This window comes from Clinocottus analis, unplaced genomic scaffold, assembly GCF_023055335.1.
Source record: "Clinocottus analis isolate CAN_PGR_092001 unplaced genomic scaffold, fCliAna1.0.p SCAF_20, whole genome shotgun sequence".
NCBI lineage: Eukaryota > Metazoa > Chordata > Actinopteri > Perciformes > Cottidae > Clinocottus > Clinocottus analis.
In genome coordinates, this window is record NW_027175932.1 from 10,943,428 (window position 1) to 11,085,439 (window position 142,012).

Consider the following 142,012-nt stretch of genomic DNA (forward strand, 5'->3'; position numbering starts at 1 on the left):
GGGATATTTATAGACCGGACTATCGGGGTCGGCTCGCTCTTCGCTCCTCTCCTTTTGGAGAGGGCCTCTGGAGCTGATTGTGTTTGTCTAATAAACCAGAAAGCTATAGTTTTGGAGTCAGACTCGCATCGCTGATCGCTCTAAGAATAGACTCCTCCTCCCCGGTGCAACCGAGCCCACGTCAGCGGCTCAAGGGTCCCAACAAGGGCTCAGATGAGGTATAAGGAGAGGGATTGTACTGCGATCGGACACACGAAAATCAAACAAAGGCATATTGTGACATCATGAAAAATGGTCTCTTTTGACCTCTCAAAAACCAAGAGGTAAAATCAACAGCTAAATTATGACAAAATGTGGATCCTGCACAACCCAGTACGCTGGGTGTGGAATACTGCTGCGGACAAAATTAAGTGTTTCTACATTAAAAGTCTTCCAGCTAAAATGCAGCTATCACCTTATTTGACTGTGAGCTAGCACAACAAACAGAAACAGCCCTCTAAAAGCAGATTAAAGTGCTATAAAAACAAACAAATAAATTATCTTGGTTAATTTGGATTCTTTTTTTTATCCGTTTTGCCGCCTCGATCCTGAAAATGACGCGCGCTAGAAACCAAACTTCTAAAAACCTACAGCTGAGTGTGCGCCCGCTTGTGTGCAAGAAGAGGGGGATAATACTTGTGAATCCACTTCCACTCTCCTCCCGCCGACTCTCGGGTTGGAGTAGGGCAGAGGAGGGATTAAAAAAAGGAAGAGGGAGAGGAGGGAAGGAGAGCTGGAAAGACTGGCATTAAGAGCCTCTCTTGCTTTAAGAGAAGAGGCTCAGAGCGAGAGGGAAAATATAAACAAGCAAAGATAGATAAAACCAACAAACCCCCGACAGATTTCTTATTATTTCATTGCTTCTTTGTCCCGTACGCTCTCTTCTCTCCCACCCCGCCTTCTTCCCTCCCCCTATTGACTCTTCCCCCCCCCCCCCTCCCTCGGGGCCTCTTCCCTCCCACCTCCCCTCCCCTTCCTCTCACTCCTCGGCTGTTTTGAGGACAGAGTCGTCTCCGAGGATCTTGCAGAGCTCGTTGAGGCGATGCTGCATCTCGGGAATGCCGGCGAGCTGCGTCTCCAGCCGCTGCTTCTCCTCGGTGAGGGAGAGACGCGTCGCAGAGTCCAGCTGCTCGAAGCGCCAGCCTCCCTCCCCGTCGAACTGCAGCAGGTGGGTGTGGTACTTCCTGCAAGGTGAAGAAGAGCGGGAAGGACGTCAAGTGGGAGACGGACCAACGTGTGCCTCCCTGCAGTTCCCCCCCTATTTCTTAATTCGGTGTGCGCATTTCAAGAAAATGTAAAAACAATCTGGACTAGAAAATCAACGGCGGGCAGCGTCTTACCACAGGGAGGGTCTGTGTGTGATGGAGAGCAGCGAGATGCCGGCGTCCTTCGCGGCCTGGAAGATCTTCCCCTCCACGTCAATGCTCACGGCGCTGGTGCACTCATCCAGCAGCGCATATTTAGGCCTGGTAAACACAGTGGACATTGTTTTAATGTTTGCAGTCCGGCCGGTGAGCGACTCAGGAGATTGTTTAATCAGCGAGATGCTCAGTTAGAATGCTAACCACTGTTGGTTTTAAGGTCTTTCAGATAAAGGCTTTGATGAATATGACGTGTAACCGTGAAAAGAAACAGTAGTATTGAACGTCTGGCTCATTCTGCTGTTCAATCAATCATTTTGCACTCTTAAAAACAGTCGATTACACTGTGACACAAGACGGCCACGAGCCACGCTAGCTGCTCCGCTCCAACTAGAAGTAAACACAGCGTGCAGCTGGCGGCGGCGGATGATGATGAATTAGTGCAATGACAGCAAAACGCTGCGCCTTACTTGTGGTAGAACATGCGCGCCATGCCCATCCTCTGCTTCTCGCCTCCTGACAACACGTCCTTCCAGTCCAGCTCAGCATCCCAGCCTGAGTGCAAAAGAGGACATGACACGACCATGTATTTAAAAAACGTTGAGAGCAACCATTACTTTGTCTTTATGAGGGCGAAGATGTAGATTCAGAGCACGACAGGGGAAATCTGGATCACATTAGGTCGTTTACACAAAGAGGTAATTAAAAATACCTTTGGAACAATGTCATGTAGAGCCAAAATGTAAACAGACAGGTTATGCAGACTGTTTCTATGTGGCCGTCATGCCAGCAGTCATTACAAAAGGAGAGGAACAGAGGCGAGATGTTTTCTTAAGAAGGTTTAACCAGTCTAGGTGCAGACTGCGGACAACTTTTTTGTGTAACTTTTCTCAAAGACTTATACTGCATGTGTTCCAACATCCGCGACAGATGATCCGTGACTGCCAGAAATGTGCGAGTTCGATCGCGATCAGGACTTTTGTCAACACTTTCACAGTGCAGCCATTCATAAGTTAAACCCCGTTTTGCAGCTCCGCAGAGTGCTCGGCTCGCAACAATAGGCCTGTTTGTTTGGTAATGAGAGGAGAGCAGCTGCCAATTAATCGCACACTTCAAGTTGAGGCAATACAAGTAATACCCAGGTGTGTAACACATACAAAACCGAGCTTGTTTGATCTCAAAAAAGCACCAGCAAAGCGGCACGGCAGATCAGCTGTGCAGGGCGAAATGTTTTTGCGAGCATTTCAATGAATAATCAATACATTTTTTAAAACTTTTATGCTGCGGGATGAAGATAAAAATCTCACCTATTGTCCAGTACTCAATAGTCTTAATTTGCCTTGTGATTATTTGTACTAGATGATGGTTCATTGGTCTGGTTTTGTCCAGTTATTTGGTCTAGTCCGCTCGATGGTTAGCTTGTCTAGTTTAAGGAGGGTTTTAGTTGTCAGAAAGTGTTACCCGAGCTATTTAGTTTTTTCTTAAATCTTCAATCTCCTATTTTCCGATGAAAACACTCGGTACGTTGCCTTCATTACTGCCCCACCTCCTTCTCTGGTGACAATGTGGTAGAGGTTGACAATGTCCAAGATGGTGTCCAGGTCCTTGTCACTGAAGCCTCTGGAAGCCATGTCCTCCGCCGAGTCCGGGTAGATCACCTGGTCCCGCAGTGAACCAATGGACATGTAGGGCCTGGAGAAACACACACACACACACACACACAATTTATCCACTGACTGTTTCCTCGCTAACCCCTCATTTCATTAAGTGCTCCACAAAGCTGACAAAGTGTGTGTGTGTGTACAAAAGGGAACACGTTTAAGAACACAAACTAAGAGAGAAAGACGCCCGTTACACTTCTGTTGTATCCGTTACAGCTGCCAGGTGGCCGTCTCATGGCGTGTATAAAATATTCACCGCTCTACGGGGGGAGTCAGCAGGGAGTCAGCAGCTCCAAGCGACCGCGGGTAAGATTACGTTTGATGGTTTGTGTTTTGGGTTCGCTTCAGTCCTCCTGCTACTTCAATGGATTAATCGCTCATCTTGACACCGCGATCCTCCTCCTGTGTCGTCGACACGTTTCAACGCTTTGGGTAGTTTGTGGCTGCAGTTAACAAATGTTTTCATCCATGAAACAGCGGATTATCGTCTCTTTTTTATTCAAGTATAAAAAAATATTCAAATAGCTTATTTTGGGAGTAGAAATGAGTCAAAAGATTAAAATATTTTTAAATGGGAGCCAATTAATATTCGACTGGCTGAAACATCAGGTACATTTATATTCCTAAAAAAGGTCAGCAGTGGCGTAATCCCAGCAGCCTTTCAGTTCAAATCACTGGAGCAGGAGATGTGGGCACACATGGCTGACTCTGGGACACTGATGACACTCAAATTACTGTCAAATGAATGCAATGTTGGGGAAAGTACAACAAAGAAATGATTGTAATTGCAGGTATGTCGAGCCTTTTCTGGGTGGTAAATATTTCACTGTGGCCAAAGCTCTGGTTTCTCTTTGTCGGCCACACACACACACACACACACACACACACACACACACGCAGGTTTTGTTACAATGGATTAGATTACGAGCAGGGTTCACCAGTACAATAATGAAGCCCTTTTATCACAACTCACCTCTGTGGTATATTTATAGAACAATGTGTCTGTTTATGTGTGTGTACCTCTGAGGAATGTAGAACAAATGTTGAGGAGAGGGTTTGTAGAGGCGGCCGCCGTAGACGGGCCACAAGCCGCTGAGGATCCGGAACAGAGAGCTTTTCCCACAGCCGTTAGGCCCCGTGATCAACAGATGCATGCCCTCTTCCACCTGAAATAAAGAATCTATTAATCCCCTTTTAAGATGAGTCAGCCCACAGTGTAATTCAGACGACATCAAGACATAAAGCGCCGAAAAGGATAGGAAGCATCAGTGGGCGGGAAGCGTATTGACAGACAGCATATGACGACTTCACAAGTCACGCAGGAGATCAGAGATGACAACACAGTGGCAAAACATCTCCTCAGAGTGAACACACATCTGTCCTCTCTCTGAATCTATTCTGAATGCCTCCAGGTTGCCTGCAGCTAACAGGGTAGCATACAGTCTGCTTCTTTGTGTTTCGCAAGCCGTCACACACTGTAATCAAATGCATTTACACCATGAGGAGTAGCTTAGCGTCGGGCAGATGACCTTTTACATAATAGTCTGATACTTGTGGGTATTAGCACAAACTCAACAGATTCCCCTGCTATCTACCAGCTCAATGTCAGCAGGTGTATAAACCTCGAATCAGCACTCACTACCAGATGGGTGCAGCCTTCGCTGAGGGATGATAGCATGAGCTGCTAGCGCTAGTTGAGGCCACAAAGGGCTCTTCAGGAATGTCAATAAAACAGCCGAAGCTGGGCACATGCAAACACTTCAGGAAACATGAATGGGCGAAATGTCAGATTACAGAAGACGGGAGCGGAGCGGTCTTACCTTAACGTTCAGGCAAGACACTACGACGTCCCCATTCGGCGTAATAATTGGGACATTCTCGCACACGATGCCCTTTTCCACGTCGAATACTTCACCTGAACACAGAAAAGAAAAGAGAAAGATGGCGGGAGAAAATTAGAATGACGCTGAATGAGAGCAGAGGTTGAGGATTAGACTTGTTGATCCATAAGCATGGATATGAATGGGATAATACTACTACTGCAAAACAATCCCTCTTTACCACTTCACTTATCTCTAAGCTCAACTGCGCTCTCTAACAGGAGTTTCGTGGGGTCAATCGGGTATTTACTCAAGGATATATGTGCAATAGTCTAACCTTTGACCTTGAGGATTGTGTGTAATATTATCCCTCTGGTGATCGAGGAATTTATGACACTGATGCAAGTTGCCCCAGATAAGAGGTTGGCTCATTGCCTAAACTTTGGACACAAAGTGAGTCTGAAAACTGTTGTTTGCTCATGTTGACTGTGATATAATGACTCATTTCACAATCAAGTATTGAAGAAAAAGGAATTGTGGACAGTGGGCTTGAAAATAAACGGTGGATGTCACACTGACATGAGTTGGTGCTGTTCATGCAAGTCATCAAAATATGTAATGTAACTAACCGACCAAAGCCTTTAGCTCACTTCCTGCTACAGACAGCAGAAGTGGTAAACGTTTGCCCAACATAGTAACAGTTCTCTCTTTCGGGTGTATTTTAATACAGAAGTAGGCCAGAGCGTGCGTACACCAGGTCAGGCCTACCCTTTATCTCCAGGGGTCCATCTATGTGCATCCCAGGCTTGTTCTTCTTCTCAGCTCCGGTCGTGGCCGACAAAGAGGAGCGCTTGTAAATGCCCTTCTGGACGTCCTCAAAGACCAAAAACATGTTGTGGACCCGTGCGGTGTAGCCTGCCAGCTCTGTCACCTGTTCCCAGCAAACAAAAAAAGGGTCAAGAGTTACCACCGCGTAATGTCAGAGGAAGATGACACAGGTCACAGACTCTGTGTGTGTGTGTGTGTGTGTGTGTGTGTGTGTGTGTGTGTGTGTTAAAGCAGGGGGGGTGTATGAACTTATTTGACACGTTGGCAGCTAGCTAAAGGCAATGGATAACCGTTTCCAATCGATAGCATGAAGTAAACTCTACAAAGAGTTTGCTAAACTTAACGGATAAACTGTCGAAGCATCTAAAAATAAGGAAAAATGTTAGCTGAAGTGTCATATTATTGAAACAGTTCGCTTAGCATCAAATCATGGATCGCTAAATGGTTGAAATAGTTAGCTTGAGTCATATTATTGAAACAAGTTAGCTTAGCGTCAATTCATGCATAGCTAAAATGGTGGAAATAGTTAGCTTAAAGTGAGGATAAAAATTTTAAAAAACTGTTAGCTAATAATAATGATAGCTCGATGGTTTAGAAAATTAGCTTAAAGCTATGAATTTTTTATTGTTTAACTAAAAATAACGAATAGCTAAAAATAACGAATAGCTAAAAATAACGAATAGCTAAAAGGTTGAAACAGCTAGCGAAACGTGACGGATATATTGCTGAAACAGTTAGTTTAAAGTAATGAATAGGGATTGCTAAAGGATAGAATTAACAGTTTAAATAGCTTATAAATAATGGAATAATAGTTAAAATAACTCAACATAATGGATTAATTAAATCACAAAGGCGGGGAACCACCGCTTCAGTGTTTTAGTGTGCACACCACAGTGTTTAATAGTGCGAACTCAGACGTCACCAAGAGGCTGCTGCTGCTGTGGATATGCTGTTTGGAGTGGATGCTGCTCTTGGGTCAGTTATAGTCGCTCAGATTTGTGAGTTCTTCTGTGTTTGTTTACAGTTTGTAGGGTGAGCACGCACACAATGTGTGACGACCATTAAGTGATGGGTGAATGAAGAAGTATATTCACAATCAGGATAAACATAAAATGCATTAAGGTATAAAAGGAAAAAGGAGGTCAATAGATATCTAACCGATGAAACAATCAAATAAACATGGAAGAAAAAAAGAAAAATCTCTCTCTTGCTTTAGTGCTGCACCCTGCAGTGAGACAATGCAGGCTGTTGACACAGCTTGATTATATTAAACAACAAACATCACTTCTGGGAATTCCTGGACACCAGGTGGGGCTTTAGAGATGTGACTAGCTCAAAAGAAGAGAGACAGCAAACCACAAATTAAATAAAACCTTTCCAAAAAGGGAGGGACGGATGAGAAGAGAGTGTAGAACTGATTGTGTGTTCTTGTGAAAAGAAATGATGACGGAAACATGGTTAAAAGAGCATCAACAGCTTGATATTTTTTGGTATTTTACGGTATTCTAGCAGGATCAGCCATTACGAAACATGTATTGAAAAACAGTGTCGTCACTTTTGTCATGAGGAGACGGGACAGATGTTGTCGGATTTTGTTTTCAATTGAACATCTCCACTGTTGAATGTGACGTAAACACGCAGCGCTTTTCTGCTTCCTGTTAGTCAGCTTTGTTCGTCTGTTATCTCCCAACATATTTCCACAGCTGCTGGAAATAGATCCACAAGTGTGATGCTGAAAGTAACTGATCATCACTTTGATAATCGATCATTTTATCATTGATAACGACTTCACAGATGCATGGAAATGATCTAGGTTTACTGAGATGGCTGCCTGCTTTACAACTCCCACAAGCCAATCACCATCAGTACAGAATAAAGTAATATAATTACTGGACTGCCCTACTCTGAAATGATAGGGATCCATCATCCATAACATCTGACCAGTCCTGACCTAAAAAGCGTTGGAGCACATGTCGAAAAGGAAAGTGAGAAAGAGATGCAGAAGTGCAGACTGTAAGAGCAACAGATGGAAGATTATTCACAGCTAGGCTAAGCCCCATGGGAGGGACACACAAACACACACTCATACATACGCTCACACACACACACGCACAGAGATTAAATCTCGAAGAATTGATGCCTATAAAAAGGTTTCCGTGTTCATTTTTCCCCCGTGATTAGATCTAAGTTACCTTGTTGATCTCTCAAGACAAACACAAGTTGCTCTTAAAACAGTGTCTTGCAAAGCTTTTTGTTGAACAGTATTTTGGATTTTGAGACCCCCTTTTCCAATTGTTGATTGCCAACTGTTAACACTGATAAAAAACTAAAAAGGAAACAACATTAACCACTGAAAGCGATTAGGGAGAGCTCAATTCCAGACGGGCAAAAAACAGGCTCTTGAAGAACAAAAGGAAAAACAGTCTTCAAGATGAGTCGACAAACTGTGACGTTGCAGGCCCGTCTCACCGCTGGCTCACACAACAAACAAATACACGCACACTGTCCTGTGAGTGTTTGGAGGCGTGAGCAGCGCATGCAGCTTCAGGAATGTGTTGCCTGTTAAATTGCATGCTCACAGATCTCTGGGCGTTGCGTGCGGAGGCTTGATGACTGCTGCACACGTGACAACAACACTGTACTTAACACACACACACACACACACACACTAAAGACCAGAGCCGAAAGGCAGGCTAAAACATGTATCCTCCAGGGACGCTGCGCCGAGCTAGAGACTTCCAAAGAGACGTCAGTCGCTCTGCCACCTACTCTGCACATTACCAGTGATTGTCTGTGGGATTTGTAAGATTGGTCGTGCGCGTGTCTGTGTGTGTTTTGAGGAAACACACTCACACTCAAGGAAGCTGACAGCAGCCCGCCAGCACTTTTCAAAAAAAAAATTGAATTTCTTCCTCTTTACCACAAGTTTTCCTGATTCATGCTCAAACAACACACGTGTTGTTACTGAGGAAATGACTGACGAGCTAGGATGAAGAACATCCCAAAACACAGAAACCGGCTGTACTGCAACACAGTGTGCTGCAGCCAAATCCTCTTATGAAGCACAACATGCAGCCAGAGAGAGAGAGAGAGAGAGAGAGAGAGAGAGAGAGAGAGAGAGAGAGAGAGAGAGAGAGAGAGAGAGAGAGAGAGAGAGAGAGAGAGAGAGAGAGAGAGAGAGAGAGAGAGAGAGAGAGAGAGAGAGAGAGAAGAGAGAGAGAGAGAGAGAGAGAGAGAGAGAGAGAGAGAGAGAGAGAATGCATGAATGAGTCTTGCTAAGTTCTGGGGGGGATTAAAATGCAGCGAGAGATCAGGGATTTGGCCCTCAATGAACGAGGCCTTTCATTTGGCGATTCTTTGCTCATTCAGCCAGGACCCGAACAGATCCCGGTGCATGCACGGTGAGCGTCACACGGACGGGAGATGCTGCACGGTACGTCGATATCGTTCGGCCAAGTTGTGTATTCATCTCCCCACATTCCCCCCCCATCTGTTGGACCGCTTCTCCATTTAACCCTGAGCCAACGAAGGGACCCGACCACGCTCACGCAACTGTCCGTGGCGTGATGGTGCTCCATCAACCATTTATATTAGAAATGATAAAATACAACAAATGTTTTTGATTAATCAGTGAATCGTCAGTTCTATTAAAAGCCCCCCCCCGAAAAAAATCAAAAATGTAATCTCATCGCAATACCCCAGAGGCCTTCAAATGCTCTGTTATGTCAGAGAAAAATCCACAACTCAAAGATATTTAAAAAAAAAAGATTAAAGAAGCTGGAACCAGGCAATGTTTGACATCTGTTTAAAAAATGACTTGATGATCAACTGACCATCGATTAATCAGCCAATTGCGTTCAGCTTCAAACAAGAGACGTGGGAGCGCGAAGCCCTTTATAGTTTTACAACATCATTCAAAAGATACCAAACGGCACAATAAAAGCCAGATTTACATGACCATAGCAAATCCTCGTGAGCACAGCCGGAGAGAGCTCCCGCCATACCAACTGAGGACACAAAAGACACGCAAAAGTTACATCAACCTCCGGCCGTGTCCTCACCTCCTTGTAGGAGGACATGATCCTCTCGATGGCGTCAGCACCAGAGGCCAACAGGTTGCGGGCGGTGGTGAAAGCCTCCGTCCTCTCGCTCACCATCACATGCGTTTGCCCGTCTGCGGTTTCTAGAGGGAGACAAAGGCGGGGTAAGAGAATGAGACAAGCAGGTTTTAACTCTGCATCCTGTGAGCCCGTTGATGACGTACGCTCACGCGTGTACCCACGAGCAGGAGAAGGCCATGGAAATAAGCTATTTAAATATCAGCAGTAGTGCTCATCAGAGGACAAAGGGACTCGGTAGTAGCTTTGTTTTTGGTGCAATTGCAATGTCACCAGAGAGGTGTGGGAGGCGGCTACTGTTCCCACACATCAGCTCCTGCTGCTTGAGGAGGAGGCAGACACTGTTTGGTTTGAAGAAATGCTGATGACATGTTGTGTGCCCTGTGAAATGTGCTTCCACCACAGAGTGACGGAATGAAAAACCATCATAGTGGCATTTACAGGTTTTTTTTATTTAATTTTGGGGCACCTTGAGGCCTCCTTACTGTTGTCGGCGAAGCCGGTCGCTGTGATGATCGGCACGGCCACCATGACGAGGCCGCAGGCGCTCCACACGTACTTCATGAGGAACTGCTCCACCATGATGTACCAGAGACGCTTGGATAGGATCAGGTGCATCTGGTCCGCCAGGGCCCGGTAGCACTTCTGCAGCTGACGCATCTCCACCTGCGAAGGATCGACGCATCACACACGCACACACACACGCAATGTTGTCACTTTCTGCCTGTGTTAGACTGAAGTCCTCAACGACTGGCCTAATTGTGTGATTGTCCATTTGATTACACTCACGAATGAGTGTTATGACATATATGGACCCTGTGGGCCATCAAGATAATCTTCATATCTGACGTTTATCACTGAATTTCACTTCAAAGTGCAAAGGTTGGAATGGAGGTTATATAAATTAAAAAATGAAGTGTTGACCTTTTCAAGACGGTAACATAACATACATGTAATGTAATACTGAGAAACATCCATTAACATAGAACAAGGATCTACTTTTATGGTTGTATTTCTCCTCATCATCCATCATCGTTGTCAGTAACATTGCTGCAATAGCTGCCACCTCCATATCCCCACCTCCACCTCCACCTCCATACCTTGTGTCCCCTGTAGAAAGCGATCTCCTCCGCATTGGCAATGATCCTGGAGTGAACGTAGCGCAGGTAGCCCTTCCTGTGAGCCTCCTCGGCCACCAGTTTGCCAAACTTGGGCGAGCAGGCCCGCAGCACCTTGGCCGTGATGAAGACCACCAGCCCGGCCAGCAGGGTGGGCCCGCTGGCGTTGGCGCCCCGGGACCTGGCGGTCTGGATCAGCGTGTAGGAGGTGAGCACCACGTCCAGGATCGGCTTGGTGAGGTTCGAGTACAGGTGGGCCACCGACTGGGAGAACATCATCACGTCCTCCGTGAGCGACTGGTCCGGGTTGGCGAGCCTCCCGTCCATGTTGCTGACTTTGTAGTAGGTCTGGTCGGTGAAGTAGGTCCGGTAGGCATGGTCCACCAGCCGCGTGCGGAAGGCCAGAGCCAGCTTGCACTCCAGGTACCGGATGACGCTGTTGACGAACGTGGCCGGGATGGCGATGAGGAGCCATTTCATCAGCTGGAAGATGAAGCTCTTGGGTTCCTTCTCCACTATGGTTTTGACGATCTTCCCGTCCAAGCTGGCCACGTAAATAGACAGAAACGTCCTCGATATGAGCGCCACCGAGTGCAAGCAGAGCAAACCGAGCTCCTTGGACACGAGCCTGGGGAAGAGGATTTTAACAAGTTCGAGGATCTGCTTGAAAAATTCCGCATTTACCCCGGGGGATGCCTTCTTGTGCACCGCGGCGCTTGTCTGCGTCTTTGCCAAACAGGTGGAGCCGTTCTCCGCCTTTGACACCCGGGGGTTACTCCCGGGGTCTTTGTTTTTGCCGAGCTGCCTGCGGATGATGGGGTACAGTGTTTTGACGCCGTAAGCAGCCGCCGCGAGAAACACGGCTCGCTTCGCTGCAGCCGTGCGGTCCCATTTTACTCTGGACGCCGCATCGAGGATGTTGGACATTTTTCAAACGTTACTCGTCTCTGCCGGCGATCCTCGCGCTACCCATCCCCCAAACCCCGACTCACCGCGTCGACATAAAAAGAGAGACGGACTTCAGTTGGTTGGGTTGATATGAAGCGAGTCCGATACATGTACCGCTACATCCTGCTCTTTTTCTGTACCAGTGTCAACTGCGACAGACGACACTCCGTGTACTTCCGGTTTGTAGATGTCAAAATAAAACTCAAGGTCAACTTTCCCCACAGTAGGAGGATACATGGGCCGCGTCATCAGACCTGGGCTTTTATTTTGACAAGTTAAGTCCTCTAACTTCCGGACTTAGTGTACTTTTTGTTCCCGACGGTTCTTACTTCCGCCTTTGAGCGCTCACTCATTTTTCATTGGTCGCGCCCCCGGCACGAGACGGCGATTGGTCGCGTGACGTACGTGACTAAGTATTCTGTAACTACTGTAAAACATGAAATATATATATATATATATATATATATATATATATATATATATATATATATATATATATATATATATATATATATATATATCTTTTTCTTTTTTTTTTTCAAATCATAAAGAGACTTTGTATCCGGGGAAAATGTATTGTTGGAAGCCACAGTGACTACATATAGTTAGTTGTATATAGTTTATTCGCATTCAGAGCTTGGTGAATACACATGAATTGACGCCTCCAAGTGGCGCGTGGAAGGATACTAGACGTGGTTGTTCCTCGCGCATCTCTCTGTATTTGAAGCAACAGCCTCGGTAGTAACGTGAACCATTAAGCTAACTGACGTTACTAACGTGAGGGCAGTTTTCACCACACTGAAGCGTCGGTTGGTTCGCCGTTACAGGCGCTGGGGATGAACTGGGTCGGGGGTAAGAGGTAAGAGAGGAGCGTTTACGTCCTCTTTCAATGAACAGACGAGTTAAACCATGTCACGTTAACGTTGTGACGTTTTTAATTGCAGGAACCGGTTTGTGGCGAAGAATGATGCAAAAAAACAAAGGGTGTGACAGCTCAATTCCCGTCCACAACTTTAAAAGTCCAAGCATTTAAACTCTAAATACGTCGAGCTTAACTGTTCTGGTGTTGCTGCTTTTTCTCCCCCAGGAGTTTTTTGAAAGGAGTAAAATGCAACACAAGATGAAGAACTTGGGGATGGCTGTGCAAGCATCCCCTCAAGGCACAGCCTCTGGGAGTATGGACCTGGTGACTTTGTTCATCGTCAACCAGATCGCTGCTCGGAAAGAAATTAAAGGTGAGAAACACAAACTAGTTGTTTAAATTATAAGTCAAAGTAAAAAAAAAAAATCAAACTAAAGTAGCTAAACGGGAGGAAAAATCAGTTCAGGAGAATAATGAATGGCAATGAATGTCTGAAAGCTAGTTAACATTATGTATCCGAATCAGAAGGTACATGCAATTAAAGTATATTCCAAATAGGACAACATCAAATACCATTGTTAAAATAGGAATTATCTGTGTCTCATCTATATGTGATGACAAATTCACCAATGTAAGTGCTCATCATACTCCCAATATGCAAAATGATATCAGTCAACAATGTGTTTTTCAGATCCTCCAAAAGTGCCAGTTCTTGGCAGCTATAAAAGAGGGTCAAAGCACAAGAGAAACGAGCCCCTGGTACTCCCAATGAGCCCCTGCTCTCCATCACAGCTGAGTCTGGTTGAGGGCGAGCATCAGTACAGGTACAACTGGAATATGGGTTGTATTGTCACATGGGATTTTGTCAGCATCCCCCTTAAATTAAATGTAATTCCCAAACTGCATGCTTATCTCCGAGTGATAGATACTGACTTTAAAACATTGTATTCAAGTGCTAAGTCCTGCAGGGCCTGTGAATTAAAGGAACAATAAGTAGTTTTTTTAGCCAGATAAAGCCAGTATCTTGCAGCCCATCACCGAATGCATTAACACCAAATGCCTTACCAACATTCATTGTGTATATCCTGTGTCAATGTCTAGTGCTCAAGAACAGAGAAAAAGAAAGCATGTTATTCCTCCAGGCTTCAAGTGCGGGCAGGTTAGTCGCTTTTTATATTGCACTTTTTTGGGGGGCCGTCTCACAAGCCAGCAGGGTTCTTGGATCAACTCGCATGGGCCGGATTGGGCCCTTTGATGTGGAGTTTGCATGTTCTCCCCTTGTGTGTTTGTGTCTTAGGTCCACAAGCCTCCTCCCACAATTTAAAGACATGCAGGTTATATATATATATATATGTGTATATATATATATATATATATATATATATATATATATATATATATATATATATATATATATATATATATATATATATATATATATATGTGACTATTTAAATGTTATCTTAATGGTGGTTCATCTTAGGAGAATTAGGTGTAAGGGGTTTAAAAGACAGCTGCATGGTGGTTTGGTGGCTGCACTGTCACCTCACAGCAAGAGGCGACCCGGTTCAATCCCCAATCCTGGGCGGGCCTTCTGTGTAGAGTTTGCAAGTTCTCCCTGTGGCAGCATGGGTTCCCTCCCACAGTCCAAAGACATGCAGCTTAGCTTAATGGTAGACTCTAACACATGCCTGTAGGTGTGAACGTGAGACTGGTTGTCTGTCTCTATAGGTGTGCAATAAACCAGCAACCTGTCTCGGGTGAACCCTGCCTTCGTCCAATGTTAGCTGGGATTGGCTTCAGCTCTCTCAAGATCCTAAATAGGTTTAGCGGTTTGGATAATGGAATAAAATGGTTAAAAAAGACACTTACTCTTCTGGCCCCCAGCTGTCACCAGTGATGGAGTCAGCTTTCTCAGACAACAGCGCGTCTGACTACCTGCCGCCCATGACCGACCCCCTCAGCCCCTTCTCCTCAACCTCATCAGCTTCAGGCCAAGGTGGTGTTTTTTTTATTTAGATCATACACTGAGAAATTACATTACACAATGGTGATTATGCATTTTAAATATGCAAGTCAAACTGGTTTCCTCAGGAATATTTCCCCTGCAGCTGAACCTCCAGCAGAGAAGCCAGACACAGCTCCCTCCCGTCTGGGACACCACAGGACTGGGCCACACCGAGGTAATGAAGAGACGATATCGTTTTTAGTTTTTATTCCACATTAATAAAATCAGATTATGCACACAGACATGGGGACTTTCAACTCCACATGTTGCTTCATATGCCTTACTTACTGTGTACAATGTGCAAATTACAATAAGAAGCTTCCAATGAGCTTTATGTTGTGTTGTCAAAGACAAAATGATCAGTGTTCAACACTTTGCAATTCACCGTAAAGTAACATTTTGCTTATGTAACAAATGCACACCTCAATTAAAGGTAAGAGTGCAAACTGCCGCATCAAATGTCACCGGAGGAAAGCTTTTGTTTTCAATAATGTCTGTTAATTCAAAGGCACAGAGTGGACAGCGTCACTACCTGAATCTAGTTTTGAAGTCTACAGAACACATCCGTAAATCACTGCTTAATTCAACAAAACAATCAACATGTATTTGTAGCATTTGTATGATATAAGCAACAATGAAAAGATGAGGGCTAGACCTACTTCTCTATGTCGGCAGACATGACAGCAGTAGTACTTTAGACTCGTCTTTGGTCCCTGACCAATAGCAGCTGTTGCTGGGCGCTAACTATGAGTGATTGATTATAAATATGTGACTGCGTCTTCCCAAATATGATGCTACTTTAATATCCAAACTGATTTTATTTTGCTAGTTCCAGCCTTACTCCCAGCCCAGAGACATGACGGACAGCATCCCTTGGTCCTGTAAACCAAACCCACCCCTCTACCAACTGGAGACCCCCACAGCAGCCCGAGGGCTGTTTAGAAGTCCAGAGCCAGAGTGAGAATGACACGAGAATTTCAATAAACTATTTCCTCTCTCTCTGCCATTTTGTAAGCACCAACATGCATATGTGTGTGTCATCACAGCAACACAGGGGCCTGGGACCAAGCAGGACATGAGGCCTCCTTCTCCCTCGGCCAATTAGAGGACAAGGAGCCCATGTTGGAGCTCACTTTCAACCAGTCAGAAACTGAGCAGCAGTTTCAGGGTGATGTCTTTTGGGGCTTCAGCACAGAAGACTGTGAAGGAGAAGGTGAATACTGATTGAAACTTTTCACACAACCACAGTGACCTTCCTTTTGAGGTTAGCATGACTTTAACTGTATTCAATATAAACACATTTTTATTCGGTCGGTACGTAATATTGCTGTTGTGGATTCTTTTTTCTTCTTTACAGTTTTTATTGCTGTTTCTACTGTTTATTTGTATTACTTTTTTATTTTACTGTGTGTCTCTGGTGTGCACTGCTGCTGTAATCCTGCAATTTCCCTACTGCGGGACTAATAAAGGATTACCCTTATTTTATCTTATGATACTTCGATTCCAGACTCACATTTTGGGAGAGGGACGTCAGCAGCGGCATCTTCAACAGCACAGTAGGTGTTAACACACAGTCAAAACTAAATCACTGACATGTAATAGTTTTGTTTTTATGTCGTCTTATTTTTCCTCCTCCCTGTCAGAACTGTCCCAGACTCACATTACATGGAAGTGGAGGGAAACCACAAAATACACGTGAGTGTGCCGAGTCAGCCTTTTATTGCCACCAGGTGGTGGAGTTTGTAACTGCCGTGAAAACCCAAACTGAATTTATAAAAAGAATGAAAAAGATAAAAATCATCTGGTCAATTCAGAAAATGAATTGTCTCCCGTTATCAGTAGGAGTTGTCGTGTGGAGCTTCTCACTGCTTCCTGCATCCTGATGGAGGAACACACGAGTCTGCTCTGCACCTCTGAAGTGGGCAGTTGCAGTTTTACATGTTAATTCTGTTTCATTCACAGCTCTCCAACTGCACTGACGGGAACTTTTGTAAGTTCCCCTTCGCCTCTCCAATTAAGCCACCCATTTATTGTGTCTGTGCCCGAGAAAAGACAATGAATTGAATAGATGTGTTGGGCGGGGGGGGTTTCTTCACTGCCGCAGCAGCATGTCTCGAGCACAACGGCGGCCACATGAATGGCTGTGAATACTCGTCAAGTTACTCTTGTAGCGGAGGTCACCCCAGTTCAGACTCAGATGACGTAAGTTAAGTTACACCTCCACGTTTTGTCCATCTTGCTGTCACACAGACTGCTGAGTCCCCTCAGGATTAAGTCAAAGCCACAGTAGAGTTTAGTTTAAATATTGCACCACATACTGAGTGGTTTTTGATTAAACTCAGAGTGTATACCATCACTGTGACAGAACATATCATCATGCAGGCAGACAAACACTCCTCCAATCAACACCTGTCAGCAATAGTCATATCCTACATTTCTTTTCTAACTGTGTTTTAGGATGAAGAATGCTGTCAGCCACGTCTTCATTCTGCCTCCTCGCATGTGGACCGAGCCTTTTGTGCCGACAGCCTCGACTCCTTCATGGTCTCACAGGGGAGTGGGAAACAAAGGCACGCCAAACCCAGGCCTATCACCCCGCTCCTGAAGCCCAGAATGCTCTTCAGAGAAAATCAGGAAGCTGTGGGGAACGCAGTGTTCCAAGTCAAAGCCTGGGGAAGTCCCGTCCAGCAGACGGGAAGCAACACTCCTCAGTTTGCATCCCCTGCAGCTCAAAGTCAGAGCTCAGAGCTGTGCGCGTGGAGGAAAACATCCGCTGGAACGCGGGACGCGGGAACTCAAACTGTCGGCAACGTCACCGCTGAGACGTGCGACGTCTCGACTCAGTGCAGCGCGGCTGCAGGAGCCGGTGGTGGGCTCAACTCCTGCCGGCCACCTGTCGATGTGTCGTTGCAGCATCCAGCCACAAGGAGGCAAACTGACACCGCTGCAGAGCCAAGAGCTCACACACCTTCATCAGGCAAGTGGTGGAGTGGAGAGAAGCACACGCCCTGGACCAAGAAGCAATCCAAGGAGCCATTCGTTGCTGGTTCAGGCAGCAGCTTCATAAACAAGTGCAGTGATGGCCGAGTGATCCTGCAGAGACCCATAAACCCCTTTCTAGACGCTCTGAGCGCGACTGATGGCGGAGAGATAACAGGTTGGTGAAAGACGCTGTCACTAAAGGAAGATAAAGGTTCATATTCACACCCTTTAATCTTTAAATGCTGCAAATTCCTCTGACAAATACAGAAAGGGAACACGGGTAGTTTGTTGATGTTCTATGCTGTTTCTGATTCAGGAGAGAAGAAGAGAGAGGGCAGGGATGAGAGAGGGCAACAAGAAAATGGCCGTCTGGTGAATGTTTCAAATGACGCGACGGAGGAGGTCACATCTGGGGCTCATGGACTCTCCAAAGAGGCCGAGACTCTTCAGGAAATAGCTGACATTTTGCTCCTGCTCAAACAGAAGAAGGAAGTGACGAAGTAAAGCGGAGGAATGGAGGAAACAAGCAGGAACCTGTTCATGCCTGTTCAGTGCATGCGTCTGCTTTTTTATCCAAAGCATTATTTAATATTTAAAAGTTAGCTTTAAGCATAGAAACCACACACATATATTCTCAGTGTTTGTTCAAAGAGACACAGTGAAATAAAGCCACAAAGCGTTGCTCCGATTCATAAGTTTATTTCTTTCTCCATATACATATTCAAGTGTTAAGATTTCATGAAGATATCCACTTTTTTTTATATAGAATATAAACTCTAGCAAAACATATACAGCTCGAACAATAATCAAATATACTATACAGCACTCTTTTTTTTTTTTAATTGGTATTTTTGTAGTTCCTCGTAAACTGTAGGAACACACATAATTGGTTCACATAGGGGAAAAAATTGCAACCATTACACCAGAAGGACACATTGAACGTCCCTCGCACCGCGGCAGAGGACCGGTGTTAACACAACTGGATGAACAGCTGAAACAATCAGGCTAAATATTTCGGTCAACACAAGTATCATTACACAATCTGTGTGATGGAGCTGCATCTGTGTGCGTTTTTCTTGACCTGTAATAATACTTCCAGTACAAAACTAGCTCGCGTGGTTTGAAGACAGCTCACCGCAGGTCAAATGAAAATGGAACATAAAACGAGACCTTCACATTTTGAAATCGTAGTCAGCTGCTTTTCTCCCCAACAACTTTGACGGGTCACTGAAAGTGTCATTGCATGGCGCCGCGGCGTTTGACGAGCGGCTTCTTGTTTGAAAAGGTTATTAAAAAGAGGTATTCTATTCGTAATTCATGATGGGTTCGGACCCACGAGTCAAAAATGACAGCAGTAACAGAGCAGCCTGTCAATGCGTTATTTACTGGTTTTGTTTCAATACACAAAGTTACTCCGTGGTCTATTTTCCAAACAGTTTTTGTTGTTGCTGCAATAGAAACCTATGTGTGTTTGACTTAACAAGGTGCCACCTCACACGATCATTACAAAACAACTTCGGCAAACTACGCTAAAGCCAACTGGAGAACCATGTGAATGATATGCTCTGCTATTTGTACATAAGGCTATGGAGGAAGACAAACATACATGAAATCATGGTAAAAAAAAAAAAAAGAATTACATTCATCACATGTGAAATACAAATACATGTCAAATAATACATTAATTTAAATAAAAAGCTATGTAGATCTAATAACATTTGTAATACATCCACTTCAGGGATTTGGACTGAAAATCGGTCATTATGGACCTTCACAATACACAGGCACTAATAATATCATGTGTGGGATGGAAAGGAATACTTTGAATACAAGTCAAGTCTCAGTGTAAAACCAGCTGACCTCAGTCTGTGTCTATCACACGGGGTCCTCGTGAAGGTGTGCAGGCCGTCCTCTCCGTAGTTACAGAGCAAACGGAGACAATGCAGAAGCAATACTTTGTTGCAAAAATAACATTTCAATAAATAAACACAAACAATAGAGAGATAACTTGTATTCCTTTCAGTGCTACTAGATTGAAGAGTTTTATTTAGGCACCAACTGACAATACCAGTTTTCTAAACTTGGACAATATACTCTGTACATCTCTGGTGTTTGCTTCTCATAAAAATATACCACAAACGAAGACTGCCATCAGGTGAGGGACTGACACTAGTGCGCTACGCTACAAGCTTCAACGACATGGAACTGAGACGTGTGTCATAGAGAAAGGCATAATGGTACGATGGAGGAGGGGGAGGAGGGGGGGGGATGTGTCACAGCTGCTGCTGTGGCAACACAAGTTTTGTGGATGCAAAAAGCCCGGCGCTCAAGACCACGTTCACTAGAACTTTCCTCAGTGGAAATGTATCCTGGCGTGCTGCTGTGTGATGGCGGAGTTTGACTTTTCACACTGCACAACGTCGTATGTAAATCATGAATTCTATTTAGTCAACGAATGTACAAAATATTAGGAACACATCTCACTGACACCGAGCTGCAGCCTCTTATTTTGTAAAAGCACGTCGTCGTTGCCGGTACTTCACGAGAGAGGAATGCCGCTTGCTTGTTTGTACATGCGTGTTCAACAGTCGTGTGTTTCACTCGGTCCGTGATGCGTGGAAAAGGTTTCTAAGCCCGTCGTAGTTTAGATATTTGTAGTGCATGGTTGAAAATTCGGCAGGTTTGACTCCGGTTCGCCCCGAATTCAGAGAACAGGCCGACGTGTCGTTGGCTCGTCGTCGCTTTGACTGAATTGGAAGTGAACGCGCTCTCGTCCCGATCCTAGCGAAAAGGCCTTTGAAACTGTGATTCCTAACTCCTAACCACCGCTGGCTCCTCAGCTCACACATAAAAAAAAACAAACATTACATTTCACTCTGCATGTTTAGGTAATCACCGAAGCTAACCAAGCCCTCAGTCCCCGCCCCCCCACACTCCCTAGTCCACGTCGGACGCGTCGTTGTCCGATAGATGGTAGTTTGAGCCTTTGACTCGGATGTACTCGACCTGCCGCCCCTCGTCCGAATCGGAGGCGCCGCAGGAGCAGAGCTGGTTTTCGAACAGCGCTTCGATCTCCTCAAGGCGGCGGCCTTTGGTCTCCGGCAGGCAGCCGTAGATGAAGAAGAAACCCAGCAAAGCCATGCTGGAGTAGAGGAAGAAAGCTCCTGGGGAGGCGAGATCAAAGAACACAGCGTTACGCCGGGAACACACGGACGTTTTTCACTCATCGACACGAGGAAAAGAAAAGAAACACTGGTGCCGACAGCTGATCCCGACGCCAGGTGATGTCGCATGCTGGCTGCACACACACCTCCAAGGAAAGTGTGTGTTTGTGTGCTGACAAATGAACGGGTTTGAATTATTACTTTCAGGTTCCCCGTCACCATAGGATAACTTTACGGCAACAATCTCCTGCCACAAAGAGACACAAGCATGGATATACGAGTACATACAGAGACACAGAGTGAGAGGTTTAATGAGATTTCCTGACCGCTGTGACCTCTATTCTCTCTCTGTCAAAGTAGAACGATATTTCAAAGTGCATTTGTTCTACAGCAGCATCATTGTGATTTATATTTCCCAGGCTTTTACGCCTTTTCTTCGTTCTCGGCAAACGATTCTTATAAACCGGAACGCGGGTCGATCATTAACCCGCTGCATCTCAGGATGCCCCCTCCCACCCCCCCCTCCACCTTCTGATGGATCGTTGCCATACGCCGCGAAAGGTCAGTTCCTTCCTGTCTGAGGAGAAACCTGCTGTTGAGCCACCCCGATGAGGAGGTATGGATGGAGCAAAGGTTGGAAACACTTCAGGGTATCAATCAGCCGCTGCTTTCGACGTATGGGCAGGATGTAAGTTGCACAAGATCGACTGAGAGAGAGTTTGCAGAAGGCGCAGTGGGTCGAGGGCTGACGGCATCGGTGGCTGGCGGTAACTGTTGCCGACAGGAGTGTTGAGTCTGATTGAAATTGGATATTCTCCACACAACAACAAAAAAAAAATCAAAGATTCAAAGCTCTAATTGGTTCCATAGCTCTGCAGCTCCAGACACTAACCATAGTAGGTGAAGTACTGAGCCAGGTGCAGGAAGGTGAGCGACACCAGGATGTTGAAGGTCCAGTTGACTCCGGCTGCGCAGGCGTTGCCCGTGCTCCTCGCCCACAGCGGGTAGATCTCAGAGTTGATGGTCCACGGCATTGGGCCCATCCCTGAGAGAGGTTATGAGAGAACGGACACACGGGTTGACAGCCTTCATGGACCTCGTGGTGAGAGAGGTATTTACAGGGATGTAGAAGGAGGACCGCTCTCATTAGCATAGCAACGTGAACAAAAACAACACGTTTTAGTGCCACTGGAATGACAGGTGTACCTGGAGCGAACGCAGCCAGGTAGAGGATCAGACCCAGTAACACCAGCCAGGAGTAGGAGGTGGGACAGTAGTTGTAGGCCCAGAAGGTCTGATCTCTCATCAGGCTGCTGTTGGAGCATCTGGAAACAGGCACACAATGTCATCATCAACCAAAACGTAAATCCATATTCAGACCATGTGTTGCCAACGTGTTCTCTCCCACCACAGCGCGGCAGCCCCCCCCCCCCCCCCCCTTACATCCCCAACACTCACTTACTCACGCGGCCGGCCCGTGACTCACCTGCCCCATGCCGCTTGCTCGGTGGAGGCCTTATCGACCGGCACGCAGGAGGAGGCGAGCAGCGCCGAGGCGTTCTCGCGGTAGCAGAAGCCACACCCGGGGTCCAGCATGCACGGCTCACACAGCCTGCGAGACAAACGGCAGAGACTCAACACCATCAAATGGCACTTGGAGAACGGTACGGAGTAGCACTCCAACTCTAAACATATGCATGTCCGCCTCTACTGCTTCACAAGACGGGGCTGTAACAGAAAGCGGCGTTCCACCCCCTCTAATTGAGACGTGCCTCATTACCCGAATTAAATTAATGTAAGGACTGTTCCCCGCATGCAGGAAGTGATAAATCAAAAGCACAATACAAATGGTGCGGGATTAACTGTATTACATGTCTATCCCTCTGTTTTATCTGTGCCTTTGTGCTCCAGTCTGTTATGTGATGAGCCGTTTTATTCACAAGGGCACATCGCAGCGCCGTCAGATTTGTTGTTGTTGTTGTTGTTGTTGTTGTTGTTGTTGTTGTGATCCTGATGGAGGTGCATGAAATGTGCGTCTTGTTTCAGATAGTCTATTTTCTGCCGGCTGCAGCCTCTTTGTGTGCAGGGCACCTTGCTTGGATTTCACACTGAGGTCAAGTAGAGGAAAATAAAGCCTTGTATTAGTACCGGAGGGGAGGCAGAGGGAAACAGTGAGGGACGAGCAACGTTGCCGTTTGAAAATGTCTATTATGTTGGTCTTTTTATATAAATACCCTATATATAGGGTTGTTTTGTTGTTCGCAAAGTTCCGCAGTGCAAAGCTTCGGAGATCTGACTCCTATACCAGAGTGTAGGCTAACACTAGCAGCTTCTCTTTGTACCATTTTCATACGTTTGAACGTCGTGACACTTGACTTATTAGCGCCACGATACACAACAAAAGAAAATGCGGCTCATCCACTTGCGTGTCTTCTCGCGTGGCATCATGTGTGCATCCCCCACCTGCGGACCCCTAAAAGGACGTCCCGCCCACAAAGAGCGCGAGAGGCCTGTGGTGGCTCTGGTGCCGTGGTCAGTGAGGGGATATGTGGGCTCGCGTCGGAGTAAAGTGAACTCAATGAAGCCACTACAGCGCGGTAAAAGCACTCATCCCTTCAAATTACCTGTGTGTTTGCGTGCGGCGGCGTGCGTGGGCGCTGGACAGTAAGTCCATTAGGCGTTGTTTGTTGTTTCTGATGAAAGAGCGCCGGCGCACACGAGCCTCGTCTCGTGGAAGTGAGAGTAAATTGGGACACAAAGGCATCTGATCTCTGGCTCGCGCGGAAAGCAGCGCGGCCTCGGCCCCCGGGAGCGTGCGTTTGCCCTTTTGTGGGCGACGATGAAGTGAATAGCAGCTGATTGAGTCCCAAAGGAGCGGAGCATTGTTAAGGCGCAAAAGACGGGGACAGAGTTTAACTCGCCGTGTTTGCAGTGCCGCTGCTGTGGCGACCCATTGTTTTACCCTGTTGCTCATAAATCAATCGGAGGAAACACAGAATTAATGTTGTCTTCAATAATATATGAGCTTTCCAGTGAGGAAAGGGCACGAATCCGACCTGCGTGTACGTACGTACGTACATCCTGGCGTTCGTCCTCACCTCGGCATCAATGTACGCGGGAACGCTTGCATAATATCTTCGGGGCGAAATTTTCTTTTAGACGCGTTTTATCCACCACCGAAGGTGCTCTTCTGGATTTGATATTCCGACACGGCAAAGCGTTGAGTGCTTTTGCAAAGAGCAGACGTGCTCTGCGGTGAATGGGGGTCTTGGCGTCGCTCTCTGCTTCCTTCTAGACCTGTGCACAATGTGTCATAATGACGAACCCCAGCCAAGAGCTGGGGGGACGAGAATAAATCAGCTAATCGCTAATTGAGATGGCGATTAGCCGTGGGAGTAATTTCAAGTCATGAGTAGAGAACATATAGTTTTTTTAATTAGTATATTTGCTCATGGGTTGTAATGAAGGGAGATGTTCATTGTTTCATGGCGGAGGAGCCAGTGGCAGCCGCGGTAGATCGATGGGAGCTAAATGACGAGTATGTACTTACTGGTATTTGGAGCAGGTGGAGTTGGCCATTGATGGGTCTAATGGGTGGAAGGTGACAGGAGGACTGTGCTGGGAGGTCATCAGGAAACCGATGGCCAGCAGACTCAAGCTCAAACATGTCCCTGTCCAGAGAATCACAACCACGTGAACATTGCAGGGAAATGACCGCCGGTGGACATCGTGGACATTTTTTTAAAGGACTGACCTATGATGCTGCCCAAGGTGAGCTTCCTGCGGCCCACTCTCTCCACCAGCCACACGCCCAGCAGGGTGAACAGGAAGTTGGTGAGCGTGGCGAGTCCGGCCAGCCAGATCGCCAGCCTGTCGTCCCGCACCCCGGACATCTGCAGGATGGTGGCGCTGTAGTACCTGTGGGACACGGAGACAGAAGGATTTGTCCAGTCAAAGACTAGCAAGACAGAAAGGACCCTTCTGGTTTATTACAACTTGGCAATTAAACCTCAACGTTTACTAAAGGTGATGAATCAGTATCACCTCTTCCACATTTATTAAAATACATAAATATGTTTGCAGTAATAATACACAGGTTTCAAAGCGATATTCTGAAAAATGAACATACAACCAAACAGAATCTCTCATCTTGAGAGCAAAACCCTCATCCACCAATCACAGCCTCTCTGCTGGAGCACCAGCCACTCATGTGAGGATCTGCTATAAATAGACTCTCACCAGTCACTTTCAATGGCTCTTACCCCCCTGGTCTCATACAGAATAATTATACTCTGGCACCATGTTGCTCCACGTAGGCAGATTACCTCCAATCATCATCAACAAGGCTCAAACCAGACTGCGGTCAACAGCTGCACGGCGTCCGTTTCCAACTTCAATTATGATATTGTGTGACAAAGATAAAGGCACGAAAACATGACGGCTGAACAGACGCACACACCTGCGAGGGCTCTGTTCAGGGTGATAAAAAGTTACGGACGGCTTTATTATCCACGTGCGAAACCCATAGATGGATCAGCCAATGAGTGTGCTGAAGGGACACACACACATAGATACAAATATATGCGTGCGAACACACTCAAAAACACACTCACACAAAAGAAATGAGTTGATTTTGGAGCAGCAGCAGGAGTAAAAACACTATTTCTGTTCTCAGCAGTGCAGCCTGCTGTGTTCCATCTCCAGCCCTGCATCCTACTGATTACAGCACGCGCACACACACACACACACACACACACACACACACACACACACACACACACACACACACACACACACACACACAGTGACTAAAAGCCTACAAAAACAACTAATTCTTTCTGACCACTGCGCCAAAACTTCTTGTGTTAAAAGCATCTTAAATATCACTTAAAAAGCCCCCAAAAGGACACTCAATGGGGGGGGGGGGGGGCTGTCTAATTCCTGAGTATATCCATCCTCTGGCCCCCCGCTATACTCAGAGTCCTCTTGAGAAAAAGGGTTAAGTTGTTTTTCTAGTAACAGGAAAGTGAATTTGCTGTTTGCCGGGCAAAAGGCGGCCTTGGGAACAGATTTCTGCCGAGTCATTTCTGCATGTGCCGATTCCTCGTGGCTCCTCGCAGATCTGCGGAGAGCATCGGGTTTGCGTACGAGCTCGGCTAATTTCTTTGTTTTGTTTGTGTTGCTCGTCACCTTACATTGCCGAGGGAGAAAACGTTGGAGGCAAGCGGATATTTTTGGTACAGGAGATCAATGCATAAAGAAGAGCTGCTGCTCAGTAGTCTCATGGAGATTCTCCCCCAGACGAGAATGCATCATTTTAATGGGAACACACAGAACATCGTGCACAGAAAAGGGCTCAGTGTTTATTTTGGCATGTCGTTAAAAATCTTCAGGATGACATATTGTTCATTTCTGGGAGTTTTGTTTGTGTTTTCGCTAGAAAAGATGCACTTTTATGACTTAAAGGACTGAGGATGACGTGTGCTTTAAAACAATTTTAATTGAAGTGACAAAGTCAGTTCATGTCACTTTTGCGTAATTTGTTTTTGGGGTATGAAATTGAGACTATTCTTGATCTGTTTGTTTGCAGAGCTGCAAGCCTAAATGGGACAAGTTTAAACTGTCACCCTTGATAGAAAGTGACACCTCTCAGCACCCTCTACTCGCAAAGTGACAAGAAACCCTCGTAAGCAGGACCTGAATGAGGTGGTCCGATGTCAAAAAAGATATATATTCTTGATCTTCATTTTTCATTTTCGAAGACAAGGAGCAGACTTTCTCAATAAAAGAATAATACAAACTAAATGAACTCATAACTAGAGGGAGGGAGAAAGTGTAAGGTTATTAAACAGTAACAATTGAGTTCACTATGGAAACTGGCTTTAATAAGAGGGTGTCTGAGGGGGGGTCAGAGGTGAGTCAGGACTGGATTTGGTCCAATTACCTGGACCTCTGGGAGCCTGCAGTGATTTCATAAACTGCACCGAGTGGAAGAAAATGAAAGAAAATGCTACAATTATGCATCAACTCTGAGGTCAAACTGAAGACCCCGAATATTGAGGAAATTATCCAACACTAAATCCATTAAGATCCAGGTCTGTTTCATAAAAACTAGTAATTTCCTTCCTGTTGAAGCATATTAAATAGTTAGTTAGTGAAATCAGACGACGCCGTATTTACTTGGAATGAATATCTGAGAGTTCGGGAACATTGAGTCCAAAAGAGAGAGAGCTGTAAAAAAAAAAGTAAAAACAGTTCCTGTTCCTGTAACTAAACTCGATAGCTCGGAAAAGCCCCCCCGCCCCTAAACTTAAAGGTAATAATGTGAAAAGGTGAACAAAATGCCAAACAGAATAGTAGAAAGAAAATACTAGCCAGCTCGCGAGTCAGCAGTTAGCTCGCTGGCCACCAACGAGCCCTGCTAGCGGCCTAGCGGCTACGCCACCAAGCCTGCGGCCTCCACCAACTCAATACGAACACCTATGACTGAAGGCCATTTGCAGCGACAAGAATAAGCTTTCGATCCTCGTTCGGCATCATTACACACATCCGATGACAACACGCTCGAGGACCAAACCACAGTGCGCTGCAATGATTATCAGGTTGTATTGAAGGCGTGTTAGTTTGACCTCTATTGAGTCGTTCTCTTCCTCTGTATAGCTACAAAGCATACATCACACCCCCCCCCCTCTCCCACAAGCCACCGTCATTTACATAAGACACCCCGTGTCGAGCGTTGGCGCGAAGCAAACACGAGAAGGTGTGATCTCCCCCTGACCCCGTTCTGAAAATGGCAACACGGATCCACACTCGCATCACGCTTCCATTTCAAAACCACTCAGTCGGCACATTGATGGAGATTGATGACGTCAGCCGGGGAGAAAGACAGACGCAGCGGGAAAGAGAGAATACACATTTCATGGGTACGTTTATGTGTTTAGTTCTTGTAATTGCTTGTCACCAACTTGTCAGGCAATCATTTACACCCATCACCAGCCAAAAGTGGAATAAATCCAATCCCTGAAACCAGACTCCGGCAAATAAATTGCAGTTTCGACTCCATCTCCCTCTTGCAGTTGATCGCTCCCCGCTGTTCTTAGCCCATTTCAAATAGGTGATGATGAGAGTACGCCGATGACTCACGGTTGACATTTACTGACACAATGCAGGATCCTCTTGGAGGCTGCTGACTCTTGGGAGTTCACAACATGTGGTCCTAAAGAGCCCACACTGGCGGCGTAGCGTTTTCCTTTGCTACAAATCACACATTTCTGCAAACCATTTGCAAATTGTTTCCAAGTTTCGTGTCTGCTTTGCCACCTTTCCAGAGCAATGTGAACACGTTTGGCTTCTGCTGCCGTTTTAAACTCCTGCCGTTATTGCAAGCGACTTTATAATTGCGTGTGAGAAAGAAACAGTGAACCTGAGAGTTGGCATACTGCATACCTGCAGGTTGAGCAGTGGCTACCATTGGTTGTGGCTGGTTTCATTAATACTGGGGACATTTGAAGCAAAGAGAAAGGCTTCATTGTCATTCTGCAATGTTGTTATACAAAATGGTATAATGCAACAAACCAACTTTTACTTCTGCCCATGAGACACTATGCATGTTCTACAAGTGCCTTGACTTTGATACCAGATGTTCATCTGCAAAAAGTCGAACCTCAGGCGATATACCTTTAGGAATAGCAGACCAGACACAGCTCATATCAGTTATATTTGGAATGGCACAAAAGCCCTTTAGGAGGCGCTTTGTAGCAGTATCATTGCTATGTTTTCAGGTAATCAAACCTGGAAGGTAAACAATGAGTCTGTATTAAAAGGCCACGCTGCATTATTTGTGATTCATGTGCCAAAACCTGCAAAACGACTGATACGGTACTTAAAACGCTTTCTTTTCATTCCAGAGAAAAACAAAAGGGAGCTACCCGATTGATAGAGGAGGTCAGACGCTGCTGAAGACGTTGATTATGACAAACCTATGCGTGTGTGTGTGGGAGAGTGTGGAGAAGAACTAAAGGGAAGGTTTCCCTCGTCGGCAAGACGCTCTTTAACAGAGTGCCACCTATTGACGGAGCGCTGATCTCATTATGAAACTTAATAGTAAAGATTGAGAGGGAAAACTCCACAGTACGGCAACATAGAGAGAGAGATTGAGCGAGTAAAGTGTAAGTGTAAGTGTGTGTTAGTGGGCAAGCAGTAAGTGAGTGGGTGCGAATGAACGAGCGAGTGAGCGACTCACTGAGTAAGAGACTAAGTGATGAGGTGTGAGAGAGGAGAAACAGAAGGAGGAGAGGGAGGAGGGAAAGAGAGCAGGAAGTGAGTGAGAAAAGGATGGAAAGGTGAGAGGAAGAAGGAATGTTTGGAGAATATAGAAAAGGAGGGATGTGGGTGTGAAAACAAGAACAAATGGACAGACAGGAAAAGATGTGTCTGGAGAGACAGAAAGACAGACAGAATCTCATGGGAACTGGCCTATTTTTCAAATGAATGCATACGAACATGGAGCTGCCTCACATTGATGCCTTAGAACAAAACACATTATCCCAAATAGGAACAGTGCAGATTGGATGTTCTGATTCAGAACTGCACACACATCTGTCTGCAGATGTATATCACCATTAGAGACTAAAAACACACCTTACTCTTCCAATTAACACATGCACAAGGCAACGCCTCTGCAGCAGTTACAGAAATCAGTACATGCAAATACAATGAAATGTGAGGGTTAAAAACAGTACATAGATGTGCAAGTACATCCTGCACATCTATGGTCCATCCACGAAAGTGTTTTTTTTAAAAAATGTATTCTTCTCGGCACATATACATATATATATATATATATATATATATATATATATATATATATATATATATATATACACATACATACATACATACATACATACATATATATATATATATATATATATATATATATATATATATATATATATACATACATACATACATACATACATACATATATATATACATATATATATATATATATATATATACATATATATATATATATATATATATATATATATATACATATATACATACATACATACATACATACATATATACATATATACATACATACATATATATACATATATATATACATATATATATACATACATATATACATACATATATACATATATATATATATATATATATATATATATATATATATATATATACCAGTCATACATTGTCTTCTCACATCTCCACGGTTTAAACTATTTAAAGGCCCGGCACACAGACACAGCTGTTTCCAATATCACCACTGATTGCACCTCTGCTCAGGCAGAAGTGAGGCAGCGGCAAGGAGCCTTTTTTTTTCTTTTCACGTCACACATTTTGACCCGTAGGAGAGGCACAGGTGTGACTGATCACACTAACGAGGGCTCTGTTCTGTTCAAGCGCCCGCCCCCCCACTGAGAGTGACAGTTCGCCAGCGGGCAAAATACCAGGACCCTGAAAGCAACGCGGCTAAACGACATCCAGCCACCACTGATTGGATTATTTACACCTGCGCTTTTCCTACCGCGACAGGTCAAAATGTCGCCAGGAAAACGCTGACAGAAGGTGTGAGTTGATAAACTAAACTAACAGAACTAACTGTGGGAGCGCGTGTACACGCACAAGTCCTGAGAAGCGGTCTAATCAGGACGCACAAGTGAAAACCCCCGTGTGAATGAGTATATACACAAAACCACTCAGAATGAGCGTCGGCCTATCAGACTGCTGTGATTTCTCCTTGTTATCCTCGGCTCCCTGTGATGCACGAGCCTTCTGCTAAAATATGTACTGTATACACGGCGTGAATACCGCTCCGTCGACAGAATAAGCATGTTTCACAAATGACATCTTGCTATTTAAGCAAATGAGATGTTTGTGCTGAAGGGAGGGGGTGATGCGTTTCTGTGTGCATTTGATTAGAGGAGGAAATTAGAATATTTCTCGTTATAGAGGATCTCGCTGCGACGCCATTGGAGACAGTGGAGGAGGTTGGCATGATTAAGCTGCTTATGAAGCATACTAACACACAGGAACACATAAAATAATGATCTCAACATGCACATACACACCCATATACACACACACACACACACACAACTGAGTGGGCTCTGCCAGCTACTTGCGGTCTTGCCAGCAGCGTGACCATGTAAAAACTGGCGTTTCGTGACATTTCCGACATGACATTTGTCTGTGGGACCATCTGTGAGGGCCAACTGGCCTGTGTCACTGACAAAACACCTAACTGCCCACTGACAACAACTCACGCTCGTATCATATTCTATCAGCAGTGTTTTCAATAATAAACAAATCAAAAATGAATGCAAATTAGACAAGTCTCCTTTGTATGGATTGGTCAGAAGTTGGCGCCATAAACATGGATGTAATCAGCCAGTAAACGGCGAAGGAGGAACAAAACAAGTCGCTTTGGCCATCTGACAAATCTACAAGAGGTAAACGGGTCGATGTTTCAACGGCAAGTTTGAAGTGTCCTTTTATGTAAGCTAGTATTCTTTTTACCTTTTTTAAAAATGTGATACATCAAAAATGTGCATCAAAATACGCAAACGGGAACAGGGCGTGGTTCCAGGCACTACTTGTTTTACAATGTTAGGCGTAAAGAAGTATGAAAAGTTAAATAAGTATCATCGTGACCACAGATGATCAAGATCTATACGCCGACTACCCTGCAGAGCTGGACCTTTGGCCAACCGCTCCACAAGTTGACTGCAGCTACATGCAGCCTCATAAATTATTACTCTAACATGACAGGAATACATTTCTCTCAAATGATGCCTTGTTACAGAATGTACCAAAGGAACAGCAAAAAAAAAACAGAGAGAACACTGGGTTTTTTCTCACTCTTCCTTGTCCCTTTTTCTGTCTTCCTACATAAATCTATCTCACCCTCCCTCTGCCTGTCATCCGCCTTGATCCCCCTCCACACTTCCCTCCGCCTCATCACCATCAATGTCATCTCTCCTACCGCCCTCTTCTTCTTTCCTCTGTCCTACCATATCAGTCTCATTTTATTCCCCCTCTCCTGCTCAATTCGTCTCTCTCCGTCCTCTCTCCCTCCTTACTCCGCCGCTTTGTCAACAGTCCGCTGACCCGGCCTGACAGGATCCAAACAAACACACAGCGGCCCCCACCAGCCCACGGTGACCTTTACATGCTGGATTATGTGGCTAATTCAATCAAAAATGATGCAGTGGCTAATGGGAAGGGGTGCTATCTAATTGACCCACTGCTATACCACACGATTCCACATTTACAAGTGGACGGCAAAGTGGAGAAGGTGGAGGATTCGGAAGAGAAATGGCTCCATCACTGGATGCATCCATCTCTTTTATCTATCTACGTAATCTATAAACCCATCCATCCTTTCATCCATTGGCAGGCAGTCAGGCGGAGAGGCATTCAGGGACACCGACTCATGCTGGCAGAAAGACAAGCAGACCAGACACACACCGCCTGACACTCCTCTGGTTCCTGAGAGATGTATTATTGACAAATACATCTCTCATCACACAGGCTTCCACTGACCGGAGAGAGAGAGGGAGAGCGTGTGTGTGTGTGTGTGTGTGTGTGTGTGTGTGTGTGTGTGAGAGAGAGAGTTAGGGCAGGGAGACACCTAATAGTGTTAGGTGTGTGACCATGTGCGTGTGCTCACATACCTGTCATGATATTCTGTTCAGGTCTTGTCTGTGGTTACAAAACAAGCCCCTTAGCCGACCCGACTGTTCCTGCAGGTTTTTCCATCAATAAGCACATACACATACCGACATACACATACCGTAGACTAGGTACAGCCAATACTGCTTTATGGATTTTTATGGAAAAATGCTATTGGATGGATTGCCATCGCTGTGGAAGTTTTCTGACTTTGTCTCAGCACTGATCTCTCATGCACACAAATCCCTCCTCCTCTTTTTAAATGTCACTATCTTTGTGGACTTAATTTAGACGATTCTGTGTGTTGTCTTCGGTCCAGATGTCAAGCAAACATCTTTCCTTTCACGTTAAACTGTAGTTAACTGGTTTCCATCTCATCAAAAGCCTGTGCACCCACATGGTTTTGATTCAATTGGACTAAATGTTGGCTTATGAAATAGAAAAAGTTTAGTGAAGGCAGGGATTTTCATTACTTGGTTGTGACCTCACAACCCTGCAAAAATCCATCTGGAATCATGTTTTACTGTGATTTTATGGTCACAACTTTGATCTTTTCATCTTGGAGGTTATGTAAACTGCTCCATCTTACATTGGTTTAATAAACTGCTGTTTCCCGCTGCTTTACACCAAGTCTGTTCTCTAAAGATTATACAGAGAGTCCATCAAAAAAGGGACTTGATCAACTTGGACTGTTTCATTTGGATGAGCATGTTGTTAGTCATTTTGAGTTTGAGAAGAGGAAAGAATGATAGGAGCTCACTAGGCACAGCATGTGATGGGCGACCACAGTGGATTCACACATCTTCCATCAAAGTGGAGTGGCTCCATCGCACCCCCGCTCCACTTTCAGCCTGTCTGTCACAATTTGCTCTTTCTGACAGGCCGACCGGCCTCTCCGTCACCTCTCCGTCACCTCTCTGACTCTCTGTGCACCTCAGAAATCCAATTAAAACTAACAACACAGATCAAGAAAAACAAATAAAGAGTAAATGTTGGACCCCAACCAAATTCGTATGACTTTGTTGAGGAAAAAATAAATAAATGTAAGATTATTACATTTTACATTATGCTTCAATTACAATATAGTGACCATGACACGTATATAGAGAGCCAAAGTCACGGCCCTACCAGTAGACCACCAAGAAACTGTTTAGGTTTAAGACTCTGAACATGTATAAATAATAAGACGACACGGCCAAAGGTTGTGGAAGTGACTCCATAACTCTCTCTGATGCCTGTGTTTCGTACCAGGAAGTCCTCGCAGGAGCGACGGGTCTTGCACGTTTTTCCTGCCTCTCGGCCGAGGAAGCGAGTCGGCATGTTGGCGACGCCGACGTACGCTGTGCAAAACGAAAGTCGCCGTTCATCGCGCAGGTTTCACACAAAACTAAATGTGACAAATTTAAATCTAGGCCGAACTGAGACGTTCTTGACTTGCAAAATTATCTTTTTAAATTGACAAAGGTCATATGGGTAATCCATGTCATCTCACGCCGTTGACTATTGTACATATTGTTGAAAAATAAGGTCCAATTTGGGACTTTGCCGCCCTATCACATCGAATTAGTTTCGACGTTCACTGGAACAAACAGAGCCTCATCTTGGAACATTGTATCCAGGTCACCTCCAACGTCCGTGGCTTAGTACGGTACAGTGCGATATGTGAATAATGTTGCGTTGAACAAATTCATGTGAGTTCACGGTGACATATCGAGAAGTCCTCTCAGTTACCTGCAAGTGCATTTAACAGACTGGGATTCAGACATGTACACGTTTCGTGAGGCTAACTTCAGTTTCCTTTATTCCCTCGCTGACGGCCAGGGGAGAGCTCACTTACTTCCAGCGCAGGACATCGAAAGGAACAATGCGTGAATATGAACTCGAAGGCACCCTTTGTGTGAGCAAGAAAATCTGTGAACTCCATCAGTCCGCTCCTGTCAAGTTTCCATCTGCTGAGTGACAGACAATATGCGCTCGCTAGTTCGAGTTACACATTTGTGTTGTTTCTTTTCTCGTTGCCGGTCTGCCAGTTTACGCTCACTGACCTTTTTCCTGAGCCGAGCCGGCCCAGTGGTTTAATCAGGCAGAGCAGCTGGGGACAGGGAGAGCGGGGCTTGTCTCTAAGCCCGGCTCTCCAGACCTCCTTGTATAGCTCAGCGGCTAATAGGGCTAGCCTGGCAGCTTCACACGGGGACAAAAAGGCAGGTGGTAAACAGACGGGCTGGCAAAGTATACAAAGGGAAGAGGCACACGAGGTGAGCGACAATGCTGGAAAACAGAGCGCTGTCCATAATAACAAAAGCAGACATGGATCAAAGACATGAAATGATTACAATGCTGTATGATTTTTAAGACTTTTAATGGCCTGGCGTGTCATTTCCCCCTCGCCTGGTTGACCAGACACTCTCAGAGATCGTGTCTGGAATCATTTCCCCCCCCCAGAAAACACTCTGAACTTGCTTAAAAGTACTACAAAGCGTGAAAGTCCCCCGTCCTGCACACCTGTCGTCCCTTTTATCAGCTCTGCCCTGCTGCCCACCTCCACAGCTGCACCATGTTGACTATTAGAGTCCCGGGTCAACTCTTGCATTGTCTGCCGAGTCAGCTGGTTGAGTACGAAGCTCCCTCAGGAGAACCGGGCCGGTCTCAGCTGTTTGCATTGTGATCCTAAAAGGTTTTTGATATTGTTTCTTGTGAATCGCAGCACATTCGCAGTCTGGACCAGTGTTTTCACTCTTTTGAGGACTAGAAAAGGTGTCTCTGCCACGACTGCAGCTTTAATGGACGATTGCATGAACTCAACCCACCACTGGCTAACCACGATCTCGACACCAATGGGCTGTAAAACATCATAAAACACACTTTAAACTAAAAAACAAGCGCAGATGAATGCCGGCAATCGTTGGCTGTACATAAAGTGCTCTGAGAAAGTGCGAGTCACTGCACTCTAACTAGAAAATGCTGCAAAACAAAAGACATTTATCCTTAACAATTGATTTTCAGCGGGACGAGATGTTTAATGTCAATTTTTAAGGACGTAATTATCCCCAAAGGAAGCCGTAGAGAGTGTTTTTGCAAATGAAAAGGGCAGTCAGATTTCAATTTGTAGAACAGACACATTTTAATGCCAGGTGACAAACATCACACAATCTTGATCAAAGATGCATCAGTGCGTTGTGTAAAATGGGTCACCGCTGCACAGATAAACAGCAGGCGGACCTTTTCAGAAAGACGGGCAGACACACAGAGACAGAGAGGACGGATGGGGAAAGTTGTGACAGATTAAGTTTGTCCCTTGTGGTGTTCATACTGTTGGCAACAGGAGATGGAGATGAATATGCAGGAAGAGGGACCGACATCCAGTGAAACATATTTATAGAGAGACTGATTTGTGTGTCACATCTGCTAACCACAGCTGAATATCACACTTACGCAAACGCCCATTACACACACACACACACACACACACACACACACGCACACACACACACGCACATGCGCAGACCCCAAAGTCCACAGTCTCACGTTTCATGCGTGCGGACTCGCACGCGAACACAAGGCCGCACTCGCCCTGTCGCTCTCGCCTCCGACGGTTGCTAAGCAACAGCAAATATCCACAGATTGTTTACAGAGCGAGTAATATAGTTGATCTCAAAGGGGAGAGGAGACGGAGACGGATGACACAATCTGCTCGGATGGAAAGATAAAAAGAATAAAAGGGGAAAGGTGGTCCGTCCCCCATCGCTGGCGGGGGAGCGGCGATGCAACGAGGCGACCGCTCCCCGGTGTATCGTGTGTTATGAAGGATGAAAAAACGGCTTCATGATTTAATACTGTGCCGCTAATCCAAATACATCTGTCAAGATCCCCCCTTTGTGTTGAAAGGGACGGCTGGTGACAGATGCACTGCCGTGTATCATCCTTGTTTTGGGTAACCCGGAGGGCGGAGAGAGGAAAATACATCTGCACTTCCCTTTTTAAAGGCAACAGGATCAAAGATGAGGACAAAGTCACACAGCCGGAGTGGAACATGTACCTTTTCTTTTTTTTTTGTGTGTGAAGTATGTTTCAATAGATTATGATTGCTAAAGTGTTTATGTACTTAATGGTTATGCTTCTGTTACTAAGTGTTCAAGCAGAAAACAATGTTGTTTAAGCATTACACACATCTAGAGTGAAACATGGCCTCATGTACTTCTGTCTGTCATATCAAGGCATCAGCATTCAATTCAAAACCAGTTAAAAGCTCCTCACAGTAACTTTAAGCTACAAATTAAAAGGACCATATTCTAGTTTGGTGCATCTAAATAGGACACTATATCACATTTAACAAGATTTAACAACCCTGGAAAGTTATCATGGCAACAATTATTTGATCTAATTACAGGTAAAACATGAGCGGCCTGTGTGTTTACAGACAAATCATGTTTTCTGTCTAAACATGGCTTTGAGTGTCAGTGAATTTAATTTGGTCTGAATTGTAGCGGAAACAATTCCTTGCATATGCTCCTGCTTTCCATTTCCCTGTGTAGTCGGGCTATGTGCATGTCATTTTGGAAGTTGGCCCGGGTTTATAAGCAAAATGATTCCCTGGTAGCTCAACCCGTCCCTCCAGGTAACTAATTTGAGCAACAATTTCCATTTCAATGGTTTTCCAAAATGAGGATGTTTGAGTTTTCCCCTCATGTAGCAAAGTGAACTGAACTAAATCCATGAATGTAAGACAATGCTTCATGTGTCCTCAATCAACAGCCCTCTCCAACTGCACTGAACTGTGGCACTGAGCGCTTATCTCTCTGGACACATAGTACGGTTAATTGGTCAACTGAGCCGTGAGCCGCTGTTTGGCTGCTCTGACATCGAGGCAGCACTTCAAAAGCTTTACTTCAAAAGGGAGGATGTGTAGTGTGCTTTAGACTTCACTTACTAGATGAGCAGGGTTCGCATACAGTGTTCCCATACTTCATAACCAGCTCATAGTGCCTCTCATTATGCGCTGACCATCGCGGTTTTGAAAGGTCTCTTGTCACGACCCAGCCGGGAGAAAAACTCGGCCTCGTACCGAGCGACCGTGGTAAAATTGCGTTGGATGTTTTCACTCACATGACCGTGTTGATTCCCGAAAGCTGCTGGAACATCTGAAGACCGCAGCCCACCAGGAGGGCTCGCCGAGTGGGGGGGTAGGTCAGCATCCTCCAAATCACAGGGCCTTCTGCGGACACAAGCAAAGACACGACAGGAAGTCATTTTGAAACCCAGCATGTCTGCAAAAATGACACGGAGGGCCGAACAGACAGAGGTTCACTCCAACACCAGCTAACCGCTGATGCTAACAAGAACCAAACTGCTGAAGGTAACAAGAACCGAACTGCTGACGCTAACAAGAACCAAACCGCTGAAGCTAACAAGAACCAAACCGCTGAAGCTGACAAGAACCAGACTGCTGAAGCTGACAAGAACCAAACCGCTGAAGCTAACAAGAACCGAACTGCTGACGCTGACAAGAACCAAACCGCTGAAGCTAACGAGAACCAAACCGCTGAAGCTAACGAGAACCAAACTGCTGAAGCTAACAAGAACCAAACCGCTGAAGCTAACGAGAACCAAACTGCTGATGCTAACAAGAACCAAACCGCTGAAGCTAACAAGAACCAAACCGCTGAAGCTAACGAGAACCAAACTTCTGATGCTAACAAGAACCAAACTGCTGATGCTAACAAGAACCAAACTGCTGATGCTAACAATGACCAAACCGCTGAAGCTAACAAGAACCAAACTGCTGAACCTAACGAGAACCAAACTGCTGATGCTAACAAGAACCAAACTGCTGACGCTAACAAGAACAGCATAGTGACAGCATTGTGATTTCTGAGTCTAAAACATCTACTCTTTTTCCTACTTTCATTTCTTTAAATACTACGTTACCACCAGAGGTTGCTTAGTTTAGCTTAGCGCAATAGTCCAGGAAAATACTACTCCTTGCCAAAAAAATATTCCAGCGCATGGGCTCTCATAAACTCTTAACTTGTTGCTTTGACACTTTTTGGTTTGTACGGATTTAACAAATGCGTATGCTGTGTTGATTGGTGAGCCTCAGAGGAGCTCGGAGGCGGATTTAGTTCCTTTCAGACGGAGCAGGGCAAACAGTTTCTCCTTTTTTTCCACTCTTTGTGCGAAGCTAAGCTATGTGGCTGCTGGCGATACCTTGATATTTAGCGTACAGACATCAAACTCTTGGATAGAAAGGAATTGAGCATCTTCCCCACAACGTTGAACCATTTATTTCACACAAGCAAAAGCACATTTACTTTCATGGGATCATCAAGAAAAATATCCAATCTGTTCATATTTTCAAAGCCCACACCTCTGCGACTGCAACCATCTGCCCTCCTGACATTTCTTTGCACAAGTCACAGAGGCTTTGTTCGCTCCAGGGATGCTGCGCTGTTACTTTGACCTCCTAAGTGTAAAACAAAGTCTCTCTTGGGAATCAGCATAGCACAGCTGCCTTTTTTCCTTATCCTTCTTCTTTCTTTCCTATTTATCATATGGTGGATATCTCAGTTTGGGGTAAAAATTAATATTTGAGTCCCAATTGGCTCAGCAACTGGAGCGCAAACTGGGATCTCCAACACACACAGACACACCCGTCCTCGGGAAGGAGAAGTCTTAATGGGATGAGAGAGCGGCTGGACAGGCACAAAGCTGTCAGATAAAGAGGGAGACGCACACTGTGCCGAGAGATCAGACAAACAAGCCTGAACACACACGGGGAAGAAACACACAGGTAGGCTGTCGTGCCACTGTGTGACTGTGCAAACACACAGCACATACAAACCTATCATAAAATAAGGCTGATGAGCCTGCACATATGAAATGACACACACATACGCACACACACACACACACACACACACACACACAGGCTGATTATTTGGGAGCAGCTGCGTGTGGGAGGACTCTGGACCAGCGAACATCTCCTTTAGCAGTTTGACAAGCGCAGTCTGTAAAGGAGGCTCCCGCTGACACACAAACACACTCCAGCTTTGCTTTTCCACGGCCGACTTCTCAAAAGAAACGTTACCGTCTTTGATTCGACTCGATCCTAAAATGCTGAAAGAGGCCTTTTAACTTTCCGCAAACCCTCCACACTTTCCCCCTGCAGGAGCTGCTCCTTGTCGATTTTAAAGAGAAGCAGCCTTAAAGAACACTCTGAAGCTGCTTAAAACTTAACTTGAGTCTCAGTTTAACACGTGAATTAAATTAAATGTGTATCACATAAACAGGTTCTGCATATTTTCTTCTATGTTTATGTTGTTAAACTAGCAACCATGAGGTTTGTATGACAGAGATTTAGCTTTATCTGCCACATGGACTCGGCTTCCTCTTTTTTTATTTAGGCTAATTCAAAGCAATTTATGTCTAATTATACCATCTGTTCCAAGAAAAATAGTGTGTTTACTGACAGTTCCCCAACTTTGTTACCACACAGGAAAGTATTACAAAATTAGCATGGATTGGAAAACAGGGAGAAAATCCCACTAGACAATGAAAAAGCTTTGAAGGCTTACTATATAATCCAGTCACTATAGTAAGTAAACAACCGATGAGTAAGGTCGTATATAACATAAGATTATTGGTTTTTCATTTGAAGCTACCCAATGACTGAGTGGCTGTGACCGGCAAATTCATACTACATATGTGGATCATATCACAGTTTACAGCTCAATGTTATGCAGCGCTTCCAATCAGGGACCATAATGTAATTAGTGTTGCATCACAGAGCGACACAAATAGAATAGAGTACTCAACTGGCAGCCAAGGCCTCGGTAAAGGTCTTGTGATGATAACATATTTACTATTAACAGCCACCGTGACTGTGTGTTGCCGTCCACTAACTCCATCCGTTTGTGCCGTGGCAGCTACAGGGAACAAATGGTGACTGTGGGTTGATCTGAAGTTAGATGTAGCCATATAAGGCTGAATAAATATACAAAAGATTCACTATTGTCATCAGTACTTAATAGTGGTATATGAGCCCTGATCTTTATACATAGATAATTAAGTTATTGTGGATGACGATGTCAAAACAGAAGATTTAAAGGGCGCTCCACTAATTCACATTTGAAGTTTAAAGTGTTGTATATGTCTATAAAAAGTGTATAGTCTTCTGTTTCTAAAGATTGGAAAATCAATGGTGTCAAAGAGAAGTTATTAGAGATTTTTACAAAAGCCCTGTTTTTAATGGAACAGGAGTTATAAAGCTATGAGCATTTATTATGCATGGCCCATCTAATGAAATACACTATCCAAGTGCATTATGGGAAATGTCGTAACACGCTTGCCATACATAGATTTCAAGTGAGGATCTCTGACCATGCTTTTTTAACTGTCCGATGTTTTTCTTCAGCCTGTCGGGCTTAAAAATATTTGAGAAAAATAGTGTTAAAATTAATAGAAGCTTGTTTTTGAAAATGATAGGTACTTTGTTTTTTGTTTTTGTCAATAAGCGACCGTCTGTCTCCGTTTCAGCTTCCAAAGTCAAGGTTTAATGTGAAGCATCGATCTAACCGCAGACAGTGAAGAGGAAGTGATGCGTTTATGGGCTGAGCCATTTCCATGGCGCTAACGTGGTGGAGTTTGATTGGTTGATCCCTGGAGACCAGAGCAGAGGGCCGTTATCTGATTAGCTGGCAGGGGAATCAGGATTCATGGGCCGAAGTCAACTACGGAGAGAGTAGAGACCTGATGGCTGCCTGAAGGAGAGCTAAATTTACTCGGCCAAACACACACAACCATGGAAACGCACACATGAAGCCATTCAGATACAATCAATCACACAGACACGCCGTCTTACTCCCTGTCGCTGCCTCGGGGGTCGACGATGCGGTACATACGTACATCTTTCTACAAAGATTTCAAACGCAAATAGACACATTCATGCATAATCGTATACATGCACAGAGACACAGTTTTAAATACATGCACAAAGGTTCCCAAAACACACATCTCCATTTCCTCAGCTGAACACCAGCCAGCTGTAATTCAATCAGATGAGACATTGAAGAAGAAAGATGGAAATGGAAAACAAGCCAGCCAGCTAGCAGCGAGACACAAGCGCGCTGATTAATTCTCGCAGCGCCGGCCGTGATTGCGCGTCATTGAACCTCTCCACCCATATCTGCCTCCTTTCAATCCGCCTACACCGCAATACCACTACTACCTTTTAAACTTCCAAGCGTGAGACATCCAGGGTGTTTGGATCAGTGGTTCTCAACAGGTGGGTCGCGACCCACTAGTGGGTTGCGGACCCGTTTTTAATGGGTCGCAGGCCTTTGCTTGGGGGAAGAAAAAATAATAATAATTCTATTTTTCTTTGTGCTTCACAGAAAATGTTAAATTGACTCTAAAACCTAAAGTTAAGGAACCACTAACTGACTTTCATACTATTGCTCGCGGTCTGTATTCACACTTGTGGTTTGGATGTTGCTTGCAGGTTTTCAGAGCTTTTCAGGCATTTGAGGACATTCTGGCTGGATTTTAATCCAGAACACCGGCACTATGGCAGACTTGAAATGTACATTTAAGCTTCATTTTTGGGGCAACGTTCTCACGTAGCATCTTCACATGTGTCAAGAGTAAGAGGCTCAGACGCACAGACGGATGTATCCGGTCATTTTTCAAAATAAAACCGGCCTTGTTTTTTGTTTTTTTTTCATTTTTTCTGTGCGGTACCAAGGGGATGTTGCGTCTCTCGCTCACAGAAGACATTTTTGAGAGTGATTCAACAGCATGGCACCAAAATGTAAATCCTTTAAAGTTTAAAGGAGTACACTGACATTGTTTTTTATTCCCATGTGACAATTATGCACCTGGGCCGCAGAGTTAGTTTAGGTTCTGTTACTTATCTTATTGTTTTGTTATGCACCTTTAACACCCATACACACACACACAATCACACACCCAGCATGTAACACTACTGTCTCCATTCTATCTCAGATTCAAACTGCACCATCTTTTCATTAAATACATTGGAGATGTTTATAATGTTCCTCGATTTGGGTCGCGGCTTGTCATTAAGGGTGATGGTGGGTCCCGGAGCCAGACCAGTTGAGAACCACTGGTTTAGATCACAGCGAGATGCACGGACACCAGTCACAACAAACCGTCCTTCATGAGCGATGAGCACCAGTGTTGATGTGGAAACCTAGATGGAGGCAGCACACACACACACACACAAAGAGAAACACACACAACTCACTACAAAGGCATGACTCTTTTCTGAAATCAATCTACCCGTACGAGCTGTGTGATCATCGCTCCGCCATCGCTACCTGCACAGATGCCCTTTTGCTTTCCCATCTTATCAGCGTTCGGTCCAGCAAACGCTGATCGCCTTACTTCAAGACCACGATGTGTTTGTAAAGTGTTCGAGGGAAGCCCGGGATGTGTTTTTAATGAGAACCAGGCCCGTCTCCCTCTCGCTCGTCATCGTTGTCTTCCTCTTCTTCTTCTCCTTCTCCTTCTTCTCTTTTGATATTCACCGAAGGATCCGCCAATTAGCTCTCTTCCTCGGCTACCTGCTTTCGGGAGACACCCCGGCTTCTCCCCGCACAACAACCCCCATGGCCAATTAGAGCGCCCGTTTGGCACCGTCGGCCCTGTCAGATGTTTCTTTTCATTCCCGCTTATAAATATATAAATACGCCGTTGAAATACACACTTTCCAGGAAAAAAAAAAAGAAAATCTGCAAGCATCCATCCGCGAGACTTGCGGGTACTGATTGGTATAATCCTTTTGTAAATCAGTGCTATAGATATGGGTCAATGCGGCGGGGAGCTGCTGTTGAACAATGTGCAATCAAGGAAACAAAGAGGGCCCGGTGACCCCGGTGGATGGACGCACCAGACGAATTAGGAAGATAGAAGTCAGGGTATAAGAGAATAGCTCTTTCCATCCATCCAATCACTGTGTCGCCAGTGAGGAAGTGGCTTGAAGGGTCCCTTACATGACCGGGGCGGCCTGCAGATTGCCTGCTCGGGCTTCAGGCCTTGATTGCAGCCCTCCAACCAAAACCCCCATGTCCCCTCTAATTATGTCTCCCTCCTTTGTACCAGTCTTCTCTCCTTTCTCACCTCTCCTCAGCTCCCCCATCAGTCGGATCATGACACGTCACATCACAGTTACACGGTCAGCACAGGTCAGGACTAATGGGGAAGGGAGGTGAGGTCTGTGACTGCAGCGGGGGTTTTGTGGAAGCACGGCGCAGCCCGATGGTTGTCAGGAAACGACCGAGAGGCGTCTGTTTCTAAAATAATGATGCTACCACTGAATAGCAACCATGGCATCAAGCTCAAGGCAAAGCTTTCATGCAAAAATGCTGTCGTGTTAATAAGAGCCCGAGGGTCCAACTAATTAGAGGAGCATTTAAAATCAGGTCACAAGGTACAGATCAAGAAAGAAACATGGTATAAATCCCCCAAAAACATGTCGGGTATCAAATTAAACATGAAAATCAGCGCTGGAATAATATATAACCCCCATGTACAACCTCTAAACACAACTCACACATTAAATAGGGTGAGGGCTTAAAGGTGAGCAGATGTCACAATGTTGAAATGTGTGAATGCTAGAAAGAAGAAAAATAAACTGATGCCTGCATCTTAACAAACCTTCAGTTCAATCATTATGGCTGAGTTAATATGGTTGTCATCAATTCCCCTTTGCAGAAACCGGTATTATCTACTCCGTCACAGCCGTATTCCCTATGAAGTGTTTATGTAAAAACATAAAGCGCATGTTCTGCTTCACAGCTCTGTTTGAACGATTGAGAAGGATTATGATCGCACGCACTCCGGGGTTGATGAAACCATTATGTTCAAAGTGGCCACTTATGTACTTAATCCAGACCGTGGACTGTGCCAGTAAAGATTCATGTTAAATATGTATTTTACTGACGTAAAGAGAGGTTATAGCTCCGTGAACTGCAGTCCTCCCGCTGCTCATAACGACCTTCCTGGATGTTCTCTGCTGTGTTTGTTTATTAGAGGCTGCACATCTGTATTGTGAGTCGTTGGCGGCCCGTAGCGTCCACTGGCCCGCTCTCACATCAAGTGGAAGCATGTCGAGCGGCCCGTTGTTCTGATGATGTCCCGTAGAAGCTGTGTGGGGTTGTTGTTTTTTTGAGGGGTGTGGGGGGCAGCAAGGATCTTGATTAGTGCATCTTAAGTGGAGCTGATCAAATCTTGTCAGTGTCTGCAGATGCAGGGGAGCAGCTGTGTTTGTCTGAGGCCACCGAGGGGCCAGCGGTTGCCAGGAGCCGAGCACCATGACGGATGAAGAGATGGATGAAGTGAGTGGACGGACAAACACACACACACACACACACACACGCACACATTCTTCTTCACACTTGTTGTCTTCAGCCCCGACTGACACTAACCCCGAAGGACGCACACGTGCTTCTTTAATGCCCAAAAGAGACGGCGCCTGATGTTGTGGAACGCAAAGGAAGGGACTTGAGGTGCAAAGAGAGAATATTTTGAATCGAGGAGAGTCGCTGCCTCGAAGCTTCGGAGTTTCAGAGTGTGTGTGCGAAGAAAACCAGCTAATCGTATCAAAAGGGATCGATCAGTCCAGCGTTTGGGGGGGGGGGGGGCTGTCAGTCTGTCACGCTGCTTCTGTAGCCGGGTGGATAAGCAGAGGCCGAGGATAGGAAAAGACATGGGAGCAGTAAAAAAAAACAAAAAAAAAAAGAAGCCAGAGAAGTTCATCCATTTTGGTTTGGAAAGTGCTGAGAATTTACCGCCTCGTTACGCAACCCCCGAGTCAGATCATAGCGGCAGAGCTACCTGGAGTTGAGAGGCGGACATGACAGAGGGAAGGCGCATTCATTTTTAAACATCGTCTGATTTTTTTCCCTGACTGAGATTTCTATTATTCAGCGGTTGCGCGTTGTCGTTCCGTCCGTCATCCAGTGAGCAGCAACGCAGCAAAAGACTGTTGGAGGAGAAGTTGATTTTTTTTTCTTCATCTCGCGAACAGAAGTTGTTTCCTGGCCCGAGATGACGGCTCGCTGGGTAAACTCTCCATCTCCCCGTCTGCGCGGCGCTCGCCGCGCGTTGAAACGAGCGTTACGCAACAATCCGCTACTCTTGCCAGCTTGACCCAAAACTGGTGGGTAGTTAGTCCTGAGGGACGTGAGTAAAGAAGAAGAAAGAAGTGTGTGTGTGTGTGTGTGTGTGTGTGTGTGTGTGTGTATGACAGAGAGAGAAACGACAGAGCTTGACGGCCTAAGGGGAACAGGCAGAAACACACACAAACACACAATAGGCACACACATTTTCCATTTCATATCTCATTATTCTGCAGTAGAAAGCAATCTTTCTGGACACACACACACACACACACACACACACACACACACTGTGATATGCATTTCATAATAGCGCCATGAGGGAAGGGGGGAGAACTGCCTTTGAACTAAATATACACACAAATTACACATTCAAATACTGTATTCCTTTTCTTTTCACACGTCTTATCTGGCATGTGGGGATTTTTGTCTCCTGCAGTCTGAGGCAACTCCTGCGCCGCCCGAAATTCATGATCACATTTTTAAGTGGTGAAATAATGCCGGTGGCCTGCCCGAGCCCTCTGCGGAAGAAAAAAAAAAAAAAAACCCATACTGCACAAAAAAAAGAGGCTGATTCAATATCCATCTAGCCATGCTAGACAAGCGCAGAGGAGGAAATCATGAAAGATCTGCCATCGCACACAACTCTCCTCGCTCAATTATTAATAAGCTGCTTAAAACCTACAGGGGCGCAGAGGAGCGGAGGCTCTTTTGTTCTGTGTTTGTCACTGCTGATGTTCCTCGCTGATTGTTCCACAACACGCTGACCCCCCACAAACTCATTGGAGTTAGTCTTCGGACCGCTGACGGGTGTTGTTCGCAATCTTTTAAAAAGGAAAAGGATTTCGTTCTAACAGAGGAATCTGGTGATCGGATACACCGGCGCTCTTTTTTTTGTCCGTGGGGAAAAAAAGAAAAGTTCCTCCTCGTGGTTTTAATCAGACAAACGCGTGTGTGTGTGTGTCTTTTTGTGTCTCTGCGTGCAGTGTGAGTCCACTGGGTTGGAGGAGGCTAATCAGGACATTTCTGGCAAAGAAGGAAAAAAATCTCTTAAAATATAAAATGATCCCTTTTTAAATGGAAAGGAGAGAGGTTTTTTTTTAACACACCCACCATGACTCAATATATCATCTAAATCTACTGGGTATCTATCTGACAAAGCACCTTATGGACTTGGACTTTATATCTATATGAAGTCTTCAAGTCTCCCGGACCACTTCGACCACTTTACGTGCCGATCACACGCAGGCTCAAGCAGACGCCGCCATGCAATGCGCCAAACCTGCCCGTCGGGATCCCAACAACTTTGGGTTCAGGACCTCGCTCGAGCACGCTCCGAGGAGCCGGGATTCGAGGTGGACCATGCCTCCATCTCCTGAGCCTCCGCCGCCTAATATGTTGGCCCACCTGCGGCTAAAACACACACCCCGCTCAGTATTTACCATCCCGGCAGCTGAGTCAACCGGCTCACTGCCAGGACTCTGCCGGGCTCGGTTCATCTCATCACCAGATATTAACGAAAAGAACACCAGGCGATAATGTCCACCGTTTCATTTCCCGTTATAGTTTTGTTTTGAGAAGTATTGGAAGATATCACTAGTTTGTGTCCTTGACGGAGTGCCTGCTCTTAACTCCTGAGTCGGGAGTCGATCACCAGACAGATGGCTCATGTTCTGAATGCAGCCGGTGGGTCCAATCTGAGCGGAGGACGAGCGATACCAAACCCGACTCACAAGCGGACTGATGGGAGACATCAGCCTTTTCTCATTGGTAAAAGAGTCCGTTAGGCAGCCGGCGAGAGGGATGTGAGCTCCATCTCAAAAGGTGCAGAGATGACCTTCATGTCTGTCAGGTGCCGTGACTTGTGGTCTCAATCTGAGCCGCCTCTGCCACGGAGTCAGAGTCACTTCGATTGGTCAAATACGTTCTGATGTGAGAGAGGAGGAGAGGAGAGGAGAGGAGAGGAGAGGAGAGGAGAGGAAGGAGAAAAGAGAGGGAAGGAGACAGCAGGTTTGGAGGAAACAACTAAAATGAAAGCACTAAATTAAATTAGAGGAGCGGACAGATGAAGATCAGATGGAGAGGAGAAAAAAAAGGAAAGGAAAGGGAGCGAGGAAGGGAGATGAGAGGATGACAACGAAGGGGCAAGGAGGGATTTATGTGCTGTCATGAGGCTGAGGGGGGAGAAGAGGTGAGTGGAGAGCCACAGGGGGAGGGAACCTGTTGTCATTGGAAACAGCAGTTGGCTGGTTGTCATCTATATTTAACCTGCTGCTGTTTTTAACTGCACGGCATCTTAATAAGCTTTTTGAGTTCAGATCATTCTAATCTGCATATGGTATAAATAGCACTGGGGAGCCTCTAAATTGGCTTCCACAATAACCACAGGGAGCAACAAATCATGTCACCGTTGATAATTTAAAAGGAAAAAAAAGAGTAATTCGCCTTAAATGCAACTAAAAGGGAGGCCGACTCTGATGTGAGGCGTTCGCCGATGAAGAGACTCCTTCAGGGACACAGCAGCCGTCACAGATTGAGAGTCTCATGTCTCATCTGGAGCTGTTCACCGAGAGGCAATGGGAGTTTATCAGCAGTGAACTTTTTTTCACATTTGATCTTGTCAAAATCTTTTCAAACAGCGTCTCCTGTCTGAGTCACGCGTCTCCTCCTGTGTAATCGGCCTTGAGACAAACTGAGTGGGTTTTAACCGAACAATTGGACTACACAGCGGTTCACAAAGTACCCAGAGAGCTAAGAGACAATTAAGTCAGCAAATCAATGTCTGATTGATCCATTCAAGCAAAGTAAATATTCAGAACAATGTGTGCGGAAAGACAAAGCGACAAATAGAGGCGGCGGCGGGAATAAAAAGGGAAAAAGAAAACCGGATCGTGTTGAGAGTCAAGAGGAAACGGCAGAGAAGTTAGTTTCAGCGGAAAGATACGAGCTGCGGCAGCGAGATAGAGGGCGAATGAAGCGCTCCCTTCAAAGTTCTTATCGTGCGTCTGAAGCGCCGGCTCGGTGATGTGAGGAGGCCTCGAGGCGCTCAGATGTGGAGCGAGGAAACAAATGTGTGCTGAAGAGACGGTGAGATCTTCAAGAGACGTGTCTCCTGAAGGCAACTGTGCTGCTGTGATGAAAACACGGCTGCTAGCGCCGACTCCCCTCACATTTCGGGGGTAAAAGGTAAAGTCGGAGAGTGTGTGTGTGCGCGTGTGTGTGTGTGTGCGTGTCAGGATGAAGGTATATGACGGATAGAACGAGAGAGAGAGAGAGTGAATCTAAACTGATCCCAGGTATCTTTAGAATAATCAAAGTGAAACATCTTCCTTTGGCGGATTTTCTTCATGGCGCTTCAGCTGACCACGCCCGTCATTGCACGTGGGTGTGGTCAGCGGTTATCACGCGCTCTGATCCTCTCTCTATACACTTGTAGTTTTCCAGCAAATACAGATCAGAGCGGGTGGTAACCGCTGACCACACCCACGTGCAATAACGGGCGTGGTCAGCTGAAGCGCCATGAAGAAAATCCGCCACAGGAACCTGTTTCACTTTGATATCTTCACATACATACATATGTATGGGGCTAAAACTGAACGCGGCAGAAAGCCCCTGTCGTTGCCACGTACTTTAGCGCACAAAGTGATGTGGACACACGGTCGCTTATGAGCGGACACGGAGGAACGCTGGAAGCCGCTGGAATGAAGTCTCAAGGACACAACGCTCCAAGGTTTGATGAGACCGTGCCGAACATGTATGCTGATGAATAAGCCTCCACGGGTGGTTCCAGCTTTCGCTGCTACATTCACAAACATGTGTGACACAGACACACACATACACACATCCATCTATCCATTCCCATTGGCCATAAATAAAATCTCTACAGCCATTTTGAAGTCTCCTGGTAATCAATCTTCTGAGTTATTGAGATTTATGACGTTCCCAGCTGCACACCTGCATTAATGCAAATGAGGGTCTTCCTTAGGGGCACACACACACACACACACACACACACACACACACGCACACACACACGCGCGTGAGGGGCTTGTGGCAAACAGGAAGCATAGGCACCGTTACCTATATCATCTGAATTTCTCATTTCAATGTTCCCCATTAAAACCTATTTGGATAATAGTTCTGCCAAAGATAATTTACCGCCCTCATAACCCTGCATTCACAGATGGAACATTTGAGTCATAACCATTACTGTGCTTGTTAATTTCACTCAGGGCTCATTGGGGCCTCTGTACCCAAAAGATACCAGTTGAATGTAATTAAATAAAGCATCTCTGGAGGAGCCGCAGGTTCATTGCTGTCGGCGCGTGTGGATTCTTGGAAATGGCATTTTGAGAAGAACATTGCCGTGTGTTCAAGTAGCCTCCATTTTCAATCACACCGTGCCCCGAGATTCAAATGAGGGGAGCGAATTTCCTCCATTGTGGGTTGACAAGAGTGACGATAACTCAAGGCTGATGAATTGCAGCACATTGAAAGTCCTCCTCAGAAAGAAGATTATGAACTTGAAACTCGTCTTCACTTCTTTGTTCTGTATAATGTTGCTTCACCACATGAATTATTTACGTATTCAAGTGTATTTCGGTGAGTTTATTCAAACAATAGGACATATGCTTCAGATGCTACGGGTTGCAATGTGTCTTTCTGTTAATATGTGGCCAGGTGGTGGCGAGCTTAGCTCAGCTTTGAGACTGGAAACAAAGGGGGAGGAGCCATTATCTTCCTCTTGACTTTGCAACAGGGCGAAGACATCAAACTTTTACATTTATACATTTAGTTTGTTTTGTTAAACTAGTATTTAACAGAAACATCCATCCTCTATGTAGAAATTGCAACTTAATTCCGCCTATTGACTTTCGATTAGCGCGCTAACTTCTTAGCTCTTCTCAGAACTTTCAGCTTTTCTTCCCCGGCTGGAAAGTGAAAAAAAAACAACAAAAAAAAACCAATCCCTATCCCTGACGTGTATTGAGCGTATATTGATTTTTCAACAAAGAGCAGTGAACACCGTGGACACCTACTCACGCCTGCCAATGCGTAGAAGATCCAGTAAATTCGGCAGCCGATGAATAACCACTTCACGACGAGTAACGGCAAGAAAATATTGAATCTGGACTTGAATACATTCATACTTTGTGTTTGTGGACTCACAAGTAGGCCGCGATAGAAACCAATTACTGAAGAAAAGGGAAAGTCAATCCCCTAATCTCCCCTCCCTGCTTTCATCGGCAGCAGCCCGCCTTGCTTTGCATCCTCTGCTAATGCATCCTCCATAATAATTTCCCAGTTGGGACTTTTGGTCTCATTTCCCTGCACTCCACACAGCGAACCCCCCCTCCGGCATCGGCTCCTCCGTTTAACGTGTCGCTTCTAATCATCTGATTTCAAAATATTTGCTTGTGTTGCACCCTCGTGAGCATATTCGTCAAGTGGCCTCTCCGGGTTTGTTAGCGCACGCGCACCGAGAGGAGGAACAAGAGGCGGAAATGAAAAGCACCGGAGCAGGAAGCGTATTGATAAGACAATGCGTCGGGCTTGTTTGGTTTGATTTGAGAGGGGAACAGAGGTGCGCTGGTAAATAGCGCTGCTCAGGAAGATACCTTCAGCTTCAAGCCTTCCCCCTTTTTTTTGACCCATAACGAAATCAATAAACTTACATTCGCGGTAGTGAAGAGGCCGTCTGTTGACTCCTCAAAGCCCCGGCCTCATTACGAGCTCTTGGTGGAGTTAAACAGACCCAGAGCACCAGAGGAGTTTCATAAAATGTTCAAATATCCTGAATTATTAACGACTAGTGGGAGAATTAAGACCGCGACGGAGGTAGACGCTGAAACTCCCTCAGACATCCATCAGGTGTGTGTGTGCGTGTGTGTGGGTGTGGGTGTGTGTGTGTGTGTGTGTGTGTGTGTGTGTGTGCCTTGTGTGTTGGTGAGAATAAGCAGCAATAATAATAGCATGAAATTAATAATTTAGAAATGCTCTGCCGGAACGTAAATGCAGCAGACTTTTGTTGACGGCTAGAAACAATCAAGAGTCCAGCAGGTTAAAGAGGAAACTATTGTAATTAAATTCACTTTGACAGGCGTTGTAACTTTAAATCAGTCTCTACTTTCTCGCTTTCCCAGCTTTCCTATGAGGCCGTATTCTTTCTTAAACAATATACCGACTCATCCTGATCCCTGGCTGCTGCCTGTTTGCCTAACGAGACATCTTATGTAATGCCATGATTATAATGTGCTAAAGTGATGCTTGACATTGAGCAATTTCTCTCATCTCTCCTTTTCAAATCAGAACTGGAGGAGCAGACTGAAAGTACTCTTTCTTTATAGTGCACGCTGAATCTTTAAAGCTGCACGGCTTCATATTTTCATATTAACGATGGACCACAAGGACACATGTAATATAACAGGCGTTGGAGAGAAGGACCGCTCTGCACTTCCCCTCAGCGCCGTGCAGCATTACTTACATTACTAGAAACTGTAACGCTGAAGTACTCTTAAAACGGCCCCAAAAATACATAAATATATATTTTGCCGTTTACAATTTGAAACACTTCCCACCTAAAAGTTACTTTCTCAATCTTCCTGCTCCACACCGTTGATGCTGCTGTATGTTTAGCTCCTGCTGTCTCACTCAGGGTCCATGTTTCACTGTTCATGTGCAGTCAATGGTCTGAGCTAACGGACCTTTTTAAGTCTAAAGACAGACGTACCCGCAGCGTGTTTCATACTCATGAATAGACATCCATAGTGTGGCCTCATCGCTTCAAGAAAGAGCCATCTGAAACCAGAGCTCCCGCGTGTAGTGAACGCTTTAATAACCAATAATCCTCTCCAGAATGAAACAAAATGTCTCTTCTATTGGCTTTTCCTCTCAACGTGTTTGCTGCAGATGAAAAAGAGAAGGAATCCATGTAACGTAGCTGTAGTTTAGCTTCATCCTGCCGCCGCGCTCCCGGTCCGTTCCTGACCTTTGTTTTTCGTAGCGTTACATCTGAGTCTGCTCCGCGTTGCCTGGAACGAGCCCTCCGACCAAATCAATGCGTTCAATACGATGCGCCGCGAGGTTTCTCATGAAGAATGGCAATTTAATGGCTGACGGAGTTGGCCCGCGATATTGCTTCTCCATCATAATTGCTGCCCAAACAGCTCCATTTTCTCTTTGACCTCTCCTCCCCCCTCCTCTCTCCTCCTCCCCCCTGCTCCTCCTCCTCTCACTCCTTCGCACCTCTCATCCTGAAGAGACGCTAATCGCAGCTCATTGACTTGAGGCTCATCAAAAGATGAAGTAGCTGCTGCGAGTTTCTACATCCTTCTTCCCACACAAGCGTCGAAGACGTTTAAGCACCAAGACGACAACAAGTCAATAATCTAATCTAATGGAAATAACCGGCTTGAAGACTGGGAGCTAACATGTGTTAGAACGTGATAAATGTGTGACAGAGAGGGGAGAGAAGGAGGTTCACACGCACTTTAATCACAGCGGGGTCCGAGGTGAGAGGAAGAGGGAAGTGAGAAGTGTTGTTTCCATGGCAACCCGGGTGTCAGCCGAGGGGCGTGATGCCCAGGTGAGAAAACATTCATAAAGTCCCCCAGTGTTCAGGTCAAGACCACCTGAACCGAGACCGAGGCACGGCCAAGACCAGGAGGCATCGAGACGAGACCGAGAGGAGTTGAGACCGAGTCAAGACCGAGTCAGGACTTTAAGACCGAGTCAGGACTTTAAGACCGAGTCAGGACTTTTGAGACCGAGTCGAGACATGATGAAATGTCCTGGCACTGGAGAAATATCCACGATTCAATAAAAACACCCACGAAACACAGATGAGGATTCCTCTTCATTCACCTCTCTTATTGAAATATATACTTGTCTACATGTGTAAGTGCAAGTGTTTCGTGAGAAAATGTTTCGAATAAAATCCCCAAAATGTATTGCTGATGTGAATTATATCAGGGGGAATTTCCCCTGTGTGTCCTGAGAGCTACCACAGCAACGAGACCGAGACGAGACCTTGGAAAAGTGTTCTTGACCGAGGCTGGTCTTGAGTAACACTGCACACACACACACACACACACACACACACACACACACACACACACACACACACACACACACGGGGGGGCAAAGAAGAAAAGTGATGGAACAGCCTGCCATTCTTAAAACTCACCTCATGGCCTTCCCATTGTATGTTTATCCCAGTACTATTTACACAAACAGCCTCATAGAGCACATGTACAAACCCCTCACCCTCACATCTCTGTATTTACCTGGTCATCGTGTTGGAGAGAGGAGGATCCCTTGGACTTAACCCTTCAGCTGAAGAGGTGTTTCCTAAAAGGCCTCCTGATTTAAAATACTCGTACAGTAGATTAACGAGTGCTTCCTCCTCACCCACAGGAGTCTGAGAGCGTCTGCAGAGGCTCTGGTACCTGCAGGAGGAGTCTACCCTTCATCATGACCACTGATGTGACACTTTATGATTATATATCTAAAATATTCATCTGTGATTCATGCTAACCTCCTCTATTCAGATGGCCCTGTAAGGCAGCATCAAACCCAGTTGCTGTGACCTGAACCCTGCCGTCTATGAGAACACAGGTGTGCGTTTGCTGTCACCTGAGGCTGACCGGGCCAATCAGAGGAGTCTTTTGAACCTTCCTGCTCCATCTTTCCGTCTCTCTGTCGGCCTGTCTGGTTGCTAAGGCGACAGCAGGTCGCCAGGTCACGCGTCAGCCCGAAAAGAGAGCGTGCAAATTGCAGACTGCTTTAGCGGCGCAGGCAGGAAATGATGAGGCAGAGATGGCTGCTGTTGAAGGATGCTTCACTTTGGGAGGGACTTTGAGACCAAACACTATCATTTAAGAACTACACTGAATTTAGAAGAGGAGAGACACGAGCAGCGCCGCTCTGCCGAAAGGTCAGAGAGTTTTAAAGATCAAATCATGTCGGGTCATGTATTTTCTGCCCTTTCTGCTTGATTCCCCACAAAGTTCCCTCTGTTAGAAGTGTCAAAACTTCCTTTTTGTTCGCCCGGGTTTTAAATTGATATTTTCTAAGCGAGTTGACAAAATGTAACAGTTTGAAAATGTCTGACGTGCACCTTTAAAACCTGAAGCTGCTACATGATGAACGTCAGACGAGAGCTTTGATTGTGAAGCTGGAGTGAAGTAGAGTCCACCTGAGCAGGATGAAGCCGCTCTGTGAGTCTCTGTGTCGCACGAAAGGAGCCGCTACCGCTAACAACCCCGACCCACGGCTCCGCCACGGAAGTGTTGCGTATTATTATCTAGCGTATGTTGGTATTATCATTGTTTCTGCGCTTTATTCCAACCATTAAAGTAGATGTGGGCATTCTTTATGGGTTTTTCTGTCCCCAAAAATTGCTGCTACCCATTCTGGATTGAGCTAACATGGTGTTTTATTATATTAGCGAGTCAAACATTTCCTCTTTAAATTATATTTTCAATAGTTTGTGCAGATTTATTTTTTAAAAAGACAGCTTCTGACGGCAGGAGTTTCTTCATCTGATGTCATGAAATGGCAGAAATCCTCTTTTGATTTGTTCTAAACTCGCATTCGTCTCACTTTAAATCCATCTGCTTTCCACGTAATGTTCACTTTTTTCCAATTTAGAATGAATTTCATGGCAACAAATGAGTTATTGTTTCTCTTGACTTTGTCCTGTTTGGTGTGTTTTCTCTGCTGGTTTTGTTTGTATGTTTTATTCAACACTGAGGCGATGCAGCTCAAGAAGCAGAGAAGGTCAGAGAACAGAGAACTGCCAAAATGTAAAAAAAATATGTGTTGCGTTGCGTTTAAGACATGCTCATGGATCCGGCCTTGAGCAGTGAATTTACAGCCCGATCCCCACCACAAATCCTTCTGATATTCTTCAGGTAATAAACAGCATAAACTCGTGGCGACGAGTCTGCAGAGTGCACAAGCTCTTCCACGTGAGGAGGAACGGCCGGTGTGAAGGTTCAGTGCGGCGTGCAGTGTGCTCGGAAAGTGAAAAAGTGATCCGTCCTCATTCTGTCCCAAACCCACGGCGAGACGCAGGATAACGGCAACATCTCCGCGGGGCAACCGGACACCAGCTCCATTTCCTGCCTCGAACCACAGAGAAGCAACTCAGGCCAAAAGACGACAGTCCTGAAAGTCTGAACATCGGATCCATCGGATCCATCGCATGAGTTACAGTGAGGAAGAGGAGGAGACGGCGGAATGAAAAAAAAAGGAAAGTGCCGGACTGGACGCACACGGAGCCCCGCGAGAGGGCCGTGTGGTTATGTGTCTCCTCTTCGCAGCGGGCCACATGGACCCGCGGGATCCATGCCACTCCTCCTGGAGACACGGCGTTCTCTGTTGTCAAGGTTGATTAGTTGCAGGATGAATCCAATTTCCTCTCCTCTCCTCATCCTCCCTCTTTTTTTTTTGTGCTCTTCTTTCAGCCCTTTGCCCACTTGTCCTCTCCTGCCTGTTAATCGACTCTCCTATCTCCACTCTCTTTCCCTCCATTACTCTCTCCCGGCTCTGCTCGTGGCAGACAAACAGTGGGCTCTGGAGGGAAACTTAGACAAATGTTAAAAACAACTGACAACAACACACGAGCATCACTTTGATGTTCACAGAAGTAGAAGTCGTCATCTCAGGCTTGGCTTCGCTGAGGAAAAGACATTTTCACAAAACCTAAACTATCTCAAAGCGTTTTTAGGAATTCAGAAATAGCTGACATCTGAAGAAAAATGTCCTTTCCACTTGAAGTTACTTGAAAAGGTTAAAAAACAACATTATTTGTATTTGTGTCTGGTTTCCATGCAAAGTGCAGCTCTGTCACGACTGAGCTTGAAGCTGACTGCAGATGTTAACGGCTGAGCAACATGTAATGTTGGATCGCTCTCGCTGTCGAGCATCACGTCCTTCTGGAGCACCGACGGTTCCCCTCCGAACCTCTTCGGTTTCCTGCTGTGGACCATTGGTGTCTGCCCCTCTTTGTCATGGTGTACCACATGGATCAGTGCTTATGTTTTATTTCATTTGTTCATTTTCCCTCTCAAACCCAAAAAGCACAGATTGTCTCATCACTGTCGCACAGCTGGTGATGTCCTGTTTGTCTACTCTAAACAGTCTCGAGCATCTGATGGCTCGTAAGCTATTACAAGCTAATTATTACCTAATTCAAACTAAAATGTAGCTTCTTGTTGTGTCAAACCCTACGCTGCGTATGAATCTTGTCATTATTTTCGCTGCCGTTGGGTCAACTTTTTATGGAGGCAAGGTCAAGGAAATGTTTTCTTTGAGAGCTTTCTAGACCATAAATAATCCTCTCCGTGTTTGATGAGCCTCCACAATACAGAGGTTCGATTTACATGTTGTCATATTTGAGGTGGGTTACCTGAATTGAAATCTAAACTCTGATATAGCAACTTGTCATATTTGATATCTGGATCGCGGGGCAACAGTTGAAAACTTGCCTTTTGGATTAACGCGTTGAAACTGAAATGACTACATGGCACTTTTTAATCCAGCTTTAGGGAAAGTAACAGTTTTGGGGATTAGATTCAAATTCACATCACAGCAGCAATTATGACACCACATTGGCTTTGTGTGTGAACATGCATAATGTCCCTCTTTTGTAGACTTAATTGTATTCCACTCTCGCTTTCCCAAACACACATGCACAAACTAAATATGGGCAACTAGATAAAGGGGTATTATGAAATATGGGTAAGAAACAAGGGTAAGTTTGTATATGTTGTACTGTGTTCAGGTGGGGTAAAGACCAGCCTGAACAGACCGGACTGGATGGACCGCACACACCATAATCAAAGATTTCCCAGTTGTCACGGCCCGGGTTATGAAACAGCAATATTAGCAACTAAAGATCAGTTACCACCTCGCTCAGTACTGTCTGCTCACGCTGGCGAAGCCAAGCCGAGGCCAGACCACACAATAATTGACCATGAAGTAAGTCTTTTCTATTTACCTCCTCCACTTTTTGTGCGACCAACAATCTCCATTTACAGCGCTGATTCACCTTGTTGAGAGCCGAGCGACCGCCGCAAGGATTCGACCTTCATCCGCTCCACGAAAGCTTCCGCAATATCGCTTCAACAAAGACACCGCGGGGGAGCGGACGGGCAGAAGAACTCGGGAAAGTCAAAAAACCTCGTCAACGGAGAATCCTGAGAAAAGAGGCCTCAAACACTTTGATTGGCAGGTCACCATCATCGCCCGGGGAGCCAAGGGAATGGCAACGGAGCAACTGTTGCGTCAGTAGGCATGAACTCTCTCATCGGGAGAGGAGTGAGTGAAGAGGAGGCTGCTGCCTTCGGGGAGCTCGTGGCTGTGACTCGGCTGTGAGGTGTTGATGACTAGTCCCTTTCAAACATGTCATATTGGCCTCGAGGAGCGTCTGTGTAAAGGTGACGAGTGACCTCTGACCTTTAGCAGTTACCCCGACGCGAAAGAAATGCCTTCAGCAAACTACAAAGTGGACAAACGGCTTTGCTAAACAACCTCAAATGTTAGCGATAGACCAGAATGACTAATATGTACTTAATTTCACCTTGTGTGCATCTTCTGCCTTCAGATCCATGCAAAGGCAAGAGCAGCGTTAATTGATTTGTCAGTAAGATTATAGGCCTTCCTCTAAATATCTGTGGGTAATTCATACTAAATTGATTGGAGTAGGTACTGTTGTCATTGAAAATATCACCAGAAATAATAATAAAGAAGGTTTTATAGCATAAAAGCAGAAACAAAATGGCCGTGCTGCTCTCTCGCCCCAATCCTCCCTCCCTTCACCCCCCTTTACCTCCTCCGCTGTCCTCCTCCTCGTCGATGCTGTTCTTGATGCTGTCGTACTCCTCGTCGATGTTCTGGTTGCCTCGGATCTGACTGAGCACGCGCCGGGCCTTCTGGGTCAGCCCGCGCTGGATCAGCCAGCGAGGGCTCTCCGGCAGGAACAGGAATCCCACGAACTGGATCACGGCGGGGAGCACCGACAGACCCAACATGTACCTGGAGACATGAGAGGGAGGAGGAGAGGCTTGGAGTGAGCAAACTGAGAAACTCCATCGCCAGGTGTTTTTGGAAAAGCTTGGCTTCTCGGTTGAACTACAAGTAGCGCCTCGGGGTCGTATGCCTTCGCTAGCCAGACAGGATGATGTCATCACTTCATTATTTTTCTTCCCGGGTGGACCTTCGAGCCAAATTTAAAGACATTTGCTGGCGGTTGTTCCTGAGACGTCCCGTGAATGGACCAGACGGACATACCGACAGCCCGAAAACATTATGCCTCCATCCGCGGCTGTTGCCGATGCGGAGGCATAAAAAGGTTGCTCGCACATTGAGTTTATGTTAAAATATTTTATTATGCCAGCAAAATGCATCCGGTACTTCAGTTCATTAAAGTTAAACACTGGATAAAATGTCAAGGCTTTTATTCCCTTATATCCTGCTGCTTAAAATAACCCTCGCATTTACATACACATTTTAGCATTTCACTCTGACCCTTAAACGCAGCACATGGAGTGTTGGAGCGTACAAAATACTACATTAGTGCTGCACATAACTCCAAAAATATAAATCGCTTATTTCTATTAGCATGACAGAGAACTTTTACCCGTAGAAAACCAGTGATGTACTGAAATATTACTGTGTTGAGACGAAAATTGACTTTCTGTATCCGCTCACACACTCAATTTTGCATTTGGTGAAGAGGTTGTTCTACAAATCCCAAAATTCATGTGTTGAAGGCAAAGAATGAGAGTGTACGGCACAAAAAAAAGACTGCGATAATGATGTGAGAGCGCTTTATCTTTTGAAGAAGAAGAAGTGGAGAAGCAGCTCAAAGCTCCGAGAGTAGGGAAAAAAACAAACCTTCCATTTTTCCTGAAGTAAACACCCAGACATTTATGGCTTTTCTTCCTTTGCGCAGGCAAAGACGTCAATCAGACAACATTCACACTCGAAACTCAATAAGCGTCTCCTAAAAGCCATTATCACGTATGAATCACAGCAATCTAGGTGCTTTCTAAAGCGATCTCGGCAACCTCCGTCAGGGACGCAGTTGAAGCGAGTTCTTGCCAAAAGGACGATTCTTATCTAAAGTGTCTCGCGGCTCAACATTCAAACACCCTGGAGGCTGTAAACCTGCGTTCAGTGTGACAAGCGGCAAAATATGCACACAGAAGCAGAAAAGACAGCGACGAAGGACAAAGACAGGCAGACTGTATCTTTCAAGCGTACAGCGCAGCTGCTGTCAGCAAATGTTAAGGGCTGACCTGCGCATGTGTTGACATTTGGAATGAGGGTTTGAGCCGGCGCGACTTTTTCTGGCATTTGATTACGAAAAGAGGCGGCTATCATATCTGACTGTATGACCGTCGATCATGAAGGCAGATGGGGGGGGACCTTTGAAAAGTACCTCAAGTGTATTTATGCAGATCAGAGGGATACCGTCGGGGGTAACTTAAAACATCCTCTGTGTCTGTGTGCTTCTGTGTGTGTGTGTGTGTGTGTGTGTGAGCTGTGCGTCTCCGTGTCTCACCTCCAGCCATCGCGCTGCAGGTAGCTGAAGGCGCCGTCGACCAGGCTGGCAGTGAACTGTCCACCGGTGATGAAGAGGGTGTTGACCGTCACCAGCTGACCCCGGAGGTGAGGCGGAGAGGTCTCAGCGATGTACACCGGCACCGTCATGGAGGCGATACCTACACAAAGACAGGGAGAGAGAATCTTCTCAGCGAGGGGAGTCGGATTGTGCCTCTTTGTGTAGATGTTCTCAAAGTGAATGCTGGCTTGCAGGAAAAAGGAGCTATTTAAATGACATAAATGTAAATATGAACCCTTTGGGGCAGGTTTATAAGCTGCACTGTGACAAATAAGCAGCGCTAACATTAACTATTCAACTGAACTTCACAATAATTCAAATAACATATTGGATAAAATGCAATATTAACTCCTTTTATCCTCAGAATGGTCACAAACATACTAATGCAGCCTCACTATGGGCTCTGTGGTGCTGTCCTTGAGCTGGAGGCTAACACTGCTCACATGCGCTCAATGACAAAGCTAACATGTATGTTTACCATGTAAACAGGCATCTTAGCACCATTCGCTAATTAGCACTAAATACATAACATGGCAGAGGTTGTTGGGAATGACATTAGTTTGGTTCGATTTTGATCACAAACCACACTGAGAAAACCATAAGACGCTGGATAGAAAAGTCAATCACAAACGTTATTTCACTTTAGGAATCAATCCTGACAAGTTGACAATAACTCAATTAGAAATTGTCACTATTAGGTGTTTTACAACGTGTTTTACATTTCATTATTATTACTGATTAAAACTATTTCAACAGTCTCCATAGTCTGTGATGAATTACTCATTTAAAATGACTGCGACCTTTGACCCCGACATCAACAACAGCAGCAACGGCGTCTTGTGGACACATCTCAGTATCTGGAAAACATCCATTTATACACACACACACACACACACACACACACACACACACACACACACACACACACACACTCGCTCCTAGACGCAGCACAGTGTGTGTTTTCCTGGGATGTATCTGACAAGGTGCAACGGGGCCGCAGCTTTCTGCAGCTGGCTCCCGATAAGCTCTATTAATAGTCGGCCGCTGCTTTCTGCACCCCACCCTCACCTCTCCATCTCCCCTCCCCTCCCTACTGCCACCATCCTGCCCTCGACGGCCGCCATGGCTACCTGTTGCTATGGCAACACACTTGCCGGGAAACCAGTCTCCGAGCGGGCACCACACTGTGGCAGCGCCGGGAAGGGAAATCTATAATTGAGTGCGAGGGCTTCTTTTTTTTCTTCTTCTTTTTCCCACCGAAGAGAGCGATTTGTGAAAGGAAAGCACCATTAACTTAAAAAAAAAAGACTATGTTTTCTACACTGTGTGCAATTCCCAAAGTGAACAGTAATGGTGCAAAGCCGCGTTCGGGTCTTTTATGCTCCACTGTTGAGAGTTGAGTACTCAGGCCGTGCAGCCCTGCAGCCTGCTGGTACAACCAGACATCAGCCATCTCTTACATCTACACATTGATTTCTTCACCCGGCAAACAGACCCTCAGGATCTGGACCCTCAATCTAAGTTATGGCTTAAAAAAAACAAAAACAATAAAGGATTATCATCAGAGGGTTGGACATCCGAGATCCAGATCACCAGAGAAATCGAATCAACTGCTCTTTGGCATGAAGCCTTGTCTGCTCGGGCTAATTTGATGGAAATCCCTTCATAAGCTTTTGAGAAATGCTGCTGGAAGACAGACACGAGGAGAAGAAGAAAAAGACAACTCATATTAGTAGCAAATGCAGTGGGATTTTGTACATGCGCATGTCCAGTGGCCTCGTGGCAACGTGGGTTCATCCACCTGTTAGCACATAACTGAAATGCCACGCTGGACCATCTCCTGGGCGACGAAGCATCCTCCTTTTGCTCGCGAGGGCCACAAAAATGCGGCTGTAGACTCTCGAATTTGTTTGTCAAACATTACGTGCCATGCTGCAATGGCTCATGCAGTTCGCTTGAAAGGAGATGTGACATATTAGAAAACCTATCAGGTTTGAGTCTAATGACTCAACGGGTAAACAGAGCAGAAAAAGACAGATTTCATGCCAATGCACAGACAGAAAACACCCCAAAAAAACACCATGAAATCTGTTTCTCGCTCTTTTCTGTCTGGCAACTTTGCACGTAGGTTTGTTTACTCCGACGACATTATGCAGATGCACACACACACACACACACACACACACACACACACGCAGGTGGACACATGCAGCCATCTTAACAAACGGGTCCCAAAGTCCTCATCTGCCGTAATGCCTCGATCTATATTCACCTCATGCAGCCAGACCCCTTCATCCTCCCTCGATGCTAGTTTCCCTGCATGTTCCCGTGTCGTACATCGCCGCCATATGCAACAGCAGCTTGTGTCAGTCCAAGCCAAGGCGGCTGCCACACACAGCCCATATGCCTTTTGAGTGTGAGCCCACGGCAGATGTTGATGCCTTTACTGAGCAACGGATCATTTCCATTTCACATCCTGCTGCAGGTGGTCACAGAGAAAGTATGTCCGCACACATAAAAGCTAATACTATTACAGGGCGGTAAAAACGGCCGAACACTGGACCGTTTATTGACCGTCTGAAATGAGTTTTTGTCTTGCATTGGCTTTTAGAGCGTGACCACTTTAAAGCTGCTGATGCTATCATGTTACTTGTCGGATGTCTTCCGTGTTACATCAAGCAAAATTACATTATTTTTTTCCAATTGAGATAGTATTATGCTATATATGAATCAATAAATGGCAAATGTTTGTTCCCACGTCAAATGCAAATAGTTTGCGGGTTGGCGAACCAAACAGCTAGCTTTGGTTAGCCAGCTGGTTGCCCGGATGTATATGTATACATCTTTAAAGTTAAGTAAGTAAACTTATCCTGGAGGCTGTTGAGACCAACATTGTTTATTATTCATGTCAAACAAAGTTTATTTGGAAAGCTTTACGCCTCATTTATCGTCCCGCTTGGCACCGTAGAGCGAGCTTCTGCAGATGATGTGCAAGCTCCGAGCTGTTGGTTGTATTATTCTCCGAAACGCCAAAGGGCAAACAAACAAAATGAACTGTGAAGAATCAAAAAGACAATGAGTGTAAACTAGGATTGCCTGTAGACTTTAGATGCATCAGCAAAAAGCCATAAACCAACCTCCACAAGGCCGAGAAGGGATTGTAATGATCTGTAAACTCCTATTTCATATACTGTACATTAACTACTTTATGGTATTTGTTTGTTTTTTTACTTTTTACTTTTCAATACATCTGAGTCATCATTTTCTTCCAAATGATGATGAAAAAAATAGTAAATAATCAAAACAGTAGCATTTAGTATCAGTAGTCTGAATGAGAGTATAAACTCTCACCCTTACAATCCTGAACATCCACACTAACACATGCCCATACACTTACACAACCATACACACACATACCTGCACAGCATACCCGTCTGTTTATTTATGATATTTGTAGTCCTGTAAAGTCAAGTACTACTACATGCATTGTCAAGAAACGCAGGATGACTATCCTTATTTGGCTGGGAACGTACACACGCCAATGGATGTTCCTGTTTCTAAAGCATATACAAACAAATTGCCTTCTTTGAATAACCCCCAGATAGTATAAATAGTGCTTCTTTTAGGTGCACTACCAAGTGCTGCAACCACTTCACTACAGCGAGTACAATCTACGCTTTAGGCAGCTTGTGCTGGTTGTTCCAGTATGCTGTTTAGCTGGAGTCCTGTTTCAATCTCTACAGCGGAGCTGAACCGTCAGTCTTCTTTTGGTGGGACTCACAGAGACGTGTTTGAAGTGATTTATACTTCACACATTATCGTAAAGTACATTTGGAAAGCTTCTCAAGTCATCACGTCCCTCTGAATTTGTCCCCTGGAGCTGAAGCTCCATTGAAAACAAGCAAAACGACTTCAACCAAAGGTCAAGTTGCTTCACTTTGGTCGAAAAGATGAATCTCTTACAAACACATTCGCCGCGTGTTCCCTCTTTCTCGATAATGAGCTCTCTTTCAGCACCAGCAGACAGCTCCCAGCACTGCGTTCTCAACACACACACAAACACACACACACACACACCCTCATAAAGTCATCGCCTGGCCACGCTCAGCCTCCGAGCAGCACAGCCCAGTTAAACAGAGAATCTGTCTGGTCTGGTGAAGGCAGCCTCTGGGCACGTAGTACAAAACTCGGACTCGACTCACTTGATCAAAGAACGAGGAGGAGATACTCCAGCAGACCTTCTGTCACCGCGACGTGGTAAAGAGACAGGCGGGGCCGGTTCTGCTGCTTAGCAGCTGGTTGTGATGGGGGAAGCTAATTAGAGGCTAATGGAGCATCCTTGAAAACGCGCAGATAAAGCGAAACCTCCCCCAGATAACGCCGTTGTTGACTTTCAAATGGGTAAGTGGTGTGAGTGGTGATTAAATTCAGTGGTAAAAGCAGGAGAGGTTGTGTCCTTTGTTAATTCAATTCAATAAGTGTGCCTGATTTGACATTGGACTTATGATGTAACTTACCTTTAGAGATAAGTCACATGAAGGAGGACTGAGTTCTTATAAAACCACACGGCGACGAAAAAAACCCGTCAAAATGCACAAATGTTGAGCCAAAAACAACTTATTTCTTAAACATGAGACATTTTAGTGATGTGATATTTGCATAACAACGGTAATATGGGCATTAATAAAATCAATAAGTCTATATTTCCACCCGGTTCGGCTGAGAATTGTGACTAAATGATGTAAAACAACGTATTAGTTGTCAAAAGCTCCAGGTAATAATTAAATGTTATCACAATGTAATTAACGGCACCGATCCTACGCAGACGCTTTCCGTCTGCTTTCTCCAAGGATTCTGAATTGGCAACTGATAATTTAGCCTGGAAAACGTGATTATGTGCACGCTGCGAGGGCGTGGGCTTGTGCGTACGTGTGAGGGAATGGATTACGACTAACGAGGGCTGAAGGCATCGGAGAGGATTTCTTTGGAGAAAAAACATTTCATGGCTCCTTTCAGCCCTTTACATCAAACACAGAGAGCACAGAGAGAAGCCATTATTTTAGAGCGAGGTCTACGGCAGGCCAAGGGTCACGCGACATGACAGATGGAAAGGGCCAAAGTGGCTAGCTTGCTAGCTTTTTACTTCATGAATCTATTTTGGGATTTTGCCGCACAAAAATACTAATTGCAGGTTAAAGGAAGACGTATTGTCACTGTCAATATTCAATTCCTACAGAAATGTATCTTCTGCATGGCTACATTTCAATATGAACGGATGAAAAACATCATCATTAAATCCACAGCCAGAGTGGTAAAATAAATGCAAAAGTAGCGTGCGTTAGCAGATTGGCTCGTTCTAGGTCGGCTCCCCCCGGCTGTCACTCAAGGGTCTAGTTCAAGATTGTCTGGATTAAAACGCTTGATTAAAAAAGAACTCTCCCTCCACATCACAAATCACACATCCAAGATAGATAACAAGAGTGGATTTCTCCTCCGCGATTGAAACATCTTTCCATAAATACGTCCCATGCAGCGAGGAAACCTCTTAATTTGATGGGCTGGACCAGGATTTATAACATGACTGGTTCAATACCGCCTGTTGGCTCCGACGAGCAACAAGCTGGTATCGCAAAGCGGTCGCCGAGCTCCGTCCAAAGGTCAGATCAACAACCAGCGCCCGGGCGCAGGAGAACTGGACGCGTATGTGTACGTTCAGAGAGGAAGGGCTCGACGGTGTGCGTGGCCTTTCCTGGTTTGACGAACAGCTCCGATTGACCTTTACGGCGAGTTCAGAAATGTTAAGCAATTGGCTTTTCCCCGAAATGCGGCGGCCGCGTTAGGGGCGACGGGCTCGGGGCCGAAATAATTGCGTGCGACGAAAAAAAAAAAAAATCTGCCTTATTAGTGTCCCCGCCAGCTAATTGCGATGCCAGGATCTGTTTCATTATCCATCAGGGCCGCCTCGCGCACGCTCCAGTAATGAAGACGACCGCGTGGGAGAAGATTGTGACGGCGTGAGGGCCAGGGGTTACTCATAATGTAAGAGCTGAAATGACCTGGGTGAATGGTTTCTCCATATTAGCAGAATGATATTAAAATGAAGCGTGTAGCTGCTGCTGCATTTTCAATCAGCACTTCACATGTTTGAGGGAAAGACAGTCTCATTTATGCACTTTTCCCTCTATATTTTAATATTTTTCATTTAAATTCATTCTCTCCATCACATTTGATGAGTGGTTCTCAACAAATACAATCCATAGACTGGCTGTCGGTGTTGCTATTGATGACATCATGGACTACGTTAACACAGTGGTTGGGGACTTTTTCCAATAGGACTGGGGGCCTTTCTGTTGCTTCCACATGGCTCTCAACATGGCGACGGCTGAGCCGGCGGCTCGCGGCTAACCAGCCAGCGGGCCACGCTCACGTGCACGAACATGCACTTTAAAGTGAGCAGAGCACAGAGAGGCTCTGATTACAGCACTCACAGATGGAGAGCGGCTTCGTTCTCTGATGTCTTAACAACAGCAAACAGTTGTTTGCTGCAACATCATTATCTTTAAGTATGTTTCCAGTGGTAGAACATAATGAATGTCCATCTCCAATAGCAACAGGTATGTACATATTTCAAACAGTCAAAAGGAGAGGCTTTATGCGTTTGCACGCAGGGTATCTGAAGATCTTCAGGCTCATTTTGGACCCTTCACAAGCATCGTTAATCTCTGATTGGATTCTGTCTTGTCCGGTGAAAAAAAGCATTTTCCACCGATGTGTAAGTCACACAAGCTGTTTCCATCACAGGAAACATGAAGCTTCAATTTAGTTTCGGCAACGTTTTTAGTCGTTTCGTTGCGCCCAAGTTTTGCTTATAGCGGCACTTCCTGTCAATCACCTGAAGTTGCTTGAAAAGCCAAAAGAAAAACTCACACGCGCGCTATAAATAAATACTGATGCAAATCAGAGAAGTATTCCCAGTATCTCCCTACTTGCTATTTATCCAGCGGTGTTTCCCACCTGCTGGAAGATTAGCCAGGAAACATTCATCATCTGACTCTTGATGCCAGATTAAAAAAAGAAAACACTTGGTTGATTTATACACCTCACAGCAAGAATCTAAACTACAGCCATTTATCACAAGAAAGAATTAGAAACGGTAATCAAAGGGGTCTGAAGGCAAATCTTGGTCAATAATTAGTTTGTAGAGGAAAACACAGAGCTCTCCCCTGCAGCCAGCGATGTTTATTAAAGAATCAAGCCTCCCCTCTGTTCCCAGCGCTTTACAGAGGACGGAAAAAGGTCTGCAATTCCTCCACGTATCGCCGAGGAGAGAGAGCTCACTACTCTCAGAGGTGGTGGCCTACGAGTGCCATCGACGTGGCGCTCAGCCTGGAAAGCCAGTTTTACCCGTCCTTTCCACAGAGGATGTGAGTCATGAGTAAGAGCAACCACTATAAATAATGTGGGGTGCGTATTTCTGATCAAAAGGCGTGTTGCATGTGTACAGGAAGAGAGCAGAAGGAGGAACAAGGGAGATGATTCTGGAGATAATCACGCAGGGAAGGAAGAAGTAGAAAGGAGGTGTGCAAAGGTATTATCATGGCGGAGGAAGCAGGGAAGGAGCCAATCAGATAAATGTAACTCTGACATCAGCGTGCGAGGAAGACGACCTCGTCGACACCAAAGGGCCCCTGCGCGCTTTTGAGCTTCATCTTCCTTTTTGGGGCATGCTGTGATAATATGCCCTATTTTATTTATCATTCACAGTTGTCTTTCTCTAATCACTTAATGGCATCCAACTAAATCTAATGATGATCTTCACGATGATAATAACAAAGACAGCGAGTTGTCTTTAACAGCCAGTGGCATGCAGACGGAGCCAGCAGAGGGGCCCACGCTGTGTAATTAGAAGTGTGGGTGATTGCAAATATCAGACCTGAGGCGAGGAGAGGCAGGAAGAAGACGGATGCACACCGAAGAGCCATTACATGTGGCAGGAGATAGTTCGACCTGTGACCTTAGGGGGCAATTAAGCTAATCCTGACCTCTGAACTCTCTGATGGGGAGCAAGTGCAGAGGAAATGTTGACACATAAATCAATAAAATATCACTATAACAGTAGTGCTGCCAGAGGGGATGGAGAGAGGGTTTGAGGGGGGGGGGGGGGGGTGCTTTCCATTTAAAAGCAACTTTATCTACATCAAAGTTATGTGTCGGCCTAAGCCAAACCGGTTGGGTTCAAATGAAATGAATGCTGAGTTCAAAACTGGGGTTGTTGAGCACATGTCTTACCGAGCCCCACGCCGACGATGAGCCTCCCCGCCAGGAGGACCTCCCTGCCGGGCGCGGTGCTCAGCACGACCCCCCCGACGGCGAAGAAGAAGCTGGCCAGCAGGATGCACACCCTGCGCCCGAAGAGCCCGTTGAGGAAGCCGCCCAGCAGGGCGGACAGGGCGGCCGCGGCCACAGTACTTGATATGAGCACCTCCTGCCACAGGGCGCTCAGGTCCAGCTCCCTCTTCAGCAGGAGCATGGCCCCGGATATCACCCCGGTGTCGTAGCCGAACAGGAACCCGCCCAGGGCGGAGAACGCGGCCAGGACGTAGACGAAGCCCGGCGTGACATCCTGCTGGAACTGCTTGCGCGCGGCTCTCTCCAGCTCCCCGGTGGAGGAGGCGGGCGGCGCTGCGGGCGCGCCGGCGGCGGGAGCCCCGGTGGCGGCTGCGGAGGAGGAGGCGGAGGCGGAGGAGGCGGAGGAGGCGGAGGCGCCCGGGCTGCTGATGCTGGCGCTGGACGGAGCCTTGATGAGACTCCGCTCTCCTCCGTCGCTCACTTTCTTCCTCCGCTCGCCCATCAGGTTGCTCATACTACGGAGGCTGTAGTCATGGTCGACCTGCTTTCGCGACATATGGGAAACACAACACAGGACGGGGGGGCTGCTCAGTTGTATTTGATGCTGCAAAAAGAAAAAAGAAAAAAAAAGAAAAAAGAAAAACACACTTTACTGATTCACCCACCCCGCCCTCCCTTCAGCTTGGAGCCCCCCGCCGCGTTAGCTCTATCCACAATCACTCCCAAACACAAAGTTGTCTCCCCCAGCCTGGTGCGTGTCAGCGCATCACATCCCCGTGGTCCTGATGGGAGAGTTGGAGAGGAGTGGGGAGGAAAGGTAAGATAGGAGGAGTGTAGTGGAGCACTTCGTCACTACGAGCGTCGGCGTGACGCAAAGAAAGAAACACTGTTTTGGAAGCATGATGCCGGAGTGAAGGGTTTTCAATTCAATTATATAGTTTACTGGAAATGATGTTGTTGTTTTTTCAAATTAAATATAGGGTGTGCGTCGACTGTCGGTTGGTGCACATGTTTAGGTGCATGAACGCAACATCTAAGTTCTGACAAAGTAGAGTAAAACATTTGTTTAAATGCAAAGCCTACTTATAGATACAGATACGTACAACATGTCAAATGAAATATGAATATGAAGCATATGTTCTTAACAATAAAACGCATTTCACATGGGGTTCAGCCACAATGCATTCCCCTCCGAGCCGCCGCCTCAGGCATAACAGGAAAACGACTGCCCCCTGCAGGCCTGACTCTGGTATTACAGGTTTGACTTACTCAAGGTAAACGCACAGTTGGGTCACGTGACGTGACAAATATTGACAGGCCCACGTCCAAGTTAATTACCCAACCAAACAACAAAGTTAATACCATAGATTGCAATGAAACCAGGCAAATATTTACGTTGTAGAAGCTGAAACCAGTGACCCGTTTGCTGAAACGGTGACCTGAATGGCTTGTTTGGTCAAAGTATCTGCCCTCATCCGAACCAAAGATAACGTCTAACTCCCTTATTGAAGCTGAAGGCGGAACGAAATGTCTCCACGAGCCCCAATGTAAACCCTCGTCTGTCTTGTTCTGCCTCTTTCACACACTCAACCATTATCGTTCCTTGCCTTTCTCCATTATTGATCAGCAGTGAAACGAGTAATCTGGAGTGGACATGCTGCATGGCTGCAGCGTGAAGAAATGACCTGGCTGTAAATGCATTAATGTGTGGAGGGAGAATCAATATGTGGACAGTGGTGTCACACATAAAAGGAGAATCTGTACAGCACGATAATGGCTTGTGTTTGAGCCCATTAGAGAAGGAGGGCAAGAAGGGGAGGGGCCTCGGGGTCGGGATGCAATTCTGCTGGACAGATTCTTCAAAATTAGGGATCACAGCGAGAATTTTGTTGACTGAATCTTTCACCAACATCCGCTACTCTTTCCTCACTTGGACATTTGCTGTGCAGAATTTATTCCAAAGAGGGCATGTACATATAAAAAAAAAACCTTTGAACTACTGGATATGGGAGAGCACACAGGTACTGCTGACCTATGACCTCAGAAACCTGGCCATGAAGCATCATGGGATGTCTCCCCCCTTCGGTTGGATGCTAACACATAAAACAAATCTAAGAGTAAAATGAAGAGTTACATCAGGAACACACTTAAGCATCAACCTCACCAGAATGTGAGGTTTTGGCCAATGCATGTGTTTTAAAGTTCACAAGAGGTGCGGCCCTCTCAGGTAGGGATTTCCTTTTGACACACCTTTCACATGATTCGATCTTTTTGTGAACTTCAGCAGACATTCTTGGCCTATAAAATCTGATCCGAACCAGATCAAATGTTCTTTCAATCCCCAGGTGACCCAGTCTCGAAGTTAATAAGAACATTGAGATCCTATCTGCCTCTTTCTCACCAGGAGCTGAAGCAATGTTTAAATTTAGCCTCTGAGGTAAGGTGCAGAACGCCGAACTGCATTGAACAAATCCGGTATTATGTGGCTTCATGACATGCTGAGTAATCGGTCCTTGGATCTGTAATCTGTAAAGTAATTTAAATGTATGATTTTTTTTGGTATCAAATTTGATACATCAGGCATATCAGTACATTAATTGATCACAACATAATTTAATTTATGTTAATTGATTGTAGAACAGTTGGATCTTATCTAAACATGGAACATGTCTAAAATATTTATTTTTAAAAACAATAACTCATGTTAATTGTCTCAGGTGGTGGTGATTGAAAGGAGGACCCGTAGCAACAGTTCAAAAAGTCCACAGTTTGTCTTTCTTCGCATCATCAGACACATTGAGATTGTCCTGAAAAGTGAATCATTGTCAGCAATTTCATGAATTGATCTCATGCCATCTCAAACGGTGGGGTGCCTTGTTTCCATCTCCCAATAGGCTCGTATCGGGCATGTGCATACCCAGAACCTGCTCAATTTCTTGTCAGGCATGCTAACCACTGAACGACAGTCACCTTACTGTCTTGCAATGACATTTCTACATCTAATTAGTTTAATGATCAAAACAGTATGTTTGGCATTATGATATGGCATAACCCAGATTACATAATAAAATACAATACAAAGCCGATGGCATAATTATTACTTGATATACATACTGTGTCATATTTGATACATATGTTTTCACAACGATTTTACTATAAAATAAAGAACAAAACATGAGTAATTATAGGTTGCTTCAATACAGTAAATATTCCCATTGAAATATTTGTAACAATATAAAAGTAATTCTTACCTTAAACCTTTTAAAATGATCAAGGATTATCAGTGAAAAAACGGACAAGTGACTCTGTGAAGGGTGCCATCTTGAAAATGACAATTAAATGCTGTGTATTTGTCCTGTGTTTAAGCATTGTCTGGCTCAGTGCCAAAAGGAAGTCTTCCTGCTTTTTCAACAATACACTTAATATTTGGCTCACACACAATGGGTCAAATATTAACACAATGTTTCTGTTTCTCACACATTGAATTTTGAAGTAATAAAAGAACCGGCTCAAGTTTCAAACTCTCTTCAGCAGTTGAAATCCAGTCGTCCACACTGTGTTTGTGCGTCCAACCTTTTTCTCTTCAGGATCTATCTGTCACAATCACACTCAAGACTTCCCACCAGACAGTATCAGATGTATTGTTGTTATATGATGTTAGTTTTACAGTAAATCTGATTTCTTTGCTTCTAGTTTCCTGGTATATTGTGTGCATGCGTGTGGGCTGGTTCCAATTGTGTGTGCAGTGACACTGCACATATAAGCCAGCTGGCGGGCTGTTGGTGCAGCTCTTCTTGCGTTCACCTGCTCTCCTGCAGCATCAGGCAGCATGACCTCACCATGGATGCTGGCATCCTGCTTTTTACTGGCCTCAGGTACCTTGATGCAATTGTTCATTTAATCATTGAATATTAAATAATTCATCTTAGCAGAAAAAAATATTGCAACATGTGATTACTACAATTATGAAATTTTAGCAAATTGACACACATTCAATATGTTAACTCTTGCTTTTCTATAAAAATATTTGTTGTTTTTCATAATATTTCCACCAGATGACTGGTGGAAATATTTTTTATGACATTTGTGTGCACTTCGTGGTTACTCTCCCTATTTAAAATGTATAATATATACAAGAACAAAACATGATAGGCTCAAATATAAAATAATATTTGCCTTATATATCTAAATACTGAATCAGTCAGTACCACCAATAGTCCAATAAAGTAATTAGTCTATTAGTTAACACTGACAGGAGCAATTGCTCCAAATTAATACTTTTACTTTTATTCTAAAGTAGAAGTAGCTGAAACGTTTTTTTTTATTTCAAGTTAAAGTAGTTGAAGTGAATTACTTTTACTTATGTCACATTTTGAATGTAGGACTTTCAGAATGTAATATTAAACTATTGCTACTTCTACTAGCACTGATTTGCATTATCTGTGCCTCATATATCTAAATACTGAATCTGGTATAACAATAACAACCATAAGTAAGTATCGGTGTTGTTATTCATTATTACACATTTTTAATTTCATTATAATTAAGAACTGAATTAAGAACTGGGGGTGTTGAACACATGTCTTACCGAGCCCCAAACGCAGGTACACATTTGCAACAGTAGGTGGCATAGGTTTTCCCAATTAGCGGGATTTAACGTGCACCTATCCAACTATGTTAGGAGGAGGAGGAGGAGGAGGAGGAGGAGGAGGAGGAGGAGGAGGAGGAGGAGGAGGAGGAGGAGGAGAAGGAGAAGGAGGAGGAGGAGGAGGAGCAGCCCGGACTGCGACACACTTTACTGATTTACCCACTGGAGCCAAATTTAGTAAATCATATGCAATAAAAAGTAAAAACCAATATCTGCAACACAATCATTTTATTTTATTTTAGTTATTTTAATTTAATTTTACCACTTGAGGCCTTCAGATATATCTCGCCAAATAAGTCTGATAAGAGAATATCACTCTTTAAGCTGACAACCACAAAACCTCATAAGTGCACCGTGATGAGTCACAGGTTAAATAAAAAGAGGAAACCATGGCTCTTTATGACTTAGACTTTATTGAAACAAATGTAAACATATTAAAAGGGATTTTTGATTTAAATCTTTAAACTTTACCTAAATATAAATGGATGAGATGGAGAAATGTTATGAGACTCACTGATTTAAAATCACAAACCTATTTCTTAACATGCAAAGTTAGAGTTGAATAGTTTAAGGTGCTTTACATGGTAAAAACAAACTACAGAAGCGAGAACAAAAATATAAACAAGGGAGATGACATAAGAAACTAAACGACATCGCAGGTTAAAATTAGACTTAAATAAATGTGTTTTAATTGCTGAAAGTGGCTGGCGAGTGATGGAGAATGTCTGAGGTGCTGAGGAGAGAGTTGCAGAGGGAGAGGCAGCAATGAAGAAGACGTGGATGAGTGTTTCAGCGGCCGAAGAGAAGAGGGAGAGGTGTAGACGGGCGATGTTTTCAAAATGAAAGAAGTCATTTTTTGTGATGTGCTTGACGTGGCGTTGAAAGGTGTCGGCCAGGATCAGAGTCCAGATATAGCCACGACCCATGGAAACGTGTGAGGCGATAAAAGTCAAAGACTCAGAGGTGTAGGTACCTCGAGAATCATGACGCCATATTGGCACCATATTGACACTAGGATTGGCAGTAAACAAAATTGATGGCAGTGACACAGTTATGTTTGTGAAGCTATTGTAGACCATACTTATAGCAGTATAAGAGCAATTAAATATGCCGGGTTGTGTCGTTCAAAAACCATGCAATGCAAAAGAGACAGTTTGAAACCGTGAACCCTGAGAGTGGAGGTGATCTGTTTAACAGGTCGGTCAAAGAGATTATGGCCCCTTTCATCAGTAGAGGGAAAAATAAGGTGAAGAAGGGTAACTCTCTACCATGGGTCAATGAGGAATGTAGAGTGCTCATGTCTGTCAGAGATACACTGTTGAAACAGTCGCTGAAGAGCGGCCTGGGTACCGACAGATTAAAATTTACTACGAGCAGAAATAAAGTTACTCAGACGTTACGCAAGGCTAAAGCCAATTTTTTCCTGGAAATCATCGCAAATGCACAAGATAACGGAAAACTTATCTGGCAAAACATTAACAAATTGGTTGGCCGTAAATGCAAACACGTCAAGGAACTAGAGTTATCTATAAATAACTCTCTAGTGAGGGATCCCATCACTCTGGCTACTAGTCTAAACCGCTTTCTTCTCCTCTCCTGAACGTAGCGAGAGCCTGGTCAACTCTGTCCAACCTGTCTTTAAGATCACTGAAATAACTGCCTCTGAGGTAGCCAAGCTAATTAGTGGTATGAGAAGCTCTAAAGCCAAGGATGTCTTTGGATTTAATGCCAACTTTTTTAAAGAACATAAGGACTCCTTGGTCCAACCCGTAACTCATCTGGTTAACTTATCCCTCAAACATGCAGTGGTCCCCTCAGCCTGGAAGGTGGCAGTGGTAACCCCAATCTTCAAGTCTGGGAAAAAATCTGACATGTCTGACTACAGACCAATTTGCGTCTTGCCGATAATATCTAAAATAGCAGAGAAATGGGTTGCCCAACTTCTTGTAGAGCATCTCAACAAAGACCACCCCCTGTTGCATCCTATGCAGTTTGGTTTTCGTGCCCACCACTCGACTGAGACGGCCCTGTGTGTCCTCATTGAAAGGATCAAGGGGCTGTTGGATAAAAATGCTTGTCCTCAAAAGAGATCTCAAAATAGATTTTGACACTGTAGATCACCAAATCCTACTGTCCAGGTTAACCCATTTTAATTTTTCTCCCCATGCTCTTAACTGGTTCAAATCATACTTATCCAACAGAAAACAACCAGTTACTGTAGATGGTGCTAGGTCTCCCTTTCTTGAATGTCCTGTGGGTGTTCCTCAAGGGTCAGTCCTTGGGCCACTTTTATTTTCCCTATTTATTAACACACTACCCAACTCCTGTCAGAATATACATACACAGATGTACGCGGATGATGCTGTAATCTTTACATCAGCTAAAAACAACCAAGAAGCTCTCTGCATCCTATCATCCGCTATGTCTGATGTCCAGGCTTGGCTCACTAAATCCTGCCTCCTGTTGAATGCCAAAAAAACTGTATGTATGATTTTCTCCAAACGTGCCAAAAAAATAACACACTGGAACATATTTGTAAAGGGAACAGAGCTAGACTTAGTAACCGAGTTTAAGTACCTCGGGGTAACTCTAGACTCCACCCTGACCTTTAAGAGCCATATCAAAAAGGTAGCGACCTACATCAAATTTAACCTAATAAACTTCAGGCACATCAGAAACAGCTTGACAGCCAACGCAGCCAGGACTTTCCTTCATTCCATGATCTTCATTTAGTGTACTGTCTGACCAGCTGGTCACTCACGTGCACAGCAACACTCAAACCCATAGAAGCTCTGTATAAGAGAGCACTCAAAGTCTTTGACAAGAAACCGCAAACTCATCATCACTGCCACATCCTGAACAAGTATAGGTTTTTAAGTTTTAAAAACCTGATCAGCCTTAAAGAAGCCAGCATTATTTATAAAGCCCTAAATGGTCTGGCACCTCCTCCGCTGAACGAGTTCATTAAACAGAGACCTGTCTGCGGCCCTGAGGCCAGAGTCACCAGAGCCGCCGACAGAGGCGACTGTGTCATCCCGCACAGGCGCACCACCTGTGGTCAGACTGTTCTGTCTGTCAAAGGCGGCACCCTCTGGAACACCTCACCATCGTCTGTTAGGGAGGGCCCAACCTTCTTCACTTTTAAAAAACACATGAAGGGATGGTTGTTGTCCAGACAAACTTGTGAACATCGATAGTTGTATAGTTTTGGTCCTGTCTTGGATGTGTGATGTTTTGATGAGTGTTGTTGATGCTTCATGAGAGAGTGAGACCATGAATGTGAAAACTGATTGATGCCCTTGTGTAAAATGTATCTGTGTGCAGTGTGAGGTGTCTTCCCTACAATGTGATTATTGTCTCTTGTCTATTTTATATGTATATGTGGTGTAAGTAGGTATGTATGTATGTATGTATGTATGTATGTATGTATGTATGTATGTATGTATGTATGTATGTATGTATGTATGTGTATGTGTCTATATATATATATATATATATATATATATATATATATATATATATATATGTGTGTGTGTGTGTGTGTGTGTGTATATATATATGTGTGTGTGTATGTATGTATGTGTGTGTATATATATAAAAAGAGTTGCATGTATGTATATATATATATATATATATATATATATATATATATATATATATATATATATATATATATATATATATATATATATGACTGACTCACTGGACTGGTTCACTGAGGCTTTTAATGGGACTGAGTCTTAAGGTTATTTGTTACTTCTGAGCTTTTCCTGCTATAAGCTACATTCAAAATTCCTGTTCTCAGCTTTATAGCTACTGTATTAGCAATAAATCAAAACGTCTGATAAACCTTCTGTATGCTGCCTGTCCAGCACCAAATGACGTACAAATGTTCAAAAGCTAGGTTTTTATTATGAAACTCCAACTGACCTTCAAAACAAGGCAAAGTATCCTGAAATATAAGGTTTCTAACATGAAACCAATAAGAATCATCACCCAATTCTGCAGTTCAACTTTGTAGCCTCTCACAACTCTTATTTACCAAACTATTGTTGTCGTCAGCATCGAAGGCCTGATGAACCCACTGGGCTACCAGTTCCTAGATTACCAACAGGCAGACAACGTTAGCAGCTAGCTAGCTGGCAAAGAGGGTCAAACAGCAACTTCTCCATGTTTACTGGGTGTATAGAGAAGTCAGCAGGATGCTAACAGGTTAGCCATAGCTTATTCAGGCAATGGCGGGTCAAAAGTGTACGTTAGCTTGTTTTGAAGCTCTTCTGCTCACATTTGACCAAAACATTGTCAACGTAGCTTTACATAGTTACAATGTTAAAGGTTTTGTGGTTCAAAAACAGGAACAGTTTCCTTCATGTCACTTTCTCCATTGGAATTAAATCAAGGTACAGTATACTTTGTGTTAACTGACAAGTCTGTGTTTCTATGAGTAAGGAAAAACAGGTCGAACTGTTTTTGCTTCAGGACAACCATTTTGAAGTATATAATCAAATATTTTGTCCAAGTTGTACTGACAGAACAGTTTTTGGTAGACATATAAATACATATACCTTCACATTATTCTGTGGTGGTTTGCAACAGTTATTTAGCTTAAACACACCTTGCATTTTAATTTAGTTTTGTCTTGAACTAATACCAGGTTACTGCAAGTGTAGTTAAATAGTTACTGTTTAGTTGTAGGCCTATGCAGTAAAAAGTACTCCTCAGTCCTAATATCTACACACACTAACAATTTAAATTTAAATTTAATATCTCAATTCACGGGTGGTGGGTTAGCGGTACAGATCTCGGCTTACTGATGTGTTAGTAAGCCGTTATTCTTTTAACTCCTCGGGGATTTAAACTAACAAGCATAATAACACAGTTTGCAATTGAAGTATAATCTTTGCATGGAAAGAAATCTGAGTGGCTGCACAACACATCTTTAAACATCGTGTGGAACTTTCCCTCAGCTTTGAAGTTGAAAAATATCTAACTACATCCTGGTTCACACACTCTGGTAAATCATCATGCCTCATTACTCAAAAGGAAATCTTCCCTCTTTTTACAATACAATACACTTAATATTTTACCCATTATGTGTGAGCCAAATATGAACAAGTTGTTGCTATTTCTCGCAGCAATCATTGAGTTTTAAAGTAATAAAAGAACCGGCTCAAGTTTCGAACTCTCTTTAGCAGTTGATTTTTAGTTGTCCACACTGTGTTTGTGCATCCAACCTGACCTCTTTGTCGTCAGGATTTATCTGTCACAAACACACTCAAAACCTCCCACGGGATTAAGTATCAGAGGTATTGTTGTAATGTGGAATAGATTTTTTCCCCCTGTGGATGCAATATAATAAGCAGGATATGCTTTCCAGTAAACTACGAATTAGTTTCATGGTTAATCTGATTTCTTTTTTCTATTTCTAGTTTCCTGGTATATTGTGTGCATGCGTGTGGGCTGGTTCCAATTGTGTGTGCAGTGACACTGCACATATAAGCCAGCTGGTGGGCTGTTGGTGCAGTTCTTCTTGCGTTCACCTGCTCTCCTGCAGCATCAGGCAGCATGACCTCACCATGGATGCTGGCATCCTGCTTTTTACTGGCCTCAGGTACCTTGATGCAATTGTTCATTTAATCATTGAATACTAATGAATTCTCTAATTAATTAACAGGAAAAAGGATATTGCAACTTCTAATGACTACAACATGACTAAAACTGACTTTGGAATTGTAGCAGCAGAAGCAACAAATTAATGAAAATTATATATCTTAACTCTTCGCTTTCTATAAACATATTTGTTGTTTTCCACTTGATAACTGCTAGAATTTTAAAAAAGTATATGTATTGTCCTTAGGTATTTTAATTGTATGCTACCTTATATTTCTACTTTACTATCAAAAATGTAATATTTCACTATTGCTACTTTTACTACCACGAATTTGCATTATCTGTGCTGGTGCTGTGCTGCTACTGTTATTCATATTTCTTAATTTTTCATTATAATTTATGTTTACCTCCACCATGACTCTGTATTTCTCTCCTAGTTTTGAGCACAGCGGAGTCGGTCACGACAACAGATAGTCAAACATGTGAGTACAAATCAATCAATGCTGGATATTGATCAGTTCATTATGAATATCACTTTTAATTGTGTATGTCGTAGGTGCAGGTTGTATTGTTTTAACTTTTTCTGAAACATGCTGTCTTATTGTTTTGTTCTTCCAAATAATTCCCCTGAAGTGTACTGATATATTGTTTTACCGTAAGAAAGAAAACAAAATGTATTTCATGATCATTTTACGAGTTGATTTCTGCAGCTATGTACAACATTTATTTTCTATTTCCTTTTTTTTTGAGGATTGAAGGGATAATTATAAGATTTCAAACTAGAGAGCTAACTTAATTATCGAAAGGGTTATGTATTCCTTACATTGGGTAAGGAAAACCCCAAAACTTTTAGACCTTAAATCCAACATAACAAAGTAATTTCTTGGCTTATTGCTTCATTCGTGAGCTCTCGTCTTCCTTCATTGTCTCGCATTAATCAATACATTGTGATCAGACACTTGCAGGACATTTGGCAGCGGGCTCGTCCAGCCTTTCAACGGTACAAGTTTCTATGTTCGGTCCGACTGCCCGTTCACTCTCACGCGCTTCACCCACAAACGGGTGGGATGTGATGTCATCATACGGCGAGATGACAGCGGGCTGTTAGTCCAACTGGAGATCATCATCAACAAAGTCAAGACTGTTGTGCAGGATGGAAGCGTCCTCGTGGAGGAGAAAAGGTTCGAGCCCAACTCAAACCCACCCTCACACCGCTTCACTACAGAAAACTGCAGCCACAGAACGCCAACTATGACTCAAGCAACAAAGATAAATCTGAGTGTTTCACACTCGGCCACTAAAGCAGGTTTTTTATTTGTCATTCCTAATGCCACCAATGTCAGTTAATTATTAGCTCTGAGTCTGGGACGCTGCATTATCAATGGTGTGTGAAAGGAAAACATACAGAGTTAAGTCAACTTGTTATATTCTGCAAGGTCACTTATGGACTGATTTTGCGGAGGCGGAAACTGTAATACTTCACCAGTTTTATCATTATTTTCAAATCAAAGTTCAGGAAGTGAGAAGACCTTGTCAGAAGTAAAAAACATTTTGTCCCTCAAAGAGGAAAAGTATAAAAAGAGTTTACAGTATTCACATTTTTTATGTTGATACTAGCAACTACTTGCTCGATAAAGGGCTACATTTATTCAAGTATTGAACCATTTCCTACTTGTCTTCCACTCCATGTCAGAAGGAAATATTGTAATTTTTACACAACTACAATTATTTCAAAACTTTCGTGACGAGTTCCTTTCGAGTTTTGGACAGAGAACGTATGAAAATGTACAAGAGCATCTGAGACGATTAGTCGATTCACATCGGGAGTTCCCGTCCAACTGTTTCTGAACTGTAACTGTTCATTTGCTGGCAGTGTCTCGCTTCCATACGACCACACCTACCAGCATATCTTTCAGTACGGCATCTACACAAGACTGAGGAGCTCGCTGCTTCCTCTGTCTGTCACCTGGCACAGTGTACCTGGAGGAATAGACACTGTGAAGGTGAGTTGACACAGTACAGCAGACATAGCACAGTCACACAAATGCATGCACACATAATCAATATCTTAAGTTAATCGCAACACTCAACACTAACCTCGCTCACTGAAGCCCATTTGTTTCACCTTGTTGTCAAGGTGGAGCTGGAGCAGGAGCTGAGCGCCGACATGTCTGGACTGTGTGGAAAACACACCGTCCTCGGTATGATGGTTATGACTGGAATTGATAGCAGGATTGTTGTAATATAGCACTACTAATTACAGTAACAGCAGTGCTTTCAGTAGCTGCAGCAAGTACAGTGTTGGTGTTAATAAAAGTAGTACACATTGTGGTTGCAATAGTCTATACTTTAACATTATGTTGCGTACAGTTTGCTTTATGAGTTTTATCATTTTCATGGCTTCAGGTAACAAGCAGCAGTTGATCACAGAGAGCGTGCTGGCTGAGGACACATGTCAAACCCGGGATCCGGTCTCCGATTTTACTCCAGTAAGTTAAGTCAAAGTCAAAGTCATTTTTATTATCAATTTTGTGCAATGTGCAAGCTTACAGAAGATCGAAAGTACGTTTCTCTTCTGTCCAAGATATAGTGAATTGTGCAATAGTAATAATAATAATAATAAAGTGCAAAAAACAGTTTACATTTTTTTTAAAAGGACAACATATAACATATAGACAAAATAAATTAGGAACTATTAAGACTATGAAGGACTAAACTGTAAATAAATGACTGTAACTCCTTAGCAGCATTCAGACATGTGAGTCTGAAGAGGACGGAGTGGGATTAACCGGGGTTAAGCGGGTTAACCGCTGTAATGAACGACTTCTAGTATATTTAAGCACAATGATGCTGTGATGTTACTATATTCAATTGATCTCATTGAAAAGGGTTTGAATGAATTGATGTTACCGGCTTGTAGTTATAAAGTAGTGACTTTATAGGATATCATGGCAGTTTTAAAATATTGAGTCATACGTGTCAAGTTGCTCTTTGTTTTGTTGTTAATTTAACCAATAACAATAATTACACACTTTATTTGTATAGCACATTTCATACAAGGAATGCCACAACGCAGCAACAGCCTCTCCATTTTATTCTCTTTATACTCTGTTCTTTTCTTCTCTACGTCAGTGGTGGAGATTTGCATTTTTAAGATGAAGCCTCAGAAAGCACTCACAAGTACACTCACTCCATACAATATGTCCTAGCTCCAGATGTTCAGGTGGTTTCTCTGACGACATTTGCAGGTGTGCAGAAACTTCTTTTCCATCGCCTTGGATTGCCTGCTAGCCGACACGCCTCTCTACCTCCAACTCTGCGAAGAGAACATTCACGGCTATGAAAACAGCAAATACATCGGCTGTGCCTTCTTCAAAGAAATGGTAGAACATTGTGGCAATAAACGCTTCATCTGGCAGCATTGGAGATCTGTAACCAAATGTGGTAGGTGTCCTTTAAAAAGATAAAACACTCATTTGATGGACACGTGATGTGACGAGCTTCTTTCTGTGGTTTAATGCAGAGGAACCGAGATGTCCAGGAAATCTGGTTTATACAGAAGAGGGTCAAGCCTTTCTTCCCAGCTGCTCCAACCCGAACCCCACACTCTCCGACCAGGAACTCATCAGCTCCTGTCTCTGCCCAGAGGGTGAAAGAGCACCATGTGTTTTCATAATGTCGCTTTTCACGTTTCATTGCTTGTTTAGCCTCCAGGGGCCTAATAATAAAAGGTATACATGTTTGTGTTGTAGATAACGTCCTGAATGATCACGCTGATGGCTATCACTGTGTCCCTTTGCCAAACTGCTCCTGTGTGTTTGCTGGAAAGAGCTACATAAACGGTGACATACGCAGCACCAAGTGTCAGTCATGGTAATACAATTCAAACTTTATTCATCACAAGTGGGCGGAAAAACTTCTTTTTGTGAAGTTTTTTAATTCAGGTTTAATCTTCACGCAGTGTTTGTGACAGTGGGAAATGGCAATGCTCAGAAAACCTCTGCCCCACCGGATGTGTCATTGAAGGCCAGTTTGTGACAACGTTTGATGGCAAACAATATGTCCTCCCCGGCAAATGTACATATGTGGCTTCACAGGTAAAATGTTCCCACTACCCCGACATGTAACATGTATCCATGTAGTGTTTATATGATACTAACTGCTCTTTTATTTTTAAGGGTCTTAACTGGACAATATCAATCGTGTTTTCTGAAAAGGCGCCCTCTCTGACAACAGTTGTTCTTCAGGTTTTTCAGGTACAAGCAGTCTTCGAGGGTTATTTTTACAATAACACAAGCTATCAAACACATTTCATGCAACAGTAGTGTGCAGTCATGAAATATAAATACCCTTCTTGTATTGTTTTGCAGGAAATGTATACATTCTCAAAGAACATGGTTACATTTGAAGGGCAGGAGATCACTGAACTTCATCAGTCGGGTAAAAACAAATGGAGACGAAATGTTGTCCATTGCATCAATTGACTGGACTTTGATTGAATGCCAAATAATCCATACGATGCATTCACTCTATTCATTCATCTATTCACTTCCCAAATGCTGTCTCCTCTCAGAACATGCTCTGGTCTTCTGGCAGTCCTCCATGTATGTTCAGGTCTACACATCCACTAATGTGAATTTCCAAGTCCAAATGTCTCCTGAAATCCAGCTGTACATCAGCGCACCCAGCGACTACATTGGCCTGGTCTCAGGTAAGAATCTCAGTCTACAAACACGCAGAGATATTATCACTTTGGGATTCACTTTCATTACTTCAATCAGGAGAGACTTGTTTAACAATAATGTATTACAATTGCATCATATTTAAATGGTGCAAGGTCTTTGCCGATTGGACTCCATCATGAATTAAGATAAGCAAGCGGTAGTGATGATGATGTCTGCAAAGGCAGAACCAGAACCCCCTGGAGTCCAGACACTGGTGGTGCGAAGAAGGGAGTTGCAGAGCAGTTTGAGAAATAAAATGCAATAGTGAGATACAGCATTGAGTCTGGTTCAATTAAAGGCAGCCGCAAACAGAAAAGTCTTCAATCTGGATATAAGGGAGCAGAGGCTCTCAGCAGACCTGCAGCTTTCAAGGACCTTGTTCCAGATATGTGCAGCAGAGAAGCTGAACGCTGCTTCTCCATGTTTAGTTCTGACTCTTGGAACAGAAAGTAGGTTCCTGACAACCTGAGGGGTCGGGATGGTTCATAAAGTAGCAGCAGATCACAAACATATTTAGGCCCCGACCCATTCAATGTTTTATAAACCAGCAGGAGGATTTTAAAGTCAATTCTTTGTTTGACAGGAAGCCAGTGCAAAGCCCTCAGAACAGGAGGGATGTGATCCACTTTCCTGGTCTTAGTGAGGACTCGAGCTGCATTGTTCTGATTGAGTTTTTACAGAGGCCTGTGAAAACACAGTAGTCAAGTCAGATAAATGCATTGACAAGTTTCTCCAAGTCCTGTTAAGACTTAAGTCCTCTAACCCTTGATATATTCTTTAGGTGATAGTAGGCTGATTTTGTAATTTTCTGTTCAGGTTGAGGTCTGAATCCATAACTACACATAGATTTCTGACTTGGTTTGAGGTTTTTAACATCAGTGAATGAAGCTGAATGCTCACTTTCAATTGTTCGTCCTTGGGGCCAAAAACAATAACTTTTATCTTTATACAATTGAAGAAAATCTGGCACATCGAGTTGTTGATTTCTGCAATGCATTCAGCCAGCCCTTGTATAGGATTATAGTCCCCTAGTGATATAGTTATGTAGATTTGTGAGTCATCTGCATAATTATGATAACACACTTTTTAGTTTTTCATAATCTGACCCAGTGGAAACATGTAGATGTTGAACATAAGAGGCCCCAGTATTGAGCCTTGGGGAACACCACATGTCATCCTCGTCAGCTCTGATGTGTAATTAGCTGCCGACACAAAGTATTGTCGGTTTTTCAAGTAGGATTCAAACCAGTTAAGTGTTGCGTCAGAACATCCTACCCAAGGAGGAGTAATGCTGATATCTGCAAGGAAAGAATCCCCCTGAAATTCAGACACTGGTGGTGGAGGTGAAGAAGGGAGTTATTACCTGATGATGAATGGGGATCATGCCTGATGCTGATTGGGGTGTTTTAACTAGCTCCTAATACCAAACGAATAATATAAAAATGCTATATATTTTCTGTGGCATGTTCCAATTTGATCTGTTATGATAGCCAGTATGCCTTTCAGGTCTTTGTGGCAACAGCAATAATGACACCACAGACGACTTCAGAACCAGCAGCGGGATCATCGAGAACTCAGCTCAACCATTCAGTTGGACCTGGAGTGTGGGTGATTGTGGAGTGGACATACCCCCCACCTGCATCAACTCTGACAATGGTACCAATAATATGAATGTGCTTCAGAAGATGTTGGAAATAGTTTCTGTCTGTATGTCCTTCAACTTTCTCGAAAATCGGCTTGCTGAGGGCAGCAGGGAGCCCAGTGTCCAGTGCGAGCTCTTGAGATCTACAGGACATATTTATTAGTAGTGTATTGTGTACACAGTGTGTAGTGTATACTGGAGCATTGCGATGTTATTTATAGCAATAGTCCTAAAATTTTCAAATTTTCTTTGATATGATACTTGATACTAAATACTCAACCTATAATAAAACGCAAACATCCAATTATTTCAAAATGTATTTTTGCAGAGATATTTGCTGATGAAAAGTGTTCCGTGTTGAACAACCCAACTGGGATATTTGCTAAGTGCCATGATCATATCCCAACTGATCACTACCACACGGTAACAAGAAGACTTTAACCCAAACTAAATCCTTAATACATTTTGGAGTTTTCAGCGAGTAACTTATCTGTGATGATTTTTATTTCCAGGCTTGCATCCAAAGAACATGCAACTGTGGCAGCAGCCTGACTCAGTGCTTGTGTGTCGCTCTGGGCAGCTACGCCAAAGCCTGCGCCCGTCAGGGTGTTGTGGTTGGTGACTGGAGGAAAGCCACCAACTGCAGTAAGTTGACTTCAGAACATTTGCAGCGTTTTCTGTCTGTTTCAACCGCCAAGTGTATACATGTATCTGAAGGATAACATCACATTTACAATATTCAATGCTGTGTTGCAGCTCTGCAATGTCACAATAACCTAGAATTCTCCTACGACATGCAAACCTGCAACCGCACATGCCGTTCTCTGTCTGGCTCTGACCTCCGCTGTGGGCTGGTCGACAGCCTCGTGGAGGGCTGTGGCTGTCCGGAGGGAACCCACCTGAACAATGGGAAAAGCTGTATCCCAAAGGCAGAGTGTCCTTGTTACTACCACAACGGTGCTACAGACCCCGGGTCTGTTATTATCGACGGACGACAGTGGTGAGCTGATCAGCCGAGTGTTTCCAGCCATTTAAAATGCTTCTATCATTTATGGTTGATGCCCACTGCCTTTTTTAACCAATGCTGTTGATGTGCTAATTGTGTCTCTATCTTTGATGTGCACAGACTTTAACAAACATTGTGTCTATTGCAGCATCTGCGAGGATGGAGAACTTCACTGTTCAAAGGATTGTGGTAAACATGATTTCTTCTATCATAATCATATTGACATCATACTCATCCTGTTTTATTTTCCATTATTTCAACTTCAGACATTTGCTAAAAGTGGAAATTCAGAATTTGTTCAATAAACTTGACAATTTTTCAATCTGTCGTAAATATAATGAACACAGGGTGCACCAATGGGAAGGTTTGTGTTCATTGCTCTGAGAACCCAATGAACACGACTCAGAAAACCTGTGACTCTATCAGCAAACCAACGGTAGGTCGACTATGTATGCAATTTTACATTTCAATGTTACAGAACCTTCCTGTCAGTGAATTGCATCCCAAACATCACCCCTTCGCCCAAAACAGGTTCATTTATTGTGATGCTAAAAGATTTCCTAATGCTAAAATGCTGTGGTTTCCAGGGTGCCGGTCAGACCTGTGCGAGTGGCTGCTACTGCCCATATGACCAGTATGAGGATCACAATGGAAACTGTGTCTCTCTGTCCAGCTGCACCTGTGTGTACAGTGGGAAAGTATTCAGTGCGGGACAGCAAGTCAAAACCAACTGCAGAACATGGTAACACCTGCATCTGTCACCCTTCTCCTACTTGTTCGTTCAACATGTTGCTTCGATGTAAAGCCGTGATGATGAGTATGACTAAAAGCTTAACACCACCTCATGTTACAGTATCTGTGGTCAGGGTCAGTGGCAATGCCAAGACAAGCCTTGCCCGGGGCAGTGTCAAGTTTACGGAAACGGGCACTACCAGACCTTTGACTCCAAATGGTACCGCTTTGCTGGACAATGCCAGTACACACTTGTGGAGGTGAGCCCAAACAAAGTAGGACCAAAGTCCACTGCTCACATGTGTCTTTGCTGAAGGCCTCCAATGCATCGCCATCAGAGGACACTGCACATCATTTAAATACTAAATATAGACGAGAGCTTGCCATGTTTTCCGAACTTTAAAAAACACTCTTATTGCTTTAGGATGACTGTGGAACTAGGAAGGGCACCTTCTCTGTCAGAGTGGAGAGTGTCCCCTGCTGTGATGAGGCGCTCACCTGCTCTCGCTCCATCATTCTCGACCTGCAGGTGGATGGCTGTCTTCTTTGATTGAATTTTACAGATAAATATCAGTTAGTAAAAATCCATTAACTTGTTCATCAACATTAAAAACATGTTGTGTTGACCTCAAAGGGCAAAGTCACCCTGACACTGAGCGACATGAAGGTGACCAGACGCCTCCACAAAGGCTGGACTCTGCAGGAAGATTCCCTTTACTCCACACACACTTTGGGACTCTACATCGTAATCTCAGTGCCAAGCAAAGGGATAACGCTCATCTGGGACAAACACACCCGGCTCACCATCGAGCTGCATGAACACTGGAAGGTGAGTGATGGGGACTTCGAAATTCAGGAGTTTATACACCACTTACATTTCTTGTTCACTTTCTAAACTTTTTGATACTTTTCAAATGTAATTTTCTCTCCTGCAGAACCAAGTGTGCGGCCTCTGTGGCAATTTTGACTCCAATGAGATGAATGACCTACTGATAAGTGGCTCAGCAGGTAGTTTGAATTTCTCTTTATTTGATAAAGGACTTTTTTACTTTTGTCATGGTGGTCAAAATAACATGAAAAAAACAAACATTTTGTACTAGTGTCCAGTCCCTTGGCATTTGGCAACAGCTGGAAAGCCGCCTCGCCTCCTTGCTCTGATGTGACCACTGAGATATTTCCATGTGAACGCAACTCCTACTGCTTAGCCTGGGCCCAGCGGCGCTGTAGGATCCTGACAGGAGACACATTCAAGGACTGCCACTTAAAAGTACGCTCATTACTTATTTAACATGGCACAAACACCAGGGTCAGTCCATATAACTATTTACAGGAAAATACCCTCAAAGAAAGACCTGAAGTATGTTTGTACAAACTCTATTGTGTGTTTTTACAATCCCCAGGTGGATCCAGATCCCTACTACTTTGCCTGTGTGCAGGAGTCCTGCTCCTGTGAGTTTGAAGGGAAGTTCCTCGGCTTCTGCACAGCGGTGGCCGCCTACGCAGAGGCCTGCAGCGACCAGGATGTCTGTGTGAAATGGAGGACACCTGATCTGTGTCGTAAGTTAAGACACTTTTTTTCCCTCCCTAACAAATCTTGAACATTACTTTGAAATGTTAACAATACTGTGATATTTTAACCATCTAACTTCTAACTTCAACCCATAAAGAGAACATGGATAACTAAGGACTATTCAGTTATCAAACCCACGTTCTAAATGCTAAAAGCTAATAGTTTCTTGCTAGAGTAAAATAATATGACACATTTAATAATACAGAAAAATTAAAAGTACCTTAAAAGTTATTTTGCTGCTTCATACACATTACAAAATGTTTTATCAATATTTGAATGTTTCGCATTCGTTTTGCAGAGGACTGACGCAGACAAAAATAAAGTAATCAATCATTGTAGTAAGAATCAGAAATCATTTATTGCCAGAAATGTTTACACAAACGTGGAATTTACCTTGGCCGACATTAGACATGAGAGGAGACAAACAACAATCAACAGTCAACGACAACACAGCGCAATGTGTATTAAATTAAGTATAGGTTAGAGATAAGGTGCTCAGACAACAAACAGCGTTAGAGTGCTAAGTGTATGTTAAAGTGACAACAATCAACAAGCCATATGATAAAAAAGTGTTTCAAATATTATTGGATGTTTGCAAAAAATAAACTATAAGTGTATAATTCTATAAACATGTATCTGTGATCATTTCAACCATAGCGGTCTACTGTGACTACTACAACGAGCAGGGGCAGTGCAGCTGGCACTATGAAGCCTGTGGTGAGATGCTGAGCTGCGGAAAAGACAACCTCATCACTCACAAGCTAGAAGGTAACTAAATATAACAGCTAAACTTGATTTGTCATCCTCTGTTAAATTAAAGTGAAAATATTGTCTTATTCTTCCTTAGTTTGTTTCTCATTCTGGCAATATTGCAAACAAACCTCTTTAATAAAATCCTCACAATCTAGATTGAATCAAATGTTTTTTCTTCTTCTAGTCAATGCATATAAAACTATTTGCACCCATAAAATAACATTTTTTTTGTAAAGGCTGTTACCCCAGATGTTCAAAGGATGAGCCATACTATGATGAACATACTGGTGAATGCACTAAATTGAGAAACTGCACTTGTTATTTTAATGGCACTATCATTCAACCTTGGTCAGTGGTAATGATACAGTCCTTTGAATGGTAAGTTGGGCCATTCCTAATATATATACACTGTGTCTAAATATATAAATGTCCATGATAACCATAACATTCATTTAATTATTACATTAACAACTGGGTATTTCTGATTCTCCTATGTAAATCTTTTCAGTCGCTGTGAAAATGGAAAAATAAACTGCCGTAAGTGTACAATTATATTCATGCAGCACTACGTTTATTATTTCATGTGTCCATACCAACTACACAAAACTATGACATACACAAAACTATGACTACACAAAACTATGACATTTAAGTTTTGGCACTTATATTAATGGTTTAAAGTATATAATTCACAGAACCTGTTTTCAAAACATAAGACCTCAATCCCACCTCTACTCCAACAGCATCTCCACCCACCACTACAACCGCAACCAATCCTACATCAAGCCCTCCAACTACAGATGGCTTAACTACGACTAAATTGTGGTCAACAACGCACCCCACCACCTCTACACCAATGACAACCCCGCCCAATATGTCAACTACTACTGAAAAAAGGTCAACTGAGTTTTCCACAACGTCTACACCAACAACTACAACTTCCTTAACTACGACCGAAAAACAGTCAACAACGCTTACAACGGCCACGTCTACACGAACAACTACAACTTCCTCAACTACTGCTGAAACTGAGTCAACAACACTTTCAGCGCCCACGTCTACACCAACAACTCCAACTGCCTCAACTACGGTTGAAACTGAGTCAACAACGCTTACAATGGCCACGTCTACACCAACAACTACAACTGCCTCTACTACCGCTGAAACTGAGTCAACAACACTTACAACGCCCACGTCTACACAAACAACTACAACTTCCTCAACTACGACTGAAACTGAGTCAACAACACTTACAACGCCCATGTCAACACCAACACCAACAACTTCCGGAAGTACGGCTGAAACAGAGTCAACAACACTTACAACGGCCACGTCCACACCAACAACTACAACTTCCTTAACTACGGCTGAAACTCAGTCAACAACACTTACAACGCCCACATCTACACAAACAACTAAAACTTCTTTAACTACGGCTTCAACGGAGTCAACAACGCTTACAACACCCACATCTACACCAACAACTACAACGTCTTTAACTACGGCTGACACAGAGTCAACAACACTTACAACGCCCACGTCAACACCAAGAACTACAACTTCCTTAACTACGGCTGAAACTGAGTCAACAACACTTACAACGCCCACATCAACACCAACAACTTCCTTAACTACGGCTGAAACTGAGTCAACAACACTTACAGCGCTCACCTCTATACGAACAACTACAACTTCTTTAACTACGGCTGAAGCAGAGTCAACAACACTTACAACGCCCACTTCTACACCAACAACTACAACTTCCTTAACTACGGCTGAAACTGAGTCAACAACACTTACAATGCCCACGTCAACACCAACAACTACAACGTCTTTAACTACGGCTGAAACAGAGTCAACAACATTTACAACGCCCACATCAACACCAACAACTACAACTTCCTTAACTACGGCTGAAACTGAGTCAACAACACTTACAATGCCCACGTCAACACCAACAACTACAACTTCCTTAACTACGGCTGAAACTGAGTCAACAACACTTACAATGCCCACGTCAACACCAACAACTACAACTTCCTTAACTACGGCTGAAACTGAGTCAACAACACTTACAGCGCCCACCTCTATACAACCAACTAAAACTTCTTTAACTACAGCTGAAACAGAGTCAACAACACTTACAACGCCCACCTCTATACAAACAACTACAACTTCTTTAACTACGGCAGAAACAGAGTCAACAACACTTACAACGCCCACCTCTACACCAACAACTACAACTTCCTTAACTACAGCTGAAACAGAGTCAACAACACTTACAATGCCCACGTCTACACAAACAACTACAACTTCCTTAACTACGGCTGAAACAGAGTCAACAACACTTACAACGCCCACATCTACACCAACAACAACGTCTCTAACTACGTCTGAAACAGAGTCAACAACACTTACAACCCCTGTGTCTACACAAACAACTACAACTTCCTTAACTACGGCTGAAACAGAGTCAACAACACTTACAACGCCCATGTCTTCACCAACAACTGCAACTTCCTTAATTACGACTGAAACAGAGTTAACGACGCACCCCACCACCTCTAAACTAATGACAACCATTTCTAATATCTCAACTACTACTGAAAATTGGTCAACAACAACAACGCATCGTGAGCCAACAGCAACAACACTTCAATCAACCACTCAACCCAGTACCACCCTCTCAGAAGCAACGTCGTCTCCATTTACGACGATGCCACCAACAACATATACCACTGAGATTACAACCTCCACAACCACTGGTGTGTGCCACTTGTTTTGCACATTACTTTGTTTTTGCAGTTATCCTAGCAATCAGATTCCTAAATTACTATGTGAAAATATGTTTTAGTATTTTCTGTCTTCAACGGTTTTGTGTTCATTGAAACACCAGTGTGTGAGTGTAAAGACCTAAAGAGGAAAAAACGCTGGGATTGCGGTGAGACGTGGACAGAGGACTGCTTCCATAAGACCTGTGCAGATGGGAAGATAGAGTTGACTTCAGTGGTTTGTCCGGAGCTCCCAACTCCCAACTGCCCCAGAAACCAGTTCACAAAAGTCTGGGATGGCTGCTGTGAAACAGTGAAGTGTAACTGTAAGTATATATCATGTTTAATACGGTTAGGGTGTTGATTTGAGGGATAACTTTTGCTTATCAAACATTAAACACAAAATACACTTGAGGCTGGTGGGAATGTTTTGCAGGAATTTGGCCCTAATGTTGAGTATTGGACAAATGTAAACACTGACCAGATGATGGTACTAAATGAAAAGTTAAAGGTTTACCCAAGTTAATCCTGGGAATGTATGTAGTAAATGCAATGGCTATTCGACCAATAGTTGTTAAGATGTAGTTAGGATCAATGTGGTGCATTGATTGACCAACAAAGCCATGACTGGTGTGGCTTTCTTGTTTCTAATTCTTTTCTTTTTTCAAATACATTTGTGTTTTGAGTCCATATTAACTAAAATCTCTTATCCTCCATAGGTCGCTGTGAGCTATATGGGGACCCCCACTACATCACCTTCGACGGTGTAAACTTTGATTTCCTGCTTGAATGCACCCACGTCTTGGTGGAGGAGCGGTCACCACGTCACAGTCTGACCATTGCTGTGGAAAACAAAGACTGTGTGGATGGCCTCCTTGGCTCCTGTGTTAAAAGTGTCATCTTGAAATATCAGAACAATACAGCTATACTCAGTATCGCTTTGAATAGCGTGCAGGTAGGATACAATACCACTTATACCATATGTTGGCTATTTGGCTTGATGGATGCTGATAATTCTTTTCTGTAATAAAGGATGTGTTTACTTTAAGGCTTCTCTATATAATAAGACCATGCGCTATTGGATAATTAGACTGTGTGTTTGATACTGATCTAATCTGTCCTAGGCCACTCTGAACAACGTGACCATACAGCCGCCATATGAGGAGCATGGGTTTAGCTTTGAGACCACGTCGTACACAGTGTCCATCTACCTCCCAGAGATCCGCTCGTTTGTCTCCCTCAGTTCGTCCTACGTCCTGGTGGTCAATTTGGCCATGGAGCACTTCCTCAACAACACCCAGGGACAATGTGGTGGGTAATGGATCAAAAGGATTTGGTGTGGTTAAGTGCATGTTGTATATCTATTTTAACAGTGGTTGTTTTGCCAGCCACTTTCTCTTTTTTAGTTGTGCTATATTGTATATGTGTATATTAGACTTTAAATGTCTCCGTCTTTTCTCCAGGTGTATGTGGTGGTGGATCATGTGTCCGTAAAGGAGGGCAGTTAGAGGACGACAGCTGCTGTGATAAGACGGCTCATGGCTGGGTGTACGCCGACCCGATGATACCAGCCTGTGCTTTTCCATCAAGTAGCAAACCTTGTTTCTCAGCCACGACGAAATCCACTCCAACAACCACTGTCACCTCCTGTCCTGCGAGCTCTCTATGTGAGCTGCTGGACCATCCGTAAGCTCCACACACAGGCGCACAGTTATTTCACTTAAGAGCTACCTTAGTAACTAATGCAGACATGTATTAGCATCATCCAGAGTCATCTGTAACACCCACAGCTGCTAATGCAGTCACCTGTAACACCTGAACAAAACCACCTAGAAGTGAGGCAGCAAGCAGCTGGTATCACCCAAGCAACCACATATTAATTTCAATGGTGCATAACCACGGCTGTGTGTCTGTCTTTGTTTCCGCAGAGTCTTTTATAATTGCAGCAAGTATGTGAATTTAAACCATACAAAGAAGAACTGTGAGTTTGACTCATGCAGGACCGGTCCCTGCTCTTCACTGGAGCAAGCTGCTATGGAATGCATGAATGCTGGATTCTGTGTTGACTGGAGAGCACTGACTCCTGGAAGCTGCAGTATGTACCGTTCATCATCTTTCTTATTCTCTGGAAAGCAACGCCAGACACACCAGGGACTCAATGTATTTGCATAGGTTTGATGTTCTTATTGTGTTAGCCCGACTATAATAAATTCCTCTTGAAAGTGATACTTGCATCGCCACTTAACTGTCCGTGTTCATGTTCCAGCCGTGCCATGTCCAAACGGTTTGGTTTTTAGAGAATGTCGTGACAAGTTGGATGACTTCTGCTACGGAGGGTTTGTAAACACATTTATTTCTCACTTTATTAAATTTAGAGGTTTCCCATGTCACCATTTCTCTTCTGGTTTGTGTGTACAGAATGGTTTATCCAGGAGCTTCCCTCGGGAAAGGTAGAGGAGGCTGTTTTTGTCCCAGCGGCTTCATCAAGTCAGGAAACCACTCAAACACCTGCGTGTTGAACTGTTCCTGTGAGTAACATGGTTTAAAATACTGACACTCACACCTGGACATGTGTTTCCATTACTCGTGTAAATGAAGAGTTTGTGTCTTGTTCATCAGATTGTAAAGGACCACTCGGTGAGATCAAACTGGTGAGTATCTTTGTCTCATCAAGTAATATTATCCCTGACTCGAGATTGGATTCTAGATTTAAAAAGTATTTCTGTCTTTCAGCCTGGTGAGGAGTGGGAGTCCAACTGTCACATTTGTAAATGTAACAACCAGACTCTCTCAGAGGAGTGTGTTCCCAAACCTCTTGATCCAGCTCCCCAATGCAGCCACAACTCTACCGTGGTAAAAACCCATTGCTGTAAACAGATTTGTGGTAAGCACTGGCAAGTTGTGATATTTTAAAATCATGCTTTATTATCAAGTACCCTCTTATTAGTTTCTTGAGTCCAGATGACGACCAAAACTAATCACACATTATTACTTTATTTGTCAGTTGAGAAGACATGCAGTTATCGTGAGCAAACATACCAGGTACGTTGTGTCTGATCTTCTCACAGTCTCTGTCCGTGGCGAAGGAAAGGGTTTTGTCTCCCTGGGAAGAAACATGCTTTTTAGATCGAACTAATCATTGTACTGTACAGCAGTGGTGGGCCGTCAGGGCCCGCTCAGCCCGCTCTGCTGGCCTAAACGGAACCAATTTTCATAATTAGGCACCTGGTTAATGAGAGCTCTTGTCCAATCACATTTCACCTCTGTTTCTCTATGGAGACCGGCTTAAACTACTAAAGGAGGCCTGCTAGCATTATGGAAGTGTGTTTTGCCCGGCGTGACCATTAACGTGTGCTGTGATTGGTCAGTGCTGCAGCGGCAGCAGGTGGCGGTAATGCACCTTTTGTTGGATTTCATCTGCACTAAAACCCAAGAAGAAGAAAAGAAGCTATTAGTTAGACGTGCGCACTAAAGGCACATTTAGAAAATGGGGCCACGGCTCGCCACTGATGTATGGTGTCTTGTTGCAATATCCGTCTTTGTGTGTGTAGGTGGGAGACAGATGGAGGGATGCCGACCATCCCTGCATGTCGCACCAATGCAGCAGAGAGGGTGTTCAGACTGAGACTAGAGTCTGTCCCCAGGACAAATGTCCAGAGGTACTGCACACCCCCTGCTCTGTCTTATTCTACAGTAATAATTAATTCCTACATTTAGTAAATAAAAAGGTATTTTGTCCATACACTTTAAAAGCTAGTGTTAAAGAATAATTAGAACAACAAACATTTAACCTTGAGCTCTTATGATGTTTTCACCAGGAGGACAGAATTTGGGACGACCAACACTGCTGCTTTACATGTAAGTCACAATCAATACAATGAATTCATTTACAATTTCACTTTGTAAAAGTATGACATTTCAGTTCCAGTATTTTAACCATTGCACATGTAAACAATGTGAGGTTTTCCTGTATTCAAAACTTAATATAGAGGGAAAGGTTTCCACATCTGGCAGATACTTTGCTTCAGACCGCCTCCCTCATTCATTGTCTCTGACTTCAGGTAACCAGAGCTGTGTTCCAAAGGTGACCGGTATCAACGTTACAATTAACAACTGTACCGCCGTCATGCAGATACCAGTGTGTCAGGGCTACTGTACGTTTGAGCCCAGGTGAGAAGAAACACTCCCATCACTGACCAAGACCAACATTTTGAGTGCTTTAGTGTTCATACCGAGTACTTTTTTGACTTTTATACAATAACACATCTCTCTCCCTCTGTCGTCTTTGCCTCTCTGCGCTCCTCCTCCCTTTCCTCCCTTCCTTTCCTCCCTTCCCTCTTCCTTCCTCACCGTGGTGCCTCGGCTCACTGCAACAGGGTTGATTTACACGGTGACCTGGTGGTGGTGACGCAGCAGAACAATTGCTGTCAGACACATCGCTCTGAGGAGAAACAGGTGACGCTGCAGTGCTCAGACCTCACGACCAGAACCTACAGCTACCAGCACATCACCGGCTGTGAGTGCAAAGCCTGCAGCCTACTGCTCTGAGACCAGTGGGCGTTTTCGTCACGTCACCTTTCGATTTTCAAATCCAAAGCTAATATATATTCAAATGTTATGGATTCTTAAATATAATCCCTCATTATTTCTTTATTATGTGAATGTCCCCAGTGCATTACTAATAAAGGAATGTCTAAAGCAATTATTTAATCTGCTTTAAATCAAAATAAACATAATCATTTTTTTACTTGCCACGGTTTGCATGTTTCTTCTTTCAGTGCAGTAATAAACTCAACTTATCTCTACTTCTCAACCTAAGTACCTACTGGCAGCCATGCAGATGTGGTTTCAATCACTCCCACTTATCCAGTTTTCCAGAGAGAAAATTACACAACAACGTTGCTTCTCAATAGAGATATCAAGCCACGTAGGTAAGTTGGTTCTGTGTCTGAGATTTCTGTCTTATCCCCAAATCAAAGATGGCTGACGTCTTTGCATCATCCTCCCAACAACAACTTCTGCACAAGCCCCCCTTGCACACACAGTCAAACACACACACACACACACACACACACACACACACACACACGTGACGCGCACACATCACTGAACTGTGAATGGCTGACCTCATGTCACATACCATAATCAATATATTTGTAGCAATGCATTGTGAACTTTATACACTCAGTGAAACTGATTGTTCAAAATTGTCGTCATATTTTTGTGCCTTATTTGACATATTTTCAAATAGTATTTTTCCTTTTTTTATTTTAGTTTATTGTAATTCTGTGTGGAAGGAGGACCAAGCAAAATAAGCTTTTCATTGTACGGAGTAACTTTTATCTGTGCATATGACAATAAAATATATTGAATCCTAAAGAAAACATAAAAACATTCAAAAAAACAAAAAAACAGCAACATCTCTTCCCAGATTCAACATTGTCGTTTCTTTTAATAATCCACTAATTCTTCTTAACAATTTACCAAAAGACGTAAGTGCTTTTTGTCGGTGACCTCTCCCTTTAAGATCATCCTAAATGTCGTATTCAGCAAAGGGATATAAATGCAGCACAGTGGAGAGGTGAGAGAGATGGACCTGTGACCACCAGGTGAACAGAAAACGCTGATGAGGTGAGTGTGACCAGGTGCAATGAATGAGCTACTAGGTGACTGTAGCAGAGTGAGCAGGTGAGAGGTAATGTAAAAGGCAGTGAGTGCAGCAACAACACACAAAATAACAGCCGAACGCTGACAGGCGTGTTGAATTTAAAACCTATAAGTGTATTCATTGAATGTATCACATAGTCTATTGAACACATCTCATAAGGTGATGTGCTCAGCCATTAGGACACTGAGAGAATGCCATTGTTAGGAGCTATCAATAGGACAGGAAGACTTTGATCAGGCCGAGGAAACACCCAGCCTTACAAAAGCTGAATTTCTCCAGGAGAGAGAAAAGCATTTCAGTCTTTTGAAAACAGCAAAGCAACAGAAGCAGCAGGCTTGTAAAATAAGCTTTTGTTTCTCTTCATGCTGCTGTTTGTTGTGCTGTGATACTTGGAAGGCTTATGATGTTCACAGAGGAGGATGTGTGTGTGAATGTGTGTTTGCATTTGGTGAACCCCTGAACCTTCCGGTGTCGATCAGACCTGCATCCTACTGGACCTTACCCAGCAGGGGCAGTCACGTTTGTGGTTTGTTGTGTGTGTGTGTGTGTGTGTGTGTGTGTGTGTGTGTGTGTGTGAGTGATTGCTGAAGGGGTTGGAGAACTTTTTATTGACGTGATCAGCAAGTGGTTTGGTTACTGATTACAGGTGTTATACTTTGTTTGAGATAAGACTCCTGCTTTAAGCACAAAGTCCTACCAGGTACATTGAGTCTTCAGCTAATTTTGCCACATCCATCCCATCCCTCATAGGACCACTGCTGCCTCTCAGGTAAATACTTTTTCTGTTTTTTTTCACTTCTAATTCTGCACTGCAGCTTTCAGTAAGATGCACTGAACATATTGTACAGGGGTGTTTAAGTGTAAACTACTGGTTAATTGTTTGTCATGTGTTAAGGAAACTGATTGTGATTTGGTAACCTGCTACTTCTAAATGTGTATACACCAGTCAGTTTGACAGGTTTTTGGCACTACATTGTCTAATAAGATGTAACAGTTATAGAAACTCTTTTAGAAGTCATTGGGATTGAAGTAGCTGAAAAAATATGTGGGATATTTTGAAGAAAATCTATTTGCTCAAATCGGATGACATAACTTTATTTGCCCCAAACTGAGGCGCTCCTAACCTTGGCGTCTGTCCGCAGGTCCTTTTTGTTGCAGGGTTTTTCTGCTTCTTTGTCTCTGTTGAGCACACAGCAGCATCATGAGTGTAGAGTCCAAAAAAACACGTGAGGCTTTCTGCTCCAACCTCAAGGTCAGTAATGTGTCCCCTTTTGTACAAAGTGTCATAGTATAGCTCATTGCTTCATGTATGGCCATGACCATATATATGCACGGTTATTTACACAAATGTGGTTGTGCTAAAGTTTTAAAATATTATTGTGAAATGGTTTTTACCTTATCTCTATGTATTTATCTTGGCATGTCATTTCTGTGTCATTATCTGTTAGAGCAATAACCCTGAAGAAGCAGTAAAATAAATCCCAAATTCTCTTGACTAGATAACATCTAGGCCTGTGAGACTAAATGAGACTGGCCCCATGCAAAGTGTTTTCTTTTGTCAATGAGTGTAAAGGAGTGTTAGCTTAGCATAGAGATCATGCTTATAGTCAGGAACGTGCATTTTTTTTTTTTTTGGCAGAAAAACAAGGTTGCAGTGACCTGTTACCATCGCATGCAAGAGCTGTTTGTTATTGATTCAATGGCTGCACAGTTAATTACATGCTTCCTGATAACGGACTGATCATATAATAAATTGGACAGTAGCAATTCAATTCAGATTTATTGCATGGTGATCTGGAACAAATGTCTTTAATTGTGACTCTTTATCTGCTCTACACACATATTTACATAATATTGTCTGACCTGCAGCACAATATGAATCTCATTTTACAATCTCTCTGACAAGACTTAAGACATATTTAAGATTTTTCTAAAATTAAAATGTCTAGAACACAAACCTTTGTATCAATTTGACACTGTGACAAGTGTAATATTGCCTCTGTAGTGTCCTGTTTTTCTGTAATGCAATTTGTTTGTTTTCCAGAGTTAAGTCATGAAGGTCTTTAAATGTCTGTTAGTTGTTTGTGTGTGACTCTAATCCATCATGTGTTGATACGGTGTTCACCTTTCCCTTAACATCTGTCAAAGGTACAATCACATCCTTTTGTCCTTTTGTAATGCAATAATCCCTCATTCAAAAACCTTTCATTGCATTGTAGAGCTGCAAAAAAAGTAGATTAATCCCCTCACTGTAGTCTTTGAGGCGAGATAATTAGTCCCTTTACAACAGGTGCCAACACGCAGTTTCACTGACGAGTCACTCAATCTAATAAATTCAATTGTCCCCCAACTGTTGTGTTAGAGACTGGCAGTTTCACCCAACTTGCTTTTTGTGTTTCCAGCTCTTCCTGGTCTCTTTGGCATCTGTATACTTTTCCAAAGCCTTTGGTGGCGCCTATATGAAGAGCTCCATCACCCAGATCGAGAGACGCTTTGACATCCCCAGCTCCCTCATCGGGGTCATAGATGGCAGCTTCGAAATGGGTGCGTGCAGCTTTCTTTAAAACCCAAATATTTGGTGTGGTTTGCTTCTTTTTTTAAGAAAATTGGATGTCACCTGTTAATTAGTGGGCGTGAGAGGCTAAATGTCCCCTTGTTTCCAGTCTTCATGCTAAGCTACCGCCTGCTGACTATAGCTTGTCAATGATCATACAGACAGAGTGCTATTGATGGAGTCTCATCAAGTCTACGTTGCATTTAGCTCATGCTTTTATCCTTGCAATCAGTTCAACCATGACTACAAACTCTGAACAAGGATCAGAAAAGAACAATTTCTTCAAGAAAGTTGGTGCAAGTGCTACTAAAGTACCACTTTTCTTTATTCAAGGTATCGTCGAAAAAGATGCGTTTTTAGTTTGCGGCGCAAGATGTAGAGACTTTCTGTTCGCTTGATGTCAATGACGAGCTCATTCCAGCATCGAGGAGCCAGGACGGCAAACTGTTGTGACTTTGCGTGTGATATGCAGAAGTTATTCAACTTATTTTAATTCTTTTCCTCCCCAGGTAACCTGTTGGTAGTAGCCTTTGTGAGCTACTTTGGCGCTAAGCTCCATCGTCCCAGGCTGATAGCGATCGGCTGTGTGATCATGGCTGCTGGATGTTACCTCATAGCCCTGCCTCACTTCTTCCAGGGACTGTTAGTACAGTTTTCTTAATCTTCATATTATACATTACTGATGCACGCCATTATATGGTTTTTGGAGGCAGAACCGCTGTGGAATCTTAGTGTTTAATTTCACCACAAAGGGAAGAATCAATTAACTGCTGTTATGCAAGAGGAATAGCATATCAGAAAATGACACCTTATTGTATTAATTCTAATGTGCACATGGTGGGATTAACTGTTTCGGGGTGTCCGACAAAACGCAGTCAGAATATTAATAAATAATGTAACACGGCTTACTTGATCTCGTGCGGTATTGGGGGCAAATTCTTTAATCGACTTGCAGTTCATTGAACTCGCACAGGAATGTTTTATAAGCCCTGTAATTTCCATATCATCCTTTTGGAGAAGATAGCGGTGTAACTATTCTCATTTCCCCCCCAGGTACAAGTATGAGACCAGTGTATCTCACAGTGCAAACTTCAACAGCACCGAGGGCATCCTGGCCTGCATGTCCAACCACAGCCTGGCTGAGGCGGATGAGACGCCTGATTTAGAGGCAATAAAAGGTAACGAGCAGAACGCACAGATGAGACGTAAAGTCATTTGCAGAAGAAACGGTTGGCAATATCACGTCCCGTGTCATTTCTACCGTTTGTCCCTCAGCTTGTGAGAAGGCTGCTGGCTCGTCTCTGTGGATCTATGTCTTCTTGGGAAACATGCTGCGTGGAATTGGAGAGACTCCCATCATGCCGCTGGGTGTGTCCTACCTCGACGACTTCTCCAAAGAAGAGAACACTCCTTTCTATTTGGGTTAGTTACTCGTCACCTCATGGCATTTTCCACTGCACCACAGCTGTCACTTTGAGCTCTCAAAGGCTCAGCTACTTTATTTATATCTCACTTTGCATGGACTAAACGAACAACAGCGAGTGCTATTTTGTTGTTTTTCTGTGTGCCTGTCCTATATACTTTGGATAACACTTGGTTGCTCTGACAGTACTACAGTACATCACATGTCTTCCTCTATTCCCTAGCCTGCATCCACACAGTGGGAATCTTGGGACCCATGTTTGGGTTCATGCTCGGGTCCTACCTTGCTAAGATCTACGTGGACGTCGGATCCGTGGATTTAGGTATGGGACCTCAAGATTATGTGTGTTGGGGCGGCTGTAGCTCAGGGGGATGAGTGGTTGTCCCGTTACCACAAGGTATCCACTGCTCCTTAATCAACTATGGGTTAAATGCGGAGAAGAATTTCTCCAAGGGGATTAATAAAGTGAATCTTTCTCTTCTTATGTGTCACACATTAGCTCTAAACCATTAAGTCAGTTCTCTTGATGTATTGGCTGTGTGCCGCCCTAAGACACATAACTTCTTATTCAAAATCTAGCATTAAAATGCCCTTCAGCAAAACTATAAACCCTTCCTCGCCTGTCATTAAAATGATTACAACACATCTAAGAGTTGCCATTAAAATTCCTCTACCACTTCCTAATCTTATGTCTTTGCTTGTCTTCTGCTCCCAGACAGTGTCACCATCAACCATAGGGACACCCGCTGGGTGGGTGCCTGGTGGCTGGGCTTCATAGTGACTGGCACTGTGATCCTGCTGTCCAGTATCCCTTTCTGGTTCCTGCCCAAGTCAATGCCCAAGCAGGGGCAAGAGCAGAGCCAGAGTACAGGCACAGAGCTCTCTACGATGGCAGAGCAGGAGAATTTCCTCACAGACGAAAACCAGGATCAGGAGGAGAAGCCAGTTTCGTTCCAGGAGATGGCTCAAGGTACCGTCCACGCTTTTGCATCAGTTCAAACTGCTATGAAGCAGAATGCTTAGTTTTTTTTTCTAGCCTGAGGTAATGTTGACAGAAAAAAACAGTAATTTAAGGACAGGTCATCTCGTATTACTTGACAAACATGTTTTTAATGACTTATTCCTTCATTCTTATGTCTTGTTCCTCAGCTTTTATCTACGAGCAGCAGAACAATAAAAGCCCAAAATTACTTCTTCGATCTAAAACGCCAAGAGATGCGTCAATGCAAAAAAAGGTTTTAGGGTGGATGCGTTTAATAATTTACCAGGTAAAGCCCAGACAAACCAGAGCCCAGATCTGTAACCCTGAACACTTTAAATGCAGCGACTATGCCTCATGCGATCAGAGTTGAATGACACTTGAATGAAACTGTTATCTAAGTTTGAGGGCAGTCATGCCTGAGTTCATTACAACATATACAAGTGTCCACTTTTTGTACATCATTATTTGAAACGATTAGAAATGGATTTGATGCACAAAAACATTTTTTGTTATGCGTGGATTGAGAAGAGAAAGGTCAAACCAAAGAACACGTTGCGTAATGAACCTTGAAGGTGTGTAAAATTACTAAATAGTTCTGTAACACCGTTTGCATTGGGTTTTGAATAGACATGAGTAGCTATATGACATTTGAAAACGTTGCCACCTCAAAATGGCTGCCATTTTGTGTGCAAAGACTTAGGCCACTAAATGTATTGACTTCATGCATTTTAACAATTGACTAATTGCCACAATGCCACTGCTTTAGTTTAATCCTGCATTTTCTCTTTGTTCCCCACCAGATTTCGGTCCGTCCCTGAGGAGACTCTTCAAGAACAGCATCTTCACGATGATGATCCTTACGCACCTAGTTTCCGTCAACGGCTTCATTGGCATGATCACCTTCAAGCCAAAGTATATGGAGCAAGTCTTCGGGCAATCGGCCTCCAAGGCCATTTTACTCATAGGTACAGAGCAATAACTGAGCCATTCAGTCTTCACTACACTGGGGCCCAAAGGCAACTTAAACAATGATGTTGTTCAAGGGAAGTGTGATTGTGAGAGATAGTTGACTTAACACGTACGCACCAAGTAGCCCACTGTGGGCTTCCTTTTGTGTGTGTCTGTAAACTAGCCCCCAATGCTATGATTAGCTTTTCATGACTGTGTAAAAGCACGGACAGCTGACTGTTACTTTGGCATTGTTCTGTACGCAGAAAGATTGTGTAGCAGCCATAACGCCTGAAAAGTGTTAAGTGCATCAGTTGCAAAGAGTACACATTGTTAATGTATAGTATGCATTGAGATGGCTTGGAGTATACCTTTAGATAGCGAAGAGTACACATTGTTAATGTATAGTATACATTGTTAACGTTAAATAGAGATTGATACAGTTGGCTGAAACGTACATCTTGCTAGTTGTAGTAAGAATGCCTTCTTGAAGAAACTGACAGACTGTTCAATTGTATGAAAGAAAAAGTATCCGTTCATGTAATTTAATGTTAAATAACAAATTATTACATCTCAAATGGACTCGTTTGGAACATGCCTGGTGGTGGTTCAGGGCTGTGGACGGGACGCTAGGATCTCTGTTCATTGAGAATCACCTTTCCTTTGCTGTAAATTTGTCATCTTAAACAAGTTCATTGATTTAATTCACTCATCCATCCAGGTATACTGAACCTGCCGGCAGTAGCTTTGGGAATCCTCGCCGGAGGTCTTATACTGAAGCGTTTCAAGCTGGGTGTCATCGGAGCAGCCAGGGTGTCCATCGCTGCCTCGCTCGGGTCCTTATGTCTGCTTTTCATTCAGATCTTCATCTACTGTGACAAGGCCGAGGTGGCAGGCCTCACTGTGTCCTATCAAGGGTGAGTGGCATGCGAACCAGTTTTCCCTTCACTTTTTTGTGTTACTGCACTTTATTTCCCCCAGTGTTTATCTAAGAAACGCACGCTGAATAAACTTGGAGAAATAATAATCTCCAAGGAAACTCATTTCCGTCTCTCTGGACTAAACCCCCTACTCGCGGATCTCTGTGCACCAGGGATTATCAGGTGTCCTACAACCCGCAGACCTTGCTGGCAGATTGCAACACGGGCTGCTCCTGCTCAGTGAAGCAATGGGACCCAGTATGCGCCTACAACGGAATAACGTATGCCTCGCCCTGCCTGGCTGGCTGCCAGACCTCCACCGGCACCGGCAAGGAAATGGTAGGACAACCACTTATGTTCTCCAAGATTAAAATGAAAATGTGAAGTTTCTTTATCATTCCTCTGCTTAATTGCCGAAGTTGTGTGTGTATATATTGTGCAGGAGCAACCTATGTACATCCCAAAGGTAGTTGTACACGTCTGTCTTCTGGTTCTTTTAGACGTTTCATAACTGCACCTGCGCTGGAGAGATGATGACTCCAGGCATGAACATGTCCACAGTTCTGGGCCAGTGTCCCAGGAGGAGCAACTGTGATCACATATTCAAAATCTACATGGCTTTGTCCGTCTTGGGGTCGTTCATCTCTGCCTGTGGGGGCACGCCGGGATACATCGTACTGCTCAGGTCGGCTAAAGGAGCTCTGCTCACATCTTTTTATGGCTTGGTAAAACAATGCCTTGCAGTGCTTTATTGATTTGTGTGGCCTGCCTCACACTGAGAAAAACAATGTGTAATATTTCCCACAGTAAAGCTAAAATGCAGAGGTCTGATGTGGTTGTTTGGGCTTATTTTCTAGGTCCATACAGAAAGACCTGAAGTCACTGGCTTTGGGTATGCAGACACTGATAGTGAGAACTTTGGGTAAGTATCAAATACTGTGACTACTTTGTAAAATCATCACGTCAAAGGTCATCGGGACCATGCACGTGTTGCATTATTGGCTCTTTATGTGTAAGCTGATGTGACTCCTTGTTTTCAGGTGGAATACCACCTCCAATATATTTCGGAGCACTGATTGACCGAACCTGCTTGAAGTGGGGCACCAAGCATTGTGGAGGCCGGGGAGCATGCAGACTCTATGATGCTGATAAGTTCAGGTACAGTTAAACCAGACTTTGCTGGATGGCATACCTTCGCCATAACATTCCTGAGATGAACATTTAACAAAAATGTTCATCTAGTTTAAATTTCATCCAATATTACGTACCGGCTGTACCACTACAATTCATCTGAAGTAATATTTTGAAGGTGTAACGTTTTATCACGCGTGCCAAACAAAGGAATCAGTATTTCACTTCAACTACTGTTTTTTTTATTATTTTAAACTACACTTAATTCTACAAAATAGTTTATTTTGATAACTTTACCAATGTTTGTTACTTTGCAGAATGACGTTCCTGGGGTTGATCACGGGACTCTACTGCCTGGCCAACCTGCTCTGGGGAGGCCTCTACTTCAGAATTGTCAAGAAACAGAAGAAGTCAGCGCTGAGGAATCAGACCAAAGAAAATGGAGTGGAGGTTGACTCTGTGGGCAACGGACACGCAAACATTGTCATCAAGAAAAAAGACGCAGGCAATGAGAGCACTATTTAAGGTGTTTGAGGACCAACACTATTGTACAATGCAGCCAAATGACAGATTTCCATTGTGAAGTACTGTGCTGCATCGATAGTGGACCGAATGTGGTAATGGTACAGTGTTGGCACTCTTTGGCCTTCAAGTAGTACACTTTTTAATTTTTAATTTTAGGGATTTTATTGTTTTGGGGATTTGTTCTTTTTTTTTTTTTCTTCTTTTAAACTGATAGTCGTAAACATCAGTCGCAGTTTGTTCGTTTCAAAGTTCAAGGACTCTTTGCTTAGTTTTAATACGATCAACAATCTCATCGAGCCACATCTGCACCAAGACGGGATGTTTTCAATGGTCATTTTTAGAGGTTGTTTTTAATAGTCAGGTAAACACAATGGGAGCACATGCCGTTCACGTATGAAACATTTTAGTATGATGTCAGGGGAACTGATTGGCTTTTGAGCTCGTGTCAATCATTTATATTTGAATACAAAGTCAAGTTCCACAGCATTCAAAGTGATGTATGTTTCCAGTAAATGTACTACATCACTCGGTGACATGACACATTGTCTGTTTTTTCAGTGATTTAAAATGTTTATTAAGTAAAAATGTCCATTTGTGACTATAGCTGCTATAACTGTTACAGATTTGACTTCTCAATGGGCGACTATTTTTGTTGCAAGTAAAGCCCCATACCAAATTATGAGATGCTGTAGTTGGTCTGTGACTGCTGCAGGCTGATTCACTGCCAGAGAGCAGACTGTGTGACGAAAGGAATAGTCTCTGATAATAGTGGCCAAACAATAATACTTATTGTAAGTCTGAGAACTAAATACATGCAGATCTGTTGGCTGTGCAGTCGGCTACCTTGCTGGTGTTGGCTTCAAATGTGAAGAGCAGTAGAGGGGCCGGCAGTGACTTTTGACATGCTTGGATAGCTCTCAGCTCTGACTTTACACACACTTCTTGTTACATCACATTATGCACGAGTCCATAAGGTCGTGAACGTTCATATCACTCACTCGTGTTGTCAGAAAGTACACTATAGTTTGACAGTGGACTAAAAGTAGGTGGAACTCTTGTAGTTCAATGGGAATGTATCATCGCCTCTATGTAGATATGTTTTTATATTCCATGTATTTAGTTTTTAAAATGTATTTTTCCTGGGGTTTTTTCTTTGATTTTTGTCTTTCCTTGAACCTAAGCATTGAAGATACCTAATATATTATAACCCCCATGTCCTAATCTTCTTAACTGGCAGCAAACTAGGACATTTTGTTAAATTTCAACGAATTTTTACAGTTACTCGGTGTTCCACAATTTCTCAACAAAAAAAATCAATGTAGTTTGTTCTCTTTGACCGAAAGAGATGGTTCAAAGTACACGACACCACAAGGACAGGATGTGGCGACAGACTGTCCTCATAACTTTACTGTGAATTTGCTTTCAGCCAGATGACTCTGGACCTCATTTTAATGCACGTGTGCATCGACCCTTCAGTCTGGATTGCTTTAGGTTAAAGGTTGTTATTACATTTTTGTTTTTTTGGCTTTCCACATATGAAATATTGTAACTGTTCAATTTTGTATGGTAATTTATTCCTTAAACCAATACTCCCAAAAAAAAATGCTGTACTGGATTGTAATAGTTGGCACCTTTTTAATTAAATATGTTATATCTTAATTCACTGCATCTTGTTTTTCTCAATGTTTTGTGGCTCCTGTGTGCAGCGTCTGGTCTCACCAGCAGGCTGCGCTCTTTACAACAAAATACCTTCTGCAAGGTCCTGCAATGACTCTGCTTTAGTTGTTCCCACTGCTTCTATTACCAAACTAAAGCAGTCAGATGGGAAATTTGTCATGCAGAATTAAATGTTAGAAAGTATTTTCTACCAAATTGTTTAGTTATAATCTAAGGCACAATTATGCATTCACACACTTCCTGTCTGAATGCACCTAAAACTAGATAGAGGGGGAAAATATTTCATGCTCAAAAGAATAATCCTCCAGAACGGGAAAGTGGCAAACATTTCTTTGCTGTGCAGGAATGTAAAGGCTCTTAATCTTAATCTTTGGAATTTGTACAGGGCCAAAGCTGATGAGTGACCTGCTGCCTGAACCCCCTCAACAATACAGCACATCTAAAGAACTAGTTGGTGTCGTTATCAGGTTCAGGTGTCTGACGTTACATGTATTGAGTGTCATCTGTAGATGTAAAGTATGAAAGGCAAATACTTTGAAAAATACATTCATACACAACTTTTTTAATTCCTGTTTGAAGCAACAACTCTGACACTTTTCCTTGAGAAAAAAAATAATCCAAACTTTATTTTGGATTTACTAATCCGTCTCCCCTCTACCTCCCCTCCCTGTCCTCTTGTTGCTGTCCCCCTCCTGGACTGGCTGGCTTGTGTGTGGAATAAAAATGTGTGAGGCCTTTTGTCCTGCCGGTTCCAAGTAACTGCACTGCCCTCGCAGAGGAGAATAGGAGCTCAGGGAGAGCAGGCTTTCCTCAGGAGGAGAGACATGGCTGCGTGAGAGGAGCAGCAGAAGAGAGACCTTGCGATGCACTGGGTATTTTGTAGACTTTTCTCAGTTGCCTTGAAGGAATTTTGTGTTTTTCTAGCAACATTGTAATTCCTCTGATCAGGGCTTGCTCTCAGAGTGGATCAAACCTGATAGTTGGGCTTCTCTCAGAGTTAAGAAACTCTGAGTTAAGGGGAAAACAGTTGAACTGGTTAATTGTGTTGACTTTGTCATGTTTCAACTCAAACAAATGAGATGTCACCAGAAACCTTTTTCCTCTGACATGGAGTCAACCTGAAGGGACGGTAACTGAGCCGAGAGGATCGTGCGGAGGAGAAACCTCGCCGGTGGAGTTTCCACAGGTAACCAGAAGAGTTGCTCAGTTTTCTCTCACTCTACAAATTCAGACGAGGTGAGGTTGGATTAGCTTTGCTCTGCAGCACCATCACACTCATGAGTCGATCCTGATTTGTTGAAAGGTGTCTTTTTGAAACATCGCAACGGTCATCAGACATGTTTTATGCTCAGTGAGACTCTGAGCTTCTTGAGTCACTCAACATTGTATGCTTTGATACATTATTATGGGGTGGATTATTGATGTAAGAAAATCTTGGTAAACTATGTTTATGCAAAGCTGATCATTACTGTAAGTAAACAACTGCCAATTCTGTGTAAAAATCCATTATATTTTATGAAAATGAACTTTTGTTTGATGTCATTTAATATGACATGTATTATTAATGCCTCTAAATATGAAGAATGTATGAGTTGTGTGCCATGACTCCCAATTGGGAGGCGGGACTAGGAAAGACGTCACACCAGAGTTTCCTGCATTCCTGTACAAGTCAGAAAACCTAGAGGGGTTTGCTCCTGCCAGTAGATTGTTATTATTAATAATAATAAGAATTATAATGCAATTTATTTGTAAAGCGCTTTAAAAGGTAGTCAAGGCACTTTACACTTTAGCTGTTAGCAACACCAGTTGATAACAACCTATGACCGACTGAATGAAACACAAAACATGCTGGTAAACCGCATACACTCCATCATTTTCTTCTACTGTTGTGCGGAGCAGCCATCTTAGATTTTGAGGTCATGGTTGGTGGGGTCGTCCAACTTTCCCACTTTAGGCTGCGCTCCAGTTGAAACTGGGAACTCGATAACTCTGCCCAGTTTGAATGGAACGCAGAATTATATTCAGGATTAATACCCACTCTCATATTAACAGATGAAGGCTAACAGGCTGCCCGGCTCCATATTTCTTGCTGAGTAAATGAATAAGTTAATTCTCCAAGATGTTGAACTGTTTAAGTAAATCTGCCATTCGCTTTTCACACCAGGGGTAATATAAGCTGTTACACATTTTATGACTCTCATAAGTATAGTATTAAGTAGTAAATTCAGTCATGTTAAGTGTACTTATCTTAAGCCTGACCTTTCTTTTATTGTCTATCCACAGTATATGTCTGCTTTTCTGGCAGTGGACTGAGGGCAGGTGGACTAACCGCCACACAAACGTTGAGTGTAAGATGGAGGAAGCGGCAGAGAACGGAGACAAGATGACCAGCCAGCAGGCTCTGTGTGAGGCCGATCAGGACAGCAGAAAACGCCCTGGCATCTCCACTCTCAAAGTACTGAAGCCATCCGTAATCTCTCCTCGGCTGGTTGCTTATAATCCTGCCCGTCCTTGATGCACTACTAGATTAACACATGAAGTTAAAAGCAGAGAAGTGGAGCCGGTGTTAGCACTGCCCCTTCACAGCAAGAGGTCAAACTTCAATAAAAGCGTGTAGATAACGGATAGATGGACAAATGCTAAAATTGTGAGTCGCACATCATCAGTACATCAGTTCTTGGTCAATTGAACTTTTGCTTTGCTCCAAAGTAGGTAGAATCAACCTAAGAGATGCTTTTATGTTGTTTTCAAAAACCTCGGCATTGACATTTCTGCTCTACATCAGCATATCAACGTTTGTCAAACCCTTCAGTATCAGTCCAGAGCTCAGCCTTGCCTGATTGCAGCACAACATCAGCATATGCAAAGGTGATGGCGCAATCTTCCCAAAACACATCTCTTCTACAATCCTGTCCAAGACTTTTCAAATTGTCCCCCCCTTCCCCACCTCCCCGTGGTTCCTTAGCTCTGTTCTTCATTTGAGCTCTAATTAACGTTTTCGAGCACGAAAATGACAGATGGGAATTAATTCAGAAATAAAGGACCCCAGGGTTCCCACACACAGAGACTGAAAACCAAAGGCTGTGGAGGCTGCAACGGAGGGGGAAGAAACAGCCGTGCTTTTTTAGTTGGAAGATTGTCGTTAAAGTGGCTATAATCAGCATTTATAGAACAATGCATCAAACGGCAACTTGAAACATGTTGCTGCTGCGGCATGTCGTTGATAGTTTTGTATTTAATCGTAGATGATAAAGCATGACGTGTCAGATAATTACAGAAAGCCTTTCATTTAAACTATACAGTTTGACGTTTTGGTGACTTTTGTTTTCCCTTGTTTTCTAGTTGTTTATTATGGCGCTGTCCTTCGCCTGCTTCTCAAAGGCTCTGACAGGAACCTACATGAAGAGCACCATCACTCAGATTGAGCGACGATTCGACCTCTCCAGCACACACGTTGGACTCATCGATGGCAGTTTTGAGATGGGTACCGTCTATCTTTTGATTTGACCTTCAACCTTTGTGCATCGGATGAGGTCTTGCTTCCACTTCTTGTGTTTGACTTCACAGCTGATGATTATCCCAATGTCTAAATATCTTCTTCCTGTCTTCTCTTGGGTTCTCTTCCTTCGAGGTAGGCAACTTGTTGTTCCTTGCTGTGGTCAGCCATTTTGGGGCCAAGCTACATCGGCCCAGACTCATTGCTGTGGGCTGTTTCCTCATGGCTGTCGGGGCCTTCCTCACCGGCCTGACACACTTCTTCATGGGAAGGTGAACGCCAACAAGCGCCCGACTTTTAGAAGAGCTCCAAATGATTTCTTTTAATGACCCATTGTGCTTTTCACAGCTACAAGTACAACACAATCGTTCAGGTTTTCCAGAATGACAGTGTGAACATCGCCGCCTGTGTGGATCCACTGAAAACAGAAGTACCGGAAATTCAGATGGAGCCAACAAAAGACAATAAAAGTAAGAATGTGGGCTGTACCTGGGGGGGAGGGAGGGAGCGACGGGGAGATGGGGGGGTGTTCAGGTACCCTGAGGTGTGAGTAAACACCTCAGGGTACCTGAACTCCATCCAAATGGTTTAAAAGTATATATTTATGTTGACATGTGCGCGTATCTGACATTGTATTATATAATATCTTTTAAATGTCTGCCCGTGAAACACTTTGCTGCTCTTTTTGATAAGTGTTGTATAAATTAGCTTAATTATCACACAATATATGTTTTTAGATGAAACCTTCATTGCACAATATGTGACTAAGCCAACAATTGAGCAAGTGTATTACAACTACACAGAAAATTAGTATTTTCGACAAAATGTGTTGTATGTTGTGAAATCTAAGAGCAAATAAGCTCGTCCATCAGGCGACAGGCATCTCCCATCATGCCCTGGGGCGTGCAGGTAGTTGTGAGCAACTGCGACGCCTGGCTCTAAAAAAAACTGCTGCTTTTTTTTTTTAAACAAACTTGAATGTGGTCGACGCGTATTTCTTATAAGTTCCACTACTTTGTTGGAACACTCAATGTTGTTGTCATTATGAACAAATCTTTTACCTACATTAACTATAGTTGATAAAAACGTTTACATCAGCTGATTAGACTTTGGTGATCCTCTGACTTGTTTTCTTTGTTCCACCATGAAGTTGACATCTGTAGTTTTGAATAAAATGTCGTCAGCGTGGCTAAATATTCTTGTCAATAAATACAAAAGTCAAATACCTGACTTTACCTGTACAATGTGCACTACTTGAACAAAAACATACACAAAATAGACCTCATCCGATAGCTTATGTAAAGAGACTGTTAACATGAAACCTGGTGCAAAAGCGCTGGCTCTCTTTCAACCATTCCTGGAATGCACTGATCCTGGTCTGACCTTCGAAGCCGCTCACCTCCCGTGCTGTCTACAAACTACACATACTGTAGCGGCTGCGTCCAGTGGCTCTGTGTGTGGACTGCAGAGCGAAGCCAACAGGAGCTGAAAGCTGGAAAAGAGACAGAAAAAAGGCAGAAAAAAGGCAGATATTTGTAATATTAATGGTAATAAATTCAGCTTGGTCACATATCTGTTTACGTATCCGTCAGTTCTTCTATTGTGGAACTATAATTAATTGTTGGTATTCTGTTAGGCACGGTCCCATTCTTCTTCTTCTTCTCACACAATAACACGTCATACGCTCAGAAAATGTTCGGCCACTCTGATAAGATGTATTTAGAAAGAAACACAATGTGGACGTCACATACAATGCAGCGCTACGCAAGCTTCAGGCCGCATCCTATTACACTGACATTGAATCAGCACCACATTGTATTCATACATCTGGTATGAGACTTTATTTTCTCATTTACTTGTGAATGGGAGGAGGCTTTTGATACACATGCACCAAAGTCTTCTTTTACAAACAAAATTATCAATCAAATCTGTGAATGGTGCACACACACACACACACACACACACAGACAGACAGACATTCACACGTGGTGATTTGAACTATAATTTACATGTTGTTAAAATATCACAATTAGAAGGTTCAATAATCTGTGTGCATAAAAATGGCTGTTTATCCAAACTTTGCAACAAAATCAATACCATGCTGTCGTGTTGTGTGTGTCTTTATGAAGCCTGTGTGAGAGAGTCTGGATCCAACATGTGGATCTATGTGTTCATGGGGAACGCTCTGCGAGGGATCGGAGAAACCCCGGTCACACCTCTGGGCATCTCTTACATCGACGACTTCGCGAGAGCGGAGAATTCCCCCTTCTACATCGGTAAGATGTCTTTGCTCATTTAGTAGGGTTCAAAGGACGTAGCTACTGTGACACCACCCATGGGTTTGTGGATTATGTTTTTGAACCTTTCCGTTCTTCATTTTGGCCATCTTGTTTTTTTGCAACCAAAAGTGACACAACAGGGTGGACCTAAGGACAACTGAATGCTGAATAAGACTTTTTGTTAATGTTAAACTTTACTTTTATTCACTGAAAACACTGTAGGAGGGTTAAAGTTGTAAGAAAAAAACAGACAACTCCTGTCAATTACAAGGTAGCCTCACCCTAAAGCATCCTCTGCTTTATTGTCTATTCTTCTGTTAATGCAACAATAGTTCACAAAAAGAATATCACGCTGTGTTGAAGAAGACTTGAGGCCGACACCACAAAGTCTTATTTACAATGAGGTCATAAATCAAGTGAGAAGTCATTTTGTAACAGACTTCCATCCAATCAAATGTTTATTTGCAAACAGGAGTCTACCCTCATGGCCATTAGAGAGAATGGAGGTTTCTTTGGCTTCGCTTTTCATATCCGAAGGTTGACGTATTCCATAAAACACTCATACTCATAGAAAGAAGGTCCTGGTCTTCTTAACTCTTACCATATCTCGTCCCAATGCAGTTCTCTTAAAATTCTGTTTTTCCAGACCGCGTTGTACAAAATGTCAATTTGCTGATTAGTTTGTGCGTTGCAGCTTGTCTCCAGACCATCACTCTCCTGGGCCCCATGTTTGGTTTCCTCCTGGGCTCCTATTGTGCCAAACTATACGTTGACATTGGATATGTTGATATCGGTAAGAGTAATGCATCTGTTTTTTAAGACGTATGTATCATCACACATACTCACAGTTGTAAAAAGTCAAATCAATAATTTATTTGTCACCCACAACTCAATCAGTCCAGCTAAGTGTCGCTAAAAGAGTGTCTAATCCCTTCACAAATTTAAATCTGATATCCACTTTGGTTACAAAAGAAGTGACAGGATGAAATTCCAAATAAAATGGAAAATTAAACACACATCAACTTTCCTGCTCCTCACTCAAATATTCTTTTCCGGCATCAAGAAAGTGTGCACATCACCCCGAAAGATGCCCGCTGGGTGGGCGCCTGGTGGATGGGCTTCATGGTGTCCTCCGTCCTCCTCCTCCTCTCCAGCGTTCCCTTCTGGTTCCTGCCCCGCTCGCTGCCCCATCAGGATGGAGACAAGGGCCAGCCATCTCCCGCTCTCGATGGGACAGAAGATGTTGCCAACAACAATCACAACCTCAAGCTGACTGACATCGCTAAAGGTTGAGTCATAACAGAACATTGATGACACAGCATTGCATTTCCAGCTAAATGTACAGATTTAGTACTTTATTAAATGACAGCATGTGTGCAGGTTTACAGGCATTGCTTGCAGCCTATTTTTACTGGATGTCCTTCCACAGGTTTTGTTCCCTCACTGAAGCGGCTGTTGGGAACTCCTGCCTACTTCCTGCTCCTTTGTGGGAGCATCCTGAAGTTCAACTCCTTCATCGGCCTGTTCACCTTTAAAGCCAAATACATGGAACAACAGTTTGGACAGTCTGCATCCAGAGCAAACTTCCTCATTGGTAAAACATATTAATTAGATTTTTGGGATAATGGTAAATACTAAAATGTAGTATAACAGTAAAGAGAACAAGGTAATGAAGTCAGCAGATTGACTCACAAATGCAAGGTGCACAACAACAACATTAGCCTCCTTGAGCCGACCAAGAAAGTAATGAATTGAGCAAGAGGCCATTTTATTGGTTATGGTTTCGCTAACAGTCAGCCTGTCTCAAGGCTAAATGTGGAGCGTGAGGCAAGAACCAGTTAGCATAAAGACTGTAAACAGTGAGCATAAAGACTGTAAACAGTTAGCATAAAGACTGTAAACAGATGCAGGTAGCGTACGTTGTAATGTTTGCATAAACAAGATGTTAACCAGTGAGCTTCAGAGGTGCTGTCAGGCCTTTTTTATTTACCTTTTGAAGGTTTTCTGCTTCCAGTCTTTATGCTAACATAAGATACCTGTCCCCAGGCTGTAGCTTCCTAAGCGTACAGGCATGAGCGCGGTATGAGTCTCCTCATGCAGCTATCAGCAAGAAAGCTAATAAGAGTATTTTTCCAAAACATTAATGAGTGAAATGTAGTTTCGGTTCAAACGGGTGTCAGATAGTGAGCGACTTCCCATAAAAGGCTGCTCCCAGTGTCCAGACCCCCTTGTGTTTTTCTTCTAGGTATGTTGAACCTGCCAGCGGTGGCAGTGGGGATCTTCCTGGGAGGGCTGATGATGAAGAGGTACAAGCTGAGCTTGGTGTCAGGAGCGCAGCTCTCTTTTGCCACATCCTTCATGGCATACCTCCTCCTCCTGCTGCAGTTTGGAACCAAGTGTGATAACATTCCCATGGCTGGGCTCACCATCTCATACAACGGGTCAGCGCTCAGGATGATAACCTACCAGATGAACTCTTTTTACAGCCTCAGAATACAATAACCTCCATTTTATCTACAATACAAACCCTCTTTGCCCTGCAGGACGCAGAGTATATCATCCGACAGAGACATGCTCTTCTCCGAGTGTAACAGAGACTGCTCGTGTTCAGCAGAGGAGTGGGACCCTGTCTGCTCGGACAGCGGCATCACCTACATCTCTCCGTGTATGGCTGGCTGCCTCAGCTCCAGTGGATACGGCAAGAACACAGTAGGACTGCACACGTGGATGCACAAACACAGTGTTGACAGAGATAGAAACCCCGCAGGAATTCTTTGGAAGACTTTCTAAATCATCGCCCTTAAAAATCCTTTGAGATGTTAGATTAGACCTAGATTAGACCTAGATTAGACCTAAACCTAGCGATACTTTGTAACCATCAAACCCTCCTTCCAAAGAAACACACAGAACATTTGAATTAGAATACAATACAATTAAATAAAACAATATAGACATTTACTTGAATCACAGTGAGTTACCTACGATATTAAGGTCCCTCAAATCAGAATGTTGTATGTAATTACAGGTGTGATTAAACACATTAAAGCATGATCTTTAGTCTCTCTCTCTCTCTCTCCTCTCTCTCTCTGTCTCTCTCTCTCTCTCTCTCTCTCTCTCTCTCTCCCTCTCTCCCTCTCTCCCTCTCTCTCTCTCTCTCTCTCTCTCTCTCTCTCTCTCTCTCGCTCTCTCTCTCTCTCTTTCCCAGGTCTTTCTCAACTGCAGCTGTGTGTCCGCCTCCTACCCAGCAGGCAGCAGCACGTCGGTGAGGCTGGGCCAGTGTCCTCATGCCAAGGACTGCGGCCGCAGTTTCACCTCCTACATGGCCGTATCTGTTCTCAGCTCCTTCATCAACTCCCTGGGAGCTACACCTGGCTACATGGTCATCATACGGTCTGTGCGCCCGAGAAGAAACTCATGATAACTGGGAATGTTTGCGCTGTATGATGTTCATCATTTGCAAGATCTGAATCTAAGCGGGTCTTGAGTTAAAAATCATTTTCATAAGGTTAATTAAATGAAATACTTAATGTCACCAGTCAGTCATATGCATTTTAAACTAAGTGTTCAACATTTCTGAATTGGCCTATCTTGGATTCTTTAGGAATAGGTGACATTCACTCTCATGTCTGTACGATCGATAGCAACCTACATATTTAGCTTTATTATGACGACATGAAAGTGGTCTATCTTCTCATCTAATGATCAGCAAAATGTCTTTAACTCCTTGTGGTAGCAACATTTGCAGCGTTGATTTGTAATTACAGATGCATCTCTCCAGATCTCAAATCCCTTGCGCTGGGTATCCAAGCCTTAGCAACTCGGGCTCTTGGTAAGCTTCATTACTTCTTGTTTTGCTGAACCATCTTCCAATCGAAATAGTTTCTGATAGGTCCAAAACTATGATTCTCCCCAATGCAATATTGTAACAGCACAATAATTGATATGTGACGCCTTGCCTGTAGGTGGACTTCCTGCACCCGTGTATTTCGGAGCGATGATTGATTTAACTTGCCTGAAGTGGTCAATCAAGAAGTGCGGGGCAAGAGGAGTATGTCGCATTTATGACTCTAATATGTACAGGTACGCCTTGAACATTAAATGTGAAAATAGAAATGTGCTCAAAGTGTTTCTCCACCACGTTAGACACCACAGCAATACAGATGTAGTCCACCTTTTGTCTCTACTTTCAGGACCATCTTCCTGGGTATGATCAGTTGTCTAAGTGGCTGCTCGTATTTCTTCATCGTTGCCGTCATCGTCCTCCTCAAACGACAGTTTCGTACGCCGGAGCGAGAAACACAAACGCAGACTGTAGAAGTTTTAAAGGAAATTGACCATCAAACCACATCAAAACCCACCGAGAACCATCCCGGCCTTGCTAAAACTTCCAAAGTTTGGATAAGGTTCGCAACAGAACTGGAGGATGGAGGGGAGGTTCACAGAATAGTCCAGCTCCCCCAACTTGGCAGACTCAGCTCCTCAAATGACAGCGGGGAAACGCTACAGCTCAAATCCCTGACAGAGACCGCTGTTGAGTTCACTCCCCCAAGTGAGGAAGCAAAGATGGAGACAGACGGGCTGAAGTCAGAAGAGTAGATGAAAGAGGGAAAAGCTGGAAAAAGAGGTGCATCTCACAGATGTTAACGCGTTGGAGAAAGAAACAACACAAACTGACGACGTACAAAACTAAGATGTCCACCAATGTGGTCTCAATCAAGGCCACATGGGTCTTTTCTGGGAATGGAACTGAGTTTGGCCAAAAGTCACTTCTACCTGGATTGTCAAGAGAAAATGCTTCATCCCCTGGGCTATAGCACGCCCGATGCTAACAGTGTTTTCTCCTCTTTTATTGCGGTGTAAATTACACTTAGTCCTAAAGAGGAAATGTGTGACCAGTCATCATTTGCAGAGCTATAAAAACATAGTACAGTACGGTACGTGGTATAAACATTGACCACAGGTACCACATATTGACCTGTGTATGCACATGACATACACATAGCAGCCCTGCAAGGCACAGGCTGAAAAAAACAGTTCATGGCGTAAACCTTTAGGCCAAAATGTATGTTTTTCTTTTTTTATGTCAATGAATAAATCCTTGAATGTGTGATATTATTGTCACACTTTGCAGAGCTGATCTATGCCCAGTTAAAGAACTTCATGTTCACATGTCATGCTGTGGACACTAATGTGAAAATGATGTTCCTTATGTGCTGAAAGTGCAAACTCATTTTAAATTGTATATGTAATTGTTGATTGATTCTTTTTGGCCACTTGGGGGCAACGCAACCAGCTGTAAATAAAATACTGACGTATTTACCTGATAAAGTTGACGGGCTTATTTACACCTTGAGAAGACGGCATCAGTTTTCATTTGGAGTCGTGTTCTCGGCCACCTGGGAAACGTAATCGCTCAGTTTTGGCTCCCCAAAAACTTTTGATAAATTGTTCACCAGCTAGTCACTGACCTCGTCTTCTGCTTGGCTGTGGTAGTCGTGTACAGGTGGTGTATTAAAACTGTTTTCCTCATAATGCCTGCTGCATGTGGAAATGATGCCGATGAGAATGAATAAGAAAATGTGATCGCAGGCTGTAAAACCAAAACAATTAGTGCCAAGACGCTCTAAAGCGCTGGAGAACTGAGTTGATTTGTTTGTATGGACATGTCTCATGTCTCTTAAATCAGTTGCAGCAAAATGTTTCTCTCTACCTTGAAATACTTTCCTTCAACCGCTGTTTTATTAACAGAACTGTGATTCAACAATCATGAATAGAAAACAGAGTACATCAATACAGAGACCTCAGTGGTATAATGGAGGAAAAGTATGAGCAATATTAATCAGACAAAACAACAAACCACTAACATTTCTGACCAAAGAGTCCTTCATTTGTTTTCCCTGTACAGGTAGGTGTCAATGACGTTAACGGCATATTTCAGTCTTTAAATGCATCATGGGTCAGAAAGACACAGGCACGCACACGCACACACACACACACACAGACACACACAGACACACGCAGTCTCTCTTCCTCTATTTCTCTCTCGTTACATGTGTATGAGGTCTTCTCTCTTCGCTAAACATTATTGCTGTTATTGTACCAAGATGTCACACACACACACACACACACACACACACACAAGTATGTCGTTAACGTACTGCATCATGCAACAGTGGACACACACGTCCTCCGTCAACAATAATGAACATGAGCTGTCTTGCTCAGAGGCCACGGCACCGTTACCTTCACTGTCACTGGCTCTCCTCATCCTTCCCCAGCGACTCCTGATCGCTCTCATGTCCATCGCTGGAGGAATACTAATAAAGCCGCACAAGCGCGTGTATTAAAGCTTCCATAGCCCGAATCTCGGCACTGAATGCAAAGATGGAAACAGCAAATAGGAATTGACAAAGAAGAAAGTTCAATACCTTAAAGACCCCTCAGCTTTCTGTAAACTTTGTGTTGGTTGAGATAATAGTTGCTTTTCCTTCTGCGACAGGAGCAGGATATTGAGCCGCCGCTCCTCAGAATACCAAAGTAATCCGAGGAACAAGAAAACAGCTCAATACAAAAGACATGTTTCCCCAGACTGCTTTCTAAAATAGACTTAAAATCACACATAACACCCACTTTCTGTTTGTTTTTCCTGTCCTCTGTCTTCCCTTCCAGCCCGTCCTTTCTTTGAGGATTGTGCACATTAACCTTTCTAAACACCCTGCTCACATCCACGAGAGTAGTTAAATATTTAATAGGTTATTTACATATTAAATCAAACTATGATCATTATTGAATCAGCCAACGTTTGCCAATGACACAGGGTATACTTGCATTAATAGAAATCGGTTGTACAGCACACAGCAGATAGTAATGGTACCACAACCATTACTATCATCTTGTTATAAGTGCTGCAGAATCAGCATGGATATAACAAATATGAATAATTCAAGTTACAACTTTACAAAAGCTGACATGCAAACAATATAATCCATGCGACATCTGTAAAAGTATCCTGGGTCTCTCTGTGTGTGTGTCAGTTCCTGCAGATTTTACAGGAAGCACAAGGTGTTCATAGGAGTTTATGGGTTTGAGGGTGTTAAATGTCCATTAGGACTGCTTTATGTGTCTCTCCATCGTGCGGTAACAAAAGCCAGCACTTACCAGCATCTGTGGTGGCATCTCCTCACTGGTGCTGTGGGATGAACGTCAGGAACATCCATGAAGTCATTTTAAACGTTATGTTGTTGCGTTCTCTGTTAATTGCATTTTTATGACTACTCCTACAGGAGACTATCTGACAATAAAAAATAAATAATGAGTTAATCCAAGCAAAGCCCCGTTCCAGTTGAAAGCACATCAGCTCCCATGTAGCACAGGGTTGTGTTTTAGTGAAACAGTGAAACGTCAACGCCACACTGAGAGAAGCGAGACTTGTTTCTCGTTCTTGCGTCCCTGTTCCCCGCCATGTCGACTGTACCAGGTTTATCAAACCCTCTTCGTGACTTTGTATCTAAAAAGCAAGCAGCAACACATTTAGTGGCTTATTCAGATCATCGGGGAAAGAGCGAGAAATGTCTTCAAATGTATGAATGTTCCCTTCGCATGCTGCTCAGAGTCTCTTCTGCCAATGATATTAAACATGTTTGACTTTAATGTAATGTCAAGATGAGAAAAATACTTTTATGACCACTTTACGCCAAATGATTGAGGCCACAACTATTAAAAAAACTCACATGATTTTGTTCCGACATTAGAAATTTGTCTGCGACAGTTAAACGTAATTTGGTGTAAGGCGGATGTTAGCCGTAAATATTTTTTTTATATCAAATATTTCACCTGCAATTTCTTTGGCCACATGGGGGCAGTGTTGACAAGCAGTAAGCACAAACACTGACGTCATCTTCTGAGTTGATGTGGCTAACTTGTTAGCAGCAGTTACCGAGTCACACATCTAAAAGACACAGAGCAACGTTAGAATTCATCTGGAGTCGTCTGACAATTGTAATATTATCCAATATTCACTCTCTTTAAGCTTTATTTATGGTAATCGCCAACTCCTGAGGGAAAAATCTGGGGGGTTTTATGACTAAATGCTTCACCAGGTTTACCAGATAGTTGCTAGCCTAAGTCAGTTTTAGGAGCTTGCTCACCAAAAATGAAAAAGATGTCAACCAAAAGAAAGGTGAGGTCCGTAAACATCTAAACTTTACAAGAAAAATACTTTACATTTCAAACTAAGTTTGCGGGAAACTATTTCAAAGACAGCTGGTTGCTGACGTAAGCGCTCACTCGTCAGATTTCCAGGTCACGTGCAGGTTTTAGCATCACTTCCTTAATTAGCACTTCCACAGATGTTTGTGACGTGTCCCGTCAAAATAATGAGACGCCATTCATTATTAACGATAATTCGTCTTCACATTTATAATTCATTGTCCGTGAAGCCCTCAGGGAGGCCGAGGCAGGGCCAGAGTTTGGTGACCCAAAACTTCATTACATGTCTCAAGATAAACGGGAAGACAACTTTCCCGTCCCCGGTGTGGGTTTACGGTCCCATCACGCAGGCCGATGACGAGGGCGGTGATGAGGATGGTGACGTGCAAGGATGTGCCTGTGTGTGTGTGTGTGTGTGTGTGTGTGTGTGTGTGTGTGCTGTGAAAATGATTATTTTTCTGCGTGTTTACAGGTTTAAGAGTGTACAATAAGGTCCAGCTGTGCGTGTGCGGCGTATATAAGAACCTCGTTGGATCTCCACCCCCCTCGTCCTCCCCATTCTGTGTAAATGAAAATGCGAGGCTATATTTGGACAGAGCTGATGTCACAAGTGGTTTGAGCGATGAGCCTATAACTGTTGGAGTCGCTTTGTGTGACAGTCTGACAAACCCTGGAGTGCTCCAGTGACAGACTGGGATCTGCTGGCTACTGGCTGACACCACAGAAAGTAAGTACTCTGACTTACTGACTGAACGGGCTTTTACGCAGGACCTGTGGCGGAGGCTGCTTCTTGTGTGTATACATAGAAACGGGCTGCTACAGGAAATGAACAATAGTTTTGTGGTGGGTTTAAATATAGCATCATTTGATAAATGTCTTTCTTTTTTTTTTAAATGCTTGGTGACAACTGTTTGTTTTTTATTTAAGGTTGAAATTATTTAGTGGTAGGAAATTAATTATGATGTGTTGCAGTAAAGAGGATTGTGCATACAATTGTTCAGGAAAGACATTTGATTTTCTATTTTAATTTAAGGACGTATCAAAGTCATCAAATATATAGACATATTTTTGTATTACATTACATTATGTTTAACACATTTTATTATGTATATATTATAAAACTTGTGCACACACACTGTACATATCTATCTATATATTAATATATATTAATACGGAAATCTATAAAACTGCAACTACTCTGATAATTAAAATCATCATAATTGCTCAAGCGAACATCCTACATATTATATTACTTACATAACTACATATTCTTCTGATGTGATAATACATTCAATAACTTTGGGTTTGGGACTGCAGGTCAGACGGTTTTCAATACTTGTGAGAAATTATGTTTTTTTTCATAATTACAGCCATTTCATAGATAATATTAGTAAAATAATTAATTAAAAATAGTTGCTAGATGCAAACCTATTTACTATAAAAATAATAATATTCATAACATCAGTGTTGAAGTGGTTTGTGCTTGGTAGAAGCCGGTGTCATATTGTTACTGAAGCATTGACAAGCTTTAAATTAGACAGTTTGTGAATTATTAAATGTATATATAATTTAAAAAATATATACTTTTCTTGTTTTTTTCTCATAATGGTGACACTAAATCAGAATTGAAATAGAAATAACAAGATAGGACATCAACAAATGTCTTCGCTGTCTTTTGTCAGGTATTCGTAGTTAAATGAAGGTTTATTAAAAAATGTTGCATTCTGGATTCTGTAACAACAAACCTCACTGTGTCGTATCCTTGTTCATCCAGGTAATCGTCCTCCACTATGTATCACCTGAGGGTGCCTGTGCTTCTCCTCATGCTGCTTGTGTTGCTGCGCTGCGTCACCACCGCCCCGAGCTACAGGTAGGTGCCCACACACGTCCGCACACACACACACACACACACACACACACACACACACACACACCATACGCAGATCACTGAGCTCTCTGGTGTGGCTGTGCAACGACTTGTAAAAAAAAAAAAAAAGTACTCGTCTAATATCAGGGCCAGAGTTTAAACAGTGGCAAGCAATTCAACTGTGCAGGTTGCAATTTGCTGAAATATGTGGATCGTATCAGATCTGAGGTCAGCAGACAAGCAGCTGAATATTGGGCAAATTGTGCCACAAGTAGCCCTGTAATGTGCTGTGTGAGGAGCAGCAGGCCATTGAGAAGTCTGGAAGTAGAAAGCCAATTGGGCTTTTGTGTGGGAAAGTGCAACTCATGTGAAGCTAAGTGCCCACTTTGTCTTCTTGCTCTCGGGACTAGTGGACGCTCTGAAGAGGCTGTAATCAGCTATCAGTGTGAAACGCTTTGGACCTTTTCCATCTCTGACTCAGGTACTTCAGTCCCAGCTCCTCCAGCGAGCGGGAAAGTGGTCTCCCAGACGGCGACGGCTGGTTAGCTCCCGGGCTCGTCTCCAACTCTTTCCTCGGCCTCGTCGCCACGCGGCCGCAGAGGGGGCTCACAGCGATGAACAGGTACGCGGCATTTACAGACAGCAGCAGCTGTATTAACGACATCCACCATTACATGGAAAATAAAACTCTCTCTGTACCTTCTCCCCCAGCCACCACATAGAGAAAAGAAAATGCAACACGGCCACCTGCGTCACCCAAAGGCTAGCGGACTTCCTGGTCCGCTCCAGTAACACTATCGGCACCGTCTACGAACCCACCAACGTGGGATCCTCCACCTACGGCAAGAGGGGCCTGCTGCAGCCGCCCAGCTTCCTGCCTCTCTAGTGCCCGCTGAGGACCGTCCCAGCGCTCTGATGATGTAACCACGCATCTTATGTAACAGTGATTGTGAGAATGGCGTGACTAATGGTGACATTGATGGCGATGGTGATGATTACGATCAGAGTGTTCTTGTTTATTTGATGAACTTTAAGAAACAGTGCCTTTAATTTACAACATCAAAGTTAATGTCTGTTCTTTGTTTTCTGACGTGTCGTGGCTCTGGTAATGCTGTTCCACACTGGCATGATGTGAATATAACAATACATGGAGGTGAATAACAAAACCATGAATAAAAGAAAACAGATGTAAAGCCATATGAAATACATGTTGATTTTGATAATAAAATTGTGAAAATCTATACATATATTTTATAATTTCCATGCGTTTTAAGCCACATTATTACATATTATGGCAAATGCATGCAGGAGCTATCTGTTAGTACTGACTTGCATCATCATGTTCCAATAAATCAGATTAGATCAGCTATTAACAAGACATTATAAAGTCATGTCCTGGGAGTTGCCACAGTAACCTCGGAGGAATTTCTTATTACCTTTACGTAAATTTAATGTAGACCTATGGGCTATGGCATGTGTGCACCATTGCCTGGTAACATAAAGGCCTCAGAGAGAGTACAACAAATGTCTTTTAGGCCCTAAAAGATACACTGGCATTGTGTGTCTTGCTCCTAAATTTCTAAGGGTAGGTTGAATGCAGGAACCAAATTTCATGTATGTATGTAAAATATGTATCATGATGAATGTAATAAAGTTTAGTTTAGCTTAGTTCGACTAAACTGAATGAATTCAATTGTTTGTTTTTGCTGCAAATTCGACTTCTGCTTTTATGCCATCGGATATCATCTTTCAGCACAATAGTTCTGAGGAATAGTTCAACATATTAAAAGAATACGCTTAGACGAGAAGATGTCGCTCACGTGTCTGTACAGTAAACATGCAGCTGGCACCAGGGGTCAGTTAGCTCAGCTCGGGATAAGGACTGGATGTGGTTGGGAAAAGAGCGAGATAATAAGTCTCAGGTCCGTATCAAGAAAGACTCCAACAGATAACCCTCATTTTGTCATTTTTACACTTCAGTGTGTACAGATTAGCAGATCACACTACTGCACCAGGTGCACCATTCAACACCATGGACAGCACCTGAGCAGACGAACAATGTAAATCCAGCAAAACATAGTTTATTTGAAAACTGTATACAGAAGATGAGGTTTGCATTGTTGCCGGCTAACATCATAATTGAAGGTCAGATACCATTTGAGAGGGAACACAAGGTGCTGGTCTCTCTGCTGCTGAGGAGCCGACTGTGACTGCTGTTGTATACTGAGATCTTTTATTTATTTCCACCGGGCGACCAAGTACGTACTGTAGCAGTTTGTGCAGATCACGCAGGGGTACTTTATGAAGGAAAAGAAATCCTCCTGAGCTCCAGATAACTTCCTCTGCGGGGACAGCAGACTGTTAGTGTCCGGAGAGTTTCTGTCACAAAGAGACACAAGCATCAGAGCAACAGCGTGGACAACGACACATTGTTTGATTGACACACAAACAGACAACTCAGTGGTGAATTTAGATGTTTTATAATTTTATATTGAGCATAGTAAAAACGAGTGGGACAAAAGATGATTAACGGCTAAGCACTAAATACAAACTGATAATATCATTAATATCTTAATCGTGGAGAAAACAGGGACAACTTAGTGTTTTTTTCTTTTATTCATTAATATTTATAAGGTCCGATAACACATTTCCACTAGTGGACAATAAAGTTTGCATTGTATTGTGACTAATCTTCATTTTGACAGTAGATTTGTTTAGATTCATTTGAATTAGAATTGAATTTAGTTGAAATATATGACATGCCTGTTTGTATTTGTACTTGTAGTTAATTAAAACAAAACCTTAGCATTTACAGCCCAATGAATATGGTCAGGTTAATTAATTCTGGCCCCATAACGTGATCAATAATGGAGGCTGTCGGCCTCCTTACAAAACTCAACTTAACTCAACTTAACTCTTGGTTACATGCATTGCGCTGCAAGTATCTAACATTTGTTTGATTTTAACATTCATTTCCAACACAGAATGCTTTCAATAATATGTTCAACGGCCTAGAACAGCCTTTTTAAATGCATCCACACAAATAACAGCTTCTTTTTTTTTTTTTATCAATAACGTAAAAGTGAACTGTATACGTTGCATCCATTACAGTCAGTGAATTTACATTATGAACGAACACCATTTGTCCAAATTCTTACATCTTTGTGATCACAGTACTGTCTGCCATACAGTCATCTGTTGTCTTCCCGTAGGGGTCATTCAGGGTATCCTAATGAAAATCAAGAGGGGAGGTGTGACGCACAGCATTAACCTGTGTTTGATTACCAGTGACCCAATCATCTCAGACACTGACATCGAAGCTCCCATGCATGGTTACCACCGGCATAAAAGGTTTTTCAAAAATAGAACAAGTGCCGGCTTTAGCGGATGAATCCCAAAACAATGCAGCCATTATCTGACAAACCCTGAGAGAGAATGGGGATCGTGTCAAGATCTGTCGATTACTTCATGTAAAATCACAAATGGCACTGTACTTCAACTGTTATCCGGTGGTGAGTTGTTTATCGCTTCAGTAATGGCGATGGATGACTGTTTTGATGGAAATTTTAGTTCTGATTCCTGACACGGCAACATTAATCTGTGACATTACAGACACAATTGTGATCCAAATATAAACAAGAGGGTTGCCTTATAACACCACAGTTCAAAACAAAGGACTGTGACCTACTCCCACTGCAACGTTGATGTACAGGTGTTTTATTGCAGTGACGAGAACTAGACAACAAATACATCAACATTAGGTAACATTTTCTGATTCTCGCAATAATATCCTTTTATTGCCATATGTTCCTCTAAAAGACTGAATATACTGCTCTGGATATGGAGCAACACTTGCTTTCCATATATTTATATTTGACTTTATGTTCATCCATGACTGTGTAAATGAGGCACTTAAAACGGTTAAATACATTTTATTTATATCTAGTTGGCCATTGAAGGGGATTCTAATTGTAATGTGTGATATCAAAATGCACCTATATTTTCAATTGGCAGTGACAAATGCACAAAAGAAAAATAAATTTATTTAAAAAAATAAATTATTACTTTATTTACAGTCATTACTGTACAAAATAATAATAGTTAATATTATATCATTTAAACATGACTAATACACATAATTGCCCCCAAAAAAACTAGAACTGCAGATATGTGAGAAAAATACAAATAAAAAAGTAAAGTCATTACATTCTGCTGTATGCCCACAAACAAAACGTTGTATTAGTGTTGGGTCTGCACAGGGTTGGCTGGAATTTAGATGCATTGGTGGAAAGGAAGCTCTGTTTGTTTTTGGTGGAGATGTTAAACAAACATACAGTCTTTTAAAATCACTGTCAATCAATGTCATTTTAAATTGATTCAACTTAGTGTACAAGGCCCTTTTCACAGCAGGCATTTCTACTGATCAAAGCAAGAGAATAACAGGATGGACTTGTTCTGCTTGAGTGTCAGTAAGCCATGGCAGTATGACAGGGAGCCATTGCACAATACTCTAGGATCATGAAAATAAACTAGCAAAATGTAATCCCACCATTCTATTTTTTTTTTTGCAAATATATGCCTGTTGTCCTATATGTGTTTTATGTGTATGCCTTTAAGCGTGATAGATTCAATGTTTGCACCATACTGACGGAAACAACGCATTGACTCGACCAAAATCAAGATTATTATTACTATATGGAGTCACGATATATATTTGCTTGAAGTTAATCCCATAGACCTACAAAATAGTGTTTCAAAAACGCATGTCAAAGCGCGTTTCACAGTGTGTGCGCTTGGAAAACGCCCGTGCTGCTTGCCGTAGTTATTTGTAAACACGGAAGTTACTTTGCCTCTGCTCTGTTGACATGTGCTAAAGGGAATTTTGGTCGTCTATCTACAGTAATTTTCTTCGAGCATTTAAACACTCGTAACAATCATCAGTTGGGTCCTAAATGTTTGTCAACGTGTGCATGCAGAGAGAAAACAATACATACAACTCCCATTTTGTCTGAAAATGCGAAGAGAGCTTGTGTTAGCTAGCTAGATACCGTTAGCTTTGCAATTTTGTATAAAGAATGGCAGATAGAAAAGAGAAAACATTTAGGTTTGTGATCGTGGGAGGTGGCATCGCGGGTGTGACGTGTGTCGAGCAGGTGAATAATAAATTGTTGTCTGCACAACATACATATGTGAACCTAGCAAGGTAGTTAGGCTGTTCTACTGTAGTGCATGTCTATAGCTACGAAGCATTAACCTTAATCTTCATTGACAGCTGTCATCCCAGATTCCATCAGATGACGTGGCTCTGATTACAGCAGGTCCCCATATCAAGGCAGTGACCAACTATAAACAGGTCAGTTGGATGATGACGAGGATGATGATGTCGATGATGCTGGAATTCAGAGGAATCATCAAACATACACATATTGTGCACTAAAACCTGAAAGGGTTTGTTTCCCACATGGGCTCTCATCCAATCAATGAATGTACGTTTATCAGATCTTAAAACGTGTTTAGTTTTTTATGACCATACCCTCGTTTGTATTAATGTGTCAAACACCTGTCCATCAACACAAATTTACACTTAATATTCTGTCCCCCATTCTTATGTTGTCCTTGACAAGGTGTCCAAGACACTGGAAGAGTTTGATGTTGAGGAGCGACCATCCAGTGTTTTGCTGGACAAGTTTCCCAACCTCACTATCATCCACTCTGCTGTGAAATCACTCTGCACACAATCACATGTAAGTAGTTGTTTTGCAGAGTTTATTAGAAACCGATAGCTCTTGATTGTGTGCATGAATGTAATGAAGTTGTAGTTCATGTTATAGTGTGTTTAGATAACATGTTGTTTGGTATTCTAGATTAAATAAGAAATGTTCGTAGTATTTGTACTAAATACAATGTTAAGTGATAAGCCGACCATGCTGTAATTCCCCATTAGTTGTTTACTGATTACAATGTTATAATTGCAATACAATTCAGACTGATTTACATATCGCAACAAAGCTTTTTGGTGATCATGGTCTACTATCGCCACCTTGTGGCCATGTGGTTACAGCACATCAAAGAACAGAATAATAGGACTGTGATTAGACTCTGAGTAATATGTCCAGGATCCAACACCAGTGTGTGAAAAGAAACACGACTTTACCAAAGTGTGAGAAGAGAAACTCAAGTCAAAGCTTGATATGAAAAAGAGTCTCTACTTCCCTTTCTCCTTTCTATTTGCAGTCTGTGGAAACCGCAGACGGCCGGGTTTTCGGTTATGAGAAGCTGTGTATCTGCGGCGGGGGCAGACCTAAGCTCTTAACCTGGGACAATCCTTATGTCCTGGGGATACGGGACACAGACAGCGCCCAGGTAAGACTCCACCTCGCTGGGTGTTTGCATTGTTATTTTACACGCAGGTCTGAAATTCCTTATGACAATAAAGAAAGAAATAACAAGAAGTAGTTTGTTCAAAGAGAAAGAACACCTTCAGCTATATTTTGTTTGTGCATGTTACATACATAACTTTTGGCCATGTTGTCATTGTAAATAAGAACTGGTTCTCAATTATCTGGTTAAATAAAGATGAAACATGTTTTTGTGTTTCAGGATCTTCAGAAGCAGTTATCCAGAGCAAAGAGAATCGTTGTTGTCGGCAACGGTGGGATTGCACTGGAATTAGTGTAAGTGAACTATAACCAAAACACTGAAACAAAAGTTTCATGTCTTTCTTTTTAGGACACGTGATTGGATTTCTATCTCTCTGTCATGTGAAAATGAAGATCACGATTTTCCGACTGAAGAGCATTGAGCCTCCTTGAAAGGCCTCAATAAAGCGTCCTCCCCACGTTCAGAGATTATTCACGTTTTTCGGCATCTCTGAACATCTTCCCTTTAGGTATGAAGTGGAGGGCTGCGAGGTGATCTGGGCTGTGAAGGACAAAGCCATAGGAAACCCCTTCTTTGACGCCGGGGCAGCACAATTCCTCATTCCATCACTGGAGGTCGACAAACCAGAAAGAGCTGCTCCCTGTAAGAGAACTCGCTACACCACAGAGGAACCAGAACCAGGAGCGTCCCAGACCTTCACGGCAGGTCTTCATATCAGTTTTATTGCAATGTGTTACACGCAAATATCCTCTTTTTCTCTTCAGCATCTGTCCCAAGATGATCGTACTCTTGTTTTTGTGTGTGTGTATTTACAGATAAGAACGCACGAAGGCGCGGTTCTGGTCCCACGGAGGCTGGCAGTGCCCTCGGTCCGGACTGGCATGAGGGGATAGTTCTACGAGGAGCAGAGCAGGTGAGATAGTGTGTCCTCTCTTGTTACTGAGAGCCTCTGTGCTCATCCTCAAGCATGGAGGGCTGCTTGGGAAGTCTATTTGTGTAGATAGTACCGTCTGCTTGTCTTGACCTGCTGTTATGTTAAACTGTCCTCCTCTCCTCCTGGCTCACCTCGCTCTGCTGGCGTGGGCTCAGGTTTCCCGCAGAGTTTCATTGGAATACCAGTGTGAGGTGGAAAAGATCTTCACCTCCGCGGAGCTGCTCGATTCCCCTCAGCAAACACTCGGACCGGAGAATGGTGAGAACCAGACCGGCTGCTCGGACTCCTCATTCTTTCCTCGCCTCCTTTGTTCCCTCCTCCAACGTTTCACCCCGTGAGCTTTTTTCTCTCTTCCCAGAAGGATCCTGGCCGGTTTACATCCGGCTGACTAATGGCAAAACATTTGGCTGTGATTTTGTCGTCAGTGCCACCGGTGTCGTGCCAAACGCTGAGCCGTTTCTCCACGGCAACAATGTAAGTCGTGAGGTAGCTCACCTTGTGAAACACGACTCATATTTGCTTCGTGGGTCTGTGAAGTTTTCGAAGATGAGATTCAAGAAATTCCTGTTGTTTCTAACCAGTGAGTTAGAAAAGCACATCAAGTAGCAAATCAGGATTAAATTGTTTCATTGACTATTAGATTCGCCATTGTATAAATGACGTCATGGAAAGGACTTCAAGGGCAGCCCTCTTGTGCTCTTTTAATTGCTACAACATTGTAATTCTCTATCTTCTTGCACAGTCTGAGGTTATGTAATGCAGGACGGATCAGCTTTAATCAATTTACTGGTCTTTGTTGGCAAGACTGTGGTGTTGAATTACTTTTGGAAAACCGTTTCCCCACAATGAACATTCCCAAATAAATGTGCATTTTACAGGAAAGAGTTTGCGACTTACTTTCCCCCATTTGTGAACATGTAGTGTTAAATATGTATTGGTTCGTAATGATTATTTGTTTTTTGGGGCTTTCCGTATTTAGTTTGCACTCGCAGACGATGGCGGCCTGCAGGTAGACGACCACATGATGACATCAGAGCCAGATGTGTACGCTGCAGGAGACGTGTGCACTGCATGCTGGGAACACAGCGCACTGTGGCAGCAGGTAGACTAACTGACAAATCATTGCAGCCTGTGTTATTCCTAAGGTACATTGGATAGTGCCCGATTGCAAAATATTAAAAGCCACCGAACTGATTTTGTCATCAGTCATTAAACACACGCACTAAAAAAGTTTACTAGAGTTGAAGGACAAACTTGATATCTTTGGTGTAAGTTAATTCATCTTTTACGGACAGACTGTACTGAGTCATTTATATATAGACTGTACTAAAATGGGCATGGAAACTGAAAATATACAATATTCAAACAAATTATTTTGGCCCGTAAAAAAGCCAGTTTGTGTTGAAATTAGTCAGTTTAGACAATCAAGAAAGCGGGTTCGTTTCATTGCCCCAGCACTGGTGTGAGAGCGGAGCGAGTACATTTCATCAGCGTGTCAGAAGAGCCCATATGCTAATGGTTATGCATGAGGACTGATGGCGGTCAGGGTTAGCAGAGTGGAAGCAGAGTAAGATGTTCTGGGGCCACAATCAAGCACTTACCAGAGATCAGTGTTATACTTCCTCTCTAGATCTGGGTCTCATCCTGTGTGTGTGGGTGTGTGTGTGCGTGTGCGTGTGCGTGCAGATGCGTTTATGGACGCAGGCCCGTCAGATGGGTTGGTACGCCGGCCGCTGCATGGCGGCACACGTCTTGTCAGAACCAATAGAATTGGACTTCTGCTTCGAACTCTTCTCGCACATCACCAAATTCTTCAACTACAAGGTGCGTGACATTTTACTGCAGCGGGGGGGGAGTTGTTTAAAAAATAACTAAAATGTTAATCATCGACTGTCTACTTTCAAGACCCTTCAAGGCCATTTCTCAGCGCTGCTACTTTGTGCCTCTCCCTCGAGGCTCAGTCACGCTGTGCATCTAAACCACTTCCTCTCTGGTGACCACTCCACAGGTGGTCCTGCTGGGGAAGTTTAATGGCCAGGGTCTGGGGCCCGACCAGGAGCTGCTGCTACGCTGCACCAAAGGCCGGGAGTATGTCAAGGTGATACCGACGAGAAAGTCAGGGCACTAACGCTCTCGTGTGTGACACGCTACCTTAAGTGTGGCTCATTTACCAATAATGATTCACTTACATGAAAAAAAGCATTTACTGAATACGGAAATGAATGCCTGTTATGTAACTGCTCTAAAAATCACATGTTTGTAGTGTGGGTGCAGCATGTGCCATATAACCGCAATGTCCTAGTTTTGATTGCAGCATTGCATGTCATACCCATACCTCTCTCTTTCTCTTTCTCCCTTTCACTCTCTCCCACCTGTTCTACACTCTCATCTGTCAAATAAAAGTAGAAATGCCGCAAAAATACTCTTCAAAATGACAAGTTGCTTGGATGCTGTCAGACATTCTTGTGGTAGCCCGTGGCATCTGAAAAATGTCCCATTTGAATTTGTCGTAACTGTGTGAAAGAAACCCACTGTTCCTCTGTGGGTATGATTTAATGCTGCTAATGAGCCAGAAGCAATACCGGATCAGCTGCTTTATTTGTTCAACTTGTGAAGAGGCCGCATCTGTGGATGCCACCATGTCATCAAAATCATTTCATCCACCACTGGAGAGATTGTAAAGTCGAGCATCCGATCTCACTCGACTTACCCTGTGACTGTTCCAGGTGGTTCTCAGTGGAGGTAGGATGGTGGGAGCAGTGCTGATCGGGGAAACAGACCTGGAAGAGACCTTTGAGAACCTGATCCTCAACCAGATGGATCTGACCCCGTACGGAGAGGAGCTGCTCAACCCCAACATTGATATCGAAGACTACTTCGACTGAGTTTGAGGGGTTTGATTCAGCAGCGCGTTGAACCTAAAGAATGTCTTAAAAGCATGAAAAGGAAATGTGCATTCTGTCATATCCATTTTTTATTTTGAGAAGAAGCTGTCTGATGAAGTAGCAATGATCTAGTTTCACTTGTAACTTAAATAATGTATATTTTCGAATAAAAATATTTCAAAACCAAGTCTACTTGAGGGATATGTCTAGTAAAGGCTTTTTCATTTAGTTGCAACATGAATGCAAATCCATCTCTTCATAAACGTATATGAGGATTAGTTACAGGTACAATATGTTCAGCAATACAGGGCGTTAAAGAAAGATAATCCTGTTGTTGCTATGTTATCTTAGTGATTCTCGATTGAATTTCAACCTAAATAGCAACCATGGCTCCTCCTGTGCCTCAGCAGGCGTTATAACAATAGCCATTATCAGGCTCCTATAATGCTGTCTATTGTTCCTTGGATATGTTGCTCATGGAGATGTTGCTATTTGTAAACCGCCTGAAAATCCTCTTTTACAAGTAAAACAAACATTAGAAGTAAGATGGAAAGATTAATCCCCACAAGGAGAAATTAGACTGTAGACGTGTGTGTCATTGAGGTCAGTCGTCAGTCGTTCACCAATCGGAACCCGCCCACATTGATTTATCCATCACTGATAAAGGTTATTAAAGAAACCTTGTGTTTCACTCATTGAACATTGTGTAAAAACAAGTAAAAATCAATGTGTGTAGGGCTGTAACAGTTGCGTAATAAGCTCACTAGTATTGAGGGGGCAATAGGGGCGTATTCCAGTTATTTTTTAACACAGGGACATTAAACGTGAGTAAAAGGCGTGCTTTCCCAATAGAGCATCTGATAAGGTATCCCTGTGCAAGAGGACACCCTCCACTTTGCTCCACTGGAGCTGCCAAGTGGAAATGACCAGCGGATTTCACTGGACCAGCTCTCCCGGGTGTAAGTGTCCCCCTGTTGGAGTGCAGAGCAGGGCCTGGATTACAAGCTGAGTCAACACCGCCCACGGTGGCACATCCGTCAAGATCAAATCAAAATCTCTGATGGAAATGAAGGGCAGAGAAATGGGGGCAATGCCATCCTTAATGTTTGACACAGTATTTAGTAAGCAACAAGGTAGACCTCACATGAATTGGATGTGATAAAGAAATAATTATTTCCACATTCTGTGGCTGGTTCAGATGAGTTCACACAACACAGCTGTATGAGTCTATCAGACTAGAGTGAGTTGTGGCCGTGATAAGAGACAGGGTTACAAGACATAACAAAGTGTGTTTTGGGCTGATAGTGTCCTTGAAGAACAAGGACACTATCAGCAACCGAGATGTGTATTCAGTGTCAGTTCAGGGGGGTGAGTTGTGTCACGAGTCTGTTGAGTGACGTATTAGGTAAACTGTCATTCAGTTCATATCTCTAAAATGAGATAAGATTTATGGGCCATGTAATGAGGGGTAGAGCACTGGGTACAGCTTTACTTCAGCTAACAACATTCTCGTTTTCCTGTTACACTGAACCGACCTGGGTCAGTGTTGTTCATGAGACTAGAAAGCCGGATTACTTTGGGTTAAAACTGGTTAAACCTCTCTGTGTGTCGCAGGACAGGCCTTCCTATCTCTGACATTTAAAACGCTCAGACTTGACACAAAGCTCATTTCATTCAAGTAGATATGCGGAAGTGACGCCAGAAGCACAGCGTGTACGCTTGTGCGTATCCACCGAGGACGAGCGACTCGCATCGCAGTAGAAACGTTTGAATCATACGTTTGATTTATAACCTTTCTTCTACACAGTCTATCTTCATAACGTCACGTCTATGTCTAATTTATGTTTTTGTGTTGTTTTTCTTTGCATTACATTAATATTAATATGCATATATTTATGTGTAAGGATTAAGCTCCGCCGGCGGTGCACGCCGGTGACTCAAACAGGCGCTCCTATTGAGTCATTCGATGACCAGCATGCATCAGGGGAACTTTTTTTCTAGTGGGTGGGATTTTTTGAGAGGCGTTGCCGCACACCGTCTACGTACTGCCGTTACTCCGGGATTATATATCGGCCGCTCGTCACATATTTTCATACATTGCGCATTTAGCCCCCGCGAACAGCGCACTGGTCGTCCGAGTTCAAGATATCCCAAGAAATAAAGACGTAGCATGGCGAACTACATTCACGTACCCGACGAGGCTCCCGTTGTCCCCAAAATAGACGTGACAGTTGACGAAAGCGACTACAGATCCGGTGCACTGAAGCTGATCAAGGAGCTGAGACCGAGCTGGAAGCCATCCGAGGTCAAACTGAAGGTGCTTTTTTTAAATTTCATTTCCAACATTTAATTTTGCGTTTGCTCGGTGCGACATGTCGCCACACCCCTCGCTCCTGTGTCTGCACGTAGCGAGGTCTATCTTTCAAGCTGAAGCCGGCTTTCAATTTTGAAAACTGGTGTAAGCTAGCAGCGTGGTCTCGCGAAAGACTCAAGTTGGCTAATACCGACGTTAATTTATTCCCGGAGCGCATGACACACGAAACCCGCTATTCCTGCGACACCGCGAGCAACTGAGACGCCCAGACGCACGTCCCTGTGAAGTGGCTGCTGCTGCCGTTCACACACACACACGGACACACACACACGGACACACACGCACGGTAACGTGAGATAAGATAACCACGAAGGTGCTGCAGCAGTTTTTCCGCGAATGGCTTTCCTTTCGCAGATAGCATCTACGTCACGCCAGGTTAGGGCTCAAACATGGGGGGGTTTCTGTCTGCGTTTTGGCGCAGTTTGTGAAACCAAAACCTGCTTCGTCTTCACTGGGGTCGCCGGCTTTGTTACGTTTTTCAATAAGACACGAAGTAGCAGTTGTGCATGGAGGTTGTTACACAGGTCTAGAGGAGGAGAGGTGTAACTACCTCGCAGATTAGCTCACGATTGTCATCCTACTGCGTCACGTTGATAAGAGTTGCTGGTGTATTGAGTGCATCATCTGTTGTCAAGAAACACAGATGACAAATATACTACTTTTAATTGCTATTTAATCCTATAAATGCCCTCTTTAATCAAAGTAAAATATAGTATAATAAAGTAGCAAACTGAACATGTTTGGGAACATTATGCCCCAACATTTCATGGCCTTATTCAATAGAAGCATGTTGAGACATAAGCTCAACGTTCAATCCTGTGCATCTGTACAACCAGCAAAGTAAGTTATGTTAGTTTCCCAGTAACAGACAGGGGGTGTGGCTCCTTTTTGGTAAACACAGTGAGGATTGCAGCAGGTCACATGCTCCGCCACCCTTGCCTATATTCATCAATGAGAGCAAAGTGGCAACTCAGCAAATGCCTGCCATTGCTTCCTCGTGCCAAAATCAAATTCCTGACCTGTTTTTCTCAGTCAATGCCTTATTGAGTGAACAATTAGGGCTGGTATGTTAACATCCCCCATTGCTCCCCCTCCCCCCAAAACAGTTCCCAGCTTTGCTGCAGAGACAGTTCAGCTTAGATCAACCCAGACAGGCACTGTGTAGCTTTGCCAGATTCCTCTCATAACTTGTGTATTGCTCAAAACAATGTAGATTTTCATCGTATTCATACGTCATAATGTGGAGGACGGTGTCACTGTAGTCGACAAGCTAGATTTCTGAAGTACGGGATGAATTGTGATTTATTGCCTGGTTCACCTGTTCTCTACCCTTTCCTCCATTTGTCTCTGCAGTTTTTCACAGACGGGATCACCAATAAGCTGCTGGGTTGCTACGTGGGTGCAGTCCCACAGGATGTGGTCCTGGTCCGTATTTATGGCAACAAAACCGAATTGTTGGTTGACCGGGAAAATGAAGTGAAAAGTTTTAGAGTACTACATGAAAACCGCTGTGCCCCACACCTATACTGCACCTTCAACAATGGCCTCTGCTATGAATTTCTGCAAGGAACTGCTCTGGAGCCTGAGGACATCCGCAGCCAACCTGTGTTCAGGTAAAACTAAATTTGTTTTTAAAGCAACAAAGAGTCTTGTCACATGTTCCTACCAAACTAGGCAAACAGTGCATGCTTGACAGACCTGACAGATGCAATTACTTGTACATACCAACACAACTATTAAAACACAATTCTTCTCTAATTCAAACTTGCATTTTCTGTCTATTCCTCCTTGCAGTCTCATTGCCAGGCAGCTAGCCAAGTACCATGCCATCCATGCCCACAATGGCTGGGTGCCCCAGTCTGACTTGTGGTTGAAGCTGGGCAAGTACTTTGCGCTCATCCCAAAGTCCTTCAAGGACCCACAGCGTAACGCCAGGTGAGGCCATGGAGAGGATGGTTCTGAAATCTGCCAGATCCTTAGACGTGGCTAACGTTGGCTTAAGTTGAAAACTGCTGTAGTTCAGTCAAACAGTATAGCAGCAGCAGCAGCAGCAGCAGCAGCCGACTGGCTTCGCAACCTAAATGTCCGCCTTGAGATCAAACTGTTGCCTGTTAACATTTTTCATGTATTTTTAAACATTAGTTTTTACAAACAACACTGTACCTAGTGATAGAGACAGAATCAAATATGCATAAATGCATTGAAAAAAACATATCTCGCCACTTTGTTGGGCAGGGAAAGACTCAAAGGGCATGATAGCTATCTAATTTAATTTATTACGTTATCATGGATGTTCTGGTAAAGCCGCAAAATTAAAATCCATGCACACGTCAAATAGCAGTTTTACATAAACTATAGTTTCACAAAAAAATGCTGAACTGTACTTTGACTTTCCCACTAACTCAAAAATCCTAATTACTGAGATTAAACAAAAGCAAGGACAAACCTTTAAAATATATACCCATTATAAATATTAATTGGGAGTATAAATGAATTTGATGAACAATGTATATAATAGGTACATTTGAAGAACTTAAGGCATAGATGTGTGATTTTGACATCTTTTAAGACCTTTTTTTTAAAGAAGGCTAAATAGTTAAAAAAAAACAAAAAAAAACAGGCTCTAATCACATTGTTTGGAAACATATCCTATATCTTGGATACATTTGTCCACGTGGAACTATGACTTCCTCACATTATCAGTGAGTCATGAATGATCCAAACAACCCCACGTGCAGAGGGAACGAGTGTCTGCTGTCAGATGTACAGTAGTTGTCTCTGAAAACAACAAAACAATCCTGACAAATGGTCATTTATCCTGTTTATGCACCTGTCGTCTGGCATCACTCTCATTTAGTTGTGCTACTTGTAATTCTGTCTTCTAAATATGTATGTAACCAAGTTTGCATGTATTCCCGGTGTGTCGGTACCAACGACAAATGGGGGTATTGACAATTTGGGCATTTTCTCACCACTGAGTCTCGAATGTTCGAACATCGCGTTTGCAATACCCACAACCTTTGTGTGTGGAGACGCACCAAAGTACATCCAAAACAAACATTGACATTTCAGGCTGTACGTTTCCTCCCTGGCCACCGACACGCGGACGCTGTTCGAGAAACGCTTACGAGATTTACGAAAGGCGGTGGCGCCCGCAGCGCCTTCAATGCTGGAGGCAAAAACAGTGAACTAGGTGGAGTGCTTGGCACTTGGCTTACGGCCATAACCATTTAAGCCTGCTCTTTCCATGATGTGTTGCGCAATGTTTGTTTGTTGTCAGCTCGTCGTCTCTTGATCAACAAAATGTCAGCGCTGCAGAGTCTGACAAATAAACTAAACCATATGAAGAAATTTGTTCATTTGCATGAAATAAATACATTTTCTAGAAAATTGAAATGGACAAACATGTATTAGCTTTGCGTGTCACTGTGGTTATAATAAAACCTAATTCAATGGGCAGGAAATGTCGTCGTAAACGAGCTCTAGTGAGAACTTGCGTTAGAGTCACAATATATTTTATTCTAATAGTAAAATTGGGAGGATTTCAGTTTCTTTTCTTATTCTTTTAACGGAGCTTTTTATTTTCAGAAACGCTCAGTTTGCTCAAATTTAGTTATTTATTTCCCTCTTTTCCCTTGTCGTGCTTCTTATTTTCTGTTCCTTTTTCTCTCCCCACCTCTATTTCTAAGTCTACTTTCAGGTTCTTCTATTAATACTCATAATGGGCCTCCGTCTTTCAGTATTCAGTGTTCCCTCTCTTTTACTCCGCCCCTGCAGGTTGAGTACGGAGGTGCCGAGCCCACGGTGCCTCCGAGAAGAGCTGGTGTGGCTGCAGCAGAGCCTGTCTGTGCTGGGCTCGCCCGTTGTTCTCTGCCACAACGACCTTCTCTGCAAAAACATAATTTATAATACGGAGGCAGGTGAGTATTAACTGCAGAAGTGTAGTCATAGACATTACTGTGTGACTGAATTGTGTCGTAGTGTGAACCGCGTTGGTCTCTGCGCTCAGGTAGGATGGCAATAACTGCACTTCCTCAACCCTAGTCACATGCTTCACTCATTGCCAGTGTTTGCATTGGGCTGCAGGCAACGAATTAGAACGGCCGGATAAGACAAACCTGTTCTTTGGCTACTCGGCTTTGATGAAATCCTCATTTGAAATAGAACAAAATGTTGATTGATGCAGATTGGAAGGCCAATACATTTGTCAAATCTATGGTAGAATATCTTCAATCTTCCGTATTTCAATTTCCCATAGTCGTTTCTGATATGGATTTCAGTCTTTTGTACAAAATTGTCTGATCCGTCGTTCTAATTCTGTGCTGAACACGTAGAACGTAAACCACTGTTATCAGCGTGAAGAAACAATGCCATTACATCATACCACATAGCAAGTCTTAGTTCTATTGACAGCACATGTTTTTGGTGCTTTAGTAATGTTATTCTGATGGTATGAAGGTCAAGCAACCTGTCCTCGGCTTGCTTATGCACTGAGCGACTGATTATTCTGGACTGTAAGAGTCGGTGAAACTGTTCTTATCATTGTCTTTGTAGCAGAGGAACTGTTGGGTTAACTTGGACAAATGAGAGAATGGGGAAAGAAGAGAGAGGTTTTTTTATTTTTTTATGTATGCGGGAGGTGGGGTGGGGGTGTTAAAGAGCTGTTAGCCCCCTCGTCGGTTTGCGGCGAGGGGCGGGCCCTTCTCACAGCTCCTTGTGTCTAGCCTTTCTCCCCTAGGAATGACAGCCGAGGCTGTGGCTGCCCTGCGCCGCCCTGCCCTGGGGAGGCAATGGAGAGAGACAAACCTCACACACTCGGCTTTGAGGGCCCTCGCGTAGTCTGCCCACTGCTCGGGTTAATCGGGATGAGTTCATGGCAGCAGTAGGAGCCCTGTACCTACCTATTACCCTCCATTGCTACTCGCTCACCAGTTTTTTCCCTCCTCTTGACAGTAGTGAGGCTACTTACGATGCTGGTCATTGCACAAATGTTTTTTTTATGGTTTGCACTTGCTTTAAGTCACTCTGAGCACCAGCCAAAGGCCTAAAGTGTTGAGCTACTTTCCGTCACTCCTCCTTACTATGATAATAATGATAACTGGGCAGACCAGAGAAGTGAAAGGATATGTCTGGCGATATTCTGTATTTTTCTGATTGTTGACAAATCCCATGGAAAAACAACTAACAAGTATTACCTGCGTTGCCAAAACTGTATTTATAGCTCGTTGCTCTGGGCTATAAAGCTCCATTGTTGTCCAGGAACTATTAAAAACACAACATTGAGCCACACTGTTTGACTGGGGGACATTTTAAACAGTTTTTTTCGGCACCACACAGCCCAAACCAAATAGTTAATCAATTCACTGTTTACTCATGTTTGTTTTAACAGTGTGTAGCTCTTTTTAGTGAACTACTGAGCCTTTTTTTCTTGATGAAGTGTTAGTGATTTGTCTTCAGAGGCTCGAGGATGAGAGCCTCAGGATGGGAAAGTTGGAAAGTAATGAGAGACAGACTAACACATTGTTGGTTTCGGCCTTTTAATGGGATTTGTTGACATAAAGAAATAGAAATC

At 43.5% G+C, this 142,012-nt stretch overlaps 9 protein-coding genes across 14 annotated transcripts in view; 7 read left to right on the forward strand and 2 right to left on the reverse strand.

Moving 5' to 3' along the window:
* Positions 1–1,018: 1,018 nt before the first annotated feature.
* Positions 1,019–12,061, reverse strand: LOC137791428 (ATP-binding cassette sub-family D member 2-like). Its single transcript, XM_068586382.1, has 10 exons — positions 10,928–12,061; positions 10,313–10,493; positions 9,771–9,892; positions 5,650–5,812; positions 4,882–4,976; positions 4,082–4,227; positions 2,947–3,092; positions 1,871–1,955; positions 1,380–1,505; positions 1,019–1,223 (listed from the first exon to the last, which is right to left on the reverse strand). The coding sequence occupies exons 1-10, from the start codon at positions 11,870–11,872 to the stop codon at positions 1,019–1,021; spliced, it is 2,214 nt and encodes a 737-aa protein (XP_068442483.1). The 5' UTR covers positions 11,873–12,061.
* A 431-nt stretch (positions 12,062–12,492) lies between these two features.
* Positions 12,493–18,426, forward strand: LOC137791641 (uncharacterized). Of its 3 annotated transcripts, none has more exons than XM_068586739.1 (15): positions 12,493–12,752; positions 12,838–12,877; positions 12,981–13,128; positions 13,447–13,579; positions 13,857–13,914; positions 14,643–14,754; positions 14,850–14,938; positions 15,593–15,720; positions 15,810–15,976; positions 16,271–16,319; positions 16,407–16,458; positions 16,726–16,753; positions 16,832–16,965; positions 17,221–17,920; positions 18,062–18,426. In XM_068586739.1, exons 1-15 carry the CDS (start codon positions 12,730–12,732, stop codon positions 18,247–18,249), a joined length of 2,049 nt encoding a protein of 682 aa, XP_068442840.1. In that variant the 5' UTR covers positions 12,493–12,729; the 3' UTR covers positions 18,250–18,426. The 3 variants fall into 3 exon arrangements, with proteins under 3 accessions (XP_068442840.1, XP_068442841.1, XP_068442842.1); XM_068586740.1 differs by having other exon boundaries at positions 12,494–12,752; positions 16,868–16,965; XM_068586741.1 differs by having other exon boundaries at positions 12,494–12,752; positions 16,871–16,965.
* Positions 18,427–18,435: 9 nt separating this feature from the next.
* On the reverse strand, positions 18,436–69,518 carry LOC137791642 (proton myo-inositol cotransporter). Its single transcript, XM_068586742.1, has 10 exons — positions 68,673–69,518; positions 60,324–60,483; positions 58,587–58,792; positions 37,719–37,827; positions 24,664–24,827; positions 24,460–24,580; positions 22,396–22,521; positions 22,116–22,234; positions 21,802–21,954; positions 18,436–20,909 (listed from the first exon to the last, which is right to left on the reverse strand). The coding sequence occupies exons 1-10, from the start codon at positions 69,286–69,288 to the stop codon at positions 20,683–20,685; spliced, it is 2,001 nt and encodes a 666-aa protein (XP_068442843.1). The 5' UTR covers positions 69,289–69,518; the 3' UTR covers positions 18,436–20,682.
* A 5,075-nt stretch (positions 69,519–74,593) lies between these two features.
* On the forward strand, positions 74,594–96,736 carry LOC137791834 (mucin-6). Its single transcript, XM_068587020.1, has 44 exons — positions 74,594–74,726; positions 78,935–78,991; positions 79,428–79,472; positions 79,946–80,171; positions 80,864–80,993; positions 81,128–81,191; positions 81,397–81,479; positions 82,239–82,434; positions 82,514–82,639; positions 82,743–82,863; positions 82,952–83,087; positions 83,169–83,246; positions 83,361–83,430; positions 83,564–83,701; positions 85,221–85,370; positions 85,685–85,779; positions 85,869–86,001; positions 86,113–86,356; positions 86,511–86,551; positions 86,710–86,798; positions 86,950–87,104; positions 87,216–87,354; positions 87,519–87,623; positions 87,729–87,923; positions 88,030–88,102; positions 88,195–88,361; positions 88,495–88,651; positions 89,322–89,432; positions 89,654–89,795; positions 89,926–89,954; positions 90,467–90,709; positions 92,314–92,514; positions 92,908–93,143; positions 93,313–93,499; positions 93,652–93,874; positions 94,117–94,283; positions 94,455–94,524; positions 94,607–94,716; positions 94,808–94,839; positions 94,922–95,072; positions 95,193–95,230; positions 95,740–95,847; positions 96,273–96,358; positions 96,565–96,736. The coding sequence occupies exons 1-44, from the start codon at positions 74,594–74,596 to the stop codon at positions 96,734–96,736; spliced, it is 5,652 nt and encodes a 1,883-aa protein (XP_068443121.1).
* Positions 96,737–98,485: 1,749 nt separating this feature from the next.
* LOC137791622 (solute carrier organic anion transporter family member 1C1-like) lies at positions 98,486–107,962 on the forward strand. The gene is made up of 15 exons (XM_068586708.1): positions 98,486–98,625; positions 98,999–99,108; positions 100,259–100,400; positions 100,920–101,052; positions 101,464–101,588; positions 101,686–101,832; positions 102,057–102,155; positions 102,549–102,803; positions 103,616–103,780; positions 104,485–104,680; positions 104,857–105,022; positions 105,184–105,368; positions 105,541–105,605; positions 105,724–105,841; positions 106,132–107,962. Exons 2-15 carry the CDS (start codon positions 99,058–99,060, stop codon positions 106,337–106,339), a joined length of 2,055 nt encoding a protein of 684 aa, XP_068442809.1. The 5' UTR covers positions 98,486–98,625; positions 98,999–99,057; the 3' UTR covers positions 106,340–107,962.
* An 862-nt stretch (positions 107,963–108,824) lies between these two features.
* Positions 108,825–119,093, forward strand: LOC137791531 (solute carrier organic anion transporter family member 1C1-like). Of its 3 annotated transcripts, none has more exons than XM_068586543.1 (15): positions 108,825–109,252; positions 110,300–110,471; positions 111,359–111,500; positions 111,652–111,784; positions 111,861–111,982; positions 113,642–113,788; positions 114,486–114,584; positions 114,855–115,079; positions 115,221–115,385; positions 116,037–116,232; positions 116,335–116,500; positions 116,997–117,181; positions 117,556–117,620; positions 117,754–117,871; positions 117,982–119,093. In XM_068586543.1, exons 2-15 carry the CDS (start codon positions 110,370–110,372, stop codon positions 118,385–118,387), a joined length of 2,271 nt encoding a protein of 756 aa, XP_068442644.1. In that variant the 5' UTR covers positions 108,825–109,252; positions 110,300–110,369; the 3' UTR covers positions 118,388–119,093. The 3 variants fall into 3 exon arrangements, with proteins under 3 accessions (XP_068442644.1, XP_068442643.1, XP_068442645.1); XM_068586542.1 differs by having other exon boundaries at positions 108,825–109,202; XM_068586544.1 differs by lacking the exons at positions 108,825–109,252; positions 110,300–110,471 and having other exon boundaries at positions 111,405–111,500; positions 111,648–111,784.
* Positions 119,094–122,657: 3,564 nt separating this feature from the next.
* LOC137791778 (calcitonin gene-related peptide 2) lies at positions 122,658–125,017 on the forward strand. Its single transcript, XM_068586929.1, has 4 exons — positions 122,658–122,726; positions 123,774–123,869; positions 124,348–124,488; positions 124,578–125,017. Exons 2-4 carry the CDS (start codon positions 123,790–123,792, stop codon positions 124,750–124,752), a joined length of 396 nt encoding a protein of 131 aa, XP_068443030.1. The 5' UTR covers positions 122,658–122,726; positions 123,774–123,789; the 3' UTR covers positions 124,753–125,017.
* Positions 125,018–128,712: 3,695 nt separating this feature from the next.
* Positions 128,713–134,253, forward strand: pyroxd1 (pyridine nucleotide-disulphide oxidoreductase domain 1). Of its 2 annotated transcripts, none has more exons than XM_068586705.1 (13): positions 128,713–129,019; positions 129,139–129,219; positions 129,491–129,610; positions 130,101–130,229; positions 130,467–130,540; positions 130,756–130,952; positions 131,063–131,160; positions 131,337–131,439; positions 131,540–131,655; positions 132,161–132,283; positions 132,868–133,005; positions 133,190–133,279; positions 133,908–134,253. In XM_068586705.1, the coding sequence occupies exons 1-13, from the start codon at positions 128,942–128,944 to the stop codon at positions 134,064–134,066; spliced, it is 1,506 nt and encodes a 501-aa protein (XP_068442806.1). In that variant the 5' UTR covers positions 128,713–128,941; the 3' UTR covers positions 134,067–134,253. The 2 variants fall into 2 exon arrangements, with proteins under 2 accessions (XP_068442806.1, XP_068442807.1); XM_068586706.1 differs by having other exon boundaries at positions 131,543–131,655.
* A 1,827-nt stretch (positions 134,254–136,080) lies between these two features.
* etnk1 (ethanolamine kinase 1) overlaps positions 136,081–142,012 on the forward strand; it is a 12,745-nt gene continuing 6,813 nt past the window's right edge. The window contains exons 1-4 of the mRNA XM_068586134.1: positions 136,081–136,383; positions 137,794–138,053; positions 138,235–138,375; positions 140,218–140,360. Of these exons, the coding sequence (XP_068442235.1) occupies positions 136,237–136,383; positions 137,794–138,053; positions 138,235–138,375; positions 140,218–140,360 (691 nt within the window). The 5' untranslated portion in view covers positions 136,081–136,236. The remainder of the gene's footprint in view (positions 136,384–137,793; positions 138,054–138,234; positions 138,376–140,217; positions 140,361–142,012) is intronic.

What these genes read in the sequence shown, in the direction of transcription:
- LOC137791428 (XM_068586382.1), bottom strand. Translation starts at nt 11,872, where the DNA reads ATGTCCAACATCCTCGATGCGGCGTCCAGAGTAAAATGGGACCGCACG. An exon ending in TGGACCCCTGGAGATAAAGG is followed by an intron (nt 4,977 to 5,649) that starts GTAGGCCTGACC and finishes TTCTGTGTTCAG; the next exon opens with GTGAAGTATTCGACGTGGAA. An exon ending in CATTGTCACCAGAGAAGGAG is followed by an intron (nt 1,956 to 2,946) that starts GTGGGGCAGTAA and finishes TTTTGCACTCAG; the next exon opens with GCTGGGATGCTGAGCTGGAC.
- LOC137791641 (XM_068586739.1), top strand. Translation starts at nt 12,730, where the DNA reads ATGAACTGGGTCGGGGGTAAGAG. An exon ending in TGCTCGGAAAGAAATTAAAG is followed by an intron (nt 13,129 to 13,446) that starts GTGAGAAACACA and finishes TGTGTTTTTCAG; the next exon opens with ATCCTCCAAAAGTGCCAGTT. An exon ending in CTGCACTGACGGGAACTTTT is followed by an intron (nt 16,754 to 16,831) that starts GTAAGTTCCCCT and finishes TGAATTGAATAG; the next exon opens with ATGTGTTGGGCGGGGGGGGT.
- LOC137791642 (XM_068586742.1), bottom strand. Translation starts at nt 69,288, where the DNA reads ATGTCGCGAAAGCAGGTCGACCATGACTACAGCCTCCGTAGTATGAGC. An exon ending in CATCGTCGGCGTGGGGCTCG is followed by an intron (nt 60,484 to 68,672) that starts GTAAGACATGTG and finishes GTCTTTGTGTAG; the next exon opens with GTATCGCCTCCATGACGGTG. An exon ending in CACCTTGGGCAGCATCATAG is followed by an intron (nt 24,581 to 24,663) that starts GTCAGTCCTTTA and finishes TTCTCTGGACAG; the next exon opens with GGACATGTTTGAGCTTGAGT.
- LOC137791834 (XM_068587020.1), top strand. Translation starts at nt 74,594, where the DNA reads ATGGCCCCTTTCATCAGTAGAGGGAAAAATAAGGTGAAGAAGGGTAAC. An exon ending in CTGCATCAACTCTGACAATG is followed by an intron (nt 85,371 to 85,684) that starts GTACCAATAATA and finishes GTATTTTTGCAG; the next exon opens with AGATATTTGCTGATGAAAAG. An exon ending in CTGCGTGTTGAACTGTTCCT is followed by an intron (nt 94,717 to 94,807) that starts GTGAGTAACATG and finishes CTTGTTCATCAG; the next exon opens with ATTGTAAAGGACCACTCGGT.
- LOC137791622 (XM_068586708.1), top strand. Translation starts at nt 99,058, where the DNA reads ATGAGTGTAGAGTCCAAAAAAACACGTGAGGCTTTCTGCTCCAACCTC. An exon ending in TGATTTAGAGGCAATAAAAG is followed by an intron (nt 101,589 to 101,685) that starts GTAACGAGCAGA and finishes TTTGTCCCTCAG; the next exon opens with CTTGTGAGAAGGCTGCTGGC. An exon ending in TATGATGCTGATAAGTTCAG is followed by an intron (nt 105,842 to 106,131) that starts GTACAGTTAAAC and finishes GTTACTTTGCAG; the next exon opens with AATGACGTTCCTGGGGTTGA.
- LOC137791531 (XM_068586543.1), top strand. Translation starts at nt 110,370, where the DNA reads ATGGAGGAAGCGGCAGAGAACGGAGACAAGATGACCAGCCAGCAGGCT. An exon ending in CGATGGCAGTTTTGAGATGG is followed by an intron (nt 111,501 to 111,651) that starts GTACCGTCTATC and finishes CCTTCGAGGTAG; the next exon opens with GCAACTTGTTGTTCCTTGCT. An exon ending in GAATTCCCCCTTCTACATCG is followed by an intron (nt 113,789 to 114,485) that starts GTAAGATGTCTT and finishes TGTGCGTTGCAG; the next exon opens with CTTGTCTCCAGACCATCACT.
- LOC137791778 (XM_068586929.1), top strand. Translation starts at nt 123,790, where the DNA reads ATGTATCACCTGAGGGTGCCTGTGCTTCTCCTCATGCTGCTTGTGTTG. An exon ending in ACCACCGCCCCGAGCTACAG is followed by an intron (nt 123,870 to 124,347) that starts GTAGGTGCCCAC and finishes TCTCTGACTCAG; the next exon opens with GTACTTCAGTCCCAGCTCCT. An exon ending in GGGCTCACAGCGATGAACAG is followed by an intron (nt 124,489 to 124,577) that starts GTACGCGGCATT and finishes CTTCTCCCCCAG; the next exon opens with CCACCACATAGAGAAAAGAA.
- pyroxd1 (XM_068586705.1), top strand. Translation starts at nt 128,942, where the DNA reads ATGGCAGATAGAAAAGAGAAAACATTTAGGTTTGTGATCGTGGGAGGT. An exon ending in GTGTGACGTGTGTCGAGCAG is followed by an intron (nt 129,020 to 129,138) that starts GTGAATAATAAA and finishes CTTCATTGACAG; the next exon opens with CTGTCATCCCAGATTCCATC. An exon ending in GGGACACAGACAGCGCCCAG is followed by an intron (nt 130,230 to 130,466) that starts GTAAGACTCCAC and finishes TTTGTGTTTCAG; the next exon opens with GATCTTCAGAAGCAGTTATC.